The sequence below is a fragment of the Magnolia sinica genome, chromosome 17, assembly GCF_029962835.1.
Source record: "Magnolia sinica isolate HGM2019 chromosome 17, MsV1, whole genome shotgun sequence".
NCBI classification, from domain to species: Eukaryota; Viridiplantae; Streptophyta; class Magnoliopsida; order Magnoliales; family Magnoliaceae; genus Magnolia; species Magnolia sinica.
This window is the reverse complement of record NC_080589.1, coordinates 14,987,892-15,132,070: the sequence shown is the minus strand read 5'-3', so window position 1 is coordinate 15,132,070 and position 144,179 is coordinate 14,987,892. Positions and strand designations below refer to the sequence as shown.

Below are 144,179 nucleotides of genomic sequence, written 5' to 3'. Positions count from 1 at the left end.
ACTTCCAAGCTGGCTTAGTAAGCTCGAGAAGTAGGTTGATCTGGGTCAGGTCGGACTATCCCGTGCTTAGGGTGTCAAGTTTACTTATCATTAATGTTGGACAAAGTGGCGTGTGCGAGGATCGGGGTGTATCTATAATCATGGTAGGGCATGTCAGAGACGGTTCGCGTCGCTCGAGATCATGTATGCTGGCGGCATGCCTACTCAGCTTCTATCCTATGGGGTGTTAACGCGTGGCACCTTCTGGGAAGGCAGGGCAGTCGGCGAGTAGCAACGTTCCACGTGTCCGAGCGAGGGTGTCGAGGGGTCATTTAGGCTACGCATTCAGTGCGGGAATTAAACGCCATGCAATCGAACTGTTTATAAAAGGGGGAAACCCTAATCATGCAAGGTCTGCTTATCACTCTGCCCATTTCTCTGCTCACCCATACTTAGGGGTTGTTTAATTTTTCATTTCTCAGGGAAATACCTGGTAAAAAGGTCATTATTGCCTTTTAACTCTGTTTGAAATTTCAAGCATGTTTTCGTCTCTAAAATTGGTCCAAAAAACTGACTTAAATTTGTGGACCCCACTGTGATGTGTATGACATATCCACATTGTCCATCTATTTTATCAAAAGATTTTAAAGCCTGAGTAGAAAATTGAGACAGATCCAATGCTCAAGTGGCTGATACTATAGGAAACAATATCCTTAAACGTCCACCATTGAAAGTTATTTTGTTCATTGGGCCCACATTGATGTTTATTTGTCATCTAACATGTTCATGAAGTCATAAAAACATTGATAAGGGGTAAACACAAATATCAGCTTCTTCCAAACTGCTGAGGGCCACACAAATTTTTATACGGTAAGCATCTAATTTTAACTATTTTCAGTGGTGTGGTCCACTGGAGCTTTGGATCTGCTCGATTTTTGGGCTCATGCCTTAAAATTAGCTGGCATAAGGGATGGACAGTGCAGATAAGCCACATACATCATAGTGAGCCTCACATTTATTTCATACCTTTTCTCAGTTTTAGTGCTAAAAAGCTACCCGTTAACTTGCACATTGGTGCTGGTGTGGGAATTGCACAGGGAAGTAATTATTATCTATTTTTCAGTCATTTTCCAATGGAATAAAAATTCAAATAGCACCTTAGGCGATTTTCAGCGAAAATCCAGTCTGTCTTCTTCTCCGGTGAGGCTTCGTTTCAGATTTCTCCCTCTTCTCCCCCCTTTTCATTTTTCTTTTTCTTCTGAGTCTTGACTTCCGGTCGCTGTTCATAAAGGGGGATGTTGGGTTCATTAGACCAGTGGGGGAAATTTCCCTAGTGTGATGGTGGTCGAACCCACCATCACCGTTAATGATGATGAGTGACATGGACTTTCGGATGTCCCACGAGCCACAGATGGCTGCCCGATCCTCGGCTGAGAGACCAAAGGGCGCCGAAGAGGCTGTCCCGACGACGAAGGAAGTCAGTGGGTCCTCGTTAGAGGCGGAGGAGAAGGGCCAATTGAGTCGACACTGAGAGAGGAAAAATCGACCGCAAGGAAGTCGACCATTGTCGTTGTATGGTTCTGCCCTTCCCTTGCCATGACAAGAAGCAGTATGGATCCCTTGAAGGTGATCCTGTTACCTGTGAATCCTAGTAGGGGGTTTTGATAAGACGGAGCCAGGACCTTCTGACCCCCATCTTGTCAAAAGCGTTGTTGAAGAGGATATTGGCCAAGCTTCCGGTGTCCGCCAGGATCCGGAACAACTTGCAGTTGGCTATAGTCATGGTTACCACTAACGCATCATCGTTGGGGGGGGGGGGGGGGGTGGACACCTCCTCAGGTGTCCTCTTTGGTGAAGGTCAGCTCACAGGATGCTACTTTCTGTTCATTCGAGGGCCTGTTGGTGATGTGGACATAATACTCTGAGCTGTTGTGACTGGCGCTTCGAGCGTGAGCTCTTCGTGCTCGGTTCAAGTCTCCTCCTCCAGTTGGTCCACCAAAGACGTTACGGATTTCCCCGGTAGCTTCGTTGTCGATAGGTTGCTCATTCTTCTCATCTACCCGTTCTTCTCTCTTGTTGACTTATTCTCGCAAATGTCCATTTCGGATGAGGGCTTTAATCTCCTCTTTCAGATCAAAGCAGTCGTTGGTGAAGTAGCCATGGTTGCGGTGGAAGTGGCAGTACTTCCGTTTGTCCCGTTTGTCGGCACAGGTCTTCATCTTGTACGAGCACTTAAGGAGTCGTTTGTCCTAGACCTCCATGAGGACCTACTCAGGCATAACATTGAGGGGAGTGTAGGACCTAAACCTGTTGTCAGGTCGCTTGCTCGGTTGTTGCCCCCTGGTCGGATCGTCATCCCTCAATCGCTTGTTGCCGCTATTAGATGTTCGCTCCTCTTTAAACTATTTCTCCCTGTTCGATCCTCCTCTATTCCTCGTAGCCTTCCACGAGCTGAAGAGCTCTTTAGCATTTGAGTACTTCTGAGCTCAGTTGAGGAGGTTGGCCAGAGTTGTGGGGGGATTTTTACCGAACGAAAAGAGGAACCTCCCTTCCCTCAAGCTGACCATCATAGTGGCCAGGGTGATCTGGTTAGAATGGACTTCCACTTGCATGGCTTCCAGGTTGAAGCACTTGATATAATCCTTCATTAACTCATTGTCCCTTTGGATAATGGTGAGGCGGTGAGTCGTTGGCTTCAGCCTTTCCTTTCCTCCGATATCATTAGTGATGAACGCTTTGCTGAGTTGGGTGAATAAACTGATGAATCGCGGTTTGAGCTATCAAAACCACTTTCGGGCTGCTCTGGTTGAGGTTAGAGGGAAGGCTCGGCACATTACCATTGTCGATGCACCCTAAAGCTCTATCCATGCCCTGAAAGATTCCACGTGCTCAGTCGGGTCGGTGACCCCGGAGTAAGGGGCGATATGTGGCATCCAGAATCTGGGGGAATTGAGTGTGCATGATGTCAATGGTGAATGACGTTCAGTCTCCTCCAACATGGCTTCAATCGAGGTCGGAGCATGTGCGTGGTAGGCTTGTCGCCGATCTGACCCCACAATTCGTTGAGCTCGGCCTCCCATGGATCTTCGTTTTCGGTTGTTGCTTCGATAGAGTTACCCTCAGTCACAATTTCAAGAGCTTTGTCATGTCTCTTCTTCTCCAACTTGTGACGCGAGTCGGAGGGAGCTAGCACGGTGGTGCCCAAATGTGGGAAGGAGCTAGTGCTGGTGCTTCGCCGATTTGTTAATTTTATTGGGGTGTAGCAGGTGCTCGAGTCTGCACAGAGATTTCTGTTGCTGCTCGGGCAACAACTTCCTCAGCCCCCCAACAAGGAGGGATCTGTCGCTCCAACAGTCTCTTTATCAGATTGACGTTGTTGTTCAGTGCATCTACTCGTTATTCCAAAGAGATGAGCCAACTTCCTCGGTTTCAGGACCGTTGTACTGGGCTCGCAAGCGCAGAATCAGCCTCAAGTTGGGAAGATGAGTCCTAATGATCTTCGGACTGTTCTGGTGGTATAGGGTTGGGCACAGCAGTAGCGGTCCGATCTTTCTTCCTTCCCTCCACCAATGTTGAAGCACTGAAGGTGAGAGGAACGACTTTGATGTTGTTCCCGTAGACGGTGCCAAATTGTTGATGTAGAAATCTGGTTAACCCTCCTCGGCCCTTGGAATACCTGCACACAAAGAAGACAAGGGAGACCCTGGCTGTAACAAGGGACCCTCTGATGCCTAAGTAAGGTAGGGAATCCGGGTCTGGTAAGGAATAAGGTTTTTGGGTCAAAGATTGTGTGTATCTTTCACCATTACAGATGCTCCTATTTATAAGTAGGAAAAGGCGATGGAGTAGGATGTAGTATCTCTGTTTAGTAGGGATGTGTTTGTATAAGGATTTAGATCCCGTACATGTTGGGAGGATCTTCCGAGATCCTTGTCCAAGACCTTGGGCAAATCCATGTTAGGATCACCTTCTAGATCTTTGGATGTGATTTCACATAGACATCGTTGAGACCGGGTCGGAACTAGCAGAAGGAGAGTTATGCTGACCTAATTCCTCTAAGTAGTAGCCGTGTTCCTTTTTGTATCGGGTAGATCAGTGGGTTTCCCAACCTGCTCTCGAGGAGTGACGAGAGACCGATTTTGACCTCATTTCCTACTCGGTTTGGGGCTAGAGGTTAAGTATTTAGTCATATCTGTCATTGACTAAACTGACCTTATTTTATTGGTCGATCCATTTTTCTCATAACAATTATGATGCCCATAGTGAAAATTAACCCTGCAAAGGATCCCGACTTCAATGGTATCAACTTTCATGTTGCCAAACAACATTTAAATTGCGACAATTTTATCAACTTCCATATTACCGAATGACATTTAAATTGTGACAATTTTATGTTGGAAATTTGCTTACAAACATGTATATTCTAAGTGTAGGTTGATAATAACTCATGCGAATTCAAAAAAAGTGTCACATAATTGTTAGACAAACTTGTTTATGTAACTTTAGTACACCAATCTCATGGGCCTACTATGATGTCTTATTCAAACTCTCCATCTATTTTACTAGCTCATTTTAAGGCATGCACTTTGAATTGATGTATATCCAAAGCTCAAGTGGACCACACCTCATAAAATAATGGAATTGAATGCCTACCATTGAAACTTCTTGTGGGCCACATGAATTTTAAATCAAGCTAATGTTTTTTTTTTTTTTTTAATTTTCTTCGTCCATGTTTGTGTTACCTTATAAACAGGTTGAATGAAAAAGAGAGAGAGAGAGAGAGAGAGAGAGAGGAGATTTTTACCACTGTAAATCTCACATTTCACCCACCATCTTTTCTGAATGCTCCCACACCTTACTTTCCAAAACTAAACTATTGCCTTTTTCTGGACTAAAATACCCCTATAATACAAACCGATCCAAACCCCTGTTATTTCCTCTCCTCTCCTATTCTGCAAAAAACCATTTTTTGAATCTTCTCTCCCCTTCATTGAGCAATTCCCCTCTACCTAAAACTCATTTTTTGAAATCTTCTATCATCTTCATACATAAATACCCATCTACTTAAACCTCATTTTTCTGAAATCTTATTTCTTCTTCATATAAGAATACCCTTCCACCAAACCGTTACCTTCTTTGTCTTTATTTTAATTTGTCAAGAAAGGATGAAAATGGTGCCTCCATAAAAGAATGCACGTACTACATGTATATTTGAATAAATTGCCCTAAACCCTAAACCAAAAAAATATCTTGTGGGCCATAGAAGTTTTGTATGAAGCTTATATTTGTGTTTTCTGTTCATCCATGTCTACATGATCCTACGAACAGGCTGGATGACAAATAAACATCACTGTGGGGCCTAACAAGGTTTCAACGGTGGAAATCATTATCCCCACTGTTTCCTGTGGTATGATCCACTTGATATTTGAATATGATTCAATTTTTGGATCAACCCCTTCAATTATATGGAAAAATGGATGGATGACATGGATAGACCACATACATTTAAGGTGGGCCTAAATCAGTTTACTCAGTAGGAAAAGAGCGTACCGAGCAATCCGATTTCCAATTTGTCAGAGTTCTTGATCAATTTAACCTACTTCTTATCCAATTTTCCTGAGTTGTTGGTCAAATTCATGTGATGCTCGTTCAATTTCATGTAGTAGTCGGCCAATTTCATGTAAGGGGGTGTTTGTTTTTTCTATTACATATGTAAATACAGTAAATAGTACTAATGACTTTTGAATGGTGTTTGTTTGAGAGGAAAACTGGGTCCTAATGCATGAAATCAACAAGGTTTTGGTACTCGTTAAAATCTATGGGTCCCTCAATGATATGTCTGATCCACGCCGTCCATCTGTTTTACCATCTGATTATAGGGCGTGAACCCAAAAATGAGGCAGATTGGAAACTCAAGTGGACCAGACCACAGAAAAAAGGGGGGCTAGTGACGTCCACCATTAAAAATTGAAACCCTTCGTAGGGCCCACAGGGATGTGTATTTGTCATCCAACCTGTTCATAAAATTACATTGGCATGCATGAAGGATATACACAAATATCAGCTTGATCCAAACATCATGTGGGCCCCACAACTTTTACATGTGGAAATATACAAAATTCATTTCTCTAGAATGTAAAGCTTTGCAAACAAGCCCACCGTCAATGTTAACCTCGAAACCGATGTTGTAATTACAAGGGTAAATAATCGTTGTCCATTTACCGGTAACTACATGTGTAAATAGAAAAACAAACACCCCCTAATGCTTGTTGAATTTCATGTGATGCTTGTTCAATTTCATATAGTGCTCAGCCAATTTCATGTTATGCTCATTGAATTTCATGTGATTCTCGTTCAATTTCATGTAGTGCTTGTTCAATTTTATGTAATGCTTGGCCAATTTTATGTGATGCTCGTTCAATTTCATATAGTGCTCAACCAATTTCATGTGATGCTGGTTGAATTTCATGTGATGCGCATTCAATTTCATGTAGCGCTTGTTCAATTTCATGTAGTGCTCGACCAATTTCAGGTGATGCTCGTTGAATTTCATGTGATGCCCGTTCAATTTCATGTAGTGCTCGTTCAACTTCATGTAGTGCTCGGCCAATTTCATGTGATGCTCGTTCAATTTCATGTGATGCTCGTTCAATTTCATGTAGTGCTCAGCCAATTTCATGTTATGCTTGTTAAATTTCATGTGATGCTTGTTCAATTTCATGTGATGCTCGGCCAATTTCATGTGATGCCTCGCTCAATTTCAAGTTAGTCTCGCTCAATTTCATGTGATGCCTCACTCAATTTCAAATTAGTCTCGCTCAATTTCATGTTAGCCTCGCTCAATTTCATGTTAGCCTCGTTCAATTTCATTTGAAGGTCGCTCAATTTCATGTTAGCCTGTTTCAATTTCAAATTAGACTCGCTCAATTTCATATTGGGCTCATTCAAATTCATTTGAAGCTCATTCAATTTCATGTTAGGCTCATTTAATTTCATGTTAGCCTCACTCAATTTCATTTGAAGCTTGCTCAATTTCATGTTAGCCTTGTTCAATTCATTTGAAGCTCATTCAATTTCATATTAGCCTTACTCAATTTCATGTTCGGCTCACTCAATTTCATGTTAGGCTCATTCAATTTCCTTTGAAACTCACTCAATTTCATGTTAGCGTCACTCAATTTCAAGTTAGGCTCATTCAATTTTATTTGAAGCTCGCTCAATTTCAAGTTAGGCTGGTTCAATTTCATTTGAAGCTCGCTCAATTTCACGTTAGCCTCGTTCAATTTCATTTGAAGCTCGCTCAATTTCGTGTTAGCCTTGCTCAATTTCATGCTAGGCTCATTCAATTTAATGTTAGCCTCGCTCAATTTCATGTTAGGCTCGTTCAATTTCATTTGAAGCTAGCTCAATTTCATCAAGTGCTTGATTGATTTAAATTATTTTTGATTTTTTACACTATCCTTCACAAAACTAACTATTGAACTTTATTTTTGATATATTTTACAATTCATTTTTGTAGGTGACAATTCTTTTGCTGGATTTCCAAACCTATACTCCAAGTGTTCACTAAAATGGTGGTTTGATACGGTGAAGCGTGGGTTGGAGAAGAACGATAGTCGGTTAAATCCTTTTAGGGAATCCCCATTTTCTTTTTTCTTGTACATTTTATCGCTTATATTTATAGGAGCTTTATTTCACCTTCTTTTTGTAAGATATAAAATTGATCTTGTATTTGAGATACGTGAGACACCTTTGAAATTCATAGAGATGGACTTCATCCTTATTTGTATTTGTAATGAAATGTATCGATATATTGTACAGCAGTTGCACCTTGGCAGGAACAGATATGCAAAAATTCACTCCAATTTGGAGGAATTCATTAACATATGATTGTTTGAGTGTTACCTATAAATGATATTTGTCGTAGGCATAAGAGGAAGAGAGAAATTTGTGAAATGTTGTATTATGTTTAGTGTTTGATATTTTTTGTAAATTTTATACAATTATATTGAATGAAATTTTATATTGAATGAAAATTTGAAAGATTGAATGAGGATACTGACTCTGAGGACTTTCGTTAAATGCTTAATCAATTTCAAGAAGTACTTGTTCATTACACTTGAGGCTTATTGAATTTCATGTGAATCTCGCTCAATTTCATTTGAGGCTCGTTGAATTTCATGAGGGGCTTGCTCAATTTCATTTGGGGCTCGTTGAATTTCGTGTTAGGCTCGCTCAATTTCCTTTGAGCCTCGTTGAATTTCAGTTGAAGCTCGCTTGATTACACTTGAGGCTCATTAAATTTCATGTGAAGCTCACTCAATTTCATTTGAGGCTCGTTGAATTTCATGTGAAGCTTGCTCAATTTCATTTGAGGCTCGTTGAATTTCACTTGAACCTAGCTCAATTTCACTTGAGGCTTGTTGGATTTCATTTGAAGCTTGCTTAATTTCCTTTGAGGCTCGTTGAATTTCATGTTAGGCTCACTCAATTTCCTTTGAGGCTCGTTGAATTTCATGTTAGTCTCACTCAATTTCCTTTACGCCTTATTGAATTTCATGTTAGGCTCGCTCAATTTCATGTTAAGCTCGCTCAATTTCCTTTGAGGCTCGTTGAATTTCACTTGAAACTCGATCAATTTCACTTGAGGCTCTGTTAAGGGTCAAATATTGCATATTAGACCCCAGTTATTACCCGATTTTATGAGCATGATACAGTTTAATATCTTATTTTAATCGTGTTTATGTTGCAAGGTGGATTTATAAGCGTGGAATGAAAAGAGTGCTAAAGGCATGAAATTAATGCTCAAGAAGCACCAAGACAAGGGACGGACCCGAGGGGACCAAGACCGACGGATTTACACACCAAATATTCGAGAAAATCGAGAAACTGAAGTTCAAGTGGCCTAAAAGTCATCCAAAATACAAGATCACAGGGTTTCAACCATCCGTTCAGCTCAAAACCTCATATATGTCCTAAAGACTATAAATTAACCATACACATTGAATTTCAGCCTTCATATCCCTTTAGAAGTGGCCCAAATGATAGATCAGACCATAAACCATTAATTTTGGGCCCACCTGAGACTTGGATATGTTTCAAACTTGGGATTGACCACTTAAATTACTTGGGAGAAAGTATGGATGGATTAGATTTCTCATAAACATCAATATAGACCCCACTTTACGTGGCCGTTGTACACAGCAGGTGTACGCCCACTGTGCACCAGACTACTCATGCCGGTGAAACTCGGTTTGACCGAGTCTCCTTCGTAAACGGAAATTTCCGTTCTTGCTTCCAGCGTTCGCACGAAAAATTACGGGTGAGCATTGTGGGCCATCATTGTGGTCCAGATGATAAATCTGGACCGTCAATTAGATTCCCACGACCCATTTTATCAAGACCTAGGTGACAAAATTTGAAGAAATAAATAGGATGAGATCACAACCATTCAAACACGGGATGGACGGCAGAAAGAAAAGTTCTGTGGGCCACACCGAAACTAAGAAAAAATCATCCATACCAAACTGATTTTGCGAGGGGAATCCAGTGAACGGAATGGATTTTCCATATGACACCGATCATGGACCCCACCATCGTCACAGCGTAACTGTTTTACGCATACCCTGTTTCGCGTCCGGACACTGTCCGAGTTTTAAGGGCTGTTGTGGCCCACCGATCAGTCCAGGGTGCAAAATCCGGACCGTCCATCTTAAATTACATCCAAAACCGTCCAAAGAGACGCTGTTTTAACACGTTTTGAGGGATGCTAGGAACTCCAGTGGGAGCGGTTTCTTAGGCCTTCACGCGAAACCGCACGGCTGAGTAACCAGAGGTGCGAAAGATTTTCCGGATTAAGGTCGGTTCCTTGCAACCGACCTCTCCACCGACAGCTCCCATCCACCGTCTTCAGAACCTATAAAACAGAAAGAGAAAACGTGAGAAAGGGATCTTGGCTTGGACGTGCCTGCACAAGAGAGAGAGAGTAGTTAGAGTTTGGTTTCTTTTATTTTGATTTGTTTTTTTTATTTAAGGGATTTAGCCTAATCATGTTGCTAAGCTAAACCTCTTAGCTAGGGCTAAGAGGTGAAGCTTGTAGTGTGATTAGGATGTTAGTTTTGCTTTGATTCATGGTTATTGAACTTTTATGGATTCTAGTTTAATTATAAGGAATATTTTTAGTTTTAATGGTTTGTTGTGACTCAAATTACAATAGAACTACGATAGCTTGAGATATTCTCTTTTCATGTATTGAGATTGTGAAGTTGCGAACCTTGTTGTTCACCATCGTCTCATGAGCATGGTTGGTGACGGAACCCTTCCTAACCTTCACAATTCTTTTAAGATTGGCTGTGAGATTGGTAAATTATTGTTGTTTGCCATCATCTCCTAGGCATGGTTAGGTGACTTGATCACTTCCAAATCTTCACCAATCTTATCTATTGATGATTAGATTCATGAGAAGTTCAGAGATCTGACAAATCTCTTCTTACCAACTGGATAAGATAAGACTTTAATTCCAGTTGTGTCCCTTAATCAACACAAGGTAACTTCCTAATTGCTACAAGTGGATCCTTGGCACCCTAGTTTCTTTCCTCTGAATTCTCTAAGTTTAGATAAATATTTCATCATTATTCCCTCAATTTTATACGATTTAACTTTCATCTTAATCTAGTTCTAGTTCTACTTAGTTTCAGATTACGTATAGGTTTTGGTCCCTTGGGATTCGACCTCGGTCTCACTGAGTTTATTGATACACCACAACCTTATACTTGGGGAGTGAACAGGCTTGTTGAATTTCATTTGAAGCACGCTCAATTTCCTTTAATGCTCATTGAATTTCATGTGAAGCTCGCTCAATTTCCTTTGAGGCTCGTTGAATTTCATGTGAAGCTCGCTCAATTTCCTTTGAGGCTCGTTGAATTTCATCTATTGTTTCATCTTAATAACAACATGGAATTGTACGTGAGTAAGGTTTGAGTCGAGAATAATACCCTATACCTCGTCAGATCTACCCTTTAGTGTCACTCTCTCCATTTTTTCTATGGTGGGGTCCACTCGAGCTTTTAATCTGACTTATTCCTTGTCCAATGCCCTAAAATGATCTCTCCAAATGGTTGGACAGTGCGGATACAAAACATACATCATGATGGGGTCAACCCCGACTGGACCCGGTTAACCCCGTCTTGCTACCTGTCCAACCCGGTCAACTGGGTCCAGTCAGGGTCGACCCCATCTTGCTGCTTGTCCAACACGTGAAGTCCAACCCGGTCGACTTCACTTACATGCATTGCATGTGTAAAAGTACCACATGTGTGTGCAATAATCCATCTATCTTGTGGATTTAACCGTATAAATGCCCGTCCTTAACTTCAACCTAGCTTGAAACTAATTTCCAAAGATTTTATGGGACGCAACAGGTACCTAACACAATTAGGTCTAGGATTGGGATTGCGTGGTGACCCAGTATTACTAATCTCGGTAGTGTTGGAACATGACGGGATTTGACTAGACCACGTGACTCTATTAGAGATGGGCCCGGTCAAGTATGTGCTTGACCTAATAACTTCAAACATCATGGAACTATGTCGTGTTGGGGTAACCATGTACTTGGAGTCCCTATAAAAGGAAGACATGTCCAAAAGGACCTCATGCTACCTCTTTCTTTAGAAGCCGATTAGGTTGGATTCTTTCCTTCTTTAGATTCTTTCACTTCTTAGATCTAATTTATATAGTGGACTAATTAGTTGAGATACTAAAATGCTCGTTCAATTACATTTGAAGCTCATTCAATTTCATGTTAGGCTCACTCAATTTCATGTTAGGCTTGCTCAATTTCATTTGAAGCTCCCAAATGAGTCAAGTTCCAAAGACGAGGTCATCGGTGGTGTCATTGCCTGACGGTCGACCCATGGAGACGAACTTCTAGATTGTGTTAAAAGAGACTATCAAGATAAGGTTGAACTTCCCAATTTTAATGGCTTATTGCGTTTTGAAGACTTCCTCTATTGGTTAGCCGAGGTAGAGTGGTATTTTGATTACATGAACGTGTGGAAAGAAAAAAATGAAGTTAATTGCGTTCAGTGGTCTATGCATTGGTTATAACTTGAGCTTAATAGTGTAGCTCAATGACAGGAATGTTTGTATACCAAAGTAATTTAATAATACTCGTAAACGCAAGAAATGATAAAGAGAAGGTAAGTAGTCCTATGTTGGTCTATTTCATATACAGGTCTATTACTGGTAACATTTTTGGCATTTTTAGTCACTGATCTATTTTTATAAATTTTTTTATAATTCATCATCATGTGTAATTTAGCCCCATGAAATTTCATTCATCTAAAATTTCAAAAAAATTTATCTAAATTCTACAAGTACCAGCTGCCTGAAACTAATAGTTTTTTATACGGTTTATAAAATGCCTTAAAATTAACCTACTTTGAGTTTGATTTTTATTTATTTTGCTATAAAACTAGACCCATTAAGGTTCAATTTGGCTCTTAAATCACCTCAATCGGACTTGTAAAAAATATATTCGAATTTTTGAAGTCAATGTATTGAATCTGTCCACAACTAACTGTTGTTGACCAGCGGTCCAGGGTCGACCGGGTCACCCTATCCAGCGGCCCGGGGTCGACCGGGTACCCATTTTCAGCGACCCAGGGTCGACCAGGTCAAGTTGGAATTAATCGGGGCCCCCTTTTCATTCTTTTCCAACAACATGGGGTCGTTTAGAGGTGGGTCGTTGCCGACACTTTCATGGCAAAGATGGACCAAAGAAGGACCGATTGAAGTAGGAAGTGATCAGTGTAACATCCCGTCCAACCAGTACAGTGTCCTGGGGCATCCACGTAGGACTTTCCGCAGGACCGTTCATTTAAACCATTCGCGATGGGGTACCACAAGCAAATCAACCTAGGATTAGCCATTAGAATAAACCAGACGGGTCATGACAGGACCCGGTGCAGGCCGTCAAGCCAGATGGCTCGTTTGCACTTAGCAACAGCCCGTACGAGCTACACTGCGACGCAGGAAGGTCAGAAAACTCTAAAAATGAAGGGAACCATAAATCTCACTGGGCTTGTGGACCATTGCGGACCACGGACCCGGTGGACACCCAGAAGTGGGATCTGGCACTGGCTAAATGTGTCCCACCAATGTCAGGATCAGAATCTGGCACTTGCAAATGAAACCGAGATACCAGGCTATCCAACTGTCAGATCTCTTCTACATTTACGGTGGAGGTCTAATGAATTTTCCTACAAGCGTCTACAAACTCTGGGACCCAATCGGGGAACGGTGACCGTCGATCACAAATCGGACACGTACGACCAAACCCCAGATCCGATCGTCCTCAAATTTTGCATGGCCCTTCATCGGGCCATGGAGTAACTATCCCATGAATTTCATAGCCAGAGGGCCACCAAAACCACTCCAATCACCAGAATGGACCTCACAGGGCCATTTAAATATCGGAACCATTGACTCAAACCCCATAACCGTTCATCCGTTTATTCCCAAATTTTATATGGCCCCTCATTGGGTCATAAGGCACCTACCCACCAAATTTGGTGGCCAAATGAGTGTTAGGACCGCCCCTAGACCAATAGGAAGCCCTAGAGGGCCATTGTAGGCATTTAACGAAACTTAAGGCCAAAGGGCCCAAGTCTAGGAAACAAAACCCTAACTCTCTCATAACTTCCTCCTTTACTACAACCACCATGGAGTAAAGAGAGAGAGAGAGAGAGAGAGAGAGAGAGAGATAGCAAAGGAGCAAAGGAGCAAAGGAGAGAGAAGAAGGTGTGAAGGAGAACAAGGTGGACCCTAGATCGAGGTGGGGCCCGAGGGAATCAAACCCCACAACTCCCTACCTCTTCTTCAAGGAGAAACTCTCCACCACAACCACACCATTCGTTCCATGATCATCTAGGTAAGATCTTTTATTTTTTCTTGAAACCCTTGAGTAGAGAAGAGATTTACATGGGGTTCTAACATACAAACGTATGCTTTAGGGATTCCGGCCATTCAACCCCAATGATCCACGCTCCTAGGTCGTTCCCAAGCCTTCAACGAATTCGAAGGTGCGGACTATTATTCTTAGGTAGCCTAGCACCAATTTTAGTATAAGCTTAATGATTTTGATCGTTTGGATGCAATATTTGAAATTCTATAGAAACCCTAGGAAGTATATGTTTGTGAAATTGTATGGATTTGCATGTTTGACTCTCTTGATGTCGTTCTTGCCTCTCACATAATTTTGTGTATGTATGATTACATGATTATGCCTTGTTTGATTTCTCCATGTATTGTGCCTCATAGTATATATGATGTCATTTCGCTTGTAAATATGATTTCGTAATATGGGGGAAGTACTTAACTTCCTCATAGGCCCACACAACTCACATACACTTGTTCATGATAGCGAAGCTTGCTCATTGAGAATATGTGATTTGTATGATTGAGATGCATGAAAACATGATGTGATATGCTAGTTGATAACTTGGATTGTCGGTATGTCATGGATCACCAACACACTATTGGGTTGGTCAGGAACAGGATGAGAGACGGTATTTCCATCGGTAGGACTATACTATGGCAAAACCTGTGGGTTTGGGCGGGTGTGTTCGGCTGGCTGTAGTTCGACTACATGTGTCCCTTGTGCCCGATGTCACTCATCCCACGCTCGCCTGACTCGCGTGGTCTAGCCTACTGTCTGACCAACCTTGTTTGTTAACTATGTTTGCTCACACATGTATGGAACCTGGAACACCCTACAATCGTTGTAGCTCATTAATAACCCACTCGAAATTGGTTCACAGCCTTGTGAGTCAGGCATGGTGGAATAGGACACTGTGTCTGAGCTGTCGGCCTATGCTGGGGTACCGCGCCTCCCCGTAGTGACCACGAGCGATCCCTTCTCTCGGCACTCCTCATGTGCTTGAAGTCGGGGATGAGGAACCCAACGGGATCACGGACTGCGGGGTCTCGGCCTCACGCATTGGGGGGTCTTGGCCTCGCACCCACTTTAGGGCATTAATACTTGGGGTGTACCAGATTTCCCAATCTACTGGATGAATGGACCTAACTAATAACTCGGCTAACACGATCGCATTGCATCACACTAGTTAGGGTGACGACTCGGCAGTCGAGGTCGCACTGAGGGAGTGTTGTCATACGCGATCGTTAGATGGAGTCGCTCGAGGGAGTGTTGTGGCGAGGGCATGCATCATATCTCCTGCATGCATGCACATTAATAAGATTAGTTAGATGTTTATGCATGACTGCTTTTCATTGAGGTCATATTATAATTGATGCCTGTGATAACTTAAGATTAATAGCACCCACTGAGTTGATCACTCACTCCCACTCTGGGATGGTGTTTTAAAACATCAACTAGACCCGTTCATGGATGCAGGTGACTCAGGGCTGAGGAGCCTGGCGAGGCGAGCCTCGACGAGGAGGACGAGCTATCTTATTTCCAGTTGATGGACGGCTCTCCATCGGCTTGATGGGCAGGATTGGGATTGCTGGGCTGTGAGCTCAGCCGTGTTATTTTTTGGACATAGTATTCTTTTGTTGTTTTGGTTGGGCAATGCCTTGTGCGACCCATTTATATTTTTGGACCTGTATATATGATAGGTTTCTTTCATTTCAGGAGACTTGTGTGGTTATATTCATGTTCTAGGAAATTTCAAGCTGCGCAATTAAACCGGATTAAATGTACATTAACAAAAATCGGTTATAAGTGACTCTCGAGAACTCGGGAGTTGAGCGTATGCGCGACCCCCGAATTCCAGGGCGTTACAAGTTGGTATCAAAGCATGGTTTGGAATCCCTTGGGTCATGGGTCATGAACCCACTAGCGCGTCCGCTGACTTAAGAATAGACGCAACAGAAACTTAGGAATATAGGAACCATCCTAGACCCCGAGCCTACGATCTTAGATGGAGGGTAGGCCTTCTAACGAGTTAGGATCAGGAAGCGAGGGCGAGTAGCGACGCTAAGAGACGAGTTCGAAAGTCATGCGGTGTTTTAAGGCGCTGACGGAAGTGAGCCAGAAACCTGAAGAATTGACGATCGGGGACCGAATCCAAGTCCGAATGAGCTAGGTCCTGACCAAAATTGATGGTTCCGACCCATACGGGGATAGATACTTAGGGACGGATGAGAATTTACCGAAATAGAGAAATGGTGAAAAGGGGAGGATTTTGGCCCCTGACTGGGAGGATTCTCGTGAAGCCACTAGGCCCGTTGCGTAGATCGGCTTCTCCTACCCCAAAAATCATATATGGCACTTCCCGGGGGGCTTTTTCGACGCCCGAAAATGCCGAAAAATGGTTGGACCTGTAAAACCGGGTGGTCCCCGCCGACCGTCAGCGTGCCCCCCCCCTTTGCACAGCGGGGCGCGTGGCCCCCGCCAGGTGTCCAGGGGAGCGCGTGGCCCCCGCCGGACCACCCTTTGCTTGGCCCTCTTAAAATTCTGAAAATGGGAATGGGTCCCACGGTTGTGCACTTGAAAAACCTCCACCCCCTCTCTTTCATTTCACTCCAAACACCCCCAAGAGGAAGCTCTCCCCTCCAAATCTCAAAAACACACATCCCCCATCTCTCAAATCCCTCAACCCCCATCCCTTTTTCCCCCTTTCTTCAACAAGAACCTTCTTCCCTCAACCCATTTCCTCTTCCTCATCTCTAACCCGTCTTCCCCAAACCCATTCTTCAAATTTCACTCCACCATTTTCAAAAACCCATCCATAAAACAAACTCCAAACCCATCTCAAGATACATTTCCAACACCCATCCTCAAATCCCTCACCATTCACCCATCTACTCTTACAAAGCCATCTTCCAAAACCCTCACCTTTCACAACCCACTTCCACCCTCTTCAAAACCCTATTCCCAAACTCTTTTCCAAGCCCCATTCTCAAACCCTTTTCAAAACCCCATTCCAAATCCATACCCAATCCACATTTTCTCCATCCTTTCACAAAGCCATTCCCAAAACCCAAGCTATAACCCCTTTCTAAAGACCCGCTCACCTTCAACCGAGTAGGATGGCATTCTTTACCACCATTGCCTCATTCTTCACTATTCCAGTAGTCCTTTCCCTTATGGGGAAGAAAAGAGCAGCTCCTGAGAAGGCGGGGCCAAGCCAAGAGCGGCGTAGTAAGAAGAAAGCTGATCAGAAGGGGGATGCAAGCTCGAAAATCTGATCCAAGAGGCGGAACGATTCCCAAAAGGATGAGGTGCTCGTTGAAGACTTGAAAAATTTTCGCATGCACCAAGTCACCTTCGAGGCCTCCGTGGAGGAACATCTGCTAGTTAATAACTCCCTACTCAATTGACTTATAGAGAAGGATTGGGGCCCCATGTTTTATGTAGGCGGGCAGGCCGATGTGGGGCAGGCTAAGTGACACAGGGATGAACGTGATGAGGATAACTACTCCGAATCCACGGAGCTTCTCTGGACTCCTCACAGAGACTTCTCGAATCCACAAGGAAAGAAAGCGAAAAATAGAAATAAATTCTAATAAATTCAAAATTGATTAATTGATGAATAAAAACGAGTTCACAACCCTTTAAATAGGGTTACCAAGCAATGGGAAAGAAATCAGAATCAAACTACAACTCAAACTCCTAGAATCCGCGACTTACTATAAATAGTAAACTTACTATTTATAGACGGTCGTGATGTCTACTAGTGCGTGAGGTTTTCGGCCAAAAATAGTAAGTGTCCTATTTGGCTTCACCAAACCGTTCTCCTAATTATTCTAAGCTCTTTTCACGTTGGGCACAACTCCTAAAGCCTGACAGATGAAGAGTTATAATCAAACTAAAACTTACTATTTATAGTAAAAACGAAATTAAAACAGGGAAACGACCGTCGATCTAGGGGTTTTTCGTAATTTTGGGCTGCGCAACCCAGCATAGCTGGGTTGGTTGGCTTCAGTAGCTCGTTCTACCCCAAAATCATATATTTTACGTCAGGTAACTCATTTCGGATTGCAAGATACGCCCAATTTAAGGTTCGATGGTCTAGATCACTTCTGTCGTCGACCGAGCCTTTTTTGATCCATCTTGGCCATGTAACTGTCCGCGACCCGCTCTACATCAGTAAGATATTTTACACACGAATTAGAAACCCTCAATTTGAGCCCCTTGGATTCAATATCATAGTACGTGGCAAGGAGGTCCACTTGGGAGTTGAGGATTTTGCTGAAATACTAGGAGTACTACTGGGGGAGGTGCAAGTCGATGAAACGAATCTCGAATCGAGGGAAGCTTGCGATGAACAGACTCGCTTCTTATGTGGCCGTATTGCCCCCTAGATGCGAGAGGTCGGCTTGTACGCAACATCCCTGGCCCCCGAATATCAGGTACTCCACCGCATTGCGACTTACAACATATACCCGAGGTTGAAGAACCGCACCGAGTGCTCCCGCTACATGGTAGAGTTCATGTATCAGGTGGGTCATGGAGCAAATGTGTGCGCCCCTAGCACCGTGCTCTACCAAATTGTGAAGGCCGCAAGGGCGGTACGAAAGGACGTAGCTCTTCCTTTTGGCCGTTCGGCCTGCCACATAGCCGAACAGTATGGGATAGGCGGATCGGACGGGAACCCCGTACCCACGAAAATCGTGGGGGATAAGATGCTAAACTTCATGGGATTGGGACCCAAACAGAAACAGGCCCACATTGACAAGTACAGAGATGCCGACGAAGGGGAAGAAGAGGGCGACGAGAGTAACGAAGATGAGGATGAGGATGAGGAAGAAGCTGAAGGGGCGGAAGGAGCAGACGAGATCGAAGAAGCTGGCAGGGAGCCACTTACCATCCCAGACATACGTGAGCGCTTAGATTCGCTCAAAGCAGAGGTGGCAGAGATCAAAGAAACCCAAGCGAGGAACTAAGCGAAGCAAGAGAAATGGAACAAGAAGATGCATCGGGTCATAAGGGCCCTGATCTGTTGCAGCAAGGGAGAAGAAGCATCGCCACTCTCGCCCGACTCAGACGAGTAGCGGCACCGCCTTGCCGATAATTAGTAGGTTGTTATAAGTTACTTAGGTCTAAAGCCCTTGTACTAGAAATACTTAGGACCTTTGCTTAAGTAGATGGTATTTTCTTTTCGTCCGGCATGTTTAGAAATGATTGTAACCCATGTAGTGCCCTGTAATTAGCCGTACTAACGACATTTTGAAATTTGTGTGGATGTGTGAATTGCATTGCAAATTTCTTGTCACCATGAGAATACTTGTGTATGTGTTTGCCTATGTTTGTGAATAAGATACTTATGATTCCTGTGAAATTATGTATGGCCTTGGTATGCAAATGTTTAAAAACATAACCTATCCAAGAACATTCTTCTAGGAAATGGCTCCACGACCAGAGGGTCGATTCATCCGCCTACCTCATGGCGTCTTGGTCGAGAGGGACCAAATCCCCGACGATCAACAAGGCACACAATGGGCTAGCGGTTCCCAAAATACGGGTAGTACCACCCAAGAGGCGGTCCCAAATGCACCGCCACCGTAAGCCGCGTCACCCGTACCTCTCCCGCCACAGGCCATGGATCAAATGGACCAAATGTTGCTCCTTATGCAACAACAACAACAAATAATGGCCACTAGTATGCAGCAACAACAACAGATGATGGTCACTATGATGAGAGCCATGACCCAGAACATGGGTATGCTGCCACCGGTGCAACCCGGCTTGGCTGCTCCCGCAGCCAATATAAACAACTTATTTGAGCGGTTCCAGCGGTACAGGCCGCCTACGTTTGCAGGCACCCACCGTCCCAAGGAAGCGGAATACTGGCTCAATCGGGTCACCAAACTGCTTAGGCCTCTCCATTGTACCGAGGCAGAGAGCGTTGAAATCCTTTCCTACCTCTTTGAGAAGAAGGCAGACTTATGGTGGGAAAGCGTTCTCCGCTCCATCCCTGAGGGCCACGTGTGGACATGGGAGGCATTCGAGGCTCGCTTCAATGAAAAGTACTTCCCTCAGACGTACCAACATGAGAGGAAAAATAAATTCCTCCGCCTCCAACAAGGGGGCATGACAATAGCGCAATACGAAAATCGATTCATAGAATTGTCGCGCTATGCTTCTGAGATGATCGCCGACGAGGTGATTAAGATGAGGCGATTTTCGGCAGGGCTAAGGAGCGATATCCGCTCCAAGATGTGTTGTGCCAGTATCAGAACATATGCCGAGCTCGTCGAGATGTCGATACGGGTGGAGCAGGATGAGGAGCGTGTCACATGGAACCGTTCATAGCTAGGGCCACGAAACAGGAAGGAGGGACCGTCCTCTTCTTTTTCGGGAAAAAGGTCGTGCCCTAACTCTCCGCCTCGACTGGCCACCACACTGGCCCCTTCTGCACGACCTCCCAGACATGTAGGTACTGTAAGAGGGCGGGTCACTCTGAACCCTACTGTTTTACCAGAATAAGGGATCTTGGCTTCACGCCACCGCAACGCAACACCAGGCCCCCACAGCAGGCCTTGCAGATTCCGCCCCTACGGGCAATGGGGCCTAGCCAGCAGTTTCGCGATCCACACCACCTCAAGTTAAGCCGCCACAATGGCCCATGCAGTGGCCAAACTTTCCACAACAGGCTCGGGTGCATGCCCTAGCGGCCGATGGCCAAGATGCAGTTATTCCCAATCCTACGGCCTTCGAGGCGACGGCTCATGTTCAAGGTATTCCCATATTTCTACTAGTGGACACTGACACTACTATTTACCTTGTATCGCATGCAACCGTTAAGCGCTTAGGGCTACGCCTCACTCCTATCATAGGAGTGAAAATCATCGCCACCGCCGGAACTGTTTCTGATGCGACGAAGATGTGTTGTGACTGCCCCTTAAACTTGGGGGGCAAGATGATACTCATTGATCTGATCGCAACTAAGATTTTTCATTACGACGTCATCCTAGGTATGGAATGGTTGACACCGATGAAGGCAAAAATCGATTATGAAACAAGGACAGTGAAGATATACGAGGGCGACGAGTTCCCTTCACGTTCCCATTCCAGGTCAGCCACCAAGAAAGAATTATGTGTTATGCTTCATTGGAAGAGGGTTATGATGGGCCCTCAATAACGGATATACCCGTGGTCCAAGATTTTTGGGACATGTTTAAGACCATACCTGGACTTCCACCTCAACGTGAGATAGACTTCACGCTGGTTCCGGGTGTCAAGCCCATCTCCTTGCCTACTTACCGCATGCCCCCATGTGAGATGGAAGAATTGCGGACTCAAATCGATAACCTGCTAGAGTCTGGCTTCATCCGACCCAGTGTATCGCCATGGGGAGCCCCAGTCCTATTTGTAAGGAAGAAGGACTGATCTTTACAACTATGTGTGGATTACAGGATATTGAACCAAGTGACGGTTCGGAACAAGTACCCGTTGCCCAGAATTGACGATTTATTCAACCAGTTGAGGGGTGCTCAATATTTCTCAAAGATCGATCTACAATCAGGGTACCATCAGCTGCGAGTTAGGGACGAGGATATACAGAAAATGGCCTTCAGGACCTGTTTTGGCCATTATGAGTTCCTAGTTATGTTGTTTGGGCTCACCAATGCCCCAGCGGTCTTCATGGACCTCATGAACAGAATCCTTAGGCCATTCTTATATAGATTCGTCATCGTGTTTATCGAGGACATATTGATTTATTCAAAGAGCCGTGAAGAGTGTGGAGAATATTTAAGGGCGGTCTTTGAGACCCTAGAGAAAAATCGACTGTTTGCACAATTTAGGAAATGCGCCTTCTGGAATGAGAAAGTCAAATTTCTGGGACATGTAGTGTCCAAGGAAGGAATATCTATGGATCTCGCCAAGGTGGCGGCAGTACAAGATTGGAAGCAACCGAAGTCGGTTACGGAAGTGCGAAGTTTTCTCGGTCTCGCCGATTATTATCAAAGATTCATAAGAGATTTTTCAAAAATAGCCCGGTCGCTATCCCAACTGACACGAAAAGACCTCAAGTTTGCCTGAAATGGGAAGGCAGAGGCGGCCTTCCAAGAGTTGAAGGATAAACTGACGTCAGCACCTGTGCTCGTATTACCCGAACAGGGGGTTAAGTGCACCGTATATACCGACGCTTCTCGCGTGGGCTTGGGTTGTGTACTCATGCAAAGGGACCGAGCAATTGCTTATGCTTTATGACAGCTAAGGAAGTATGAGGAGAACTACCCCACTCATGACCTCGAACTCGCAGCGGTAGTTTTCGCATTGAAAATATGGAGACACTATATCTATGGTGATAAGTTTAAGCTCTTTTTCTGATCATAAGAGTCTCAAATACATCTTCACCCAGAAGAACTTGAACATGAGACAGCGTCGCTGGATGGAAACGTTAAAGGACTTTAAGTTCGATGTCTCATATCACCCTGGCAAGGCCAATTTGGTGGCGGACACCTTGAGTCGCAAGAAGACAATTGAATTTGCGGCCCCGCTAATGGTGAGAGAGTGGGATATGGTGAAATTCGTTCGAGACTTTGACATGAAGCTAACCGTGGAGGAACCGTACAAAGTCGTAGCCCACATTCAGGCCCAGCCGCTGATTAACGATAAAATCATTGGAGCCCAGGAGGGCGATGAGTTATTGAAGAAGATGAGATAAAGAGCAAGGAATGATAGGAAGTCTGAATGGAGGATCAGTACCGATGGAGGGTTGTGGTACCGAGGCCACCTCTGTGTTCCAAATCTTCAGGGACTACGAGAAGAAGTCCTAAATGTCCCTCACAACTCCAAGTTAGCGATGCATCCGGGTAGTACCAAAATGTACCAGGATCTAAAGTGAAATTATTGTTGGGATAACATGAAGAAGGAAATAGCAGAGTATGTGTCCCGATGCCTCACGTGTCAACAAGTCAAGGCCGAGCACCGCCGACCCCCAGGCCTATTGCAGCCTATGCCCATTGCCGAGTGGAAGTGAGACTTCATATCTATGGACTTCATTGCCGGTTTGCCCAAGACAAGGAAGGGGCATGACTCGATATGGGTGATTGTGGACAGACTAACCAAATCAGCCCATTTTCTGTCGATCAAGACATCTAGCTCCGCCGATGATTTGGCCAAGCTGTATATTAAGAAAATCGTGCAACTCCATGGCGTCCCGTTAGAAATTGTGTCGGACCGAGGCACACGATTCACATCGATCTTCTGGACCCGCATCCAAGAAGCCATGGGAGTGAAGTTGAAGTTTAACACCGCCTTCCACCCACAGATAGATGGGCAAACCGAGCGTGTGAACTAGATTTTGGAAGACATGTTACGGGCTTGTGTCCTGGACTTTCAGGAAAGTTGGGACGATTGTCTCCCATATGCCGAGTTCGCCTACAACAATAGCTTCTAAGCTAACATCGGTATGACGCCTTACGAGGCTTTGTATGGGCGTTCGTGTCGAGTCCCGCATTATTGGGAGGAAATCGACGAGAAGAGTTTGCTGGGACCACATTTGGTGCAGATCACGACCGAGAAGATTGGAATTATCCAGCGCCGCCTCTTGACGGCTCAAAGTAGGCAGAAGAGCTATGCCGACACAAGGCGGAGGGACTTGAAATTTGAAGCTGGGGACCACGTATTTCTCAAGATCTCTCTAATGAAGGGCGTTTTATGCTTCGGCAAGAAGGGAAAGCTCGCGCCATGGTTCATCGGGCCATTCCAAATTTTGGACCGAGTTGGTGCGGTTGATTATCGCTTGGCCCTACCTACGCCCCTCGTCAGAGGGCATAACGTCTTCCATGTATCAATGTTGAAGAAGTACGTCCCCGATCCTTCGCATATCATTAAGTGGGAGCATGTGGAACTCAAGGAAAACGCCACTTACATTCTCCAACCCACTCGAATACTTGATAGGAAGGAGCAGGTCCTACGCAACAAGGTCATCCCATTAGTCAAGGTACTATGGACCCATCATGATGAAGAGGAGGCCACTTAGGAGACGGAAGTAGAAGTCCGTAAGCATTACCCAACCCTGCTTCAGCAATACGAACAGGTACAAATTTCGAGGACGAAATTTATTTGTAAGGGGGGTAGATTGTAACATCTCGTCCAACCAGTACAGTGTCCTAGAGCGTCCACGTAGGACTTTCCGCAGGACCATTCATTTAAACTATTCGCGGTGGGGTACCACAAGCAAATCAACCTAGGATTAGCCATTAGAATAAACCAGACAGGTCATGACAGGACCCAGTGCGGGCCGTCATGGCAGATGACTCGTTTGTACTTAGCAACAGCCTGTACGGGGTACACCGCGACGCAGGAAGGTCAGAAAACTCTAAAAATGAAGGGAACCATAAATCTCACTGGGCTTGTGGACCATCGCGGACCATGGACCTGATGGACACCCAGAAGTGGGATCTGGCACTGGCTAAATACGCTCCACCAATGCCAGGATTAGAATCTGGCACTTGCAAATGAAACCGAGATACCAGGCTATCCATCGTCGGATCTCTTCTACATTTACGGTGGTGGTCTAATGAATTTTTCTACACCCGTCTACAAACTCTGGGACCCGATCGGGGAACGGTAACCGTCGATCACAAATCAGACCCGTACGATCAAATTCCAGATCCGATAGTCCCCAAATTTTGCATGGCCTTTCATCGGGCCATGAAGCAACTATCCTATGAATTTCATAGCCAGAGGGCCACCAGAACCACTCTAATCACCAGAATGGACCCCATAGGGCCATTTAAATATCGGAACCGTTGACTCAAACCCCATAACCGTTCATCCGTTTGTTCCCAAATTTTATATGGCCCCTTATTGGGCCATAGGGCACCTACCCACCAAATTTGGTGGCCAAAGGAGTGTTAGGGCCGCCCCTAGACCAATAGGGAGCCCTAGAGGGCCATTGTAGGCATTTAACGAAACTTAAGGCCAAAGGGCCAAGTCTAGGAAACAAAACCCTAGCTCTCTCATAACTTCCTCCTTTACTACAACCACCAAGGAGTAAAGAGAGAGATAGAGAGAGCAAAGGAGCAAAGGAGAGAGAAGAAGGTGTGAAGGAGAACAAGGTGGACCCTAGATCGAGGTGGGGCCCGAGGGAATCAAACCCCACAACTCCCTACCTCTTCTTCAAGGAGAAACTCTCCACCACAACCACACCATTCATTTCATGATCGTCTAGGTAAGATCCTTCATCTTTTTTCTTGAAACCCTTGAGTAGAGAAGAGATTTACATGGGGTTCTAACATACAAATGTATGCTTTAGGGATTCCGGCCATTCAACCCCAATGATCCACGCTCCTAGGTCGTTTCCAAGCCTTCAACGAATTTGAAGGTGCGGACTATTATTCTTAGGTGGCCTAGCACCAATTTTAATATAAGTTTAATGATTTTGATCGTTTGGATGCAATATTTGAAATTCTAGAGAAACCCTAGGAAGTATATGTTTGTGAAATTGTATGGATTTGCATGTTTGGCTCTCTTAATGTCGTTCTTGCCTCTCACATGATTTTGTGTAAGTATAATTACATGATTATGCCTTGTTTGATTTCTCCATGTATTGTGCCTCATAGTATATATGATGTCATTTCGCTTGTACATATGATTTCGTAATATGGGGGAAGTGCTTAACTTCCTCGTAGGCCTAAACAACTCACATGCACTTGTTCATGATAACGATAGCTTGCTCGTTGAGAATATGTGATTTGTATGAATGAGATGCATGAAAACATGATGTGATATGCTAGTTAATAACTTGGATTGTCGGTATGTCATGGATCACCAACACACTATTGGGTTGGTCAGGAACAGGATGAGAGACGGTATTCCCATCAGTAGGACTATACTATGGCAAGACCCGTGGGTTTGGGCGGGTATGTTCGGCTGGCTGTAGTTCGACTACATGGGTGCCTTGTGCCCGATGTCACTCGTCCCATGCTCGCCTGACTCGCGTGGTCTAGCTTACTGTCTGACCAACCTTGTTTGTTAATCATATTTGCTCACACATGCATGGAACCTGGAACACCCTACAACCGTTGTAGCTCATTAATAACCCACTCGAAATTGGTCCACAGCCTCATGAGCCAGGCATGGTGGAATGGGACACTGTGTCCGAGTTGTCTGCCTACACTGGGGTACCGTTCCTCCTCGTAGTGACCGCGAGCGATCCCTTCTCTCGGCACTCCTCATGTGCTTGAAGTCGGGGATGAAGAACCCGACGGGATCACGGACCGCGGGGTCTCGGCCTCATGCATTGTGGGTCTTGGCCTCGCACCCAGTTTAAGGCATTAATGTGTGGGGTGTACCAGATTTCCCAATCTGCTGGATGAATGGACCTAACTAATAACTCGGCTAACACGATCGCATTGCATCGCACTAGTTAAGGTGGCGACTCGGCAGTCGAGGTCGCACTGAGGGAGTGTTGTCATATGCGATCGTTAGATGGAGTCGCTCGAGGGAGCGTTGTGGCAAGGGCATGCATCATATCATCCTGCATGCATGCGCATTAATAAGATTAGTTAGATGTTTATGCTTGACTGCTTTTCATTGAGGTCATATTATAATTGATGCCTGTGATAACTTAAGATTAATAACACCCACTGAGTTGATCACTCACTCCCACTCTGGGACGGTATTTTAAAACACCAACCAGTCCCGTTCATAGATGCAGGTGACTCAGGGCTGACGATTTATCTTATTTCCAGTTGATGGACGGCTCTCCATCGGCTTGATGGGCATGATTGAGATTGCTGGGCTGTGGGCTTAACTGTATTATTTTTTGGACATAGTATTCTTTTATCGTTTTGGTTGGGCAACGCCTTATGCGACTCATTTATATTTTTGGACCTGTATATATGATAGGTTTCTTTCATTTCAGGAGACTTGTGTGGTTATGTTCATGTTCTAGGAAATTCCAGGCTGTACAATTGAACCGGATTAAATGCACATTAACAAAAATCGGTTATAAGTGACTCTCGGGAACTTTGGAGTTGAGCATATGCGTGACACCCGAATTCCAGGGCGTTACAATCAGGACCGTCAGAACCTTAAAACAGTCGTATGTCGCAAACCGTAATGAGTTTTTCAACATATCATATATGATTTTAAGGTAGGAGAATCTGATTTAGCCAACCAACCCAACAGATTTGCGAGATTCCATCAAATTGATAGTTGAAAGTTATAACACTCCGGTTTCCAGAACTCAAGTATACTACTCGTTTTTCAAAAACCCGAACGTTAACCTGTAAATATCCCAAATTTCATATACATTTTTTTCTTTTTATCATAGTTAATAAACTAGCGGGACGGAAGTGAATCAAGTATAAGAGGGAGTCCAAATATACATAACCAATATTTCAAGCGGTTACCCGAAAACTTATACAAACCAATGTCTTAACATTTACAAACATAACAATATAAATTAAAATACAAATAAAATCAGGAATGGAGAGTCGCAAGATCATCTGGCTCCTCTCATTTCATATGAACACCAGCATACGCATCATCTGCGTCTCTGCACACTGAATACGGTTCGATAGCGTCAATGGCTATCCAGTGAGGTATAACCCCCAAGATTTATCGTATCATCAAGATAATTAACCACAGTTATCAGAGAATATATAACAAATATTACACAATGATTATCATGAAAATCAAGTAAGGTTCATCAAATACACATTCATTAAATAAATTACAGCAGATAATCTTATTTAAATGCATGGATGTATGCATATGCTTACAGACCCGGGGATGCACATTCAGCTGGTAAAAAGTCGCCCAAGGAGAACTAGACACTCAGAAAAATATTCAAAGGTACACCCAAGAAAAACTAGCCACCCGGAAAAGACAATGCAACGAGGTCGCTCAATGAGAATTAATTACCCGAAAAAGTACACAAAGGCACGCCCACGGAGAACTAACCACCCGGAAAAGACCAAATAATATAAATTGCTCAAGGAGAACTAGTCACTCGAAAAAGTACACAAAGGTATGCCCAGGAAGAACCAACCACCTGGAAAAGACCATATGCCATGAAAATGCATGATTAGCCCAACCATTATTATTTCAATTTCAAACCATCATTTTAAGAAAGCTCAAAGGTCACTATGGGGGATTTGTCACCGAGCATAGGCCGACAACTCAAGCATAGTGTCCCATTCCACCATCCCTGGCTCATGAGGCTAGCAAATAGGGTGTTTAAAGGTAACCTACGTAACTAGTGGCCAATCGTAGTTGTATAAGTGCAACATACCACCGCAAAGTTATATAAAATAAACCATTAAAGCCTCATAGGGCAAATATTCTAACAAAGCTGCAAGGGCCAAATGTTCAATTTAATGATCCGATCAGAAGGGATTATTCCCTAAAAGCCATAGGGGCCCAAATGATTCATGAGATGGTAAATCCACACCAAACATTCCTTTTAGCCTATTAGACACAATGGCCACTAATTCGAGGACCTTCAAGCATTCTATCAAGTAAACACCTATAACAAATTAAATTACGTCTAATATCGATAGCGCAAGCATGTTTAAAGCATTTATTTTAAATCAAAATAGAAGTATTTAAATCACATCGCATGTTCAAATATTGAATTAAATTTCAAATCATCAATCATTTATAAGAAATCAAATCAATAAGAGTGATGAATCACATTGAGCAATCAATAAGATAACTAAAAGAAGATGAATAAACATGCTAACTATCAAGATGAAGGAAAGCTTGAAGGGTGATCCTCACCTTTAAATTAGATGATCGCAACATGAATGCTCCAATGCCTGAATTCAACTTGAACGGGTTAGATCTATGTTCCACACACACCATTTACGGTTTAGATCTAAACCTCCAACCTAAGTTGATTTTTGACCCACTTCATACCTACAGATATGCACCTAGGAGATTTAGATTTCACACTCTGTGAATTTAAGGATTAACCAATTGAACTTAGAATTTGCATAATGAAATTAAGTCTACTTACCTAGCCTAACTAGACTAACTCAATTAGATTAACATGCTTGATGTTTCGATTCAATTACCAAATGATTCCATCATGGAGAGAGATCAAAGGCATAGACTAAATGCTGGACTAGAATGAACAATGACTAGCTTTATAAAATTCAATGGATCCAATGAAAACTCACCGAGTCAACTCGGTAAGAACTGAAGAAAACCACCATCTTCTCCTTCTTCCTCCTCTATCTTTCTATCTCTTCTCTTTCAAAATGCCCGCCGAGCAAGTTTTCTAGACTCAGCAAGACCCGCCCTGACTTGGTGAGTTTCAGCTGAGTCAACTCGGTAGCAGCACTCCTCTCTTTCCTCTCCTCCTTTCTTCTTCTTTCATCTATTTCTCTCTTCTTCACTCTTTGTATGCCCTAGCTGAGTCCCTACTCAGCCTGTATTCACCATGGCTCGACCGGATTAACTCGAGCCAGCGAATCACTGACTCGCCCGCCATCACTCCTTGCACACACTGATCTTCTTCCTTTCCTTTCTTTTCTTCTTCTTCTCCGCTTTAAGGATCCAGAGGTCTCTAAGCGTCGCTGAGACTTAGACCAGCGTCTGAACGAGCTCAGGCCCAACTGAATTACATGGTGCTGACTTGGTAATGGACCCCGTAGCAAAATGAGGTGCTGGACGAGTTGTGCTTCATTGTCTCCCTCTTCTCTTCTCCATCCTCTCATCCACTCTCTCCATTTTCTTCCTATGCTACAACCAGCAGTAGGTCGTGAAAACTCCGCCCGAACCCGGCGAGTCAAGCTGATGAGGCAGCGAGCTTGCGGCAGCTCTACCTCCCTCTCGTTCTCTCTCTGTTTTTTTTTTTGAATGTTTGCCCTAGAAGGGGGGCTTGTATAAGCATCTTTGTCCTCCTCCTAAATAGTTCGCGACTGCCTAATTGCTGGATTATTTATGCTAAGCCAGTTTCAGACCCGACGTAATGCGAATGAAAATCTCGCAGATCTAATTCGTGCTGCACTGAATGGCTTGCGTGGCCCTTATCAGACACCAGGGGTGGATCTCTGGGACCTTGGTCCACCTAATGGACAGTTCGGATCGACGAATGGGTCCCATCATCGGGTGATGGGTCCTTTGAACAAATAGAGAAGATGATCTAGTCACCAATGGCAGGTTGCCATTAGATGGTTAAACCTGCAATTTGAGGCAGTTGGACGGTGTTGATAGGTCTCATAACCGTTGTGGGACCCACCGAACGGGAGGTGATTACAGTCTTATCTAAACGAGCTCGATTTTTGTCTTGCGGCGGTGGCTCTTTGATTGCTAAAGAAGCCCTAAAAACGGGACGAATAAAGGGTTAAGATGGTTTGTAATGGAGGGTTGAGATGGAAGAAAGCTTTCCAAGTGTTTTGCCAGCTCGACTGAGAGCGGAGTTTCCGCTTTTCGAACGCCCAACCGCAGACAACTCGATTTGCGGTTGAGATTGTGTGTCCGTGCGTGCATGGATACCATTGAAAACACCAAGGTCTGGTCAAAATTACCTGCTGAACAAGATATACAGCTTGGATTTCTCATGTCGTCGACAAAGGTGGTCCACCAATCACGGCAGTGGATGCCGTTCATTCAAATCCCGGCTCGGGTGGGAAATATAGGAGGGGAGCTCGGTTTCATTGAGTCAGCACCCGGTTTGGCCGGGTTTCCAGTTCGGTGTGCTGCAAGTGCACACATTACACCTATGTGGGGTCCATTTCGATGTATGATCTAATCCACTTCGACCACTCAATGATACAGGTTTTGTTGGGATCCCTGACCAGAAATTGGGCATATCCAAAGATCAGTGGGCCATATTAGATAAATTTTGAATTTATCTTTATGATATCCATTGGTCTAACGGTCAGATTAATTCCGAATCTGAATCCTAATTGTCCAAATGTTCTGGGGACCGTTCACATGAAAATCGGTTGCAATTTTATTGATTGGGTGGCCTAATGGTGATGATCAGGTGGTAGGTCGATGGATAGGAAGTGTTGTGGAGTTGATAAACAGTGGATATGATAATTTACGTCTCGAGATGGAGTAAGGACGGTTCATTCCACCCAATAAGGCGTCACACTTAGTTTTGTCTAGGTTGGGATTCAAGAGATGGGGTCTTGTGAACAGATCATCTACCTTTTGGTATGGATGTTTATGTGATGGTATATCTTGAAAATCGATGGATGGATGGCGATTGTACTTGACGGTTGGATTTATCCTAACATGAAGTTGAATGTGTAAGTAGGTTAGATCTATGTTTAGACCAAGTTGAGTCTTCATAGTAACACTCGAGTACTGAAAAGTATGGGGTGTTACAAAAGTCCATTTTATTTTCGTTTTTACTATAAATATTAAGTTTTCGTTCGATTAGGTTGCCCCAACATTCTTCTCAACTCAAACTTGAAAACTTTAAACCCATGTAGTTAATCACTATAGAATATGTTAATGTTAGCTTTTTGGATACAATGTGAAGCACATTACAGAGGGAGGACCAATAAATGATTATGAATGTTTTAATGGGGGCAACCCCTCTCACTGAGTGTGTTGTGCAGTGATGTGGAGTCGACTTTGAATATACCGTTACTTTGAGTATACTATGGAAAGGCTCGAACCAGGGATCCTATAATTCCTAAATCCGTACATCGCCCCCTCTTTCGATATAAAGAAACTAAAGGCAACGATTCACACGATGCATGGGTAGAAAGACGGGGATCATGGGTTTAAAGTTTTCAAGTTTGAGTTGAAAGAGGGAATCCAATGTATACTAAAGCAATTGAATAATACTCATAAATGCAAGAGATGCCAAAGAGAAGGTAGGGAGTCCATGTTGCATTTAGATTTGATGTCATGGAAAATTGATCGAGCCTCGCATGAAGTTCAGTGAGCATCACATGATATTCAACAAACATCACATGAAATTGAGCGAGCCTAACATGAAATTCAATGAGCATCACATGAATTTGAGCGAGCCTAACATGAAATTTAACTCAGTTTACTTGGTACGATAAGAACGCATTGAGCAATCCGATTTCCAATTTGCCAGAGTTCTCGGTCCATTTGACCTACTTCTCGGTCCATTTGACCTATTTCAAGTTTGCCTTGTTCAATTTCATTTGAAGCTCACTCAATTTCATGTTAGCCTCGCTCAATTTCATGTTAGGCTCATTTAATTTCATTTGAAGCTCGCTCAATTTCATGTTAGCTTTACTCATTTTCATTTAAAGCTCCTTTAATTTCATGTTAGCCTCGCTCAATTTCATTTAAAGCTCGTTCAATTTCATGTTGGGCTTGTTTAATTTCATGGTAGCCTCTCCTAATTTCAAGTTAGGCTCGTTCAATTTCATTTGAAGCTCACTCAATTTCATGTTAACCTCACTTAATTTCATTTGAAGCTCGCTCAATTTCATGTTAGGCTCGCTTAATTTTCACGTTAGCCTTGCTCATTTTCATGTTACATGTTACGCTCATTTAATTTCATTTGAAGCTCGGTCAATTTCATGTTATAATCGTTCAATTTCATGTTAGGCTCATTCGATTTCATTTGAAGATCACTCAATTTCATGTTAGCCTCGCCTAATTTTAAGTTAGGCTCGTTCAATTTCATTTGAAGCTCACTCATTTTCATGTTAGGCTTGCTCATTTTCATGTTAGGCTCATTCGATTTCATTTGAAGCTCAATCAATTTCATGTTAAGATCGTTTAATTTCATGTTAGGATTGTTTAATTTCATGTCAGCCTCGCTCAATTATCAGTAGTTGCATGCACTTTTCACTACAGAAGAATAAGCTACGAATTATATCCATAGTAATAGAGCTAACGCTACGAATTGAAGCATTGGCTATGCTTCCAATGGCTACGATGGCACTGCAGTTATAATTCGTAGCTTAATGTCTAAAGCAAGGTTACTTTCGCCCACAAGTAGTGTGTCCGTATAGAATAGTTTAGCCATGGAAAGTAAATTTTGGGAGCCTTCATGAAAGCTGGTGAGTGAAAGGTCACAGCAGTCAAAAGATAAATAAAAAATAAAAAATAGAAAATAAAAAGGCCTAAGGTTTCAACAATGGACGTCAGAATCTCCCTTATTTCCAATGGTATGCTCTACTTGAGCATAGGATATGGTTCGATTTTGGGATCATGCCCTCAAATTATCCAGAAAAAACGGATGGACAGCTTGGATAAGACACGTACAGTCACGGTGGGCCGCAGCGCAGAGAGTTTACAGCACGCATTTCGCTTCCGTCCATAATAAACGTATACATGCAGCAAACTGTCGACTTCTTAAAGATGGCACGTGTGACACGAACCGCATCTTCATTTCTGCCCCCTCACGGATCGACTCCTTATTTTCGTCTACGAAAAGCTTAGGCCAGAAGATACCATTAATACGCGTTGTCGGAGGAATTCCCGCAACCCTTCTTTCTCCCTCTCCCTAGGGTTAGGGTTTCGCATAGGTAATCTCAATCCCCAATCCTTTCCAATAATCTCTTACAATTCAATCACAGTCGATTTTCATCATCTCCCTTCTTTCGATCTTCGATTGCGTTCCGTTTCTTCCTCAACGATTGTATATATATATTTTTTTCTTTTTTAAGAATATTTGCATTTGAAGTTGAAATTCCTGCTCAGAACTGCCGAATCGATTTTCGAACCCTTTAAATCGGTAAATTTCCGATTCTAGGGTTTCAGATGGGTGCTTCGCTTGAATCGCAATCGGATTCGATTTCTCCATATTGATAGTGTTTTGTAGCGTTTCTTAATTCAATTGAAATTTTGGGTACTGATTTTTTTTAATTATTTAAATTTTCCAATTCGTTTTTGTAGGGTTTGATTGGTTTGGGGGAGAAAGATGGCGATGAATGAAGGGGAAACGATCGACTTAGAGCAGGGATGGGAATTCATGCAAAAGGGTATTACAAAGCTGAAGAACATTCTAGAAGGACTCCCTGAGCCGCAGTTCAGCTCGGAGGACTACATGATGCTCTATACGTATCCTTTTGGTTCTATTTCAATGCGGAATTCTGGTTCTAATGACATTTCTGTCTATTTTAATGAAAATCTGATTTATTTTTTTTTGGCGAGTTCTCTTTTTAATTCGAGGTGGCAGTGAGAAAAATGATGATGAATGGACTTAGGTTTAAAGTATCGCCCAATATGTACTCGTATTGTCCATGAACGAAATGGCCGTATTGGCTATGGGGCCACAGTGGTGAACAATACGCTACCCAATGCACTGATTTAGAAACTTGGAATGGACACAAGATTGAATTCTGGGTTCTAGTTTAATGCAAAATTTTGGATTGCAATGCCATTTCCGTTGATTTTGGTGATAATTTGAGTTGAGTTTTTTTTTTTTTCCTGGGGGCTTTGTTTTTCCTGGGTTTTTTTTTTTCCCTTCAAGATGACCATGAGAAAAGGGTGTGAGGAAATGGTGGTGAGTGAATGCAAGATGATTGACCTTGGGGTTCTAGTGTAATGCAATTTTCAGGTTATACTGTCATTTCTATTGATTTTTGTTAAAAATTTAAGTTGATTTTTCTTCTGGGGATTTTGTTTCCTTTATTTTTAAGAACAGAACTATATATAACATGTGTACTCAGAAACCCCCACACGACTACTCGCAGCAGTTGTATGATAAGTACCGGGAGTCTTTTGAGGAGTACATTACATTGACGGTGAGGGAGATTTGTAGCTTTTCACATCTCTGTTTTATGCTGGTGTTTGCTAGCTTAATGATTTTGTAGTATCACTGCTGGTTTATTTGTTTCTTTTTTTTGGCAGAAGTGAGGATTTCTTTGCTATACAGAATGCCAATATATATATATATATATATATATATATAGAGAGAGAGAGAGAGAGAGAGAGAGAGAGAGAGAGAGAGAGAGAGACCCAAAAGAGTTGTTTGAATTGGGCCGACACTGACTGGTCCAAGCCTGACCCATTGATGTTCTTAGGAATGTACCTGCATCACCGATGTTGTAATGCTTGGGTTGTCATCATGGTTATCATAAAAGTTTTAACAGTGATGTGATTATAATGATCGTAGCCCCAAACTCAAAAAGTTTTATGAAACACTATGATGGGATATACAATGGTTATTTTCTCTTAAACACAAGGGAAGCATCAGACGAGGTCGTGCAGGGATGGCAAACAACTAAATCACTGCTTGGACATTCAAGCAGGCTCACTTCGGTTAATGAAACAGGCGTTAGCTATCTACTTGATTCAATTCTTCTAGCCTACAGTGAGACAGATCCATTCCAGGATATTTGGAGCCTATAGATCCCGTGCCTATTCGTTCCCTAACCAGTTCCATATCCAGGGACCATGTGCCACCAATAGCAAACCGCCGATGGCCGGATCCAGTGCCAGTCCCAGCAGTAGACTCCATTGACCAAGTCTAGGTGCCATCCTGCCCGCCATGTGAATATCTTGCAATTGTCGAATGCCTAAGCTTCCTTCGGCTTTTAGTCGACATACCACGACATACCATTTCCCATGCCACAACACCTGAGTGTCTTGTAGAGCTGGAATTCCAGAGGAAAGATCCACCCTAAATAAAAACTGTTATAAAATGGAAGATTTTGCTTCAAGTGATTGCTTTTTCCCATGTTTTTGTGATTTACTTTTTAGTTTCTACTAAGCAATATTGCTGTCACTGTGCTACATAATGGTAACAGCTGTTGGCTTCTATAGTTGTGTAATGTCAAATTTAGAATCATGTAATTGCTAGCTTACTTGGGGTAATTGTTACTGACTTTTTTTTTATTTTTTGGGGGTAATGAATAACAAAATTTCATAATTAGGTCATTAAAAACAGCGATAAGATTCTATGAAAATCAAAGCAAAACAAACTAAGAGGGCACAAGGTGTGCCTTGCAACGAGATCAACGGGCAGAGACACGAAGGGCTCCATGCATAGCTATGAACTTGGCGAAAGCATTGGCATCCTAAAGGGTATAATGGAAATGGTTGTCAAGGTCCTTTGAAATATCCCTAATTTCTTGGAGTATATGATAGAAATATTAAGGTTCTTGAATGAATTGGAATATTGGTATTGTATCGGCTGATAAGTTCGTATCGTATCAGCATCGGCACAGTACAATACTCGATATGGGTCTGTATTGACCTGTTTTGAAAAAAAACAATACCACATTTGTCTGATATGGTCCATACCGGCAACGATATGTTGTACACGTATTGGTTGGATCAATATGACTGCCATTTCACAACATTTCCCTTTTGCTTCTCCTTTCAAATTTCTTTTACGTGGGATTGTTCTATGCCCATTCCCGACAGATCTACACCTGTTTTGAAGTTCAAAACAAGATTTTTGGGCTTCAATTGAAAGATCAAATGCCGGTTGCCCTATTTAGGGAAAATAAAAAATTGGTAAAAAAACCTAATTTCGTTTGTTTATTCTTGCTGTAACCATGTTGAATCAGCGCCTTAACCCCAAATTGATCAAATCATGCTTGAATTGTGTCTATTTGGGGATTTTTGCATTTTTCCCGATTTATGTTGGTATTATTTGAAAAGTTCATTTTTTTAACTTTTTAAAACTAATTGTTGTGATGATGCATGAAGAGTGTTTTAATACTATATATTTACAGATTTTGTAGATGCATTGCTTAAAAAAAATTTACCACAAACTTTTTTTTTTTTGTATTTTGGGCCAATTTTTTGGCATTTTATGAAATTTTTATTTTTTTCAAAATTAGTTTAGGGAAATGAATCAAATGATAGATCTAGGTAAATCTTTATTTTTTGAACATAGGTCTACCTTTGTTGTTGAATTTTAAATTATATTTTTATTTTTAGGCCCCTTTTCCTTTTTTAGGCAAATTTTGAATTTTTTTTTTTTCCAAAATTTCTTTGGGGGGATGATAGATTTATGTTGTTTAAACATAGATCCAAGTTCTCTGAACGCAGATTTTCATTTTATATGCTTCAATTTCATTTTTTTTCCCCAAGAAGTTACTTTCTCCCTGTCTAGATGGATTCTTTCAGCTTAAAGATTGTCCTATCATGCTATTGCATGGCCGAAAACATCATGGCTACTAATTTAACCTTCCAATTGTTTGTGATTTCCTTATACTTGAACACCTTTTCTACCTCGCTTAGCCAATTGATAAATTCATTAACACGTAAATGACTTTGGAATTCTGGGGTTTCCACATTACTTTTGGACTGTCCATCACATTCCAACAATTGAAGGATTCAACTATTGGTGTTTCCATAAGGCAGGTTTACTAGTTGTTGGTTAGGACCTTGGCGGGGACCTTCCCCTATGTGTCATTGTGTTACAACTTTGTTCTCCAAATTCCCTCCATGCTGGAGCTCTCCCACTTGATTGGTGAGATTGACGACTGTATTTGTGAATTGATCCACTTGATTTGTAAGTGTGCAGTTTAGTTGGATTACTTGCACAAATTCTTTTTGTGTCACCTCCTTTAAAGTCATTAAGAAATGATGGTAATTTGAAGCTTAAGATTAAAAAAATGATGGAGAGTCAAAACCCCCAACGATCACCTACTCTAATACCAAAATGATACAATTCGGTTATCAAATCGATAAGGTTTCAATATTTGAATTGCAAGAATGCATGAAGAGAACACCCATAAGAAATTTGTAGTAGAGAGGAATAAACAACTTTATTGATATTCAAACTTCTTTAAGAAAACTTATAGAACTCAAAAGATGTGGAATGTGGTACCTCTTGCACCAACCCCCGTTTGTAGAATCTAAATTGGTATCAAATCAGCCTACAGTTAATTTAAGATAACAACAATATGCAAAGATTCAACATAAAACTAGTAAAAACAAATCTACCAAATAACCCAAAATCTTCAATTGTATCTTCCAAATCAGCCCACTTTTCTTCCAAAACTAGTAAATGTACGTTTAACACCCAAAACTTGCAACAAACAGCCCAAATTTCGCATGTTGCACCTTCGGCTTGCATCGCTAATGAATGGTCCTGACCTGTTTTTTACAGAATCCGAGGTTCCTCTCAAGCTAAGCACCAGAAAAGATAGCACCCAATGTTTGCACAATCTATAATGAAAAATCACCACCACCATCATAGACTTGTTTGAACTACTTGGGGTTGGTTTTGGGATTGTAATTTGTGGCTCGTCCCTGATTACCTCTCTCATATGAAAGTACTAAATGCCAATCCTTTTGCACATACAGCCCGGCAAATGGAATTAGAGGGAAACATACCAATTAAGATCCATGTATTTATTTTCTTATCTACCAATAGACATCAATGTAAACAACTTAAAAAACAATTCAACAAAGCCATAAAACTCATAAATTTGCAATCTTTAAGATTTTGCCACAAGTTGATATTCTAGACGACGAATTCCCCAAGGAACTCTTCACAATTGTTCATCATTGAGCCTTCACAGGAGGAGAGGGTGTATAGAGAAGGATAGGGTAAGACTATTGACCTACTATAAGAAAGGGTATGGACTGGTACCCATAATTGGAAGTGAATTGTATCTCCTAGTCTCTCTCGGAATTGCAGATTGTTGCACATAATATGCCGGACTTTGTCAGAGATGTCCCTTGAAATCTCATTAGCAGTGATTCCCATTACTTATCGTGTTCAACACCTCCAAACCCTCACTTCTATCATATGCTAGCACAATCCCCTAGTATTAACCCTTAGCACAACTATTCCATATCATGCATGCCCCAAAGGGCGAGCAATCAAAGTACGGTCATGGAGGGGCAGTTGCCGGGCAAACTACCAAGCAAGAAGCACCCACACACATGAAAAGTCATGCTTAAGTACTTGTTTGCACAAAATAATTGGAGTCCACTGACACATGATTACCAACGTGAGTACATGCCTACATGTACAGGTCCCCCACTATCATGTTTTTAAATATTATCTGAAATTAAGTCAACTTCCAAGTCACCCGGGTGTTGGAGAATAATGAAAAGGGTCATTGGGCGAGTCACACCCTGCAACTAGACTGAGTCAGGGCAAGGTGCAACGGTTTTGGTCTCTGGGTTAATTGCACTCTGAAGCCGTAATTTAGAACCATGAACACTATTGCACTTGAACCTAACTATTGAGCATTCTCTATAAAGGGAAATTTGCAAACAATTAATGTCTCTGACAAGCTCGTAGGGACCATCTGAATGTGTTGTTTTAGTTGAGCATTGTTTTTTAATTTATTACGTTCTCCTTTTCTTATCAACTTTAGTGATTTTTCTTTCCTATGAAGGTGTTGCCGTCTTTAAGAGAGAAACATGACGAATTTATGCTAAGAGAGCTTGTGAAAAGGTGGGCAAATCATAAAGTGATGGTCAGGTGGCTTTCACGCTTCTTTGATTATCTTGATCGATATTTCATTGCTCGGAGGTCGCTGCCTGCCCTCAGTGAAGTTGGTCTCACCTGCTTCCGTGATCTGGTACCTAATTTCATATACATTTTGCACTTTATATTCTGTACTTTTTTCTCCAATTGATTACTATGTATATTATCTTTGGACAGTGTTTATTTGAGGCTAAAATTTATATACGGTAACCATGCTTATCCTAATATTCGTTTTTAATGTGGACTTTTCCTCTGAGATTGTTTTGGATTTTTCTTTCCTAATTTCAGGTGTACCAGGAAATTAATAGTAAAGTTAGAGATGCTGTAATCTCTTTGGTATGTTTGTACGTTGCGCTGAACAATTAAACAACTTGCTTTATCATTCAAGGTTAATTAACCAAATACTTATATGCTAGATTGATCAAGAGCGTGAAGGAGAGCAGATCGATCGGGCCTTACTAAAGAATGTCCTGGATATTTTTGTTGAAATTGGGATGGGCAATATGCAATGTTATGAAACTGACTTTGAAGCAGCCATGCTCAAAGACACTGCTGCATATTATTCCTGCAAGGCTTCCATCTGGATTCTAGAGGATTCCTGTCCAGACTACATGTTGAAGGTCAGTCCTGCTAAATGCATTCAAAATTTTTCGGACACGTATCTGCATTACTTGTCATGTGATGTTTAATGCCTTATTCGAAGACTCAGGCTGATGAGTGCTTGAAACGTGAGAAGGATAGGGTTTCTCATTATTTGCATTCCAGCAGCGAGCAGAAGTTATTGGAGGTTTGTTTCCGTTTGTGTCCTTTTGCTCTAGTAGTATATGGTTGTGCTACCAAGCCTTGTGAAGTTAAGCTTGAGAAATGAATATGTTATTGTGTATTGCGGAAGTAAAGAGAATTAAACATAATACAAATAGTTTTGGTTATTTTCTAATGAACTTTGAAATTATTAAATAAACTTTATGATTTAAGGAATCTAAAATTTATTTGTCACATTCTCTTGGCAGATAGTGCCACATGAGCTGTTGTTTGTTTACGCAAGCCAGCTGCTAAAAAAGGAACACTCTGGATGCCATGCCTTGCTTAGAGACGACAAGGTATGAACTGGGATGCAAATGTAATTTGTCGTTGGTTATGTTGTTGCTGCTGTGTGAAGATTATGCGTTGTCTTTCAGTTTAGTGAGCAAAAAATATTCTTATTGTCTTCACTGTGTTAGGTGGTGGTTGGTCTCTTAAGGATGATCCCTCAAGGATGTAGAATAACTAGAGGCTTAGATCCTGTTTCTCAAATATTTAAGCAGGTGGGGTGCATTTCCTTCCAAAGTTGCATTTTGGTTTTATAAATAGAACATAGCAACTGCCCTCTTATGTTTATCCTGCCTCTCTATGGTTACTGAGTACTTTGTGATGCAGCATGTTACTGCTGAAGGAACTACCCTGGTTAAACAAGCAGAAGATGCAGCAAGTAACAAGAAAGTGAGTTCTTCTCATTTTCTTAGTCTGAAATGTTTTGCATCCTGTCTCCTTTCATGGCTAATTATGCTTTCAGTGTTTGTTGAGGATGAATTGCTTATGGCCACAGGCTGCTAAAAGACTGATTAGATTTATGGGATGTTTCATGACGTTGGGATCTGAGAGCAAATCCATCTCTAGGGCTATTATTATTGACAACCATTTTTACTGGACATGAGATAATGAGCTGAGCAGAGCTTATTTTCATTGTTTACATTGTTACCATTGATGATTCCATTAGTTACTCCTATAATGAGATGGTACATTGATGTCAATTACGACTCACGAGATTGAGATTGGATCATGTTAACTGTTGAGGATGCTTTACTGTCAAAAATGCCAAGGATGCTTTCGGTTTATTCTGAATTCAACATGCTAGATGGTAGGGGGAAGGGAAGGGATGTAATGATTGTTTGTCATGCATTAGCTAGATAGATGACTTTCTATTGCTTCAGATTATCTTGTCTACTCCCAAATGTTACCTTTCCTTCTGTGATTGGTAGCCTTACTAACAATGATCTTTTAACAGGCAGAGAAAAAAGATGTTGTTGGTTTGCAAGAACAGGTAAATCTCATAATAGGTGCCTCATTTCAAGTCTGATAGAATATTCTGGGACTCAACGAAGCTGAACTAGTTCTCTGGTCTTCAGGTTTTTGTTCGAAAAGTTATCGAGCTGCACGATAAGTACTTGGCATATGTGAATGACTGCTTTATGAACCACTGTCTTTTCCATAAGGTTTGTACTGGTGATAGTCATGATGGTTGTAAGGAACTCTGGACCACTTTATCTACTGCCTTCTCTAAAAAGTTGTTGATCAGGCACTCAAGGAGGCTTTTGAGGTCTTTTGCAACAAGGGTGTTGCAGGCAGCTCCAGTGCTGAGTTACTGGCTACATTTTGTGATAATATCCTTAAGAAGGGTGGGAGTGAAAAACTAAGTGATGAGGCGATTGAGGAGACTCTCGAGAAAGTAATCAACAGTTTCTTTTTCCTTCTATTTTTTACTGTTAGTGTTATGTTGCTTCATGCACTTTATATTCCATTGAGTTCTTAAATAATCTGCAGGTTGTAAAATTGCTCGCGTATATCAGTGATAAAGACCTTTTTGCTGAGTTCTATAGGTAAAGTTCTTTGCGCTGAGCATGCCATGAGATGGATTCAATCTTTATTGTGAATACACTGCCTGTTTGTTGGCGCTAATGCTGTCATGGTTCTATTAATTTGCAGGAAAAAGCTGGCTCGCAGGCTTCTATTCGACAAAAGTGCCAATGATGACCATGAGAGGAGTATTCTAACAAAGTTGAAGCAACAATGTGGTGGACAATTCACTTCAAAGATGGAGAGAATGGTCCGTTGCTATAAAGCACCTTTGAGGAATAACTCTGTTTTTTATATCAATTTTTGATTAATTTGGCTTTCATTTGGAATTCTTGTTTCTTATTTCAGGTCACGGATTTGACATTGGCTAGAGAAAACCAGGCCAGCTTTGAGGAGTATCTCAATGGTAACTCCCATGCAAATCCCGGGATAGATTTGACAGTCACTGTTCTAACAACGGGATTTTGGCCAAGTTATAAATCGTTTGATCTAAACCTTCCTGCAGAGATGGTAAGCATATACTAGGATACTCCTGGATGTCAGAAATTAAAATGAATTTCTACATGAATCTCAATGGCATATTGTTGTTTCAGGTTAAATGTGTTGAAGTTTTCAGGGAGTTCTATCAAACAAAAACAAAACATAGAAAGCTTACATGGATATATTCGCTGGGTACTTGTAACATCAACGGAAAGTTTGAACCAAAAACTATTGAGCTCATTGTGTCAACATATCAGGTAATACTTTTAGCTCCAGTTACCATCAAATGGATTAGTTTCTTGACTTTCTGGGCAGTCTGTTTGGTGATGCTATAAGATCCTAGCTAAGGTTCTCTCACTGAGAATGCATGAACTCTCTCTCTCTCTCTCTCTCTCTCTCTCTCTCTCTCTCTCTCTTCTTTTTTCTTGAGAAGATGAAAAATTCATTAAGATGAAAACAACTTCACAAAAAGAAAGGTGAATGGGTGACCCTCTCATTGCCCTTCCCGGCATGAGCAAACAAAACTGAAAATACAAGCCCTAAGCCCACAGATCCTCCGAAAAAAAGTGGAAGATCAGGTGAATATGAGTCTCCCAATCTCTCATAAGCTTTTGGAAAGAGATCCCCGCAAACTCTGGTTGCCCCAATGCCCACTTGGCTGCAAGGGGAATGGTGGAGCGAGATATGGAATCACTCTGCCTTCCAAAATTCTAGCAATCCTTTCTTTGCTATTCCCACAAAAGATTGTAAAAGGGACCAGCTTCTGTAAAACTTTACCACGAATAGAAAGTGGGCCTGCCCAACCGATAACAATGTCGACCTAGAAACATGTGTAATCCGCTTGATTCCAAAATGTTGCCAAACATGAGATGAAACTACCCGAGCTACCGAATAGTGGATGAAAAGATGGTCCCTGACTCTTTATTATTCTTGTTCATGACACACCTGTTCGCATTGCTATATTCCGTTTCTTAAGATTGTCGACTATGAGGATTTTGTTTGCTGCTGTTGTCAACACGAATGCTTGCACTTGGGGAGGGATATGGGCCTTCCAAATAAAGGCACATGGGTATTTAGCAACACCCGAACTGCAAAGCTTGTGCATTACTGATTTACAGGAAAACGTGCCACTTGGAGACCACTTCCACCTCTTGTGATCCTGTTCCGAATGGTCCAAAATGACTGTGCTTAAAGATTCCAAAAGGGCAACAAAATCCAATCGTCATGTAAATTACGCCTCGGCCTGACATTCCACACCCCAGAATGCGTGAAGTCATGCCCTTTGTTATCTCTCCTGTCCAAGGGGCATTCATAAAGATAGATTCTAGATGGAATCTTGGTTGCAAATGAGCTTCTCAATTCAAGGAGGAAAATGGGTGGGGCGGGAATCTTGTGCAAATAGACATGGTGAAGGCATTCGACCATGCTGATTGGGAATTCCCAACTCGCTCACTCTGTAAAATGGGTTTTGGAGAGAGATGGATTGGAAATTCCTGAAAAATAGCTATCTCAAAAATGGGTCTTGTGTAGAAAGGATGAAGAAAAATAGCTATCTCAAAAATGGGTCTTGTGTAGTAAGGATGAAGAAAAATAGCTATCTCAAAAATGGGTCTTGTGTAGAAAGGATGAAGAATCTGTGAATCATTTATTTTTCCCGTCCTATGGCAAGGGAACTATGGGCCCTTTTTCTTGCATGTTTCGGGGTAGCATGGTCTTCTAACACCTCAATAGGAAACATTGTGGTGGAATGGTTGGGAGTCCCTTTTAAGCATTACAGAATGATTCTTTGGAAGATGTGCTTGTTGGGAGTACTATGGGGTGTGTGGAAGGAGAGAAATGCTTGAATCTTTGAAAACGTTGAGGCACCAATTGCATCATTAAGAAGAAGTGACGCAGGGATGAACGTGATGAGGTCGAGCACCGTCTTCCTCAAGAGGATAACTATTCTGAATCCACGGAATTTCTCTGGACTCCTCACAGAGGCTTCTTGAATCCACGAGAAGGAAAGAAAGCAAAATAGAAAATAAATTCTATAAAATTCGAAATTGATTAATGAATGAAATAAACGAGTTCACAACCCTTTAAATAGGGATACCAAGCAATGAGAGAGAAATCAGAAGCAAACTACAACTAAAACTCTTAGAATTCGCAACTTACTATAAATAGTAAACCTACTATTTATAGACGATCGTGATGTCTACTAGTGCGCAAGGTTTTCAGCCAAAAATAGTAAGTGTCCTATTTGGCTTCACCAAACAGTTCTCCTAATTATTCTAAGCTCTTTTCACGTTGGGCGCAACTCTTAAAACCCGACGGATGAAGAGTTATAATCAAACTAAAACTTACTATTTATAGTAAAAACGGAATTAAAATAGAGAAACAACCGTCGATCCGGGGTGTATTTCGCAAATCCGGCTTGCGCAACCCGGTGTAGTTGGGTTGGCTGGCTAAAGTAGCTCGTTCTACCCCAAAATCATATATTTTACGCCCGATAACTCATTCCTGATTGTGAGATACGCCCTATCTAAGGTCCGACGGTCCGGATCACTTTGTCGTTGACCGGTCCTTTTTTGATCCATCTTGGCCATGAAACTGTCCGCGACCCGCTCTACATCAGTCCCTTCCACTTAAAAAGAACTCATCCTGCTATGGTTCATGATACTCGGTCAGGTCTGCGACGTTGAAAGTCTGTGAGATCGCTGTCATCTGGAAGATCAACAACATAAACGTTGTTATTGATCTTTCGGATGATTGGGACAGGTCCAATCTTCTTGTTCTTCAACTTGTTGTACGTCCCGGTCGGAAACCTTTCTTTGCGCAGATGGACCATAATGCAGTCGCCCAGACGCCCACATCGAACACTTTTTGTTGTCGATGCTTGTCCGCTTGTTCCCTGTACTTCTCGTTCGAGGCATGTAGCTTGGTCTGCACTTCCGCATGGATGCCCATAATTCTGTCTGCCATATGTTCTGCCGCAATGCTCGTGTTTGGGAGCTTGGGCATAGGGACCAAGTTAAGTGTGTGGCGAGGCACTCTTTCAAAGATAATCTGGAATAGTGATTTCGCTGTCGAGTGGTTAACCATGTTGTTGAATGCAAACTCTGCTTGAGACAAGGCCAAATCCCACTATTTCGGTTTTTCTCCTGAAATATAGCGAAGGAAGTTTCCCAACGTACGATTCACAACCTTGGTCTGCCCATCAGTCTGTGGGTGGTGGGCGCTACTGAATTGAAGTCGTGTATCGAATCGAGCTCCCAAAGTTCGCAAAAAGTGACTAATGAACTTCGTGTCACGATCAGAAATAATGGTCTTGAGGACCCCGTGTAGTCGTATGACTTCCCTGAAGAATAGATTCGCTACGTGTGTTGCATTGAGGGTCTTCTTGTATGGGATATAGTGCGTCATCTTGGAGAAACGATCTACCACTACGAACACTGAATCCATGCCGCGTTGTGTTCATGGGAGACCAAGCACGAAGTCCATAAATAATTCCTCCCAAGGACCGTTAGGCACAGGTAACGAGGTGTAGAGGTCTGTATTTTGAGATTGTCCCTTTGAGGTCTGACAAACATGACAACGTTGTACGACTTTTCCCACATCACGTACCAATTGCGGCCAGTAATATCGCTCTTCCACAAGAGCTCGCGTCTTGTCTCGCCCAATGTGTCCACCGATGTCACCTCCATGTAGCTCCTGAATAATCTGCCCTTAGCAAACTTTGGGGGATGCACAATCAATTCCCTTTGAAGAGGAAACCGTCCTGTATATGAAGGTCACTGGGGTGACCTTCTTCGCACTTCATCCAAGAATCTTTGAAGTCTCCATCCTCGGCATACAACTCATTAAGATAGTCGAAGCCGACCACTTCGTTGCTCATTGTAACAAGTAGTGATGCACAACAGCTAAGTGCATCAGCCACCTTGCTTTGCTGCCCTGACTTGTACTTCAGAACGAGCATGAATTCCTGTAAAAACGCAACCCATCTAACATGCACACGATTCATGTTAGTCTGACTATTTATAAACTTTAATACTTGATGGTCGGTGTACTGAACAAACTTTCTTTGAATCAGATAATGCCGCCAGTGTCGCAGTGCTTGAACAACTACGTACAACTCAAGCTCATAAGTTGACCACTTCTTTCGGGCTTCGTTGAGTTTCTTGCTATAGAAGGCTACTAACCTACCTTCCTGTGATAATACTCATCCAATTCCGACGTATGAAGCGTCACACTCAACCTCAAACAGCTTGTAGAAATTAGGAAGTACCAAAACTGGTGTTGTGGACAAACGATGCTTGATCTCATGAAAGCTCTTGTCAGCTTCATCGGTCCACTGAAACGGTCCTTTTTTCATGCAATTTGTAATAGGCGCGACTATTGTGCTAAAATTTCGCACGAATCAACGATAGAAGGTCGCTAACCCGTGAAAACTCATCACCTCATGAATGTTTGTCGGGATCGGTCATTTTCTAATGGCTCGCATCTTTTCATCATCCACACGGATGCCTGTAGACGTTACAACAAATCCTAGAAACAACAGGCTATCCGTTAAAAAACTACACTTCTTCAAGTTGAGGTACAACTTGTTAGCTTATAGGACCTGCAACACCTGCTTGAGATGTTTCCTGTGCTCCGTCTCATCCTGGTTATATATTAGTATGTTATCAAAATATACTATCATAAATTGGCCAGTGAACGGTTTTAGAACTTGATTCATCAAACGCATAAAAGTACTTGGTGCGTTCGATAGGCCGAAGGGCATGACTAGCCACTCATACAACCAGGGTGTCCCAAAACGGTTACGTATCGGCTGATACGTAACGATAACGGTGGTACCTGTTACGCGATACGGGGCCGTATCGGCCGAGTCTTGTTTTTGTACACGTAACGGCCGTTACTGACCCGTAACGGCTGTTACGGGCCTTGGAAAAATAAAAAATAAAAAATAAAAACCTTACCTTTTTCCTTTCTTTTCCTCTTCTTCTTCTCTTTCTTCTTCTTCTTCTTCCTCTTCTCGGCCTGCTACGGCCCTGCTGCGGCTGCGGCTGCGGCCTCCTCCTCCTCCTCCTCTCTCTCTCTCTCTCTCTCTCTCTCTCTCTCTCTCTCTGTTCTTTCCCTCTTTCCCTCTTTTTTTCTTCTCTTCTTTCCCTCTGTTTTGTTTTCGGTTTCCCTCTCCTTTTTTTTTTTGCAGGCGTAAGCTGCTGTAGGTACGTGTCACGCTGAGACGAGCGCTGACACTCCTCGAGCTCCGAGTTGCACGAACGGTTCAAAGGAGATCAAAGTTTTATGGGCTCCACAGTGATGTATTTATTATATCTACACCGTTCATCTATTTTTAAATATTATTTTAGAGCATTACCTAAAAAATGAATCGTATCCAAAGATCGTCTGGACCACACCAAAAATAGTAGCGGAGATGATGATTTTCACCGTTAAACAATTCGTAGGCCCACCGTAACATTTATTTTCCATCCAATCTGTTCATAAGGTCAAAAAGACCTGAATGAAGAGGAAAAACAAATTTCATATTGATCTAAAAGTTCTATGATCCCAAAATAAGTTTTCAATGGTAGACATTCAATCCCCCACTGCTTTTTGCAGTGTGGTCCACTTGATAATTAGATCAGTATTATTTTTCACGTCAAGCCTTAAGACGATCTCGTCAAATGAATGGACGATTTAGATATAACACATTCATCATGGGTGGGGCCCAAAAAACTTTGACATGTGTGCTACACTTCACAATCCGAGTCCCGCCTTATTTGAGCCCTTAAAAAATTGTACGAAAGACATATATTAACTTAAAATTTACCAATTAAATTATAAACTGCAATTGCTAACTCACAATGCCAAAATCAAATTATTTGAATAGTTTTAATTGTTATTTTGTGTACTCTTATTTTTTAAAATAGGGCCTTTTGATTTTTTTTCATGATTCACTATCCAATAAATGTCCACTAATACATAAGTGGGATAATGACAATAAATTGCATGAATTTGAGGCTAATTTGGGGCATAGATTGGTCCTCCAAGTCAGCTCGAAATTGGCGACGCCATCTACCTGAATTTAATTTCATTTTTTTAAAGAACTACTGGGAGAAAGATATTAAATTGTTAAGTATATAAATTAGATATTTAGAAAATTAAATATATACATTTTGTAGTCAAATTCAGGTTACCTGGTTCAAAAACTAATCAGACAGTCCGATACAGCTTCTCACCAAAGAGTGGACCGTTACACCACCATAAACATGTTCCAATTTATAAATGAATGCATATTTGGAATGCTTAGAATATTCCAGATTTAATATATATATTTTTATATTTTTTTGGCAAAAATTTTTTTACGCCGTTACGCCCCCGTATCGCCATTACGACCTCGTATCCGTATCGGTTTTGGAAGTCACCGTTACGCCAACCAATACCGATACGGGACACCTTGCATACAACCCTTCCTTGGTTTTGAATGCCATTTTTCACTCATCACCGGGTCGGATACGAATCTGATGGTACCCGCTCCTTAGGTCTAGTTTAGAGAACACCTTCACCCATTCTAGCATATCAAGTATGTCGTCCAACCGTGGTATTGAGAATCGATATTTGATGGTAATTTTGTTGATTGCCCGTCTGTCGACACATAAGCTAGCTTCCATTTTTTTGGCATTAATAATGCTGGTACGACACATGGGCTCATGTTCTCTCAATAGACCCTTATGGATCAATTCATCCACTTGCCCTTGAAGTATCTCACTCTTTCGGACTCATCCGATAATGAGGGCGGTTGGACAGGCTAGCCCCAGGGACAGGGTATATATGATGTTGGATGTCCCTCATGGGGGGCAATTCATCAGGTAAATCTTTAAGCCAGACTTCTTTGAATTCATTTAGCAATAGTTTTAAACTTGGAGGAATGTTTGAGGGTTTCGATTCCTTGCCCTTCGCCACTACGGCGTATACCTTGCCGATTTTCTTGGATTCTTCCATGAAATCCCGAATGGTCAAGAGGGAACTCCCCTCCACTTTAGAGGCTTCAGGGTGGTCCTCTGGTGTCATAGGGGCAAAAATTATTTTTTGACCATCCTTGACGAATATGTAGACATTATCTTGTCCTCGATGGGCCGCATCACGGTTCAACTGCCGGGGTTGACCGAGTAACATATGGCATGCTTCCATGTTGACTACGTCGCAAAGTATTTGATCCTTGTAATTTTTGCCAATTAAAAATGAAATAGTACATTGTTCAGTTACCTTGGTCTCGTTCACCTTTTTTATCCAGCCAATTGAGTACGGGGAAGGATGTTTTGTCGTTGGTAGCTACAACTTGTCCACCATCACTCTTGAGACGATGTTCTTGCTACTACCACTGTATATTATCACATCACAGACCTTTCCATTGACAGTGCACCGCATACGGAATATATTGTGCCATTGTGGATCTAATTCCTTCCGTGGGGTATATAGTAATCGCCTCATAACTAGAGATTCGCCATGATCTTTGCCCATCAATTCATCGCCATCTGTTATTTCCTCAGTAGCTTGTTCATGTTCATCAAAGCCAGGGTTTTCTTCTGCGGCCCTACATTCAGTGCCCCCTTTATTTATGGTCAAGTGTGTTGTGGGACGTTGAGGACAGGTGTTTGATAGGTGGTCCGGTTGGCCGCAGCGGTAACAAGTGTTCGACCTTGGCCAAATGTAAGGATTTGGAATTCTACTCGGGCCCGCTGTTGTGGGTGATACATGTTGATGCCTAAATGAGTCGTTCCCCGTATCACGGTTTGCGGTTGCAGGAGGTTGACGACGTTCTCCTACTGGTTCTTTTCTTCGTGCTAGCACTAGATCCTACGTGAGACCCGTTATGGGGGGTCGAGTTAAAGGATAAGGCCGATTCGAAACTCTTGCAAGCTGCGTTTTTGCCCTACCTGCCAACTGAACCGCCTCATCCACGGTCCCGACTGGGTGCATCTGAACTCGATCCTGAATTGTCGATCGTAACCCTCCTATAAATCGTGCCACCTTCTGTGACTCAGATTCTGATAGATCGTTTCATGTTGTCAACTCCTAGAATTCTTCAGTGTAATCTGTGATGGTTCGATTTCCTTGTTGGCAATTCTGGTATTGCTGGAATAATATCTATTCATAATCACTGGGGAGAAATCGTAATCGAAGAAGACGTCTCATTCGTAGCCATGATGAAATGGGCGCCTTGTTCTGGCGGGCTCGTGAGAGTTGTAATTGCTCCCACCATGCAGAAGTATAAGATTTTAATTTAAACGCTACGAATTTTACCTTTTTATGGGTGAGGGTTCAATTCCCCTTCTTGGCTTTACCCGATACACGTGGTTGTGGGTGATTGTGTATCCGCGGGGATTAGTCTCACTTCAAAAATGTGGTGGGGACATCCTGTGTCTTCAATTTTTTTAATTTTAATTTTAATTTTAATTTTTTTACCTTTTTATGATCTGGCACGTCTATATAATCAAAATATCTCTCTATTTCGGCTAGCCAATCAAAGAAATCTTTTATGCGTAATAAACCATTAAAACTAGGAAGTTCAGCCTTACCTCGATAGACTCTTTCAGCACAATCTAGATGATTGCCTCCATGGATTGGTCATCGGGCAAAACTTTCATTAAGGTCCTCGTCCCTAGAACTTGAATCATCTGGTATAGTTTTACGGTTTGCCACTGGTAGTGCTCTATAGAAATCGTGGTTGTGCCATATAGCAACCACGAGCGGTGGAGCAACCATAGGCGGCGGAGCACCGCCTAGAGCTCGGGGCGGAAGTAGCGCATCCGCAAGACGGTCGAGGTTTGCCTGCAGCCTTTGCATGGTCAACTGACTCTCCAAGTGAAAAGCTTCCATTCTTTCCGCAAGATCATGAATCCCTGGATTACCGTCCACAGGATTTTGGTTCATACCTTCGTTGTTTGTCATCGGCTCGAAGGGAGTCCTCGCTCTGATACCAATTGACGCAGGGATGAACATGATGAGATCGAGCACTGTCTTCCTCAAGAGGATAACTATTCTGAATCCACGGAATTTCTCTGGACTCCTCACAGAGGCTTCTCGAATCCACAAGAAGGAAAGCAAGCAAAATAGAAAATAAATTCAAATTCGAAATTGATTAATGAATGAAAGAAACGAGTTCACAACCCTTTAAATAGGGATACCAAGCAATGAGAGAGAAATCAGAAGTAAACTACAACTAAAAACTCATAGAATTCGCTAATTACTATAAATAGTGAACTTACTATTTATAGACGGTCGTGATGTCTACTAGTGCGCAAGGTTTTCGGCCAAAAATAGTGTCCTATTTGGCTTCACCAAACCGTTCTCCTAATTATTCTAAGCTCTGTTCACGTTAGGTGCAACTCCTAAAGCCCGACAGATGAAGAGTTATAATCAACTAAAACTTACTATTTATAGTAAAAACGGAATTAAAATAGAGAAACGACCGTCGATCCGGGGGAATTTTGCAAATCCGGCTTGCGCAACCCGGCGTAGCTGGGTTGGTTGGCTAAAGTGGCTCGTTCTACCCCAAAAATCATATATTTTACGCCCGATAACTCATTCCGGATTGTGAGATGCGCCCGACGTAAGGTCTGACGGTCCGGATCACTTTGTCGTCGACCGGGCCTTTTCTGATCCATCTCGGCCATGAAACTGTCCGCGACCCGCTCTACATCAAGAAGGATACTGGTACTGGTTATTGATTGGGTGGTTGCAAGATAGGAGTTTAAAGGTCTCTCTAAGGCGGACCTCTTGTGCCATTGGGAGAGCTTGCAAGTGTTTTTTTTTTTGTTTTGTTTTAGTGCTCCTGTCATTCATTTGCAGTTCAGGATAAGTGTAATCTTCTTTTTGTTTCTTATGCCAGTTCTTCATTGACGAGAGGGTCACTTGGCCTATTGTTTATTTGTTTTGCACTTGTTAAATATATTCAATGCTAATGAATCATCGAATTTTCAAGAAAAAAAAGGAAGTATATGCCTGAGTTTCGTGTTCTTGTTTACAGGCCTCTGCTCTCCTGCTATTCAACACTTCAGATAGATTAAGTTATTCAGAGATCATGACTCAGCTAAACTTGACTGATGATGACACAGTTAGATTGCTTCATTCTCTTTCATGCGCCAAATATAAAATCCTTAACAAAGAACCGAATACCAAAACAATCTCTCCAACTGACTATTTTGAGTTCAATTCCAAGTTCACCGACAAAATGAGGAGAATCAAGGTATGGTCTTATTTCCATATCTCTTGGACGTTGGAACTAGTGTGCTCAAATCTGTGTTTATTGTTCCGACTTCCTTTTTTCTTTAGTTGATTCTGAAGGCAAATTGATCTATCAAACTGCAGATTCCTCTCCCTCCAGTTGATGAGAAGAAGAAGGTTATCGAAGATGTTGACAAGGACAGACGGTATGCCATTGATGCATCGATTGTACGAATCATGAAGAGTCGTAAGGTTCTGGGCCATCAACAGTTGGTAATGGAATGCGTTGAGCAGCTTGGCCGCATGTTCAAGGTACCTGGCAACTTTCTTTTTCTTCTCTCTTAAATTTCAGCACTTTTCTTCACATCTAATATTCATCTAATATTCAATGTGAATGGTCTTCTGATGGAAAATTTTGGTCTTTTGATTTTTGATTTTTATTTTTTGCATTCTAAAACACAGATTTCTATTTGTGAAAGTGCTATGAATTAACTGTAGTGAAGGTGATCTAAGATTAAACAAGACCCTGTGGCCCTTCTTGAGAAGGTGGGCTGCAAATGCTGGTTGACATAGGCCCTAAATTTATTAATGGAGGTTCTCGTGTGAACCAAGAACAATAATTTATGTTGGGATCAGCTTTTGATATATTTTTTCGGGGTTTTGCTTACATATGTGCCTGACTGGCAAGTGTGTGGGACATCAAAAGCCTAGCATCCGGTGTGTCTACCATGTAGATGTCCTGGCTAAAGATCAAGGTGTTTGATTTATCAGGCAGTGACGTGTTTTGTTGAACGTGGAGGGGGGGCAATTTTTCCTGGGCCATCCATTTTATGTTTTTTTGCATGCCCACCTGTGATCTACATACAGGGGCCACTTATGCATGACTCAGATGTCCCATGCCCGAACCAGGCTGTCACACGTGTAGGGTATCTGTGTGCTTCACAGGGCTCGTCTGTCTGTTGTTCCTCCTGATTTCTGTTTTGAATAAAACTGTCATTCATCACAACCCCCCCCCACAAAAAAAAAAAAGCAAAAAAGAAAAAAGAGAGAAACCAATGTTTGAGATTGCAAAGGCTGGTCATGTTCTTCTAGTCATCCATGCCTGAAGCTTGATTTTTTATTTTTTTAATGCACAGCCCGACTTTAAGGCGATCAAGAAGAGGATTGAAGATCTGATCACGAGGGATTATCTGGAGAGGGACAAGGATAACCCCAACATGTTCAGGTACTTGGCCTGAAACATCAACCTTGTCAATCGTCATTGATGGAAGGCTACTGTATTCTGTATAGGACAATGCTACTCTAAAAAGCATTGAGGAGCTGCTGGCCATAGTGCAAAGGCAGCATCGCTAGCCTATGAAAGAGTCATGGAAGGAACATGCTGCTGCTGCTATGAAGTGCTCTTGCTCCCTTACAAAGCCGAAGAGAAAAGCCTCGAAAACCCAGATCGAAAATTCTTCCTTGTGTATATTTATCTCCTACCCAGGTTTGGCCGAAAATCTTGCACTCTGCCCCCTTTTTGAGAAAGGAACTTCTTATCCAATGTACCATGTTCAGTGCAGCTGGCTGCTTTTATCTTGCTGTGCACACTCTCTGTGGACATCTCTACTACTTGGTTTCTGTTTCTCCTTTTACCTATCTCTACCTGATTGTTGTTTCCATCTTGTCATTATTTTCTCTCTATATTGAAGTGTGCAGCACCTATCCCGGGTTCGATCCTTGGTTTTCTTTGTAAACCTTTGTAGTAAAAAAAGAAAGAAAAAAGGCCTTCGACCTTGAATGCTTGCTCTGATTGCTTTTCCCTTGATTATGGCCTCAAAATTCCTGGGTATTTCTGATTTTACCAGATAATGCCTCGGCTAATTGAAACACGGAGCGTGCTTTCTGATTGACAAAATGACCAAAATACCCTTTTCATGTTTTTCTTTCAAAAGAGGTAAAGTTGGGAATTGTGGGGCCCGCGTGGTATGTATATGTCATGCTATCAGATGAACCCAAAATCCAGACCATCAATCATAAGGTTGGCTACACCATCAAAGACTTTACACCACCCAAAATATTCAAATTCACTTGTAACCCATCTGATGATTACTTTGGTTGTAATTTTTTTATCTGATCATCATAGTGGGGTGAACCCATATGATGGGTGGGTTGGATGTCATACAGCATGCGCGTGGGCCCCACAATTCTCAAAATTAACCAAAGAAAAAAAAAATTGACTTCATCAACATTGCCCATGGATGCGAATGGATTAGTGAGATGATAATTCCAGCAATTCTGAAGGTGAAGAAGAAGAGATAACTAATGACATCAGAGCTGTCATCAATGACCGGGTGTCCCCGCCCCATTTTGGGGCGAGACTATTCCCTGCGGGTGCATGCAATCACCCGCAAAGGAAAAAATAATTGAGGGGTAGTTTCATTTACTTGAGGCATTATTTGGTAAAATCACAATTTCTTAATAATTTATTTCCTCTTGTATGTTAAGTTTGTGAATTCGATGGCATGTGAGAGAGGCTACTTGGGGTCTGGCTTCCTGAATAATTTCTCTCCTCGTGTGTGAACTGTGTATTCGATGGCATGTGAGAGGCTACTTGGGGTCTGGCTGCTCAAACACTGGGTCTCCCTTTTTCCTTCGTCATCAGGTGGTCAACCCATTACCAAAAAGGGTATAACAATCTAGATATGTGTGGCCCACCTGCTGATCGGGGTGACCTGAATTTTAGGCTAGTTTATGAGACCTTGCATGGGTTAGACTCCGGCACAGCATGAGTTGTATATATGAGCCCGAATGGCAAATACTGTCTATAAAGCATACATGAAAACTTGGGTGTATGAACCATCTGAGCCTGCTATCTCTGCCCATCCATGTCCGTCGACACCGTCCAACCATTGCTCTATTCTTTTTGGATGTGCTGTGGCCCAAAATTGTAAAAGATGAGTCATCTATCCTAATGCATGCATATTACCAGTCCAAGATATGGTATGGTATTTTCAGGGCCCACTATGTAAATGGATCTGGCCCAGAAAATGAGGCGGACCACTAGTCACTGATTAGGTTGAACTGTGCCCGGACCAACGCCTAAGGTGTGGAGCCAAACAACCCAGACAACTCTACCCAAACTTTGAAACAAAAATAAAGAAAGGGATTTTTACAGCAAAGTTCCTCAAGGAATTAGATTTTATTAAATAGTCAACTGATAAATGAAAAGTTGTGGGGCCCACGTGAAATGTCTCCCATCCAATTGCTCCAACAGATGCACGCCAGCAAAAGATGCAGACAAGCATAATTACAAGACGAACAGAAAATATTGTGGATCCAATCTTAAGGTAGGGCAATCCATAAAAGATAATGTACACCGTTCAAAATGTCCCAATTCAAGTGTAGCTCATTGGATGATCTGATTGAAAATACGTGTTATCAGGGATAAAAGGGAATTAGCGCAGTTTGGTCTGAAAAATCATCAAAATTCATAAAATTTTTTAAAAAAATTTGTAAAAAAAATTCTTTTTAGTACATTGTAAAGTGATTTTTATTAGTCCACTCTAGCTTATTGGAAAAAATCTTTGAAATTTTACCAAAATTGTGATTGGAATCTTCTTAACGTTGAATTTTAAAAGGTATGTGTTTTTAAAAATTTTCAGTTTTATATGTTGTAAATAGTGTCAAATGGTAAGAAATTCATTATTTTTTTTATGTTTTGCATGAAAATTTATGTATTTGGAGTTTCGATTGTGAGATTTGGGAGAGATAGGTTGAGTTGTGGAAACTTGAAAAAAAATAAAAAAAATAATCTTCAATTCATCCCCAATCAGTTTCAATTTTAATATTCAAATATGAAATCAAACATGTATATAACCCAATTTACATATATATTTTTAGTTTTCTACTTTTTCTTTTTCTTTTGAACGTAATACTTATTTTTTTCACGTCTTCTTATATTTATAAATTTTATAAATTGATTTTGAATATAGTTGCATGAGTTCAATAAAAAAATGTATAGATTAAGTTCTTATACAAAGAAAACATATTGTGTACATTTGTATTTTATGATTTTTTATTTTTAAGTATATATTGATGTATATATTTTTAATAATCCCTAAAATTTTATTGAAAATTTTGATTAATTTTTCAAAATTTCTTCATGTTTCTCAATAATAACTATAAATTACATTATAAAACTAATATATCCTATGCGGTAACTGATATGTGTGTGTGTGTGTGTGTGTGTGTGTATTATAATAAAATTTTTTATCAAAATATACTTATATCTTTACCCACGGGTGCAAGTAAAATCTGGGCCCTTGTAATGCATTTTTAGCTGTCCAAATTTCTCTTATAAATATTTTAACTACTAAATAGAAAATATATATTTTTTTTAATTTTTTTTTACACAACATGATTACAAGGTACTATATTTTGAACCGGATCCCTTGCATATTTGATCCATTATATGAATAAATCATACTCGTACAACTCTAAACTATAATCTCTCTTATTGGAAAGGTAGTCTCTCTCCCCATTCATTTATTACTCTCTCCCACAATAACAGTGTCGTGATCCATTATTACGTTGATGGTCCAAAATTATGCTGACACACGATTTAGGTAGGGCTACACTTAGGGCAAGAATTATGCCGAGTTTTTATTTTTATTGGTAAATCTCTGTAACACACCGTATAATCAAAGTGTATTTTACATACAAGTCAATGTGGAGCCACCCTAACCACCCCCTATTATTCGCATGGCTGGCGTGCGGCCTCTGCATTCCCATGCAAACTGAGACCTGAATCCACTAGTCTCCGTGTCACGCTAATAATGATGTGGTCTCTAGCAAATGGTGTGCCTCTCCTTGATTTATGTGTGAAATCTACTCCGACCATAAGGTATGCCATGGAATGTTAACCATAACGTGTGTGTGTGTGTCTCTTTATAAAATCAGCAACTTTTATGGTTCAAGTAAGTTGTAGAGGTGAAAATAAGTATGTAGGGAGATGGTCACCATCCAAACTTTTTTATTAGATATGGCACACAAATCATGCATGGGCCTAATATTTGGTCCGAATGTATGACTTGTCAAAATAAATCTAATAGTAGGAGTGGATTTCACATAAACATTTAAAAAATTAATGGTGAACATCCTATCAAAGTTGTTTTATTTTTTGTGACCTACCTAAATTGCATGACAACCTAAATTTTGGGATCTAGACATGGCTATATCTGACTTAATTGATTGTCAGGGTGGATTGTCTGTAAACATCACCATTGGCCTCATAAAAATCAAGGGTTGGCGTCCACCTCTTCTATTGTCTCTTGGTTTGGCCTACTTAATCACAAATCTACTTGTATTTTTAGCTCTATGGTTAAATTTCTACTATTCACTTAATGGTTGGAATAGATTTAACGTGCATATCAGGATGGGATGCCGAGCCCACATCTCCTCGTGCTGGAGAGAGATTTTTAAACTATGCTTTCTTTTTAAAGAAGGAGAGAAAGGAGGAGAGATTTAAATGGTGAGAGAGTAATAAATGAAGGCAGAGAAAGTGAGAGCATAGCTTTGTTTGTACAATACGCTACATGTGTCAATCAATAGTTGATTAGAGTACCACTCTTTTAGAAGAAATTTGGAGGGGTTAGAAATGACATTATATTAATTTAAATTTAACTTCCATATGTGATTTAAATAACTGCTATATTTTAAACTCCTGAGAATCTACCACCCGAGCAAGAGCAAGGATCCGTTGTGTGTGAGCATTTCTCCTATATAAAAGAGTGCAATGCATTTCACGGTAATGATATAGAAAACATTGCACGGGAGTCATCATTTCCACATTTTATATTATAAATCAATAGGGCAAGTTAAGATGCCTAAAAGTCAAGCACATACAGCTATTATGCCGACCACATAGGTTTTGGGAGGGTTGTCCATTGTCTTCTATGTTTTGACCCACCTAATGATTGTTTTGTCCTGATTTATGAGAGATCTCATCATCATTGCGGGACTCACGTAATGCACGGTTGGATGCCATATAGACAATACTATACACCCCACGATAGAAAACAATGGACAACCATCCAAAAGCCTCCAAATTCGCTTAGTGGCCCACTTTATGGTTTGATCGGCCTGATTTTTTAGGCATCTAAATTTTATGGTGGTGCGACCCTAATGAACAGGTTAGATGTCATACACATGCCCTGGTGGACCCCATGTGTGACTGTTGCAGTCGAAGCATTTTCTATATAAGGATTTGATGACCAATATGCATGATTTTGTTATTTTTAGGATATTAGTAAAACCCGGATCCTGTACATAAGTAGAATTAGCTTATCTACGACTCTGTAGTGGGGTCCACCATTGTGGGGCCAACTTACTGGAAGTTATTCACTAGGTAGACCGTAATTTATGGTCCAACAGTGCACTTGAGACAACCTCGCGGAGAGCAGATTAGATGTATCTTGGCCACCTGAACTGAAAAAACACCCAAATCCATAGCTCTAAGTGGTAGACTGAGTGAAAGATACCTCGTTTCAACACTGAGGTCTTGGTATCGATTCCCTAGTGGGGGTGGCTAACAGCGAAGTGTGAACTGATAGTGGGTGTACTGACAATCTAACAAAAAAAATAAAATAAAAAACCCTCCCAAATCTTTTATTTATTTATTTATTTTATTCTCCTGTGTGTTTCCATCAGTCCCAACATAACAACCTCGTTTGTTATGTTGGGACTGGTGGAAACACACAGAAGAATCAAACAAGGTAATTACAATTACAAAAGCAAATCCAACAGAAGTTACACGATACAAAGCGATAATGCACTATAAATAAAGAAGTTACAAGAAATAAAACCTTGCTGAATCAAAGCCCCAAGAGAAATTTAAAAAAAATAATAAAAAAAAATCCTTAGCTTTTTCTCTCTCCAAGACCCTCTGAAACCCTTAACCCCGTCTAGCATTCTCATGAGATCTTTCAACCTGTCAACCGGTCGATAGCCCCTGTTTTAGCATAGATTTAAGACATCCAATTTTCAACATGCTATGCTAGGCTCGAACCTTGGGTCTTAAGTGTTGGATCAGGCCAAGGCCTGGCCTGGCTTAGTCATTTGGCCATGGCGTGAGGCAAATCCACATTGCATGGATAGCCTGAGCTAGAATTTTATACATTCATTTATTCCGTTGTTGTGAAGCTTCTTTTGGGGCATCTAGGGGTAGGGGTGGCAATGGGTTGGGTTGGCCCGCTAGTCTGAGGTGGGCTCAGCCCAAACTAAAAGAGTAGTAAGTTTAGTTGGGTGTGAAATGTGGCCTGTTTAAGTAAACGAGTCAGGCTCTGGTTGAACCCAATCCAACCCAGCCCACCCATATAGCTCTTGTCAATGGGCCGCATTGTCGGGACCTATCCAAACCCAAAACCCAAAACAATAAGTGAAGATACATATGGTTTATATCTTTCTAAGTACCCATTAGTTGGGCAGGACTAGGCATAAGCTTTAGCCCCATATTCCATTCTTAAACCCAATTCTCGTCATGCGGGGTCGGGTCTGGTTCCAAGTGGGTAAGGCAATGGGCTAGTCAGTTGGTACGGCAATGGCAATGGGCAGGCCCAGCAAAATCAAAACTCGAACAAATCTTGCCTGAAGGCGTGGCCTGATCAGTTGCAAAGAAGGTCTGGTTCGCCGGTGCTAGGCCTATTGGTCGAGCTTGGGCTCGATGAAGTTTTAAGTGGGTTTGGTTGGGCCAATGGGTTGTGTGTCTGGCACACCTAGTAAATATGTTGGGCTTGGGTTGACCCTAACTCGAAACAAAGCCAACCTAGTGCCACCCCTAGTTGCATTCTTGCAATTCTCTAGTGCAATCTATGATCTAAAAAATGTCCAATCAATGTCAAAAATGGCTTGTTTTCTTTATGGAGAACATGATCGATCCTATGTAGGGGTTGCAAATGGGCCGGATGGGCCGTGATGGGCTAGACCCAGGCCTGACCTGGCCTAAGTGGCCCGAGCTGAAAAAAATTGGTGGCCCAGGCCCAGCCTAAAAACTGATAAAATCCCTATTTCCCACTTGATTGTTCCAAATCTATCCGTTGATCAAGTGGGCCACAGATGCACAAAGAAATAGATATTTAGAGGAATGTTGCCTAACCCAGGATTGGAGGCACATGTAGGATATAACACCTGCACATATAGGTCCATTGATTGGGCATTTAGGATTTATAGTGGTTGCCAAGTTCGTATAAGGCTAATTGATTGGACGGTCTGGATTAATAGGAGTGTAGACGGGTAGAGGTGATTTATGCATTGGCTACCAATGTTTTAAAACACGATAAGGGATACAGTTGGTCAGGTTTGGACCAGATGGCCCACTGAAATGGGTCAGGTCACTCTAAACCCTGCTCAATTAAGTGCATCACTCTTTGGACCCTTTTTTGAGGAAATCCAAACCAGTGTCTGTTGGGCCCTGCCATGGATGGACCACCTCCCAAAAAATCTCCTCGATGAGATAATCCTATACAGTTTCAATTTGTAGGCTTCAAATAAATGGTTAAGGAGAAAATCATCAATGGTCCACATTAAAAGAAAATTTAAGATTGGTGGATTAGATCTTATGATTAAGGAGATATTTTGAGGCTGGGCAGGACCAGAGGTTGAGCACCGTCTTTGTTAGGGGGATAACTGTTCTGAATCCACGAAACTTCTCTAGACTCCTCTCATAAAAACTTCAACTCTAGGAGGAAAAGAAAATAAGAATAATTCTAAAATATTCAAAATAATTTTGTTGATGATGAAAAACAAGTTTACAACTCTTTAAATAAGCTTACGAACCCTAGGGAGAAGTTTGGGAATCATACTATAACTAAAACTCTTAGAAATCGCCACTTAATATAAATAGTAAACCTACTATTATAGACGGTGATTTCTACTAGACCTCATGGTTTTCAGCCAAAAATAGTAAGTGTCCTATTTGACTCAACTATGCTATTCTCTTAATTATTCTAAGCACTTTTTATGTTGGGCACAACCCCTAAAGCCCAATGCATGAAGAGTTATAGTCAAACTAAAACTTACAATAAATAGTAAAAACGAAATTAAAATAGGAATTCAATCATTGATCTAATGGTATTTTGCAAATTTAGCATTCATAACCTGGCATAGTGGGGTTGGGTGGCTAAAGTAGCTTGTCCTACCCCAAAATCATATATGGTACGTCTGATAGCTCATTCCAATTTGCGAGATACATTCGTTTTAAGTTCTGATAGTCTAGATCACTTCTGTTGTCGACCAGGCCTTTTCTGATCCATCTTGGCCATGAAAGTGTTCGCAACCCGCTCTACATCATAATTAAGGCATGATCCATCACTCACAGGTCGTATTAGATCAACCGTCTGGATCACTGAACCGTGGGCTCAACTAATTTAAAGTAAAAACCCATATCTTTCAGGTAGAGTTCCCAACACCAAATAAACGATCCTAACCATTCAATCAATAACGTGTAGAATTGATGGTCAAGTTCAATAAAAAGTAAGCCCAATCATCTATTATGATTCTATATGTGGACCCCACCTTGGAAAATAAATTGTTTATACCATCCCATTTCTTCAATGCAAGTAGTTGCATCATTAGCTACAAATGCAACTAATGGTATAAGATCATGCACTGTCTAACATACAATTGCTTAGGCACTATACAATGTTGTATTTTGTTTTAAAATAAACATTAAAAATTTGGTTTTTCAAAATTTTCAGTTTCCTCAACATTTGAAATTTTTGGTGCTTTTGGGTTGTGGGTTTTATCCTACATCAGATTTCCCAAAGAAAATCTTATTGTATATAAGATAAACTTTTTGCCTTGGGGCTTGAGCCCCATTCAAGGGGCATTTGAATTTGGTCCTATGGGGGGGGCTATGCTAATAACTCTGATCTATGCCATTGACCACACGCGCGCGCCGAGCTGAGCCGTGTCGTGCAGAGTCTAAGTCCGAGTCTGTGTGTGTGTGCGCGTGCACGACGCGACGCAACGGGCGTGAGCATGGGCGCGGGTGCAAGTGTCGATGCAATACGATGTGAGTGTACTCGCACGGGTGTATGTGTATGGGTACTCGCGGGACTTTAGTTGCAAGAGTGTACTCGCACTTGCGCCTTTTCGTTTTAAACCAGAGAGATGTGTCCATTCAAGTTGGTCGTATCTGTTGGGTTTAAACCTAACGGACTTAACCTTTTCTAAAGGGTGCTTATGCACCACTTAAGAGTCTATATAAGGACTTCCGTTCTTGTTTCTAAAAATACGAAAAACCTCTCTCCTCTTATAAAACTTGTTATAAAACTCTCTCTGCTTCTAAGAATTTTACTGAGTTCATCGCTAAGTCAACTCAACATTTTCGGGTTAAACTGAAAGTGGTTCGAGCCCGCGTACAGTGAGTGTACCACTGGGACCAGGTCATAGTCGTTGTATGCTGGAAGTTGATTGCTCTGAAAACCTGTTGCACTTGAGACGCTATCCAAGGGGAGCAAATTCGATTTCAAGCCGAGTGACTTACGTCACGCCTCGACTCAAATATTTAAGTTTTTTATCTCTAATTTTATTTTCTTTTTTGGTTTTCGAATTTTTAATAGTCTATTTAATTTAACCAAATATTCTAACAATTTTGAAATCGAATTGTTGAATTACATATATTATGGCTATAGTAACAGTAAATGCTTCTGCTGAGTAAGTCAAAATTGAACCGTTCGCTGGACAATGCTTTAAACGGTGGAAACAGAAACTGATGTTCGCATTGACTACCCTTAAAGTTTCATACATACTATCTGAATCATTTACTATAAATCCAGCAAATCAAACTGAAGTAGCAGATGAAAATAATTGTAAAAATTATATTCTAAACTCTTTGTCCAACAAACTATATGACGTGTATGCTTCTTACGAATCTGCTAAAGGCACACTACAAGAAAAAAAAACCTTTACTGGCGGCCAAAACCGCCCCTAAAAGTCCCAAAAACCGTCGGTATAAAACTTACCGGTGGTCGGACACGTGCCGCTTAAGGTAGGCGTCGTTGTATCTTTTACCAGCGTTTTTTATGGCCGCCGCTAAAAGTTGACCTTTACCAGCGCTTATTATCCTTTACCGGCACTTCTGTGGCTGCCGGTAAAACTACAAAACGCCGGTTAAAAGCTGTTAAAACGCCGCTAATAGTTATGAGAAACGCAGATAAAATTTGTAACAAACGCCGCTAAAAGTTGTAAGAAGTGCCGATAAGAGATTAAACAAAGAGATTAAACAAACGCCGGTGAATCATTTACAATGTAAAAGATAAGAAAAGAAACAATTAAAAATTCTACTAGGCTGAATCTTCTAGATCAGAAGACCTTTATCGGCTTAAATTAGCATTCAAACACACAACCTGTAAATCATTCACAACCAGCCCCATTTATAGGCAACTTGAGAATGAAAGGTTATATAATGGACAAAAAATTTACAAATTGAGACACAAGGAAAAGCAGGAGGAAAAAAAAAAGCAACGGATTTCAGCGATGCTCGAGGCGAGACTTCTCAAATGCACCCCAAGAACCAAAACCCATGCCATATAGAGGACCTTTGTAAGCAGCACCCTGCCATGCGTAGAGGTCAGCTACTAAAACACTATGTACACTCATAATCAAAGTTACACTATCTAAAATTAAATTTTCAGTCATAAATATTTTCTGCAAAAACAGCCATACAGAATGAAGTCCATATCCATCCCCATATGAAGCAGCAAAGCCCCCCTCTGAGCTACCACGTTTCACCCCAAATGCTCCACCTTCAATCTGGTCACCAATGCAGAGACAAAAGTTTACAAAACAAAATAAAATAACCAAAAAAAAAATTTTGAAATAAAATAAAAGGAACCAATAAATATCTGTAACTAGCAGATGGAGGAGAATAGCTATGGAATTTTTTTAATAAATGTGTGGACAGATTTTTCTTCCCTTTTTCTTTAAGGATAAAACTGCATCATAAGCATCATAGCATGCAACTCAAGAACCTACCTTCATCCCACTGTCACCATATGCAGTTTCAGCCCGATCGCCAAAACTAATGAAAAGAGAATCAGCAGTAGCTTCATATGTTTCTCCTCCTATGCATCAGAAATTCAAATTGGACAATGCTTCCTTTTTGATGCATTTTATATCAATTTCATTTTATCTCCAAAAGCAAATTGATTCAAGGAGGAAAAAAAAAAAAATTTATATTTTTACTGAATTTCATTAATAGTGCAGACCTACTCAAGAGACCGCATTCACCAACCTGCAGAGAGCATTAGAGCATGCATCAAGCGGTCCACACTAATAAATAGACAGGCTCGAAAATCACGCCAGTTCACTCGTCAGGCGGAACACGCATTTAAAAAAGAAAAATGAACATTTGAAAAGAATTACCAGGAGTCCACATTCAGCAAATCTGGCATCAGTACAATACCAGAAAACAAAAGAATTGAGTGGAAGAAAACAAAATATCATCAAGCAGTCGTGCCGAGGAAAAAGAAAAAGAAGAAGAAGACTTACAGGAGTCAAAAATATTCAAATCCTTGAGTGGATTTATTCCATCTGTACCCGCAAACACTATAAAATTACAGGTTGGGGTAGCTTTTGATACCATGATTTGAGGTGTTGTCACCTATTGCTAGTAAGGTTTCTTCAGTTTGATCTGAAACAAAATCCCAATGAATCAGATCAACCATTCACCCAAAAAGGAAAATGCAACCCACATTGATATCAGATAAGGAAAAAATTACATGATTCCATCACAAGGTCAGCAAGACAATAAAAAGGCAATGTACATCACTTAAAATATTGGAAGTCATGTATATGCATGGTACAGGTTGCAAGACCTAACAATGAAAACTACAAAGACAAAGGAAATTAGAAAAGAACATTCACATAGTTTAAATAAAAAATAAATTAGTAGTAATCTAAACTAACAAATAATTAGCTAATGAAACATTAAAATCATGCATAATCATCTCAAGAACTAGCAGACTGTCTGAACATTACCTGTTCTCTTAAAAAATCAGAACCCAAAGGACAACAAAGCTTGCGCTCTTTTGTCACATGGGTCATCGTAGCTTATAAAGGAAAATGAACTAAAACCTAGAGTGAGAGTAAGTCCTTACAAGGAATTTCTTCAACAACAAGAGAATGGAGGCAAGCTTGAAGCCTAAGAATCTTTGCCTTGACAAAAGAAATTGCATAACAAAAAGAACCAAGAATGATGAAAAGAAGTTTGTGGAGAATTTTACCAATTCAATTAAACTGTTGCACAAGCGACATTTTTTATGACATTGCTCAGACTCTCTGTCCATGAAGTCAGCTTCCAACAGGTGGGTACTACACACCAAACGCCGCTGATTATACATGTACACTGGCGGTTTGTTGTGGCCGCCTGTGATAGTGCGCCGCTGATACATAGGTTTCTTGTAGTGTAAACATGAAATCCATTCATAATGATATCTATAAAAAGGCAATTGAAAACTCATCTTGTAGCAATTGCACCAGCCTGTCCCCAGTCCACATAAAAGTGCTGATCTCATGTAGCGCTGGTTTGCTTGTTGTCAAACTTTTGCCCACCAACCATGATAATTGTCAGAAAGCCAACATCAAATAGATGGGACAAGGTTATAGTGATGATCATCATGATTCATGCATGAGAACCATGCAAGTTGATAATTTGATTGTCCACATATTTAAAAAGTATAATAAAGTAGAGAACTGCTCCAATGCTCTCCTAGTAGCATCAGGTAATTAATTACAGTTGGATGTAAACTATCCATTTAAGTACATAACACATTAAAGATTTACCGTGAAAAAATCAGACCGATCTGATGATCAAATCCATGCTAAGTTTGCCTTCTTACTTATAGACATCCTTTTTCTAACCCATTAATTGGATGGTTAGAATTGCCCCACAAAAGAATTATAAGCAATCCATGATGGGAACCATCAAATAGATGGACCAAATTATGTATTAGACCAATTTTTATGCAACCAGTTTTAACAGGACCATTGATAAGATGGTTAAGATGATCAGATCAATTTGATATTGGCTTGTTAGCCCAAGAATGTGTGCTTGACCTAATGGACAGTCTAGATCAATTAATTAAAGGCAACAACGAGCAATATAACTTATAAGTGCTATGAAAGCAGAGGAGCATCTCTCATTAAAATATATGTGATGAGGAAAGATTCTACTGGCCCCTTCAAAAATGGTGAGTGAGAAAAAATCTGTTGATTGACAACCATATATAACAGATTTGGGAAAATACTAAATTCCTGAAATCCATAGGTTTGTCAAATTCAAAATTTATTAATTTTCAAATCAGCAAAAAGAGAAACTCATAAAAGCTATAAAATCTCTCTCCTTGCAATATCCAAAGGCCTTGTGAATTTGCTAAATCCTATTCTCATTTCCTAGAAGCCAAAGAGGCCCTTAAGTCAAATCAAGAAGTGGATTTTTGAAAAGTTTGAAATTGTTTTGGGTTTATAGGGTGGTAAATACAGTCTTAGGTAGCTATTTTGGATAAGTTTTCTTTTGCAATTCTATTGAAGTAGTGAGTTATTTGATATGCTCTTGAATTCAGGAGAATGTGTATAAAACATCATACTTGCTGTGCTGAAATGTTTAAATTTTCTCATTAGATTATGGTGAACATAACTTTTGAAAATGATGAGTAGAGTAAATCAGTTAAAGTGTTAAATTCAAATCACAGACACACAACAAACAGATCTCGACTCTGGCAAGATAAAAAAAGATGCCAAAGGTAACTGAGTGAAAAAGCAAAGTCTTCCCACTAATGATCAAGATTGAAGAATGGGAGCATGCTGCAAAGGACTAGAAACACAAACACACATCTGGGACCCCTCAGTGCCCAGGCCAATTAACAGTGGTTAGAATCAAGTAAACAGAAAAGCTTACACAACATTTTTGTACTTCTAAAAAACCAAAAAGCAAAAAAAAAAGAAAGAAAGAAAGAAGGTTTGAAAGAAAAGTAGCACTCTAGGAATAATAATAGGGTCAATCACAAGAAGACTTACAAGGCTTATCAACTTCTGAGAGTGCCAAAAATTTACCCTGATGATATATGAGAGCTGTATTACCTGGCATAGGGTTATAACAATCGGTTCATTTCCAGCATGTGTCATTCTAAAGTTTGAAAGAAGATTATGGATGGAAGAATGCTTTGAAATTTTAATAGGTATGTAACAGGTATACTAGGATGTTGCTGCATTGAAAGAGAAAACAAGTGATAAACTATCATAATGGGCACAATTAACAGGCTTACCTGTCCCTCTTCCATATGAGACATCCAGAACTTTCAGTTTTGCTCGAAGAATTTGCATGTTAACCATAAAAAGTCCAAACAATCCCTTAAGGTCACCAATATACAGGAAAAAAATAAAATTACTGTGATTATGGGAGTTCAAAGCATACTTCACTCAGTCACAGTTAGTCAAGATGTATTAGCCCCAACTCTTTAGGCCGGATTTATGTGGCTCCAACTGACTTGATTTCCAGATATTGCACAAGAAAGTCAAGTGTTGGATTTATGTGACTCCAACTGACTTGATTTCCAGATATTCATATGCTAAAGTGAAAATCACCTTGTTACTTTCTATTATCTGGGTTATCCTAAAAATTATTAACAATGCAGGTGCAACCAAGGAGGCACATGTCAAGTACCTAACACAAAGGGGCTGCCTCAAGCCCATTGGATATCAGGCTATCAGCTTAATGTACAGGAAATGAAAAATGCATTGCTTTTCATGGTTCGCACTTGGTAACATATGCTTGCATATGCATTTCATGGTTCGCACTTGGTAAACTCAAACTAAACCATCCATGCTATGAATTCAAATGTATATAGGTGGTATCCCAAAAATCAGACTTGTATAATGGATTTATACTTTGATTCCTGAAACCTTTTGTTGAATGAGGTCCAAACCGTCGAATCTCCTGAGCGTAGGTGGGTTCATTGGCCCGTTGTTCTTCTGTCTTGGGAGGGATCTAAAAATCTGATATTCCCATTAGTGGTCATGCTCAGCAGAGTCCATGTCATTAGTGTTCAGGCTTTAAGTCCGGTTGGGTCAGGTCTGTCTTGACTGCAGCCCTAGTGCCCAGCTCAATCTATAACGCTGTCAGTGTCATGGGCATGCACCTCTCCCATGGCCAATTCCAATGCCAGGTAAATGAGAGAGCGTGTGGTATGGTCAGTAGATATATCATAGGACTTCTGCCAACCATTTAAAGCACAACCCAAATTGCCACATGAAAGCTTAAGATAATGATGATAGTTTAATGGAAAGCCGACATTGAAGGTTAATACAAATACAAAAGTGGCACCCGCTGGAATGTTTTCTTCACAGCACAATAAAAGATGCATGCAGTTATTTAGGAAGAAAAGAAATTTTGAAAAAAAAAATGAAAAGAATTTGTGAAGACAGTACAAAACTTACAAAACAGCAAGAGCTTGCATGAGTCCTATCACTTCTGGAATCTTCCCAGTAAGCCTATTTCCCTGAAGAGACCTAATAATAGCAAGTTTTTTATCAGAAGGGTCAGCACAACATTATCAAGAAAAACAACCTAATTAAATGCAACAAGAATGGATGACAACTGGATGCAAAAAAATAAAAGAAAAAAAGTTGCAGATTATCAGCTGCAATAGAGATTCAGTGGAGTATACTACAGCAAGCAGTTTAACTAGAAGAGTTCGAAAATATCAGTAGCTGAATGATTCTGGTTGGTTGATTAGTAGATGAAACGAATAGTTATTTGCAGATGAAAGAAGAGATACAACAGAGCTTTTGAGAGATGGAAACATACAATGTAGCTACTTGCAGGAAACCAATTTTGTAAGGAATCTCTCCAGTGATTTGATTGTAAGAAATATGCCTGGAAGTCATAACAGTCAATAGACCATAAACAATTGAAGAAAGAACAAGAACAACACCCACACCAAAAGGAATGCCAGCCATCTTACAGGATTTCGTAGCTTGTACAATTCCCAATGTTATCCAGTATGGTTCCTGAGATGTTATTGCCCCTCACTCACTGCAACAACACCGGTAGAGATGGTTCAAACAAGGGTATGAACAAAATCTCAAATATAAATTCCCAGACAACCATTGATGCAGGTTCCATTAGTATCCACTTACAAGTACCATAGGCCAGTCAATTGGCACATATCAGGAGACAATGTTCCCGTCAGCAAATTCCCCCACAACCCACTACAGAAAACAGCATCATTCATCATTTCGCAGGGAAAAAAATTAACATAGCAAGGTTGAGAAAATGGAATTGTGACCACAGAAAAGCTGACTGGTGTTACAGTTGCATAACGGTAAAGGCCATGTGAAAGCAAAAAAATGGGTAAATTGAGAAAACAGAAAACATCAGGCGCACAAAATAACGGCTGTTTTTCATTGGAATAGTGTTACATTGGATGACATAATGCCACTAGATGAAGAAACAAAACATCCAGTGTATGCAATGGATGCAATTACATTACATGGAAGCAGTTATTGAGGAAACAATAGCCTGATTTGGCTAACAACTATTGTTTATCTAATGTCCATCTTACATAACAAGAATCAAAGTGGCCATCACATTACATAACACAACCCATAGTGTGGTCACAATAATGGGCGACTCCAAAACATACCAAATTACTAGATGAACTAGAACTAATTTGAGATAGACTTATAAATTGTGATTTACATGGAGTACACAGACTGCAGGAAGTACTCGCAGATACTGCAATACTTCATTCCAGTAAATCAGCCTCGGAATGTCACCAGTGAGCTGATTCTGAGCAAGATCCCTAAAAAAAATTTAAACAACAAGGGACCCATTAAAATCACTTTGTACACACAAATCCACACCACTGGAAACAAACAATTGTAGTTCAGGTATGTTCTATCAGACAAACCCCCAATGCAAATGTATAACTGAGAAAACCAAAATGAGAAGGAAAAAAAAAAAAAACAATTCAATGTTTTCAAGTAGATAGTAGAAAGCATAAACCACAAAATAGAACAAGCACCTCAAATACAAGTGACAGCAACCTTACAGAGTTTTGAGATTTGGCATCTGTGAAAGGGTTGAAGGGATAGGCCCTGTTAACTGATTGTTCTTCAATGTCCTGCATAGTAACATCACCACAAATGACCAATCTATCCCTTACAAAGGGGCAAGCAAGATTCATGAAAATGACCAATCTACCAAATAAAAGCAGACATGATACTAACAATTCCTCAAGCTGTTTGAGCCTAGATGTTGAGAACGGAATATCTCCATATAGCAAGTTACCGGATAAATCCCTACAAAAAACAAACCAACACAGATTTCAGTTAAATCCTCCATTACATTCTCAGTCCCATAACTTCAGAATGCAAGTAAATGAGAGAGATTACAGAGATTTCAGCAAGACGCAGTTGCCGATCTCATCAGGGATCTCAATCCTCCATGCATAATGATGTTTGCTGTGTAATCAGATAGGAAGGGAGAAGCATTGTGCAATCAAACAAAAGTGATTCAGATGTTCTGTTCAATCACCAATAGGGTTAGAAGAGATGGAAAAAAAAAAGTGATTCCAATGTTCTGTCCAATCACCAATTGGGTAGAAGAGACCAAGATTGCAGGACACGTGCAAGTTCGGGGTTGTTCGTCATGTGGGGTGCACTATGCAAGTCTCATTCTTGAAATAGTTAATCGAAGGAGGGTGCCCCAGGTCAAGCCAGCATATTTGCTTTAGGTGTGAGGGCCTATTTGTTTACCAATCATGGTTGAAGCACTTCTTCAAACATGTAGGGGGCCATGGACAGCGGCGGACATGCCTGCCGCTGCCATGGATGCTGCCCAATTTCTGGCCATCAAAAGAGAAAAAATAGAGAGAAAGAGAGAGTACCTTCAAGTGCCTTCTCGGATTTCTTCTATTCTCTTCACTGTTGATGACCACGTCCGTAGGTTACCGGGCCTACTCGATCTGTAGCTGTAGATCTGATCTTTTTTCTTTCTTTTTTTTACTCCAATTTAGGCTGTTTTCTCTCTCCCTCTTTTTTTTTTTAAAAAAAAGTAACGATTGTATTAAAGGGAAAAAGGAAACAAACAAAAAAGGCCTGCTGAGATGGCAGAACCGAGCAACCTAAAAACCCAAAAAAGCAAGATTATAATCTTTAAGGCCCAAAACATTCACCACCCATTCAATAATCAACTTTTTAGAATAAGATCCCACTGATTTAGCTGAAGACTGAGAATTGTTAAAGCATCTTTCGTTCCTTTCTTTCCAAACCGCCCACCAGGTAGCAAGAATCGCCATTCTCCAGATGCAAGTTTTAACTTTACCCAACTTAGTGCCTTGCCACGCTGCTAGCAAAGCCGGAACAGAATTAGGGAGACAACCGCTGACGTTAAAGCAAGAGGAGATCCCACCAAATTTGGGTGATAAAGGGACAGCGTACCAATAGGTGGTCGATAGTCTCCTCGCTTTGCATACAACAGAGACAGATGTTTACCAATTGCATCCCTCTCTTCCTGAGATTATCGATCGTTAGGATCCGGTTCATAGCTGCCAGCCATCCAAAACAGATGATTTTTGGGGGAGCATCATATTTCCAAATGAAAGGGCATACCATTGCTCACGAGGAATAATTGGAAGCGAGAACAGAGTAGAACGATTTAACCGAAAAGATGCCAGACTTATCTCGATTCCAGATAATAGAATCGGAGGTAGACTGGTCCAAGTTCACATTAGATAGGCAATGAAGCAGCTGCACATAGTCATCCATCTCCCTATCATGCAAATTCCTGAAACAAGCAACTTCCCAAACCCCTCCAGTAGCTGTATGGGAGAAGAAGCTAGCAATCATACTGTCTTTTTCCACAGTAATCCGGTAAATATCAGGAAATCTTTCACGCAAGGTGCAATCTCCCATCCATTTATCTTCCCAGAATCTAACTCTCGTTCCATTTCCCACCGCGAAATCTATATTGTTAATCACTGACGATTTAAGACGGAGAATCCCTTTCCAGATATGGGAAGCCCTATACAAAGAGTTATCCTTGGTCCACCAACCACCAGGGGACGACCCATATTTGCCTTTAATGATGTAAGAATTCTATAAGGTGGGCCTTATTGATCAATGGTTTGGATTGTCCTAAGGGTTGGATAATGTGATCGGACATACCAGTGGGCCCCACTATGTTGTGATACATTCAGAAATTCGTGTAAGGGGTGGAGTGCTACAACCGTGATATACACAGTATTCTAGAGGAACTAGGATTGTCAAATTCGTGTGGAGCCATAGGAAGAAGAGTTTTGATGGGTTTCAAACTCATCTGCCCTCAGTATTATAAAACAGGGCTGGGTCCCTGATCCAACACCACCGACAAAAGTTTCAGCCCCATCACGGTCTCAATTAGGTACACCATGTATTCAATATTCTTGATCTCCATATCCAATGCACAGCAGGGTCTTACGGCTATTCCACATTCAGATCTTACAGTTGGTATCAAAGCCACTGTGCATTAGGTATGGAGTCTCAAATCCAGTAATTGTAATTTCGAATCTCCAATCAGGTCATTGGGATTTTGAATCTCAAATCAATCAGGGATTTTCGGATTCCCAAATAAGTGATTAGGAATCTTTAATTCCCAAATAGAAATCAATTAGGGATTTTAATCCCAAATTCAGAATCATAGATTAGGGATTGCGATTCCCATATCAGCCATTAGGGTTTTCCATCCCCAAAAATTGACTATTGGGGATTTCGGATTGGAATCCCAAATCCAGTTACGATTGGGGAGTTTTGGATCCCAAAACCCAAATTCCAAATAGCCCATTAGGGATTTCAAATCCCCAGATCCGAAAGAAATTGGGGATTTCAATCCCATTAGGGTCTGGACAATCATACCAATCAGGAACACTTAGGATGGATCTGTGCGACCTTGGACTCAGATTTGGCCATTGGGGGTGTTTCTGCATCCGATTCCGGCATCCAGCCACAACAGCGATGTCTATCGCCATTGAGAGTCTGTATTGAGATTGGGATTAAAGGATTACCAGAATCCCGCGATCAGAATCATCGAACCTGTGTATCAAGCATAGAGATATTATCGAAATCCATCATACCTATCAGTTACAACCATGGTAGCTTGATCCCGGTAGTGCTGCCACCCACTAGAGCCGACATTGAGACAATAGACAACCCTATTAGTGTCGTCGACAGCCATGGCCGAAAGCAGTGGCCTCCTAATTCGCGTATGTCGTTGGAATCCGACATGATAGCGAAAGTATATCTCTCCATACGGAATCCTAAAGGGGAAAACCACATCAGATTGCTCGGCTATTGGGAAAAACTCTCTTCGCCAGAGAGAATGGCATTAGAGGAAGCTTAGGCACTGTCATTGGTGGCAGTCTTCCTTTTCGTCAGCCTCTCTCGCACGGCAGCCAAATCTTGCAGTTGTGGTTTCAGCCAACGATTTAGGCGAGGTCGGCAGTGGTGACGGCGTAGAGGGAGAACCAATAAAGATAGTGCGGCTTCGATTTGGGGTTACAGGGATGCAGCTGCTCCGTTGATTAGGGTTAGGGATTTTTTTTTCCCTTTTCCCTCCTTCCTCCCAAAACCTAGCCCTAGAGCTGTAGATCTGATCTAAGAACCTTGAGAATGAGAAGAAAGGAAGAGAAATAAGAGAGAGAATGAGATTTGGAGATGGGAGATGGAAAGTTCCAAATCAAAGATGGGGGAAGCAGGAGACGAGAGGGAGAGATGATAAAGGGACTGCTAATTAACCAAATAAGCAGCAGCAAAATTCTTTTGGAGAGAAGAGGTGTACCCGAGGAGGAATAGAAAGAGGGGAGAAGGTTTTTGGAGAGAAGAGGCGTGCGGGAGAAGAAGCGCCATTTGGAATTCGGGCGGGCGATTTGGGGGTAAAATATATTTTAGGTTTTTTTGTTTTATTATTTGGAATGTGCGGCGGTGGCTTCATCCTACACGGGCGGCCACAAAAAAACGCCCCTGATTTCCATCTATAGTGGCATTTGTTGTGGCCGCCTATGATATAAACACCCCTAATAAGGGTATTTCTTGTAGTGACATATGAACTGCTTTAGAAAAGAAGTACATATTGGAAGATGCAGGTGCTAAGAAACATGCAATTGCTAATTTCTTTCATCATGAAATGACAAACGATAAACCTGTTACTAATCAAATTCATGATTTTCAAAATCTAGTTCACGAACTATCGACGGAATGAATTAAGTTGGATGAAGTGTTTTTGTCAGGAGCGTTAATAGAAAAATTACTGCCCTCTTGGAAAGAATATAAGAATAAAATAAAACATAAGAAGAACAGTGTTTCTTTGAAAACCACTATAGTACATATACAAATATAGGAGGCCAATAGAATCAGGGACCAAAAAGAAAATGGAAATGAGATAGATTCAAAAGCAAATCTTGTGGAATCAAGTCCAGAAAACAATAAGAAAAATGGCAAATGTCATAACTGTGGCAAACCTGGACATTATGCAAATGAATGCAGGCTCAAAAAGAAGAATGCGAACAATCAATTCAAGAAAAAGAAAAATTGCTACAACTGTGGAAAGCCTGGGCATCACATTAAAACCTACAGGCTTAAGAAAAACAAAGATAAGCCACAGGCTAAGCTTACAGAAATAGTCAATGAGTCCGACATGGTAATAGCTGCGGTGTCAGAATTCTTCCTTATAAACAACTCGGAGGGGGTACTAGACACTGGTGTAACTAGGCACGTGTGCAAGGATCGTAGCATGTTTACCTCCTACCAAGTATCAGGAGATGATGAACAGGTGTTCATGGGTAATGCTAGAACATCTCCAGTTGTAGAAAAATGGAAAGTACTTCTGAAACTCACTTCTAAAAAGACTCTGCTATGGAATGATGTCCTACATGTGCCTGACATTAGAAGAAACTTGGTTTTTAGTTCACTCCTCAATAAGGCTGGTGTCAAGTTGGTATTTGATTCAAATAAGCTTGTAATGACTAAGAATGAAACTTTTGTTGATAAGGGATACTGTAATGATGGTTTATTCATTGTAAATGTATCCAATGATAATAATAAGAAGACATCCAATTCTGTTTATATCGTTAAACCTTTTCATCTATGGCATAGTAGATTAAGTCATGTGAATGTAGTATCTTTGAAGAAAATGAAAAGATTAGGTTTATTACCTAATATATCTAATGAGGAATTCGATAAATGTGAAACATGTAGAATCAAAATTCATTAGAAAACCTTTTAAACAAATGGAACAATCCTCTATTCTATTAGAGTTGATACACAAGGACTTAAGTGATTTTAGAAATCACATGTCTAGAGGTGGAAAAAGATATTACATAACTTTTGTAGATGATTACTCCAGATTCACTAAAGTATATTTGTTAAGGAACAAAGATGAAGCTTTAAATGCTTTTTCTAAGTACAAAATTGAAGTTAAAAATTAGTTAAATATAAAAATTAAAAGACTAAGAACAGATAGAGGAAATTAATATAAATCTTCTCAATTTAGAGAATTATATGAAAATAGTGGAATAGTTCACGAAACTACAGCTCCTTATACACAAGAACAAAATAAAATAGCAGAACATAAGAATAGAACTCTTAAGGAGATGATGAATGCTATATTAAATAGTTCATGCTTACCCTCAAATATGTGGGGAGAAGCAATTCTATCTGCTTGTTATATCGTAAATAGGATTCATTCTAAATCTTCTGAACAAACACCTTATGAACTTTGGCAGAATCATGTTCCTAGTTATAAATATATTAAAGTGTGGGGGTGTCTTGCTAAAGTAGGATTGCCTGAAACTAAGAAAAAAAAGTTAAGCTCTAAAACGACCGACTGTGTATTTATAGGGTATGCACAAAACAGTGTACCTTACAGGTTTCTAGTTTTAAAAATTAAGGATAATATTCTAGATCTTAATACAATTATAGAAGCCAGGGATGCAGAGTTCCTTGAGAACGTATTCCCTATGAAATCTAAATCTATAGGAATTAGGGCTGAAAGTCGGGCGGGTTGGGTTAGGTTGGGTTTGTGCTCAATCCTAACCCAACCCAAGGTTCCTATACCTCAACCCTAACCCAACCCAACCCAATCTCGGGTTGGGAATTCTCAACCCAAGCCCAACCCAAGCAGGCTCGATCAGGTTGATCGGGTTGGTCGAGTGTATACGTGCTAATATTTTCGTTATTACATTAGTTTATTATATTTCAATATAGAACTTATTTTTTGTATCTATAATTTTATTAATTACATATGTGATTATTCATCATAAAGAACTTCATTTTTTTCTTTTAAAAAACAAGCTAAAATATAGGACAACTACTCATTTAAAAGTCATGTAGCATAGCACGCAATCTATTTGGGAGAGAGAAATCTGGCATATCTTGTTAGCTTGAGTCCTTGGAAATGACGTGGACAAATGAGACCCGACATCACTAGTGTGTCTTCGACACAAACGATCCACACTCAATAATAATTTATAACTTATATATTGATCGGGTTCGGGTCGGGTCGGGCAACCCAAGACCTCAACCCGAGCCCAACCCAAGTTTTATCGAGTTGGTGTTTGTATAGCCCAAGCTTGAGATCGGACCCGATATATCTTGCCCGAGCCCAACCCAATGTCGGGTCGGTCACGAGTCGGTCGGGTTGAACCCGCCCAACTTTCAGCCCTAATAGGAATAAAGGAAGTTAATGAATCAGATATCGCGTTTACAAGTAAAAGTGCTTATGAGAAAATAGTAGAAGAGATACAATCAAGAAAAAGTACTAGGGTTAGAAGAGAAACTAACCTAGGAGATGGTTTTTTCACATTCTTAGTAGAAAACGATCCTACAATTTATACAGAAGCGATTAACTCTCCAGATGCAACCTTTTGGAATGAAGCAATAAATGATGAGTTGGAATCTATTATATCTAATAACACTTGGGAACTTGTAGACCTACCACCTGGAAACAAACTAATAAGCTGTAAATGGATGTTTAGAAAGAAACTAAAACCAGATGGGACTATTGATAAGTTTAAGGCTAGGTTGGTAGTGAAAGGCTTTAAACAAAAGGAATGAATAAATTATTTTGATACATATTCCCCTGTAACTAGGATTACAATTATTAGGGTCTTAATAGCGATAGCCTCCATATATAAACTGGTGGTATACCAGATGGACGTTAAGACGGCTTTCCTAAATGGAGACTTAGAAGAAGAAATATATATGGAACAACCTGAGAATTATAAGATATCAGGTAAAGAAAAGAACGTATGTAGACTAATTAAATCACTATATGGTTTAAAACAGGCTCCTAAACAATGGCATGAAAAATTTAATGGTATTTTAAAATCAAATAGCTATCATATAAATAATGTAGATAGATGTGTATATAGTAAAATTTATGGAAATGATTATGTTATTATATGCCTTTATGTTGATAACATGCTTATTTTTTGAACTAATATTAAATTAGTTATTGAGACTAAGAAATTCTTGTCATCTAAATTTGACATGAAAAACTTAGGAGAGGCTAATTTAATTTTGGGTATTGAAGTAACTAGGAAAGATGGTATTATTATATTATCACAATCTCATAACGTTGAGAAGTTATTGAGAAACTTTAACCATTTTAATTGTTTACCTGTCAGTACACCTTATGATTATAGTGTGACTCTCATGAAGAATACAGGAAGTAATATGTCTTAATTAAAGTATTCCAGAATAATTGGTAGCCTCATGTATCTAATAAACTGCACTAGACCATACATAACTTTTGCAATAGGAAGTCTAAGTAGATATACACATAACCCTGAAAAAGAGCATTGGAATGCCTTGTCTAGGATTTTAAGATACCTAAAAGGCAACATGGCCTATGATTTACATTATAATGGTTTTCTTGTTGTATTCGAAGGATACAAAGATGTTAACAGGATCAGTGATTCAGATGAGACAAAATCCACTAGTGGATATGTTTTCACTTTGGGTGGAGGAGCAGTTTCTTGGAAGTCTATCAAGCAGACATGTATCACTCGATCAACTATGGAATCCGAGCTTATTGCCTTAGAAAAGGCTGGATCAGAAGCCGAGTGGCTTATAAATCTCTTAGCTGATATACCATTGTGGTCAAAGCCTGTATCGGTCGTGTTTATTCATTGTGATTGTTAAGCGGCTATAGCAAAAGCAAAGAGTAAAATATATAATGGAAAAAGCAGGCATATTAGACTCAGACACAACTTACTGAAACACATGTTGTGTGATGGAGTCATTTCTATTGACTTTGTAAGGTCATAAAAAAAAATCTGGTTGATCCTCAGACCAAAGGACTATATAAAAGATTAGTCAATGATACATCGAAAGGAATGAGGTTGAGCCTAATATATGAGCTGTCAGTGTCGGCAACCCAACCTATACAAGTGGAGATCCCATGAGATAAGTTTAATGGGATAAACAACAAGACACGAGGTAGACGATTGCACTGAGTTATATGAGCCCCTTCTATAGTGTACAATGTGAGCAACAACGCAGAAGGATGAGTTTTTTAGAACTCTTAATGGATCTATAGCCATATATTTGGTGGTGTATACAATTGCTGCATACACTTGATGGAATTCACCTATATGGGTGTGGATTTGGAGATCGCTTCCTATGAGAATCTAGGCGAAATTCTCTAGAGCACTCATGAAATTCAGGTAATGGTGTATGGCCGAAACGCACCAAATCGCAGAATCACTTGCAGAGGAAGAGTTGTGTGAGTGACATGTACTTGCGATTTACATTAAAAGGATTCAGGTTCAAGACTATGGTGTCACCTGATTCCTGTAAACTTGTCTTGCTTACTTTAATGTCGATTCAAGTTTATAGTGACACCGGCACCATTGCACAACTATTACGCTTTAACCTAAAAGATTTTTATTTTGAAACATGTGGAGGATTGTTGTATTTTGTTTCAAAGTAAACATTAAAAATTTGGTTTTCAAATTTTTCGGTTTCCCTCCACATTTGAAATTTTTGGTGCTTTTGGGTTGTGGGTTTTGTCCCACATCGGATTTCCCAAAGAAAATTTTCTTGTATATAAGATAGCATTTTGCCTTGGGGCTTGAGCCCCATTCAGGGGACATGTGAATTTGGTTTGGTCATGAGGGAGGGGTATGCCAATAGCTCTAATCTATGTCATTGACCACACACTCGCACGGCTAAGCCGAGTCCGTGTCCGTGTGCGCTTGCATGACGCGACGGGACGGGCTGGACATGGGTGCGGGTGCAGGTGCAAGTGCGGTGCGAGTGCACTCGTGGGACTTTAGTTGCGAGAGTGTACTCGCACTTACGCCTTTTCATTTTAAACCAGAGAGATGTGTCCGTTCCGGTTGGTCGCATCTGTTGGGTTTACACCCAATGGACTTGACCCTTTCTAAAGGGTGCTTATGCACCACTTCAGAGTCTATATAAGGACTTCCGTTCCTGTTTCTAAAAGTACGAGAAACTTTTCTCCTCTCGTCTTATAAAACTCTCTCTGCTTCTAAGAATTTTACTGAGTTCATAGCTGAGTCAACTTAGCACTTTCGGGTTAAACTGCAGGTGGTTTGAGCCCACGTACAGTGAGTGCACCACTAGGACCGGGTCATAGTCGTTGTATCCTGGAGGTCGATAGCTCTGGAAACCTGTTGCACTTGGGACGCTGTCCAAGGAGAGCAAATTCGATTTCGAGCCGAGTGACTCACGTCACACCTCGACTCAAATGTATAAGTTTTCTATCTCTAATTTTATTTTCTTTTTTGGTTCTCAAATTTTTAATAGTCTATTTAATTCAACCAAATATTCCAACATACAAACTATACAAAACTGTTTGATGAGGATCTCACCAATAGTCTCCACAACTGCAAGACCCATCTCTAAAGTGGTGAAATCTATTCACATCTCTCACCACAAAATCCCTCCCCACAATCTCAGAAATTAGTTTAAAGGCCTCATGACAATCCCCACACATCCTTAGATTCTTCATTACTCTAATAGTCACTCCTTTTGGAATGCTTATCAATGCAAACCCCAGAGCTAATCTCTCACTGTGGTGGCCCACCATTTCCTCCTTGGCCTCATCATCTTCAATATCAACAAGCACCAATCCACCACCCACATACCCTTTTTCTTTCATTCTCACTTCCAAATCCTTCAAAACAACTGCAACCTCACTTGCACGCGGGCATGTCGACAAGTCCCCTGCGTAGAACAAGAACGTATTGTTTTTCACCTCAACCCAACTGCACCCAGGTTCCTTGCGCACCCCACGCAGTTTCATTTCAGACCGGATATCTCGAACATCCTCCCACCTTCCAACTGATGCATACACATTTGAAATTGTAACATATGTTGTTGCCACTTGTTTGTTCAATTCTATTAGCCTCTTACCAGCCTCAACAGCAAGGTCTAATCTGTTGTGGTTCCTACTCGCTGATAGTAATGCGGCCCACATGAGCGCTGCGTCGTTTGCTTCCATTGGGATATTGTTCTTCGACAATTCATAGGCTTCGTCTAGGCGGCCCGCACGGCCAAGCATGTCAATTACACATGTAAAGTGTTTTGCATCAGGTGTTATTCCATGCTTCTTTCCCATGGAATTCAAGTGCTCGAGGCCAATGTCGATGAGACCTGAGTGGCTACAAGCATATAAGATGCCGATGAACGTGATTCCGTTCGGTCTAACTCCTTTGGCAAGCATTTCCTCAAAGAGATCAAGAGAGAATTTCCCCATCCCATGCTTTGCTGCCCCAACGATCATAGATGTATATGGGATCACAGATGGGTCCTTTATCTGCTGAAACACCTTGTCACCATAACCAATACAGCCGCATTTCGCATACATGTCAACGAGTGCACTCGCGACGACATTGTTCACATGGTGACCGAAGCGGATCACAGCCACATGTGTTGCCTTCCCCACAGCTAATGTACCCAAGCTCGCGCACGCATTGAGAACACTTGCATACGTGAAGTGGTTCGGAGCTGTTGCTGCAGGGCCTTCTCGGAGAAATTCCCCAAACAGCTCAAGTGCGTCATGGCCATGTGCATTCTGGGCATAGGCTGAAATCATGGAAGTCCACGAAACAACATTCTTATCCACCATTTCATCGAAAACCCGTCGAGCATTATCTACATCATTCGACTTCCCATACATATCAATAAGAGCAGTTGAGACTACAAGGTTCGATCGGAAACCGGCAATCTCAGCATGGGCGTGGATTTTTCGACCTGTCTTTAAATCAGAGAGTACCGAGCAAGAGTTCACAGCTGTTGCAAGAGTGAAGGCGTTCGGCCGAATCTTGTTTCGGGGCATGTTGTTAAAGAGGCAGAGGGCCTCGTCGGGTTGGCCCACGTCGATGTATCCAGCCATCAGAGCAGTCCATGAGACGACATTTCGTTGGGGCATTTCATCGAACAGTTGGCGTGCATGCTCTATTTGGTGAAGTTTGAGGTAAGAATTCAGGAGATGGTTGTTTGTGAAGGTGTCGTTGGAGAGTCCGGATTTGAGGATGGTGGAATGGGTTGAGATTGTAGTTTTGAGATCACCGGAATTCCGGAGTTTGTGAATGAAGGGGTTTTGGGTGGGGAGATTTGAATGCTGGTTTTGGCGGGAAAGGAAGGTGGAGAGGGTTGCTCTCGGTGGGGTCCACGTCATACTATGCAGGCATTGCCGCCTCAGCATATCAGGTAAAGCTTTATGCTGATCACGAGCGTTGATTTCATGGACCACTACGAGGATGGCTATAGACCAGCTCTTGAGTTTTGCCTTTTGAATCTGGCCCATCCATTTTTCACGCTGCAGATCGATCATTACCCCATTTCAATCTGCACTCCTTTTTTTCCCACTCCAAAAGGTTTCAACGTTCGGCGTCCCCATCCCTACCGTTTCCTGTTGCGTGGCCCACTTGAGTTTTGGATCTAAGGGCCTGTTTGGATGCCTGTAAGTTGGGTAAGCGGGAAGTGACTTACAGGGAAGTCACTTACAGGTGGTGTTTGGGGGAGAAAAATCACCTGTAAGTAACTTTCAACATGTAAGTCACTTACAGGCAAATCTACCAAAAAACTGCAGGGGGATGGGGGTGGGAAGTCACTTCCCTGTAAGTCACTTACAGGCTCAACGGTCAGATTTTTAAAAAGAGGGGAAGAGGGAGAAACGCACCAACCCACCAACCACCATTATAGCCATGAAGCTCCAGCCAATGAAGAAGAAGCACCAGCCATTGAAGGAACTCCGGCAAGCCTTGCAGCAGTTCAGCCAATCCACATCCTACAACACTATTACCGCAGCAAAGCTTCATTATCACCGCACCAACAACCGCCATTTACCAAACCAACAACCACCATTGATAAGCTTCTATAAAAAGGGGATTGCAGGTTTCGTCTCTCCATCCCAAGCTCTCTCTCCCTCTGCAATCTCTCTCCCCCTCCCTCTGTGCAATCTCTCTCCGTCTCTGCAATCTCTCGCCGTAGTTACCGCCTTCCGTCTCTGCAATCTCTCGCCGCCGTTACCGCCTTCCGTCTCTTCTCCTCCTATGACGGTAGGGTTTCATCTACCCTTTTTTTCTCCTTTGAAAACGGAAGGGATCGCGTGCTGAGTAATGCGTAAACTCTGTGGGATCCACCATTATATATGTATTTGATCCACACTGTCCATTCATTTTAATACTTAATTTTAAGTCCTGATCCTAAAAATTAGTTATATCCAAAAATCAAGTGGACCACAACATACGAAATAGTGTGAATTGAGTGTATACCGTTGAAATTTTTTGGGTGGCCACAAAAGTAATGGATCAAGATGATTTTTTTTATTTTTTTTCCCTTCATCCAGGTGTTTGTGATCTTATGAACATGTTGGATGACAAATAAAGATCTCTACGGCCACTAAAAAGGTTTCAACGGTCCAAATCAGTATTTCCACCGTTTCCTGTGGTATGGTCCACTTGAGCTTTGGATATTCTTAAATTTATGGCTCAACATCTACATCTAGATGAAAAAATGGATGGACGGATTGAATAAACCGTATACATTTATAGTGGGCCCAACTGAATTTACTTAATATAAAAAAAGTATAGCAACAACTCGGTACGCATTCTGACTACTACTGGGTGTTACCCCTGCCGTGGGCCCACCTTGATGATGTGTTATATATCCACTCCACCCAACCGTTTCTCTATCAGGGATTTTAGGCCCACCTTGCTTGTATTGTCAGGTTTTTCACGGAGGAAGAAATGGCATGTTAAAATATGCTGCAGTTTCTCCATTGGGGATTTTAGGCCCACCTTTCTCGACATTTCTAGATGGTTTGGATTTTCTAGTTTGCATGGACTGTGGGGCCTTTCCATTCATAGTAGAAGCCCATTGAGATTTGATTGGTTGGACGTATGCTTATGGTGTAAGTTTTCATTGGCCAGCAACCACAGTTCCCTTATACGGACCAGTGGCCTGGATCAGAAAACCATGAATTCATCATGTATCTGGTACATAAATCCTATTTATTCTTATGGCCCTTGCAACCAAGGGCATTGTTCAAATGGACCCACTCTGGATGGACCATATTCCAATTCTTCACTTGATCATTAATAACTGTTCAACTGCAAATATCCACAGTACATTTGATTCTTGATTTTTATAATTGGAGCCATGGTTCAGCAATCTAGGCCGCAGTAGGGCTGACCATGGATAGCATTTCTTCAGTTTAATGCGGGCCATTGATGTACACTTTGGAATAAGTCTTATTCAAAGGAGTGAATGGCTGGAGAGGATGATTCCCAAGTGAAAAGTTTTAAATGTAATTTCTATAATTAAAAAAGACATTGATAATGTAATTTAATTATTAGATTTTCTATTAATGTTTTTAAGTTTATTCTCAATGCTTAAATTGAGTTATTATTCCATACTATAGATATTTTGAATTCGTGGGCCCATTTTTATAGCCTACTTGATGATTGGTTTAGCTTAATAATTATCTCAAATATGCATCTTAATGGGCTTAACAAAATAACATATTTGATCCCATATATTTTTTTTATATGATTATAACATTTTAGAACGATTCCCCAATCTAAGCTCTATTCGATGTGAATATACAGCTTTCTACCTGTAAGTAACTTATAGGTTATCCAAACAGAAAAACTAACTTACCTGTAAATGACTTACAACTTACATCCAAATGAGTTACCTGTAAGTAACTTTCATCTGTAAGTGACTTACAGGTAAGTCACTTACAACTTAAAAGAACTTACAGGCATCCAAACAGGCCCACTAATTTGTAGGATCATGTTCTAAAATGATCTGTAGCAACCGATGGACGGACTAGATTGCACATACAAGTCGCAATGGCTGCACGACTAGAAGTATGGTACGAAGAGAAAAACACTGTAGATTGCGATTGATTATACACAGGCACTTGGAAATTGGTTAGAAACAAATGAAACTAAACAGTCCAAATTAACTTTACAAGTTAGATATATCATCAACAAAACATCACGCACATTTGATAATCTGACCATTAGATTGGTGGACATTTATTGGACGGTTAACAATAAAAAATATCCAATGGTCTTTTTTCAATCCTGATACAAAACTTTTGTGGCCCCACAAAGTTTTTAACAGTGGGCTTTCAATCCAGCTTTTTGTGTGCCATGGCCCACATCAGTTTTTTTTTTTTTTTTCCTGCTTGATTTTTAGACTCATGTCCCAGTATTATAAAGTAAATAAAACGTAATGGTGGACAGGCACGGATTAAGTATTACCCGAGTAACAGCCCAGTGGATGCTACCATTATTATATAGCCCACTTAGATGATATGTTGTATATCCACTCCGTCCATTCGTTAGCCTATTTTAAGATGTTATGCCAAAAATTAAGCACATCCAAAGCTCAGGTGACCACGCCATAAGAAACAATGATGATTGAATGCTAACTATTAAAACAAATCTCAGGTGACCACACCATGAGAAACAATGATTATTGAATGCTAACTATTAAAAACTTTCCAAGGCCTACAGTAGGTAGATTCATAATGTTTATTTTTCATTCAAATTGTTGATAAAGTTATCCAAAATTGGATGAAAGGCAAAATACAAATATTAGTTTGATCTCAAACTTTTGTGACATGGTAAAAAGCTTTTAATTATCCTTCACTACTTTTTCTATTGATGTGGTCCACTCGATATTTTAATCTACATAAGTTCTGGAATGATGTTTTAAAATGAGTTGAGGAGCTTGGATATAAAATATATTCATCAAGGTGGGCCCCGTATGGTAGGGGTAACACCCACTAAGCTATTACCTGAGTGATATGGGCAGTTATTTGGATAAGGTGATTAGTTGAAAAGGTCCACCCCATCATGGATTATGATAGTTTTGTTGGAAAATGCAAAAACACTCATTAACGAATCAAGCAAAATAATCGTAATCGCACAACCAAATCCAAACAAGAACAATCCAAATTTTACACGAAAAAATCCTCACAGAAAAAAATCACAGAACAAAGCGATGAGTAATGCACTATGAAAGTAGAAATTACAAGAGATAGAGTCTTACCGATTTGAACAAGCCTTGAATCACATTTATAAGTCCTCGCTATGCCCTTGAAACCTTCATAATGAATTAGAAAGCCCTATAACATCTCTCTCTCTCTCTCTCTCTCTCTCTCTCTCTCTCTCTCTCTTAAATTCGGATTACACTTGATACATATAATGTTATACTCGGAATAGGAAACCAATTCCGCACTTACACAATTCTGCGTGCATCTTCAATGGGACTTTGATGGCATCGACCACCCATCAAGGATCTGTCGATGGCATCGAATATCTTTGATGCCATCGAGTAATAACACTAAAATGTTCTAGCAACCAACATGGATTTTATAGATTTTCTTAATGACATCGAGCACCTATTGATGGCATCAAGTGGTCTGTCGAAGACATTGACATACCTTGTTATTGACGTATTTAAGACATCAACAACATTATCCATTATGTCTTCAATCTTCATTCATCATAGCTCTTTATCATCATCTCTAATTCTGTCTTGCATTATAGCTCCACCATCGCTTCTCATGCATACTCCGTCTTCCATTTATGCCTTCACCAAGCTTAGAGATCAAGTTGAACAGAACTTGAACTTCTCTATGGGAACCACCTTCGTAAGCATGTCAGCCGGATTCACACCTGCGTGAATGTTTTCTAGAGTCACACCTCCTTCATCAAGCACATGCTGGATAAAATGACAACGCACATTAATATATTTAGTAGGTGATTGATAAAACAGAATTCTTAGCCAAATTAATCATGTTTTTGCTATCACAATTGATTGGCACGAGCTCCGACTGAAGCCTTAACTGATTTATCATTCACCTCAACCAACACACATTCCTTGAGCGCTTCTATTACTACCATATACTTAGCTTTGGTTGTGAAAAGAGTCACCACAGACTGAAGCTTTGACATCGAACTAATCGCTTCACCCGCTAGTACAAACTAACAATCAGAAGTCAACCTTCTATTATCAACACTGCATGCACAATTTGAATCCACATAGCTTACTAACTTGTCTCATGATTTTTCAAATGATAAGACGTAGTCCTGTGTACCTTGAATATATCAAAGTAGTCGTTTCATTGCATCTTAATGTTGCTTACCGAGGTTATACATGTATCTGCTAACAACACCCACCTCATGTGGAATGTCTGGTCTTATATAGACCATGACATACATTAGGTTGCCAACTGCGGTCGAATGAAGTACACAAGACATATCTTACTTTTCTTCATTTGTTTTAATAAAATGTTTAAAAGATAGCTTAAAATGAGTCGTATGGAGAACGTTGATAAACTTTGCATTGTTCATCCCATACTTCATCAGTACATTTTCAAGGTATTCTGCCTGAGATAATTATAACCTATTCATCTTATTGTCTGTGTATGCCAATACCGATAACCATTTTTGTAGCCCCTATATGTAATGACCCGAAAAATTTTGTGCCAAGACCCGAGTACTACCTCTATTTTTCCCTTAGAAGCTAGTCGTGGGGTAATTATCGCTAAACTCGATTGCTTGTGAAATTTGCATCAATCACTTTAAATTTGATCTGCATGACTCAAAACCTGTAGAATAGTTAGCGCTATGTTACTCTAAAATCTGGGATTCATCGCTAAATCCAGTTGCTCTTGGAAATTTTTAGAAGCTTTGAATCGGACCTAGACCGCGCGTCGAAAGTCCGATAGCGATGATCTTAGGCTGTTATGGTCACCATGTTGGACTTGGCCATCACCTCAAAAATTAAGTCCAGATGATGTTCTGGGTCGATTTGATTGAGTCCGGAGTGAAGAGTGTGAGAACGGTGAGAAATTAAATGTGATTTTATGAAATCTGAGTCGTGTCGCTTGCGCGACGATTTTAAGCAATCTGACCATTGGATTCTGACCCAATTTCACCATCGGATCAGGGAAGATGGCCCAGGCATGTCATTATGCTTGTGGACCTAATCGAGTTCCGGTGACCGTTGAATTGAGTGTGGTCCGCCACGGTTGATCTGTAAAGCCGATCAGTACGAAAACTCAGCCTGACCTAGATCCATGGTCAGTGAGCTTAAGTCCGACCGCACGTGGAAAAAGGACCACCGGAAGTGCTCCGTTGGATCGAGAGAGGCCTGATTTGGTTATAACCTAAGTATATCTTGGCCCTGGGGCTATTTTCTTCAATATTAGGCCTCTATATAGACCTTAAAACCCTCACTCTCTTTTCCATACGAATTTCCTAACCCTAGCTAAGAAAGAGAGAGGAAAAGAGAGAGAAAGTGAGAGAGAAGTTGGTGAATCATCTTCAGATTCTTTCCTGTTACTCTACATCCTTTAACCATCACTTTTGAATCGTTATTCCGGCGATTCTAAGTTCCTTCTTGGGTAAGTTAACCTAACCCTAATCTGTTTTAGAGCTTCGAAGAGTCTATGTGTTGTAGTAGCTTATTTCTATTCTTGCTTTAGGCTATCTTGTCGTCGTTGACGAAGACATATCGTCTGAATCAGTTCGGTGTTCTTTTCTGGTTTAAGGTGTGGACTATACTCGTATAGGTTATGGTTTTCAAGGCTTTCAATGTTAGCTAATGGTTTATTCTTGTTATGAATGAAATTGCACATGTCAAATGCTATGTTTATCTTGCGTTCCTGATATGCATGTGTTATATTGAGATTTGTGTATTTTATGTGTATGTAGGAAGTACCGTATACGTATAAAATATGAACTTGTACTTGCCATGATTAACTGTCGTGTACTTATGCTAATTGTATGTGTGACAACTCCTTGGCAAAAGGAATTGTTCAAATGCGTGTATTTCAACATGCGTCATGTATGTTGAACTTTGTAGTTTAAGTGTTTGTAGAAATATCTGAATGGTTTATAATGCTATATATTGTCCTATTTGCGGGTGTTGAGAAGTGATTCTCAACTCTCTTCTTGGTGTGTATGATTTCCTACATGCAAGTCACATTCTTTGTTGTTTAATTTCAAGTATTACTTATGTTTAAATCCATGCTAAGTTGATATTCTGCAAATGTTCACATACTACATGATTTGAATTATTGTTCCATTACTATTCTAAATTGTTGATATGAATATCCGTTGTAGTGGAATATGTTTGGGACTATGATTAGTCTAGGAAATCGGTAATCGGCCTTGAGTTCGTGGCTGAGTTTGCTTTCGTCACGAAGGACGTGATTTGATGAACTCGAGTCATATTAGAATTGTCGGCAGTGGTTTGGCCACACGGAGTGTTTGCGCACTCTATGTCGTTCAACTCAACGTGCGCTCGTGCTAGTCGAGTTCGTCAAGTAACCCGATTGTCCGATGTATGTTCACCATGTATGGACGCTATTGTTTGAATCTAGGGTACCAAACTTACCGATGAAATTCCATTAACCGTTGTACCTTGATCCGCTAAGACTCATGAGCCGGACATGGTGGTATGGGACACCGTGGTCGAGCTGTCGGCCTACGCTGGGGTGACGAGCCTCCCCGTAGTGACCAGTGAGCAACCAAACTCGTGAGCCAATTATGGTGGTATGGGACACTATATTCGTGCCGTCGGCCTACATTGATTGGTGACGAGCCCTTTGTAGTGACCTCGAGCATACTTGGATACCGCATTGAGGTGACGGGCCTTATTGTAGTAACGAAGGTATGATAGGCGTGCATTGATTGGTGACGAGCCCTTTGCAACAACGTAAAACCATATGATCGTCTGAGATTACCTAGGACTGACGACCCTAGAATGGATCACTGTGTGGAAATTGATATGAGGAAGGTACCTTAGCTTCCCAATCTTGCTGTATGAAAAGGACTAATAACAACTTGGTAATCATGTTCATGCACCGCATTGCATGTGCCTGGAAGAGGTGGAGCACTTGAGGTGATGTCATGTGTAACGTAAGATGAAGACGCTGAGGGTGTACTAGCGAGGGCACGCATCATTCTACATACATCCTTGCACTAACAAGAGTACTTAGGACATGTTTGATTGTTCTGCTTTATCATTACTGCTTGATTGAATTGATAACATGTTTACCTTTGCTATATTGTTCCACTGAGTTGATCACTCATTCCCACGTTCTGGGGCGGTGCTTAAACACCCACCAGACTCTATCTTAGATGCAGATGTTGATGCGACCTCTGAGGCAGAGCAGGAGTTCGAGGATGATGAGGCTGCATTTTCTTTTATGCAGTTTTCAGGCGGGTTCTAGTGAGCCTTGTTCTGATGCGTGAGATTCTGGGATTTCTTTTTGGGAATAGATGATGTCATTTGATACTTGTAATTTTGATAGCAACACTTGTAATACGACCTGGTATGTATATGTATTTCAGGGATTTGCACATGTACACATATATTTCTTTAAGTCTTCCGCTTGCGTTCTTCACTTATCCCTGAATTATGTTTGCAGTTTGGCTTAATCTATTCCTTGTTTTATGTACTCATACAGACAACATACATTCATCATTAAATATGTTGCATAAGTGATGTTTTGAAACTCGGGAGCTGAGTTATGCTCGACCCTCGAATTTCAGGGCGTTACACTACATCTTCCATATTGAATATCCCTGATAGTTGAGTTTTCAGTATGCCAATCTCAAATATGTTATGACTGATGATGAGCATGTCATCAACATACAATACTAATATATGAATTTTTCATCACTTAGTGTCTTGTAATAGACACAGTGATCATAATCACTCTTAGTAAACTTCTGAATCACCATGAAATAATCAAATTTCTTATACCACTGCCCATGCGACTATTTCAACCCGTATAACGACTTCTTTAACCTACACACCTTGTTTTATGCCTATCGTATTTCGAAACCTTCTTGTTACTTTATGTAAATATGCTTTTCCAATTCCTCATGTATGAAGGCAGTTTTCATATCCATTTGTTCTAGCTCGAGATTGTATTAGGTAACTAACGCCAATATAAATATGATAGATGCTTGCTTTACTGCCGGCGTGAATATCTCAGTAAACTTCACACATTTTCTCTGAGCATATTCATTCGCTACCAACCTTGTTTTGTACTTATATTGTTTCTTTTTGAAAATCCACTTGCACCTAATCGCTTTACTGCGGATGGGAAGCTCCACTAGCTCCCACGTCTCATATTGTATAATGAGTCCATCTCATCATGCATAATTGCTTGCTACTTTTCAGCAACTAGCTCATCAAGAGCCTTCTGAAAAGTAGACGGATTCCTTTCATCCGTGTTGAGGGAAAATGCAACATTTGAGTCATCCATGTATCTCGCCGATAACCTGAGATCCCTTGGCAAATTTCTTCTCACAGGTGACTGCTCCACTTGCTCTTGTACCTCTGTCTGTGTCTCAGTATCAACCTGTGTCTCATCCTTGTCTATCTGAACATTTACAACTAACTATTCTGCTTACTTGTGTTCATTCTTTCGGAACAAGGATCCTTCGTCGATTTCGACTTCAGTATTAAGGATGATTTTTCGTGTGATCCAGTCATATAGTCTGTACCATTTCACACAGCTATAACTGATAAAGATGTACTTTTTAGCCATTTGGTCCAGCTTATCTCTCTCAATTGACAATACGTGAAAGTAAGCATCGCAACCAAATACACGCGGTCCTGAGTAGTCTACCTGTTGACTACTCTACACTTCCTATGGTATTTTATATTTAATGACTATAGAAGGAGACCGATTCACTAAGTAACAAGCCGTGTTAACGTCCTCTGTCTATAATTCCTTATCAAACCTAACATTACTGATCTTGCATCGGACCCTCTATAAGAGAGTCTGATTTATCCGCTCAGCCACACCATTTTGCTATGGTGTGTAGTTCACTATATTGTGCCTAATAAAGTTCATCTTTACAGTACCAATTAAAATCCGCATAAGTGAATTCTTCATAGTTATCCGTCCTTAACACTTTCACTTTTCGTTATGACTATTTTTCTAACATCGCCTTCAACTGTTTGAATTTGGAAAAAATATTAGATTTATTTTTCATAAAATAAACCCACACTCTCTTAGAGTAGTCGTTAATGAATGTGACAAACCATAACGACACTTCATTAGAAACCACGGGCGTCGACCCCCACAAATCAGAATGCATATAATATAAAACCTCCTTACATACATGTTTCTCATACTTAAAAGACAACCTTAACTGTTTACCATATATACAATGCTCGCATATACTAAAATCAATGCTTTTAAAAACTAGATTTAAACAACGGTAAGAAAGTACCTTCATGACCTGCTCGCTCACGTGGCCTAAGCGTGCATGTCATATACATGCAGACGTGGAATCCGCTTCAGACGCCGCAGCTCTACTCGATGAAGTGCTCCCGATCAACTTGCAGAGATTTATGTTCCTCTGTGCCTTCACGACTATGAGTGCTCCATTTGAGACATCAATGACACAATCGAACCCGATAAATTTGCACCCATGCGCCTCAGGTGCTCCTAGAAATATCAGACTCTTTCTCGAATCAGGAACGTGTCTTACTTTGGTCAAGATACGCTCCATGTTATCAAACATCTTGATGCGCACCGATCTAACACCTATCACTTTACACGTATTATCATTACCTGTAAACACTTGGCCACCATCACACTCACTGTAACTGGTGAACCAATTTCGATGATGGGTCATGCAGTATAAAGCCCCCGTATTTAAAATCCATTATTCGTCGAAGTACCTGGATATTGATGTGGTCAGCAAGTCATTACTGTTTGCTTTCTTACCGGATTCTACAGTATTTGACTTCCCTATAAGAACCATTTAAATTCTCCTTTCTTTACTTAGGATTCTGACAATCCCTTTTCATATGCCCTGACATGCCATAATCCCAGCACTTCAACTTGCCTTTGCCCTTGTCCTTAGATTTGGACCTCGATCGTGAAAATCCACTGTCCTGCTCATAATTTTCCCCTCTCATAACCAGTGCATCTAGAGAAGCACTCACATTACCATTTTTCTTTCTCATTGCCTTCGACTAAATGGCTGAAATAACGGTCTCAATGCTAATAGTTGTTCTATAGGTGCATAAGGAGTCCTTGAACGGCTTATATGATGCTGTGAGAGAATTCAACTGTATACATGCTTGATCTTCATCTTTCATTATTTCCTCAACATCCAACAATTTACAAATCAATCTGTTGAAGTTACTAATGTGGGCTTCAACGTCAACCCCTTCCGCTATCTTCATATGAACAACTAAAGCTTCAAATACAAGCGATTCTCAAGAGACTTCTTTGCATATATATACTCTAATTTTGCTCATTACTTATTGCAATTTTCTCTTTTACAACGTTATAAATGACCTTATCTGTTAAGCACAATTGGATAGAGGTTATAACTTTCCTATTCATCTTGTTCCATTCATCTTCTATCATAGATTCCAGTTACTTTTTAAGGAAAGCATCGTCCAATACTTGCTGAACTAGGATATTGCTCATCTTAACTTCCCATAGTACAAACTTGTTTTTGCCGAAATATTTTTCTATATCGAACTTTGGATTAGATGCTATTGATATGTTGTTATTAAATTCGATTTGCTTACTAACGTTTGCTCTGGTACTACTTGTTGGAAATTACAGAAACACCTAGAGACGAATCAAGCAAAGTATTTGCAATCGCACAACCAAGTCCAAACAAGAACAATTCAAAATCAACGCGAAAAAACCTTTGTGGGAAAAAACCACGGCACAAAGCGACGAGTACTACACCATGAAAGCATAAATTACAAAAGATAGAGTCTTATTGATTTGAACAAGCCTCAAATGGGTCCTAACTCTTGCTCTGGTGGTAGACTTTAAGGAGTTTCAACACATGGTCAAGGGTTCGAGTACCCATAGGTGGTGAAATCCCACTACGATGTGAGTGTGCGGGGTATGTGTGCGTGTGTAAAATAATAATTAAAAAAAAACAAGTCTCGAATCGCCTTTACAAGTCCTAGCTATGCCATTGAAACCTTTAGAACAAATCAGAAAACCCTATAACATTTCTCTCTCTCTCTCTCTCTCAAATCTTGATTACACTTAATATATATAATGTTACACTGGTAATAGGAAACTAATTTTGCACTTACGCAATTCTACGTGCATCTTTAATAGGACTTTGATGGCATCGATCACACATCGAGAATCTATCGATGGCATCAAACACCTTCGATGACATTGAGTAACAATACTAAAATATTCCAGCAACCAACATAGATTTCCCATATTTTCTTAACATCAACACTATTTGATGGCATCGAGTGATCTGTCAATAGCATCCACATATCTTACTGCTGATAGATTAAAGACATCAACAACATCACAAACTTTGTTAGTAAGTGGAGAGATTTGAGACATCAACAAAGACACAAACCTTGTTATTAGGTGGACAGATTTAAGATATCAACAACATCACAAACCTTGTTATTAGGTGGATTACACACACTGATTGAACGCCCACCTTCAAAAATTTCCAACTGCCTATTATAATATTTAGTGGTCATCCAAGCCGTTGATAATGTCACGGAGACATGGATGAAATGAAAACACAAATATCAACTAGATCCAAAACTTTTGTGGCCACATGGACCTATTAACGGTGGAAATTCAGTCCCTATTGTATAGTTCACCTTAGATTCGGATCTACCTCGTTTTTATCTTTTGTCCTAAAATGATCTGGAAAAGAGTCCGGATCCTCTGTTATCTGGTCAACAGAGAATTCCTGATACTCAAATTCTCATTGGTCCACGTCACCACTCACTAAAAAAATAAAAAAAATAAAAAAAAGCTTCGGACGCCAAACCATTAGGGTAAAGGAATTCTCTGTTGACCTGATAACAGAGGATCCCGACTCTCTGGAAAAACGGATGGACGGCCTGGATATAGAACACATAAGTCGAGGTGGGTCCCACGGGTAGGGCCTCACCCGCGGAGCTGTCATCCCCCTCCCCTAATACGCGCGCAATCGTCCCAGAACGCTAACGTGCGCCACCATAGCCTGCTTTAAAGATAGCATTTCGATGGCCGTTTGTTGGGTGATTCTGGCCCATGAGAAGACAGACGCTGCTTAGCCATGTCTTGTGCACTCTGCAACACCTGCTTCTCCACACCTTCTCTTTCTGCTCTATCCTCCAAAACCCAGGTAGCCTTGTAAAATCTAAAACCTCATTCTCTTTTGATGCTTTCTTTCCATTTCTACCCTTTCCAGATTACCATTACCCTTTCCAGATTACCATTTTTGCATAGATTATACTACTCTGCCCTAGGCCAAATAAGTCACTTGTATTTATTTATTTATTTTATTATTGAAGTCATATTTTTAGTATCTTGAAATATCTTAGAAAAAAGTTTTTTTTTTTTTTAAAAAAAAAAACCATAGCAGAGCTTTGGTGTGGGCTTTGTGTGAGTATAACCGAAAATGGATTCTGTTTGTTTATTTTGCCTCTGCAATCTGTATGCCTACATTCTAAGATCATCCAATGATTCGAGCCGCTTATACTTTGGGTACTATCACAAATAAACTGTGGTTCAGTGATGATCCTGACCGTCCATTTATCCAGTTGAATATGGTCCACTGAAATTCTTCTTCTTAATGATCCAAATTTATCTATGCAAAGTAATTCTCTGAATCATCCATTAAGTGTAACTTCTGTTCTTTTCTTTAAAATTTTTATTTATTTATTTATTTAATTTAATTTTAATTTTTTTATAAATAGTTTTTATGATGGCCCTAATAGGATAGATTACTGGTCCTTATGTTGGAATACATGATTTGGGAAAGAAGAGGCTTATTTCATTTGAGCAGCACACCATCGGTATTTATACAAGAAATGGAGGAAAGCTAAAAGTAGAAAACAATGAAGAAGATGAATCTACAGAGATTACAGAGGCTGGAATGGATACGATGCTATCACGAAGAATCTGCGGATGAGTTGGCAGATGAGCTGGTTGGATTCGGACGACTCCTCGTTCCTTCAACACTCCCCCTGAAGCTGGGTCTAAAGATATTCGAAAGACCAAGCTTGGAAGTGATTGTGTCATGTTGATCACGTGAAAAAGGTTTAGTAAAAAATATCTGCCAGTTGGTCCCCAGTGCGAACATGTGGAGTTATAATCTCATGGGATTTAATTTTCTCTCGAATAAAATGGCAATCCACCTCAATATGCTTTGTGCGCTCATGAAAGACCGGATTGTTAGAAATGTGAATGGCAGCCTAATTATCACACATCATTAGCATAGGTCTAGATGGAGAGAAGCCAAGCTCGGACATAAATTTCTTAAGCCAAAGTAACTCACAAGTCGTATGGGCCATAGCCCTATATTCGGCTTCAGCACTGGATCAAGAAACAACCGGCTGCTTCTTACTTTTCCAAGTAACCAAGTTTCCCCCCACAAACGAGCAGTAACCGGTTGTAGATTTCCGGTCATCTTTGGAACCGACCCCAGTCTGCATCAGAAAAAACAGAAATAGACAAGTGTTCATGTCTGGAATAAAGAAGGCCCTTACTAGGGGAACCTTTGAGATAACGGAGAACACGATAGGCGGCATCCAAATGGGTAGCAAGTGGGGAGTGCATAAACTAACTGAGCACACTCACAGCATGAGAAATATCGGGTCTTGTAATAGTTAAGTAAATAAGATGGCCAATGAGCCGCTGATACGGACCAGGATCTGAGAGAGACTCACTAAGGAGAGAGGTGAGCTGATGATTGATCTCAAGAGGAGTAGCAACAAGCTTACAGCCCAGCATACCCGTCTCATGGAGTAAGTCTAATGTATATTCCTTTGACATAAGGAAATACCAGAGTGAGAGCGAGCAATCTCAATGCCAAGAAAGTAATGCAAGGAGCCCAAATCTTTAACCTCAAAGGTAACGGCAAGATGGGACTTAATGCTGGATATAGAAGTAGAATCATCACCCGTAATAATGATGTCATCAACGTAGACGAAGACCACGGTGAGCCCATTGGTGGTGCGCTTCCAAAAAACAGAATGATCGGAGCTACACTGATGAAAATGGGCAGCCTGCATAGCATGAGCGAATTTGTTGAACCAAGACTGTGGCGACTGCTTAAGGCCATAGATGGACTTGCGAAGGCGACAAACTTTATGGTCCTCCCCCTTACGACGAAACCCAGGAGGTAAGGACATATATATTTCTTTATGAAGGTCACCATGTAAAAAGGCATTCTTGACATCAAGTTGATGTAGGGCCAATCCAAATTTGCAGCCATAGACAAGAGAACCCGAATAGAATTCATTTTTGCAACTGGAGCGAAAGTTTCTGTTTAGTCGATGCCATAAGTCTGTGTGAAGCCTTTTGCAATAAGGCGTGCTTTGTATTGATCAATGGTACCATCAGATTTATGCTTGACAGTGTAAACCCACTTACAGCCCACAACATGTTTACTGATCGGTAGGTCAACAAGCTCCCAAGTTTGACTTTTTTCTAAGGCATTCATCTCCTCAAGCATAGCATGCTTCCAGTGAGGGTGAGCCAATGCCACATCCACTCGTGTAGGAATAGAAACAGAATTAACATTGGCAATAAAAGTTTTGTAGGATGGAGATAATGATTGATAAGAAACGAAATGCTGAATAGGATGAAACGTGCAAGGACGGATGCCTTTTCCCAGAGAAGCAGAGAGAGCCAAGTTAGGAGCAGATCTTGGAGCTTCGGATGATGGTGGAGGCAGTGATGTGGTGGCTCGCCCTTTTCTTTGCTGCAAGAAAGATGAGGCTTGAGTGCAGACATAATCCTGTAAATGGAGAGGTCGGGTGTTGGGGCGAGTGGTGCGGCGTGGTGGCGGTGGTGGAGTTGTGGAAAGTGATGACGGAGAAGGTGAGGTAGGGGATGAGGAGTTTAGAAAAGGGATAGGAGTAACATGTGGTGATAAGGGAGGAGATGAAGTCGTCGAAGAAAAAAACTGAGAGACTCAAAAAATGTCGCATCTAGAGTGACATAGCGATGACCTGTATGCGGATCCACAAATTTATAACCTTTTTGGGTAGGTGAATACCCAACAAACATGCAAGAGATGGATCTATCTGATAACTTTGTTCGAGATGGAGAGAAGTCATGCACATAAGCAGTGCAGCCGAAAACTAGTAGAGGAATATCGGTGACATGGTGAACTTTCTTAAACAAAGATATCGGAGTCTGAAAGTTCAAAGCAGAATGAGGCAGGTGATTGGCCAAGTAGCATGCGGTGAGAATTGCATCTCCCCAATAACGTTTGGGAACATGCATCTCAGTGAGGAGGCAATGAGTGATATTCAATAATTGTTGGTTTTTTCTCTCTGCCATCCCATTTTGCTGAGGAGTGGAAGCACAAGTGGTGTTTGACTCGATGCCGTGCTGACGAAGGTAGGAAAGAAAAATAGTGGAAAGGTATTCGCCACCATTATCACAGTGAAGGACCTTGACTTTTGCATCAAACTGATTAATCAACCAAATATGAAAAGATTTAAAAGTTTCAAATACATCACTTTTATTTTTAAGAAGATAGATCCATGTCATCTTGGTAGTACAATCTATAAAAGACACCAAATATCGGAATCCCATGGAGGAGGGAATAGGAGCAGGTCCCCAAACATCAGATTGAATGACAGAAAACATAGGACTAGAGTCTTTATGCAAGACTAAAGGAAATGAAACACGTTTCTGCTTGGATAAAGCACAAGTATTACACTGAAAGGTCTTAACATCTTGGTGGGAAGCTAAAGCAGGATATAAATTGCGTAAAATGGAAAAAGAGGGATGACCATATCCACAGTGCCATCGAAAAAAATCCTCCTGAGTGATTGAGAGAAGATGGGCTGCTGTTCGAGGTTGAACACCAGCATCGAATTGGTAAACACCAGCACGTTCACGCCCACCACCAATCATCTTCTGCGTCCTATGATCCTGAAACATACAATGGGATGGAAGAAAAATGGCAGCACAGTTGAATTGTTTGGTGAGTGCACTAACGAAAAGTAAGTTGGAGTCAAGACCCGGGACAAGAAGGGTCTTGTTGAGAGAGACAATAGAGGTTAGAGGAACAGTTCCTGACCCCATAATGGTAGTAAGGTTTCCGTTTGCTAACTTTACTGATCCTAAAGTAGAATTGGGATGAAAAGATGAAAAAAGGTGTTACATACCAGTCATATGATCTGTGGCCCCTGTGTCTATGCCCCAGGGTTGGGAAAAGGAGGCAGGAGTGGATGTACCAGATATTGGGGAACTGGAAGTAGCCATGGATTTTAAGACTGAGAGGCCAGCCTTCTGGGCGATCAAGTTATCATATTCTTCTTGGGAAAGCTGGACCATAGGAGTGGAGGAAGCAGACGGCATCTCCTCGGATTCAATAACAGACAAATTGGCCCATCGGCCACCTGATGAACAACCACGTCCATGAGCAAAGCCTCCCCGCATGGGAGGTCTACCATATTTGATCCAGCAGTTGTCAATCATATGGTTGGTATGTTTGCAATGAGTGCAAAAAAGAGAACCATGACCAAGGCCTCGAGTTCCATGACCTCGACCCTTATTATCAGAAAAAGGAGCATCAGCCTGTAAGGCAGAGTGTGTGATCGAGACATACGGAATCATAACCTGCTTTCGTTTTTCTTCTCTTGCAAGCTGAGCATAAACCTGATTCAAGGTCATTGTCTCAACGTTGTGGATGATTTGTTGTTAGAGTATCTTGTACTCATTATTAAGGCCATATAAAAATTTGAAGATCTGCCGTCGCTCCTGACGTTTCTTGATAAGAATCACATCTCGAGGAAAATAGGTATCTTCCTCATCATGATAGGCGAGCTCCTCCCATAAACTTTGGAGTTTAGCATAGTACTCTGTGAGACTTTTGTCGTTCTGTTGGAGAGAGGCGATCTCCTTCTCTAATTGAAAGATACGTGACATGTTGTGCGCATCACTATAGAGTTCGTGGACCGTGTCCCATATTTCTTTCGCCGTTTTTAAGAAAAGAAGGTCACTTCGGACATCGTCGGCCATGGAGTTCCATAACCATGACATGACAATCATGTCATATTCCCATTATGCTTTCTTGGAATCTCCATCGGCTGGACAAGAAAGGGTCCTAGTGATGTGGCTAAGTTTCCGTTTGCCGCCAATAAAGATGTGGACAGCCTGTTGCCACTGAAGAAAATTGGGCCCTGTGAGAGGAGATGATGTGATCTTCAGTCCTGGATTTTCAAACTGTTTGAAATCCTCTTCAGGAGAGGATGAAATATCGTCAAAGACCCTGGACGATGCCATCAAGGCTGAAGGGAATCATTTTTTTTTTTTTGATAACAAACACAAAAAACAAAACAGTGCTTTGAAATATCTCGGAAGGGAATACCAACAGAAAAACTTGAAAAATCACCGCTACTACATGCTTATGTGAAAAGGTATGAAGCAACCCGTTTGATCATAAGCATCAATTCCTTCCCTATCCAAGAACAGTTATGCACTGTCCAAGAACAGTTTATGCACTGTCCAAGAACAAAAGATAGTACTCGGTTCCATCAAGAGCAGTCTGCTTTAGTGGCGTGCTCCACATCCAAAGCCCTTTAGTGCACTGTCGGTGTGTGGATGCAACCTGAAATCCGCTACTCCTCCCTGATTTAAGAGGAAGCTCTTGCCTTGGCGGGCCCGACCACAGACAGAGATGACGCCAAAGGGACCTTTGATGAGCTGGAGCTCTGCGACGGCTTTCGGGTGTTGTTGGTGAAGGTGATGGCGGTTGTGGGGAGCAATGATCCGCGCTTAGTAGTGGCAAAGGTGGCTGCTGGCAATGGTGACTGATGGCTTAGAGATCCGCGCTTAGAGTATTGATGAAGAACATCTAGATGTGATTTAGGGATCTGGTAGACAGATATTCGGGCGTATGCTCTGGGCATATGAAATTAGATCTGACTGTTGAAAATCAAATCAGTGGCCTAGGTCGAAAATTGCTCTGATACCATTTTGGAATACATGATTTGGGAAAGAAGAGGCTTATTTCATTTGAGTAGCACACCATCCGTATTTATACAAGAAATGGAGGAAAGCTAAAAGTAGAAAACAATGAAGAAGATGAATCTACAGAGATTGCAGAGGCTGGAATGGATACGATGCTATCACGAAGAATCTGTGGATGAGTTGGCAGATGAGCTGGTTGGATTCGGACGACTACTTGTTCCTTCAACACCTTACTCATGGCTTAGTGGTAGACTCACAAGAGTTTCAACACTAAGGTCATGGGTTCGAGTACCCATTGTGGTGTGTGTGGGTGTGAGGGCGGGTGCATAAAAAAAGGATAGATTACAGAGCATGAGTGGTTGCTATCATCAGACCATCTTAGCATGCTGGCCCCAGTGGGGCAACTCATGTTGTGATCCTAAGTCGCGGCGGAGGCAAAACTTACTTGGCTCCTGTAACCAGGGTTTGGAGTCTCAGTTTCGACGGCTTATGAGAATGGGAACCGGATGACTGATTTTTGGCTGACCCAATAAGGGTTGGCCCTGGATGTGCGGTTTAGATGTGTGGGTTGGGCATGGACCTGATTTTAGTCTTGATTGATAAATGAAGTGGGCCCTGGCCTAAGTTTCAAAAAAAAAAAAAAAAAAACACTAGGCCGGGTTATGACTTTAATGGGTGGGCTTGGTGTTGAAAATTCATTGCCTAGGTACTAGACCCACTTGGAATGGGCCTGGTTTATAGGAATGATTAACAATTGGGCTATTCAAAGTCCTCCTTGGCCCATTGCTACCCCTAGTGCCTGACTCGGTCTGTGCTGAATCTGAGTCGTACCTTAACTTTCCTTTTCATTACATGAGTGTGGCTCATTCACTGAGGACCATGGATGAAAATTCTGGTTTTGGTGCCTAGCTTGGTATTCGTGAATTCGGGTTCATCTCTGATACCAACTTGATTCAGTTTGAGTTTTACCTGTCTAAAATTTTAATTTACGATATGATTGAGTCATATTGTGTTTATCACCGACATGTATGAGTCTAACTTTGCATATTGCTGGTACAGATGGGTCGTATTGTGCAACTTGGGTAAATTGGATAAGTCCCGAGAGACATCAAATTCGGGCTTCTTTTATGAATTGGGTGCTGAAATTGTCCTATTTAGGGTTGACACCAAGTCAACTTGAGTAAATTGAATTGGCATAGGATGATGTTCTAAACATCCAAGATGAGGCCAAGTCATAGGGTTGCTCGGCAAGTTAGTGTGCCTCCTTGGGAGCCCCCAAAGCATCTTGTTTGGGGCCGATATTGAGTTAACTTGGTATAAGACTTTTTCCCCCTTTAATTTAAAACCCGGCTATATCAGGAATGTTGGGGGGAAAATAGAGAAGTGCTTGAAGCCATGTTACATTGGCTGAGCAATAGAATTTTTTCTATAGCTGTTGTCATTTATGAAGATAGATATTTTCATAAGAAAAAATAGCAAATATATATATATATATATATATATATATATATATATATATATAAAACTCGAGTAGCTCTGGACAATTTTACCCACAAAAGTAGTTTTTCATTGAGGTAAAACTTTCTTTATTTAAACGACATGGGAGAGTTTAACATAAAGAAAGGGCATTTAGGGAATTTACAAGCACAAGACCAATGGACCGTCTTTTCAACTATGATGTTCTCTGCTTTTTACAAGGAGCAAAACTTTGATGCTCTGGCAAAGTAAGATAGTTGATATATGGGCTCTAAGAAAATATACATGTGGGAAAGCCATGAATTGGAATTAAATCGTGCATTTTTTTGCGCTTTGATTCAAATCAAGGTGTTCTGTATCCGTTACAATACGCCCATAAAGGATGATATGTATAGATAACGGCCATGACCGTTACACGATACAGGGGTGAAATGGGGCAATTGATTTTTTGGGACCGTATCGGCGTTACATTGGCCGTAAAAGCCGTTACGGGGTATGACGACTGTTACCCCTGCAATGGTCGAAAAACAATCACTTTTTTTTTTTTTAAATTTTTTAATTTTAATTTTTAAATTTCTATTTAAATCCATTTTTTTCATTTTTTTTCTCCACTTTTCTCATTCAAAAAATTCTCCTAGATCATTTTATAATATATTTCGACCACTCTTACTATAGTTTTTAAGATTAAAACCTAAATTGAAGTGATTTGAATGAATAGAAGCTCCGAGGGCTTTAAAAAAATAAAAAAATAAAATTGAAGAAGTAGTATTTATGTCTTTTAAAAAAAAAAAAAAAATGATTTCTAGTTCTAATGCTTGATTGTGATGTGTAAACATTAGAGACATAATCATGTTCACAAATTCACTAGACAGCTCGATATAACACTCTCACCAAAGAGTGGACCGTTACACTACCATAAACATATCCAAAACAAAAAGTGAATACATATTTGGAATATTTACATTATTATGGATTTTCTAGAAAATTTTCAGAATTTTTCGGGCAATTTTTTTTTCCAACCGTTACAGGGGTCATAATGGTCGTTATGCTCCCCGTATCAGCCGTTATGGCTGATAGTTGTATTGGTAATGGTGGTGACCGTTATGGCCACTGTTACCGATACGAAATACCTTGATTCAGATGGATCTTAGTTAAAATTATGTATTGATTTGATTTTCTAAATGTCTGATTGGTGGATATTTAATGGATGGAAACATAAAAGCAAGTAGTGGTCGCAATTCCTTGAATTGTTGCCTACTAACTGGAGGTTAGAAGCATTAAATAAATCTGAAAATTGTAACATAACCTATATAATGTGAGTCTCACAACTTGACTGGTTTGATTGAGCTAATGTATGCCACATGTGCAATGTAAAAGTGCCGGAGCATCATTGATCACTCTTTTGGAGTATCGAATAGTTCCCTGCCTTTTTTCCCCTTTAGCACTCTCCCATGCCTCATGGACGACTACCTCTCTCCACATGTAGTGCATGTGCCATGCCCCCAATGGTGTTAGTTGACCATCTGTCCTCATGCACGAACCATCTGCAACTTCAAACAATGAGCCCCTAGAAATACCCATCAATCCCTTCATACATAGCTTTCGACGCTTTATATGAGGAGTCCAATCTGATCCACCCCCCATCCCTCACTCTGTCTTTACACTTCATATGCCGCTCCAGTGAAATGGCTGTTATGCTGGGTGTTTCAAACATTTTAAAGTGAAAAAGGGAAATTCAGTTACATCAGTTTCAACAACATAAACATTTCCATTTTATAATTGTTGTTACTTTAAAAACGATGTTTTCTTTTTGTTTATTATATAGAAAAGTGGCTGTAACACATTAGAGGTGTTACCATTGAAACTTCAGTTATTGATTGTTACAGTGCTTTAAAAATACCATGGGTCATTCTTGCAAAGTGCTTAATGAATGCAATTTTTTGAGTTTAGCTTGCTACCTTTTTGATGAATTCATGGTATGGACACGCTTATTGCTTCACAAAGCATGGGATAATTTTGCTAATTATGTGTCTTGTGTTCAAGTCTTTCTCACCCCAAACTTTCGACCTGTCTTATGAATTCAAGTCACAAGAGCTTTGAATTTACTAGCAAACTTTGTTGAATTTGAGGATTTGGAGCTCTTGACCAGAAACTGGATTTTGGTGAATTTAAGGGCAGGTTACTGATTTTTGGGGGACCCCAAAAAATATATATATTTTGTCATCTTGACTCAGAGGATGGGTAATTTTGCTAATTTGGAGATTATGCCTGTGACTTTCTAGCTCCTGTTGACGCAACTTATTCCACAGCCTTCAGTATGGAGGTTTGGATTTTATTGAGGTGCTGCATCAACTATTATCTCGACATTGGCCAAGTGTCTGCAATATCAGTCAGTGTGTATTGCATTGACCTATTGGTATCCCTATTTTGTGAATGTGATACCAATATGCTTTTTGTATGTATTGCCTGCAGTATACATCATCATTGTCATCATCATCATAGCCATTCCTGAGCCATTTGAGGTTGGGTTTATGAATCCTGTTTTACACATCATTCTTATCCAAGGGCCTATCCTTGGTAAGTGAACAACCCTTCATACAAAACATATCCCTTATCGCCACCTTGATCCAAGTCTCCTAGGTTTCTCTTATCCTTTTTTAGGCCCATTAACCCTAATCCCTAATCAAGTTCCCATCCTTGTTGGTGTCTTCTCTAATCAGTTTTCTCCTATTGGGGCTATTCTTAGGCTGCTTCAACTAACCTCATTCTTGATTTTGTCATTGTCTTCCTGGAAATCCATACCGACATCCTTGTAACGCACATATCGAATAAAATCCACACATACACGACTAACATGTAGCGTGTGTTGATCAGTATGTAAAACTAGCATGTATTTGTTTTGGGGTTGGCGGGCCGGTAAGTGTTCCGGCAATATTTTGAACCTTGACATTTATGGATGCGGATTGCTTGCAAGTGGGGCTGCAGGAATCTTTCTGCAGCCCTGATGTGGCCCAATGAAAGAGTGCCATGTGTGCCTTGCAGTGAAAAGCAAAGTTTCCCTTGGGTGAAATGACACTTTTGCCCTATTCACCGCAAGGTCTACGTTTGATAGATGGATGTAGCACTTTTTCATTGGGCCATGTCAGGGCTGCAAAGGATTCCTGCAGCCCCTGATTGTAGGCAATCTGCATCCGATAGTGACACATCATATAAAAAGGATAATTTTGTGTTACTACAGTTTAAAAGAAATTCAAGGAAACGAACATTGGCACTCTGGAGTTTATAGAGCTCTAGGTCCACAAGAAAGTACAACTCAAATGACTGACATGTTCAACATGGCATTATTTCTCCTTATAGATGGGAATCTTGGATCACTTCCTACACTATAACTGACTTGAGGCTAAATCCACGAGAATAACATGATAATAGCCAACACGAAGGCATACCAATATAGTAGCGTATATAGGTGGTAAAGTCTCTCTGTGTACACTTTTCCAATGCATATGTATCCTGTGGCTGTGGGTATTTGCTGTAGGTCTTATCCATTCTACGCATATTTGCACGTCTGTCCTTCTCCTCTTGTATTTTTTCGGTATTTGTACTCATTTGTAATAGATGATTGAATCAACCACAATAAACAAAATGTTCCTGTAGTTTTTACAATGAAAACTAGGAAAATGCTATATTTTTGTGCTCAATGAGTATGAAAACAATTGATTGACAACAAATGAATTTAATTGCACGAAACCTTGGGAAGATGAGCCAGACTCCTATTTTACAAAACCTTAGGAAGATGAGCCAGACTCCTATTTTAGTTTTGCGGCATTTAAAAAATGGTGGTGAATCTTTAAATGTATTTTAGTTTTGCGGCATTTAAAAAATGGTGGTGAATCTTTAAATGTATACATGGCATGGTTGTAGTGTTTGAAATATCGATATCGCATCCTTGGGTTACGGATACGTATCGGTTATCGCCCGGGATATATCGTTTGTATCGTGTAATTTATCGCACTTTTTGGGAAACATTGGGAAAATGGTTGAATTTTTCAATGGAACTTCAAGGATTGTTAAAAAATACCTTAATATACACTTTTACATCATAACATCTCAAAAAAGAAGTGCATGTAATAGGTTTCCTTTGTATAGGTCCTATGCGATGCGTTATCTAACTGAACTAATGCAACTATATTCAAATTGAATGCATAACATTTAGAGTGTATGTGATCATTTCATCAAATACACTACTAAATACTTCGAAATTAGTCTCAATTGATAACTGGTTGAAGGGAAATTTTGAATAATAATATTTTAATAAATTTAATTAAAAATTTATTTATTTTTTCAAAAATTGACAAAGACGTAATAAATTAGTAGACCATCCCTTATACGTGCTTGATTTCATGTTTGGAGTGCAACATTGCAAGCAGTTTGAGAGAAATTCAAAATTTCCCCAATCTTACCCAAATCATACCACCTACACTCAAATTAAATAAGAGTGTATGTGATGATCATTTCATCAAATACTCCTAAGTATTTCAAAATTAGTCTCAATTGATAGCTTGTTGAAGGAAAATTTCGAAAAAAACATGGAGAACATGAAGAACCAATGGATATCGAAATCAAAGCTCCAACTCCATGATTTTTCATGCAAAACACGAAGAATCAATGGATTTATAACCATTTGACACTGACTTAACATAATTAAAAAAAAAAAGGATCGGAAATTGAAAATGCTCATTGGATCGAACATGCGGGATATATCAGCACTACCTGTGTGTTTCGTATCGCACAGGTGGGATACAAGATATATCGTGAGATATATCGGGTGATATCGTCGATATTTAAAACATTGCATGGTTGTATGACAATCAATGCCATCTAAATCATTGACACACTTGTGGATTAAGCATAACTATCCATTGATAGCCATTAATTGGGTAGTGAAGGAAGAACACATTCTTAAAATTAGTGTAGCTGAAATTGAGGATGTTGATACGGATGAGTGACAAGATGAGGAGGGATAGAATTAGAAATGAAAACATTTGGATGAACTTGGGAGTAGCCCAATAGGTAATAAGATTAGGGAAAGCGAGCTTAGATGGTTTGGCATGAGCATAGATATGAATATCGGTATTGTATCGGTTGATACGACCGTATCATATCCATATCAACATGGGATAATCGTGATACGGGGTCGTATCAGCCCGATACGAGAAAATTGACCTGTATCGGTTGATATGGGGTTCATTGACACCAATACGGGGCCGATATGACCGATACGCCCATAAAAGCCCAATTTTGAATTTTTTCTTCAAAATTTCACTGATGTCTCCTCTTTTTTTCTTTTTTTCATTTAAATCATGGAAGAAGGTTAAAAACTCATTTTAGGCTAGATCCATACCTATTTTAGGATCAAAGCAAATGATTTGAATGAGATTCGACAAATCGAAGTGCAGTGGACCATTTTGGGAAAAATCAGAAAGAAAGGTGTTTTCATTTTCTTTTTGATATTTTTATCTTCCTTTTTGTTGTATTTCAATGTAATGGGCCTTAGTTCACCAAATCATGCTTGATTTGTGTTCAATTAGGGATCATTTAGTTGATCTTCGACAAGTCAAACCGATAGACAACATTCTCATAAAAGAATGGTCCGATATGTTGTCAGAAGATGTCTTAAATCTTCTATTTCCCCGCGTTGCTCAACCAGTCGTGGGACTGGCTCGACTAGTCGAAGCCCGCTCGACTCGAAGTCCAGCAACTATGTATTTGGGATCTCCGGGACGCTCGACTAGTCGAGGGACATGCTCGACCAGTCGAAGGGGTCCTTCGACCAGTCGAAGGTTACGCAGATTGCGTAAATTTGAGGCGGTTTCCGGACTTTTCCAAAGTCGGTGCGTAAGTGGAGTTTCCTAAACTATAAATAGGAGTCCCTAGGGCCTTTCTAAAGTATTCTAAGGCTTCCTAAAGGTTTTCTAAGGGTTTCTAAAAGGGTTTTAGGGTTATCAAAGGGTGTAGCAATGGTGAAATTCGAGGTTGTTCGAATCGGGTAAGTCCTCTCTCTTTGTAATTTATAGTTTCATAGTGGATTTCTGTCGCTTTGTGCCGTGGTTTTTTCCCAAAAGGGTTTTCCACCTTAAATCTGTGTTCTCTTACGATTGCTTGGTGCTCTTGGATTGCTATCCTAAATCCATATCCGTGTGATTCCGCAGCCCAAATCCCAACAAGTGGTATCAGAGTTATCGTTGGGGCATAGATCTGAATCTGCAGGATTAGTAATAATGGGAAACGGCAAGTTTAATATTTAGAAGTACTCGGGCAAAAATAATTTTGAGTTATGGAAGGTTAAGATGATTAGCCTATTAACCAAGTAAGATGAGATTAAGGCTCTTGAGGAGCAGAAATCTACTATGAAAGATGAAGAATGGGAAAACCTTGATAGTAATGCTTTAGTCTCTATTCGTTTATGTCTCACGGATGAGGTTCTCTATAATGTTTTGAGGGAGAAAACTGCGGCTAGTTTGTGGGCGAAGTTAGAGAACACCTATATTAAGAAGTCCTCTGAAAATCACCTACACTTGAAACTACAATGTTATACCTTCAAGATGGCAGAGGGTAGATATCTGGAGGCCCACATCAGCAACTTTAATAAATTGATGTGTAAATTGCTGGATATGGAGGAAGTGGTCAAAGATGAGAAACAGGCATGTATATTGTTGAATTCTCTTCCCGCATCGTATGAGTCATTCAGGGACACAATGTACACCGCAAATAAAACCCTGAGTGTCGACACCGTTATCTTAGCCCTTAAAGGGAAGGCTATGAGAAAGCTAAACGGCGACATGGGGGCATCTTCCGATGCACTGATTACGAGGGGCAGAGATTCTGAGCGAGGTACATGATCTTCAAGACCTAGATCCAAATCCAAGGGCAAGGGCAAAGGAAAATTAAAGTGTTGGAATTGTGGGATGTCTGGACACATGAAGAAGGATTGTAGAAATCCTAAAGCGAAGAAAGAAAATTCAGCGGCTTCTTCCAAGGAGGCCAATGTTATCATATCTGATGAAGAAACTAGTGGTAGTGATGTTCTGTCTGTTTCCATGATTGGTCACTTACACGACAATTATAAAGACGAGTGGATACTTGACATAGGAACATCTTATCACATGACTCCTCATCGGAGTTGGTTTGCCAGTTACAAGGAATGTGATGGTAGACAGGTTTTTATGGGCAATGACAATGTTTGTAATGTTGTGGCTATTGGTATGGTGAGCTTCAAGATGTTTGATGGGATGGAGCGTACCTTGACTTATGTCAGACACGTTCATGATATGAAGAAAAGTTTGATTTCTTTCGGTGCACTCGAGGCTATAGGGTGCTAAGTTCACTACTATTGATGGTGTCCTTAAAGTTTCAAAAGGGGCACTCGTAGTTATGAGAGCGCAAAGGTACGGAAACCTTTACAGGTTGATCGGTAGCACTTCAGTAGGTGGAGCGGCAACATCTATTGCAGATTCCACGTCTCTACGTATGTGACATACTCGTCTAGGCCACATGAGCGAGCGGGGCATGAAGGTACTTTCTGATTGAGTTTGATTCCAGCTTTTAAAAATTCTGATTTAGATATATGCGAGCATTGTATATATGGTAAATAATCTAGATTGCCTTTTAAATCTGGAAAACATGTATGCAAGGGAGTGCTTAATTATGTGCAATCTGACGTATGGGGGCCATCGCCAGAAGTTTCCATTGGGGGGTCGTCATGGTTTGTTTCATTTATTGACGATTACTCTAGGAAAGTTTGAGTTTACTTCATAAAATGTAAATCCGAAAATTTTACCATATTCAAACAATGGAAGGCAATGGTGGAAAAACAGTTAGGGGGAAAAATAAAAGTTTTAAGGACTGACAATGTTGGAGAATTCACTTCCACTGAGTTTAATAAGTATTGCAAGGATGAAGGGATCATTAGGTATAACACAGTGTGCCACACTCCCGAACAAAACGGTGTGGCTGAGCGAATGAATCGGACTCTCTTGGAGAGGGCCCGACACATGTTAAGTAATGCTGCGTTGGGCAAGGACTTATGGACTGAGGCTGTTAACACTTGTTATTTGGTGAACCAATCTTCTTCAACGGCAATTGAATGTAAAATCTAAGAGGAAGTATGAAGTGGTCAGAAAATCGACTACTTAGATCTACGCATATTTGGTTGTGAGGCTTACTCTCATATGTCGTCAGTTGAGAGAGATAAGCTAAACCATAGAGCCAAAAAGTACATTTTTGTTGGCTATGACATTGGTGTGAAAAGTTATAGGTTATTCGACAAGGTCACACGCAAGGTCATCACTAGCCATGACGTCAGATTCGATGAAAGTTCCATATTTCCCAAGAATGATTAGGAGGAGCAAAAGGAACCTGAAAGGTTAATCGTAGACGTCCAGATTGAAACAAATGATACTTAGGTAGAGACAGATGCGCAAACAGAGGTACAAGATCAGGTGAAGCAGCCACCTGTGAGAAGAAACCCACCGCGTGATCTAAGTTACCGACAAGATACAAGGATGACTCTAATATTGCATATGCCCTCGTTACAGATGAGGGAGAACTGTTTACTATTTACGAGGCTCTCAGTGAGACTGATGTAGGAAAACGGAAGGTGGTTATGGACGATGAGATAGACTCGTTGCACAAAAATCACACATGGGAACTGGTGGAGCTTCCTGTGGATCGAAAAGTGATCGGATGCAAGTGGTTATTTAAAAGGAAACAGATACAAAACAAGGTTGGTAGTGAAGGGCTATGCTCAGAGAGAAGGAATCGACTTCACAGAGATATTCGCGCTGGTGGTTAAGTAGGTGTCTATCAGATTCGTGTTGGCGTTGGTTGCCCAATACAATCTCGAGCTAGAATAGATGGATGTTAAAACTGTATTCCTGCACGGGGAATTGGAAGAGCAGATCTACATGAAGCAACCAGAGGGCTACGAAGTTAAAGGGGCAGAGAAAAAGGTTTGTAGGTTAATGAGGTCGTTGTACGGCTTGAAACAGTCGCCTAGGCAGTGGTATAAAAAATTTGATTCTTTCGTGATGAGTCTTTCATGATGAGTCAGAAATTTACTCGGAGTTAATAGGATTACTGTATCTATTACAATACACTGAGTGATGTCATATTCATTATCCTAGTATTGTATGTTGATCGCCAGTCATTATATGTCTGAAATCAACGCATTGAAGACTTAGTTATCAGGGACATTCGAGATGAAAGATCTGGGGCTGCAAAGAGAGTTCTCGACATAGATATTGATAGAGACAGGAAGAAGAGCAGGCTTTGGTTATTACAGGTAGAATACCTTGAAAAAGTGTTAATCAAGTATGGGATGGATCAGGCAAAGCCGGTGAGCGTTCCTCACGTGACTTATTTCAAGCTTTCCTCAGAACAATATTATAAATCAAATGAGGAAAAACAAGTTAATGTCTCATGTGCCTTATTCGAATGCGGTTGGCAGTTTAATGTATGCCATGGTCTATACGAGACCAGATATTTCACAGGCAATCGGTGTTGTGAGCAGATATATGTCAAACCCCGGCAAGCAACATTGAGAAGTGGTGAAATGACTACTTTGATACATTTGAGATACGAAAGACTACGTCTTAACTTTTGAGAAGATAGAGACAAAATTGGTAGGGTATGTGGATTTCGACTACGCAGGCAGTGTAGATTTCAGAAAGTCTACTTCAAGATACTCGTTTGTACTAGCCGGTGGAGCAATTAGTTGGATGTTGAAGCTTCAGTCTGTGATGGCTATTTCCACGACCGAAATAGAATATACGGCAGTGACAGAAGCATTTAAAGGTGTTTGGTTCAGAGGCATGATAAATCAGTTGAGACTTCAGCAGGAGGCCGTGCCGGTTAACTGTGATAGCGAAAGTGCTATCAATTTGGCTAAAAACTTTGTTTATCACTCACGTACTAAACACATTGATGTTCGTCACCACTTTATCCGACAGGTGCTTGATGAAGGAGACGTAACACTGGAGAAGATTCACACCAGCATGAATCTAGCAGACATGCTCACCAAGGTTGTTCCTACAGAGAAGTTCAAGTTTTATGCAACTTCTTTGAGCTTGACGATGGCGTAAAAGAAGGACGGAGTGTGCATGAGAAGCGTTGATTGAAGCTATGATGCAATGTAGAGATAAGAGAAGAGGTCAAAAAGCTACACGATTGAAGATTGAAGACATGGTAGAGATTGTTGTCAGAAGATGTTTTAAATCTTCTATTTCCCCGTGCTGCTCGACCAGTCAAGGGATTGGCTCGACTAGTCGATTCGACTGGTCAAAGCGTCCCTTCGACTGGTCGAAGCCCGTTCGACTTGAAGTCCAACAACTATGTATTTGGGATTTCCGGGTCGCTCGACCAGTCGAGGGATATGCTCGACCAGTCGAAGGGGTCCTTCGACTAGTCAAAGCCCCGGGTCGACTAGTCGAAGGTTACGCAGACTGCGCGCGGACTGCGTAAATTTGAGGCAGTTACCAGACTTTTCCAAAGTCGGTGCGTAAGTGGAGTTTCCTAAACTATATATAAGCGTCCCTAGGGCCTTTTTAAAGTATTCTAAGGCTTCCTAAAGGTTTTCTAAAGGTTTCTAAAATGGTTATAGGGTTATCAAAGGGTGTAGCAAGGGTGAGATTTGAGGCTGTTCAAATTGGGTAAGTCCTCTCTCTTTGTAATTTCTATTTTCACAGTGGATTTCTGTCGCTTTGTGCCATGGTTTTTTCTCGAAAGGGTTTTCTACGTTAAATCTTTGTGTTCTCTTGTGATTGCTTGGTGCTCTTGGATTGCTATCCTAGATCCATATCTGTGTGATTCCGCAGCACAAATCCCAACATGATACACCATCATATGCATTTGTAAAATACAAAAAGAAGAAGAAGATTGATTCTTGAATACCTTATGACTCTCTCTCTCTCTCTCTCTCTCTCTCTCTCTCTCTCTCTCTCTCTCTCTTTTCCTTATATATAATTTTAATTCTTTGGCCTAAAAAAATTTCTGACAAATACAGCCCCGATATCGATACATGAAGCCGTATTGTATCATTTTTCCGCCGAGCCGATATGCCGATTGATATTGACATTAAGAACCCTGGGCATGAGCCGATACGCCCATGTTTATTGATTACTTTGATTGCTGTTGGATTGTGCTACTTGCAAGACAGTTTATTTGTGACTTTCAAAGCTGTTTTGCCTCTCAAATCTCTGTGGTTTCAAGCAAGGGATCTTTTCTTTGATGTTTTTCTGTAAACATGTATGCTGCCGGTGCAGATTCATAACTGCAGTCACTCACCTTAAAATAAACATGGGCAGTATATTCTGAGGAATTGTCTGATATGCGATCTGGGTTTTCACTTCTGACAAGTGGGCCCCTTGGTTTGGTAATCCATCCCAGAGTATTGTACTGTTGTATCTGATCATGGATGGATTATGCCCCAAAACCATCTTTGATAGGACAATCTCAACCTTTAAACTGAAAAAAAGTCCCAAGATTGGGTGCTGGATCTTCCTGTCTAAAAGATTTTGGTGTGGTCCATCTACATGGGATGCAATAGGCCAATGGTCTGGATTACTACCCAACCATCAGCCCAACTTGAACTGAAAACCAGCATATACTGCTCGAAGAAGACTCAGGTCTTTAATCATATGGTACATGTTTTTCTGTATCTTGATGTCTGGGGTTTGGTAGAACAGCTTTCACATGTATGTTTGCCATGATTGGTCCTATACAGCATTTACGCATGCCATTTCTGTATCTATTTATGCATGGTTTTTTTTTTTTTTGTTCCTGTTAACATGTACAGTCTAATGGGACCCACCAATTGGTAATGCATCCGAGAAGTTCATCTTTCGACAGAGTTTCAAGTCAAGCAGCATTGAGGACAGGTCTCTCTCTCTCTCTCTCTCTCTCTCTCTCTCCCCTTTTGGTTAAAGGGGTGCTGGTTGCACCAAATATCATGAAGCAATTCATGATATCTGGCACAACCAAACACACCCTAAACCAACTTCAGTAATGCTAGTATGCAATAATGCTCACAGTCTTAGGCTATAACAATTTGCAGCGATGAAATGTCTGAGGTCCAGCTTGATTAATGTCAGATTTATTATGAACACAAAAGATGAAAATCATCGGCCAAGCTCAAGTAGGCGTCGTTGTGGGCCCATTTCTTGCATCCATATGACGATATCTGGTTATTGGGTGGGGCCCGATTTTGAAGACGGGTGGGGGTATGTGGAGGCTTCTGTGAATCAAGTCGTGATGTTGCAGTTGTAAATCTATATGAGCATTGCATTCAGTTTCTTTTCAAACTTTGCTGTTTTGGCATTCATTAACCATGATGCTACAAGAGGAGTTAGGTGTTTGGGAGCAGCCTAAACCTTGAAAACGGGGTTGTGGGAGAGCAATACATGCGTCGTGATGCTAGGTGACGCAGTTTAGTCATGTCCTCTAAATTGCTAGAGGCTAGTAGCTGAAAGCATAACTAGCTTATAGTTTTGACCCAAGTAGCATGGGGCATGCTGAATCCCGTGTGAATCAGCAAGGGCCACCTTACATGGCTAAATAATGTTGGGTGCGACATGGATTGTGTATACTGTGGGGTCCACTATGATGTATGTGTCTTATCCACACCGTCCGTCTATTTTATCAGCTCATTTTACGGCATGAGACCAAAATTGAAGCATATCCAGAGCTCAAGTGGACCACAACCATAGGAAACAGTGGAGATAATGACAGCTATTGTTGAAATTATCTAGGGCCCACAGTGATGTTTATTTGTCATCCAATCTGTTCATTAGGTCATACATTCATGGATGAAGGGAAAACACAAATATCAGCATGATCCAAAGCTTCCGTGGCCCCCAAAATGTTTTCAACGAGTAGGCCTTCAATTCCCACTGTTTCCTGTGGTGTGGTCCACTTGATCTTTAGACATGCATCAATTTTGGGCTCATGCCCTAAAATGATCTGGAAAAACGGATGGACAGCATGGATAACATGCATCACGGTGGGCCCCACAGAGTTTACTCAGTATGCTAAAGCGTTACCCACAAGGCCGAAGGACATTTTCAGCTTGGACCCTCATAGCACACTGATGTACCAGTGCTACAGTTACCAAAGAACCGTCCTTGAAAGCCGCAGTCTGCACTGACCTTTGAAAGCTTGATGAAAAAACTAGCTAGGTTCACTGACTCGAGCTGAGAATTGTGATCTCCTTCTCTTCAATCTCCACCGTATGCATGGATCATACTAGGATGAGTAGGACCATTAATGTGGTGGGTCACCATGTGCATGGGCTGTAGCCTACTTATTGCTCATTTTTGAGCTCAACTTGTTCTAAATCTGTCAGTGGTCCACTAGCTCAACGTTCATGATTGCCCCAGAAATTGCAATGGGCAAATTAAAGATGGAAGGGTGGGGGGAAACACAATGCTAGCTGAAAGGCCGTTCTTCTTTTGTTTCTTTCATTTCATGATGAGAAATATGTGGATTTGCTTCGTTTCTGATTTGGATGTGAATATGGATTTCATGAAAAATGTTGTGATTATCAGGGGTGTACATTGAGTCAAACCGGCTCGACTCAGCTCGGCCACTAGCTGACCCCAGCTTGAACTCGGCTCGGCTCGGTCCTTGAGCCTGACTAGCTAGCTCAGCTCAGTTCGATCTGCAGCTTGGGCCAGTTCGAGCCAAAATCAAGCCTATGCGGCATTTTCACAAACACATGCAGTGCACTTTCAATGTCTTACTGTATGTAAAACGGCTGCTGCTGTTTTACAAGTATTTCAATAAACACCTTATGGGCAATGTCAAAATCAAGGAAAAATAGTATTTGTTTCATATATTTACCTTTCTTGCCACTAGCTGACACTTCGTCGAGTCATTTCATCAAACACTTAGTGAGCAACTTCAATATCAAAGTAACTGAGTCATCGAAATCCGAGTCGAGTCGAGCTCAGGCAAGCTCGAACTCGGTTCGAAATTTTTTCGAGCTAAAAAAAATCAGCTCAACTCGGCTTGAACGAGTCAAGTTTTTTCGAGTCAAGCTAGCTAACCAAGCTAACTCGGTTCGTGTACACCCCTAGTGATTATTCATTTTTGGGTCCTGCCCAGATCAAGCGATTAAGATAATCTATTGGGTCTGATTTTTGGCCATGGCCCATCTACTATTGGAACGGCCCAGCAAGTGACCCGATATGCTCACGTCTGCCACCTGTTCCATGGAAACATACCTCTAAAATGCATAGTTTCGACTCAAAACTCGGCTGAGTCAACTCGGCGAGTGATAAAGACTGAGTCACTGGGTAATCTGACCTTCAATGATCACAGCCATTCAACTAAGGGCCTGCAAAGTGGATGGTAGGACCATTTTAACCAACACCGTCCATTTTGCATATAGTTGATAATGGTATGGCTGTCTTTATTCAATCATGGTTAGATTTCTTCTATTTAACATTTCTTCGTTGGTCATAGGTGGGTCCACCTGGTCCCCTCCAACGAAGAGGCATGGATGATAGAATTAGAAGCTATGGCCTATGATGCCCGTACATATGTGGGAACCAAGTGGGCCCACCAATGATCAAAATGGACCATCCGGTAGGAGCCTTATATTGGCTATTGCACATAGGCCATATATCGACCTGATCCTGTCATCACAACCATTAAAATAAGGGCCTACAAAATGGATGGTGAACTGTTTTCTGTGTACATTTTTCATGACTTCAATTGTATGGCATCCACTTACGCTGGAAAAGTGGGACACGGTTTCGTCGGTGACCCCAACACCAGCCACCTAGCTGGTGTCAAAGCTCTGTGGACCCCACCATGATGTATGGGTTTTACCCACGCTGTCCGTCCATTTTACCAGCTCATTTTAGGGCACGAGCCCAAAAATGATGCAGATCCAAAACTAAAGTGGACCACACCACAGGAAACAGTGGGGAATGAATCCCTGCAGTTGAAAACTTCTTAGGACCCACCGCAATGTTTATTTGCAATCAACCTGTTCATAAATTCACATAATCCTGGATGATGGGAAAACATAAGTATCAGCTTGAACCAAAACTCTGTGGCCTCCAAGAAGTTTTCAACGGTAAGCACTCAATCCCTACTGTTTCCTGTAGTGTGGTCCACGTGATCTTTGGATCTGCCTCATTTTTGGGCTCGTACCCTAAAATGAGCTGGCAAAATGGATGTACGGCGTGGATAAAACACATACATCGTTGTGGACCCACAGAGCTTTGATACCAGCTTGCTGGCTGGCGCTTGGGGTCATCAGCCAAACCACGTCCGGACAAGTGGTATGGATTACGGGATGCTCATTGTTTTGGCAGGCGACCCCTTGGCCAGGATTGATAACTGGTTCGAGTCGGATGTGACTCGTTTGAGTTGACTCAGTTTGTGTCGTATCATATCTGGACCGGCACCTGAACTGGATTGGTAAAGAGGGTGGCTGGGTCTAACTCAGACGAGTCACTTCAACTGGCTAACCCTCAACTCATGACTGAATGAGTCTGAGTCATCAGTCATCACCGGCTAAAAAAGGAAGCGGATTGCGTAGGCTTAGCGTACCGAGTAAAATCTTTGAGGTTCACCGTGATTTATATACTTTTTCGGTTGCTTCCATCCATTTTAGAAGATAATTTTATGGCTTAAGCCTAAAAATGAGACATATCCTATCTTCAAATGGATCACACCACAAGAAAGATTTGAATTGCACATCTACCGTTAATAAAATTCTTGAGGGCCATGGAAGTTTTAGTTCAAGCTTATAATTTTGTTTTCCCTTTAGCCATGTCCGTATGATCTCATGAACAGGTTGGATGACAAATAAATATCACTGAGGGGTCCAGAAAGGTTTCAACGGTGGAAATCATTATCCCTACTGTTTCCAGTGGTATGATCCACTTGATCTTTGGATATGCTTCAATTTTGGGCTCAACCTCTTAATTTAGATGAAAAATCGGATGGACGGCGTGGATAGACCACATACATTCAAGGTGGGCGCAATTGAGTTTACTCAGTACGATACTGAGTAACTCAGTAAGCAATCCGATTTCGCGAAAAAAAGGCATGCCTTCTGGATGTAATCGGAAGCGGATTGGCTGGTGTACCAGCCATCAGCTATATTGCTGGTGTAGATACGTGTCGTGCGAAGACGAGCGCCGACGCTCCTCCAGCTCCGAGTTGTACGAACGGTTCAAATCAAAGTTACATGGCCCCCACAATGATGTATTTATTATATCCACACCATCATCTATTTTTCAATATCATTTTAGGTAATTCAATAAAAATAAATCATATCTAAAGCTCTAATGGACCACACCTAAAATAGCAGCGAGGATAATGATTTTCACCGTTAAAAAATTCATAGGGCCCACTATAACGTTTATTTTCCATCCAATCTGTTAATAAGGTCAAAAATACATGGATGAAGAGGAAAATCCAATTTCATATTGATTTGAAACTTATGTAGAAGGGCTTCAATGGTAGACGTTCAATCCTCCACTACTTTTTGCAGTGTGGTCCACTTGATCTTTAGATCTGTCTAATTTTTCGGCTCAAGCCTTAAGACGAGCTCGCCAAATAAATTAACGGTTTGGATATAACACATACCTCATGATAGGACTTATAGAATTTACTGACGTCAATAAACCAGCTATGTAGCTGACGTGTGATACACCAGCCAATCCGCTTCCGATGTAATCAGTAATCAATGCCAAGTAAGGAGAGTTTTGAGAAAATTATTATTGGAGACGTGTTTTCACACAATAAAGCTCCGTGGGCCCACATGATGTATGTGTTTGATCCGCTCTGTCTATCCACTCCGTCCATCCATCTTGTGAGCCCATATTAGCCTATGATTCGAGAAAAGAGGCAGGTCCAAATCTCAAATGTACCATACCATAGGAAACAGTGGTGATTGAACCCTACCATTAAAAACCTCCTGAGAAGCTGATATTTGTGTCTTCCCTTCGCCCAGGTTTGTATGACCTAATCAAATGGCTGGATGGCAAATAAACATTACAGTGGAGCATAGGAAGTTTTTAATAGTCCCCGTCCAATCACCACCATTTAATGTAGCCTCCTGTACGCCCTCCTTCCGTTTTTCCAGTTCATTTTAAGACATGAGCCCAAAATTGAAGCACATTATCTCAACTGTACCACACGGTCCACACCACTGGAAAAATGGAAGTTCATGGCCTACGGCTGAAAATGTTTTAGGGGCCACAGAAGTTTTGTATCAAGCTGATATTTGTGTTTTCACTTCATCCAAGTCTGTGTGACCTTATGAACAGTTTGGATGACAAATAAACATCACTGTGGGCCCTAGGAAGGTTTCAACGGTGGACATCATTATCCCCACCACTTCCTTTATTATGGTCTACTTGACCTTTGGATATGCTTCAATTTTCGACTCATGCCTTAAAATGAGCTGGTAAAACTAATGGACCGTGTTGATAATACACATAAATCACGGTGGGCCCAAAAAGTTTAGATAGGACGCAATCCCGTCTGTCCATGTTGTAGACGATTCCAATCATGTGCTCGGCCTGCTGCAATACAAATGGCCATTGGATCTGTGGTCATGTTCAGTTATCTAAAATTTTGATCCCACGACATCGAAGATCTTAAACTCTAGATTAATGCCCCAACAAAACAATGGTTAATGAGACAGTTCATATTCAAAAGAAAAGAGTTAACGATCCAAGGGTTGAAATACACCAATCTGGGAGTTTCTTTTTTTGGGTGCAGATATCCACATGAGGTCCATCGTATGAACGGTTTGGATCAAAGAGATTGACCAAGAGTCTCTGCGTATCCCATAACTAATACGAATGCGCTCCTACGCTTGCCATTGGAGTTCTAATTGAATTCGAAAACGGGGAGTGGATTGGCCGTGACCCCGGGCACAGGGATATCTCTGTGCCTGGTGTTGTATAGGGTCATATATATATATATGTCCATAACAAATCCACTCCGTCCATCTGTTTTGAAAGACTACAATAGGATAGGATTCTTAAAATCAGACTGATATATAACTCAGGTAGGCCACATCAACAAAACAGTGGCAACAGCAACGTCCACCGTTGAAACCTTCCTGAAGCTAACCATGATGTTTATATTCCATCCAAACCGTTCTCAGAATTATTACCACTCAGATAAACCGTAGGAACAGATATAATCATTAAATCCCCACTGTTTCGTGTGGTATGGCCCACATGACTCTTGGGTCTGTCTGAGGTTTAGAATACTAGACTATTACAGTCTTTCACAATAGGTGAACGGAGTAGATTTGTCAAGGACATTTCTATGGGTTCCACACAGCCCCGGGCACATAGATATCTCTGTGCCCGGGGTCACAAGCAATCCGCTCAACCATCCAACGAACGCGGATTAAGTGCGATCCCTGGTCCAGCCAGATGGGTGCGGCCCTGACCGTGGGGCCCACTTAGATGTATGTGTTTTATATCCACGCCATCCATCCGTTTTGCTAGATCATTTTAGTTTTGATACCAAAAATGAAGCGGATACAAATCTCAGGTGGACCACACACAAAGGAAACAATGGTCAATGAATGCCCACCATTAAAAGCTTCCTAGAGTCTACCGTCATGTTTATTTTCCATCTAACCTGTTGATAAGGTCACACAGACCTGGATGAGGGGAAAACAAATATAGAAGATTGATCCAAAAACTTTTGTTGTAGCCCCAAGATGTTTTTAACGGTGGAAATTCAATCCCTGCTGTGTGGTACACCTGAGATTTTTATCTACTTCATTTTTTGGAACCAGAACTTATAATGAACTAAAAAACTGATGGACGGCGTGGATATATAACACAGCCATTTAGGTGGGCCCCACGGTCAGGGCCGCACCACCTGGCTGGATCTGGACGCGGATTGCCTGCTAAGTGCATTTCGCAGGAACTTCCTGTGACGGGAAGCTGGGTGGGCCACTGTGATGTTTATGAGAAATCCATACCGTCCATCCGTTTTTCCAGGTCATGTTAGGAGATGGGCCTAAAAATGATGTAGATCCAAAACTCAAGTGGTCTGCACAACAGGAAAATGGCTACCGTTGAAATCTCGCTGGGTCCACTGTGAAGTTTATATCCCATCCATACCGTTCATAAGGTCATTCCTACTGGGATAAACTGAATATACAAAAATATTAGCCTGATCCAAAATTTCCGTGGCCCCACAAATGTTTCAACGGTGGACGTTCAAACATCACTGTTTCCTATCGTGCGCGTCAATTGAGTTTTGGATGTGGATAATTTTTCGGCCCATGTTATAACATGATCTGGAAAAACGGATGGACGTGGTGGATTACTCAAAAGCATCACGATGGGGCCCACCTAGCTTTCCGTTGCAGGAATTTCCTGCGAAGGCTTTGGCAGGAGTCCGATCCCGAGTCGCGTTATCTTCCCATGCAACAATATAAATAGAATCTCATTCACAAGACGTAGAACGTTCTCTCTCACTCTCTCTTTCCATCTTTCAGGAACAAGGCAAAGAGGCAAGTTTTCTCTTTCTCTCTCTAACGTTTCCTGCTTTCTCCCCCTCTCAAGAAGAAGAAGAAGAAGAAGAAGGCAAAGAGGCAAGTTCTCTCTCTTTCTCTCTCTAACGTTTCCTGTTCTTTTAAGTATGGTTGGCCCCACTTGAGGCAAGCCATCTTCCTCTGGCTTAGGACTAATGAATGGACGAGACTCATGATCCATGACCATAGGACGTCCACATACGTGCATGCCACTCTCATGGTTTTAGCACTCACTCTGACTCAGTCCTCCCGTTTCGAGTCTCGCTTCTTCAACTCAGGCCAAGTCACCTTATTTCCAATTCTAACAAATAGAGTGTATGATTCGGTAATCTAGACCATTAGTCTGTTGATTTGCATCTTGGATGACATGACCCAAAAAAATTTTCTACCTTGGAATAATTCAATGACGTCTATTATTTCAGTTGAATCCATACTGTTGTTCTTAACCGTCTATAGGACAGCAGCCTGGAAATTATTTGGAGCATTGTCCATTTGCAGCGATCCATAACATATCAACGGTCTTGATCGCCCATCCATAGGCCCACTTGCTAGAACTAAAAACCCCTGCGTGCAAGTCATCTAGCAGATGACTGTTTTATATAACTTATCGCCAGACAAGTCGAACAGGTTGATTCGGCATAGCCTCGTCAAACCATAGCCTGAAGTAAGATTTGCGAAGCTAACCTGGCTAGTAGCTATAGCATGGCTTTTCTAATTATTATTATTATTATTTTTTTTATGAAATTTTGAATCCAGTTGGACGATTTGCCGAAACAGACTACTAACAGAATGATGAAGAAGTCCATTGATATAAAAATAGAATGGAGTTCCATAGACGAGGGAATAAGCAAGGTATATAAGATTCTCGACGGTGAATACAGAAACCCATTCACTCCAGAAGAGTATAGTATTCTCTATACGTATCCTTTTTCTTTGTTTTGTTTTGTTTTGTTTTTAATTTCTGATCGCCAATATCATATATGTTCATATACACAATCAATGGTGTTTTGTTGCAGATCCTTAACTTTCAAAACAGAATAGTTTACAATCGTTGCACCCAGAAACCTCCGCCCGACTATTTACTGCCCGACTATTTATCTCAAGTCTATGACAAATACAAGAAAGCATCCGACGAATACATTAAGTCGACGGTAAGAAAGACTAATTTCTTCTGTTTTTCTTATAAGTTCCAGTCCGTGTTTGGATGTGCTATCGAATTGAATTGCAAACATTAATTTCGGTTGAATGGGAAGTGGCCAAGTTGTATTTGCAATCAGGAAGTAATTCCTTTCATGTCCAGCTTGAAAATAATGTCAATCCAACTTGGAGCTTAATCCTTCGGTATGAACAATGAGGAAGTTTATTGCAATTCAATTGATGCTGCATCCAAACACTATCTTAGATTCATAAGCTGCAACTTAGCAGCAAGTACCTTTAGCCTTGCGGAGACTGGTCTATTATTGTTGTGGCTGCGTTTGTTTGGACGTTCAAATGAAATGAATTGCAACAACTCAATCCAGACAGGAAGGTTATTGTAATTCAATTCAATAATGCATCCAAAGGCAGCAAGATATTCACAAGTGGCAAGCAAGCTGCAAGCATCTTTAGCCCTGTGAAAAGAGGTCTTTTATCATAGTAGAAGCATTTGGATGTTCAAGTGAAATGAGTTGTGATAACTCAATTCAGTATAGAGGAATTGCAAGTGGGGCTTTAGTCATGACGAGGAACTAAAACATTATCTTCCCTGCTTTTGTTATCTCCTTTTTGTTTGAATTGATTTATCGCAATTCTAACCAATTAAGCATCCAAACGCACCCAGCATGTTCCTGTGATTAAATCCTTATGTAAGCACCTTTTTCCATCTCCCTTGTTTGGTTGTCACTATCAGGTATTACCGTCGTTGAAAGAGAAACATGGCATGTTCATGTTGAGAGATCTTGTGAGAAGGTGGGGTGATCACAAAGTTCTAATCAGATGGCTTTCACGTATCTTTAGTTATCTCGAACGATTTTACATTCCAAGGGAGAATAAGCCCAAACTTTATGAAGCGGGTGTCACATGCTTCCGTGATTTGGTAACTCTACCCCTTCTTTTCCTCAAAACCTTGCTATTTTCTCTTATCATTCTGTTTAGTTCTTTTTCTTTTTCTTTTTCCTCACTGGAAACGCCATTGAATGGAATTTGAATTAGCTAGTTCAAAAGGAATTATAGGTCCTCTAACATGTTTGACATTGTACATGATCATGTTTTGGAGATCCAAACCATTCATCCTATTGACCCACTTTGGATGGGGGATGCCTGAAAAATCTTCCGGATTGGTATTCTAACCCTTTGATCAATGGCCTATAATAGAAAATTCAGGAGAGAATATGACATTAACCCATATTCAAACAAAGAACACAGTCCAAGAATAAAAGGCTTAAGATCTTCCAATCTGTAAGACTCTTGGGACCACAAAATTAATGGACTGGATCACCGAAACTCAGTCTCATATGTTCATAAATCTGTCGGCAATATAACTGTACGCTCCCTGATGAGCAGGGCTCCATGATTCCTTCCCAAAAGTCAATAGAGGATGACCACAACTTATTCGTTGTATTATTCATAATCAGGAAGTATGCCTTGAGATCGTTCTTTCCAAATCCAATTTAAGAACTGTATTATTGAGACTTGGAATGTAGAAATAAGAATGTCAAGCAACTCAATTCCTATTTGAACTGAGTAATGCCGATCCCATTTGATCGTCCATCCAAACACTACCTTAATTATTCAGTCACTTGGGTTTTGTATGCTAGATCCAAGTATTTGATACCAATACCAATATAACTCTCATATTCTGGTCTTCTTTTTTTTTATTATATAAGATAATTCAATTTCCATATTTTTGAGTTTCAGGTCCACAATGAGCTAAAGGGTAGAGTTAAAGATGAACTGCTTGTTTTGGTATGTACCATTTCATTCTTGTGGGCACATACCTTCTTTTATACAAATACAAAATAGTTAAATGGAAAATGTTTTTTTTTTTTTAAGATTGATCGAGAGCGTGAAGGAGAGCATATCGATCGGTCATTAATAAAGAAGGTTGTGGATGTCTTTGTAGAAGCTGGGGAGGGTGGAAATATGGAATTATATGAAAATGACTTAGAGGCACATATCCTTGATAGTTCAGCTAATTACTATGCCCAACAGGCTTCAGAGCATATTAATGCAGATTCCTGCCCGCAATACATGTTGATGGTTTGTACCTACTTTAAGCCAAACCATTTAAAGAAATGGACTTATGGGTTGTATTTAGCTTTTTGTTTTATATCTTTCAGGTTGAGAAGTACTTGAAAAGAGAGAGAGATATGGCCTCCTGTTGCTTACCTTCAAGTAGTGAGCCAAAGCTGTTGGAGGTATTCTAGATTAGATTGTGTTTGGGTGCACAGTTGAATTCAAATAAAATGCTTAGTTTAGCTGTTTAGGGTGTGTTTGGTTGCACCAAACATGCCCTTAATGAATTGGAAATGAACAAATTGGATTTACCTTGGTATTTTGTATTGATGGAGTAGGCTCATCTTTCTCAAGTTGGACCCTAAAGGAGTGAACTAAGATCTGGTCATTTCATCCCTATTGCACTAAAAGTTGCAATCCATTTCAGTCATGCAATCACATGCAGGCTATCATTGGATGATTTTCTGTACTAGTTGAACGGAATAATTGTATCTGTTCATACAGTTTCTAATCTTATTTGTTATGGGCTTTGATCTCTCTTTACAGAGAATGCAAGATGAGATGCTATTCAAATATATTAACCAACTGCTTGAAAATGAACATACAGGATTGCGTGCATTGCTCCGAGATGATGAGGTGAGTATGGATATGCAATTCTTACAATCCGTTTACAGATTATTTTTAGCCAAGGTAATTGATGCTTAAGGGTTGCAATCGGATTGGATATAATGTAGATGGTTTTATGCCTTTGCTAGGTGGATCATCTTTCAAGGGTGTATAGGCTCTTTTCTAAGATAGATGAAGGCCTCAAGCTGGTGTCTGAGATGTATAAGAAGGTGGGAATGAGTCTTGCTAAAGATGCTTACTTGTGGGTTATTCGTGGGTATTTGAAATAATCTTTACCTTTGGGAGCCACCTTTTGTAATAAAACAGTGGAAAGTTTGTACTTTGTATTACCTGAAATTCAAAGAATGGATGCTGCCATCAGTCCTAGTGGATGTAGATACCATTTTATGTTATCTTTATTTTAGTTTTACTAAATTTTCATTTTTTTTCATTTTTTGAAATCTAATGCAGCATGTAACTGAAGAAGGTCTAGCCTTGGTCAAATTTGCAGATGATGCAATGAGCGACAAGGTTTGTCTTCTAATATCCTTTATGCAGTTTCAGATCATCCAAAAATGTGATTGTTGGCAAAGCATAATGGTTCCATAACTGGGTTAATTTTCCATATGATATGGGCTTTTAGGCTGTTTTTGGCTCATGGTCATTTTGGGGCTGGAGGATATTAATTTTTTATTTTAGAACCTCTACTCTCATTAGTGATGTTCCTGAAATTGTGAATTACTTTTCTCTGGGCCAACCAGAATGTTACCGTTCTCACTATATCATGATTGTGAATGATGATTTATTAAAAAAAATAAAAATAAAATGGAAAACAGATAATATATGCTCTGCTACTCTTATATAGAACCAATGTCCTTCTCATGGTGTAAAGAAAAGGAAGCTGATCTATTTATTATAATATAATTCATATTATGACAAGTGAGGTTGTAAGTGTTTTCAGTGGGGCTAAACTTTCTTGTTCAAAATCATGAATTGAATGTACATGACTCATGAGGGAAAAGACGATTACATCAGATTGATCATCAAGGCCTACCTGGCCAGATTAGTTTGGGTCAGACACTCCTCTTCATTTATCAGATTTTGCTTTCAAATGCTCATAAATGGGGTCTGAAAGATATTTGATATTTGAGAAGACATTTATGATGAAACCTTAGCCTTAACCCGCAGCCCAAAATGCTAGTAATGGGTGAGTTATTTGTACCTATATAATGGGAACTTAATGTCTCTAGTTCCTTTGTGAGAAATTCTGTTGCTTCATTTACCAGCAAGTTCGCTATCCATCTTTTGTAGAAAATTAGTAGTGATAATTCTCTGCTCTCTTTTCATGATTGAATTGAATTGCTATAATTATTTCAGTGAGGGAAATGCCAACATATAATTACATTCCTTAGTAGAACTCTTGATAAGAATTCTAAGATGATTGCTATTCGGTCATGTGAACTAATTGTTTTGGTTCAATGTAATAGGCATCGAAACACAACCTTTGATAGGTTTCCTAGAAAATGTGACTAATCTCAACATATTTTCCACAGGCAGAGAAAAAAGACAAAGTCGGATCGCAAGATCAGTTTTTTGTAAGAAACCTTATTGCACTTCACGACAGGTACATGGGCTATGTGAAAAACAATTTTATGAGCCATTCACTCTTCCACAAGGTCAGCATTTGGGCTTACAGTATTTCATTCTCTCTCTCTTTGTGTTTTCTTTTGTCTTTTTACTTACATGTTATTGGATCATTCTAAAGGCACTCAAAGAAGCTTTTGAAGTCTTTTGCAATAAGGATGTTAGGAGCATGACTGCTCCAGAATTACTATCGACTTTTGTTGACAATATCCTTAAGAAGGGTGGTGGAAGTGAGAAGCTAAGTGACGATGCTATTGATGAGATGCTTGACAAGGTTTATTATTCACATTTTCATAATATATTTCCATTGAGAAATGACCACATACAACATTGTAAACTGCAATAGGGATTCTCTCCCTCTAAATTCAAAGAAGATTTCTCATTAGAACTAAATTCAAAAAGATTATTTGACAATCTTCTTTGAATTTAAAGGGTAAAATTACTGTCGTACCACAGTGTTATATGTGATCATTTCTCATTAGCTTTTGATAAATACCTTGGTGATGCTTTCACTTGCTTTTGAGATTTCAAGAAACCATTATATGTTTGCAGCTTGTGGGATTGCTTGTCTATATCCACAACAAAGATCTCTTCGCTGAGTTCTGCAGGTAAATTTCTTCATCCTTTGTACTAGTATGGACCCCATACCGAGGACCTATATGCTGGTTTTACAGTTTTGGTAAGGGTGTGTTTGGGTGCACAATAGAACTAATTCGAGTAAGGAAAGTGAATAAAGCAGAATAACCATAGTGGGTGTGGCACCGTTTTGATTCATTAGTCATGACCTAACCTGTAGTTGCAATTCCAAATGTTTCAGGCTGGACTGGAAATGACCATGATGGCAATTTTGGAGTCTAATCCATTGTTTAGGTGGATTGGGGCTCATTCCATGTTGGTCATTTCATCTAAAGTGACTTGAGATATTGCAATTCATTTTAATTAAGCTAGCAAACAAAACATAATGATGGGAGTGGGAGTTACCGAATTTGCTTGTCTATGAATAATTCCTATTGAACTAGATAATCATGGTGGCTTCATTGCAGGAAAAAGCTTGCTCGTAGGCTGCTGTCGGATAGGAGCTCGAGTGTTGACCACGAAGGAAGCTTTTTAACTAAGCTAAAGCAACAGTGGGGTGGCCAATTTATGTCGAAGATGGAAGGAATGGTCTGTCTTGGATTAATTACTTGCCCAAACTAATTGTGGCTCTTTTTTTCTTTTTCCCATCAAAAGGGATTTCTTGGGGTTGTTCTTTCATGTTTATCTGGCAAATGCAGCTCACGGATTTGACATTAGCGAGGGAGAATCAACAGAATTTTGAGAGTTACCTTCAGGAGAACCCACAGGAAAATGCAGGGATCAACTTGACCGTCACCGTGCTAACTACTGGATTCTGGCCCAGTTACAAGCCATCTGATCTCAACCTTCCATCAGAGATGGCAAGAAACTATCCCGTATCACAATAGTCTTCTTAAATTTTAGGAATGCTAATTGCATGCAACTCAGCCCAAGAGTCAGTCCCACCACAAGGTCCTAAAAGCTTGATTGGATCGAGGCTGAAAAAATGGGTAGTTTCTTCTCTCAAATCAAGTGGCTTGAACTACCCAACCTGCTCAATCTTTGGGATGTGGCCCGTATATCGCATGCATACCATTCCTAAACTTTCTAAGTTTACCCCTAATATGAATCCCTAGTATCTCATATATATCTCTTTTTTTTTCCACAGATACGTGGTGTTGAGGTTTTCAAGAAGTACTTTGAAACCAAAACACAGAACAGAAAGTTGATGTGGATCTCCTCGATGGGTACTTGTGTCTTAACTGGCAGGTTCAATAGGAATCCAATTGATCTAGTTGTAACTACATATCAGGTGTGTAAGTCCAAATATATGTTTTCTCTACTTGGGCAGAACGTTGTTGGAATGCTAACTTGGATGTTTACTGGTTTATGCTATATACAGGCCGCGACTCTGTTACTCTTCAATGCTTCAGAAAAATTAAGTTACCAAGAGATTATGTTACAGCTAAATCTGACAGACGATGATGTGACTAGATTGCTGCATTCACTGTCATGCTCGAAATACAAAATTCTAAACAAAGAGCCGAATAATAAAACTCTCTCCAAAAATGACACCTTCGAATTCAATTCCACGTTTACTGACAAGATGAGGAGGATCAAGGTTAGAACTGCTTCCGTTCTCTTCGGATTTGGTTTTCATGTGGTTTTACCTTTAGGGAATGTGTTTCGATGCTTCATTGAATTGAGGTTCCTTGAGGAAATGACTGAAGTTGGGTGGCACCATTTTAGTTCATAATGACCCACTTTGGTCATTTGCTCTTTATTGAATTGAATTATTTCAACGCAGTTCTATCGGATATCCAAACGGGCCCCATCATGGAAGTCGCAATTCCATGACATTTATATTGGTTGATCTTTCTCTGTTATAGGTAGTGTTTGGGTGCTCAATTTAACTATTCATCCAACTAATTAGAGAGTATTGAATAAAAGTGGAGGGTCAAAATATTTCATTTGATAATCGTGAACAAAACCCAAATTGCAATTCGTATGTTCTACATCTGACTTGAAATGGTAGCAATTGCAATTTGGGGAGTAGTCTCTCATTATGAATTGAAGTCAATCTAACCCACTTTTGCCATTACTATTTATGGAATTGAATTTTAGCAAGTTCTTCAGTTGAGCATTCAAATATGGCCTTATTCTAGTTGATAGGTGGTAGTAATTAATTCACAACACTAAACCATGTTATCTAAGAATAAAAATGGGGGTCTCCTAATCTCACATGTTTTTATAAGGCCACCCCTCTACATGTCCCTACATGGGTGATGTGGCACACTAGTATGGAATCCAAGTCATCCATCAGTTGGATCTCACCATTTAAATGGCATTGCCCCAAAATCAGGTTAGTCCACAATCTTAGAAACTGATGGATGGCTTAGGAAAACCTGCGTAAGTTTATTTATTTGATAAACCGTGACCACCCAATCAGTTGAATCAGGCGACGTTAGCTTAAATATCCACATGTCGGGTTAGCAAACCTCCAGATATGATCTTAACTTGATAAGTTGTTTAAGCTTAGAGAGATGATTTCCATTCAAAATGTGCAGGTTCCTCCCCCTCCTATGGATGAGAAGAAGAAGGTGATGGAAGATGTCGACAAAGATCGGCGATATACGATTGATGCAGCGGTTGTTCGTATCATGAAGACCAGAAAAGCCTTGAACTTTCAGCAGCTCGTGATAGAATGTGTGCAACAACTCAGCCAAATGTTCAAGGTACCACAATCTTTTCCCCTTTCTTCCCTTAAAAAACACAAGTGATTGGACCATGGTTTTCGTCCAATCTGTGCTGGCATGCAAATGGACTTTTAGCTCAAAGCCAAGAGTGAAATGAGCAATGCTCTATGTTCAACTGGCAAATAATTACAAGTTTTGGGCTATGATTCATTCAAGATATCAATTGTCCAGTTCACAATACCCCACCATGTGTATAGTGGGGACACTACTTGGGTAGAAACTTTATGAACCATGTTTTTGCCGCATTTTTCTTTAAACAACAGACAATATGGAAATATTGATGGTTTGGGATTGGTTTGATTTTGCAGCCCGATCCTAAGTTGATTAAGAAGCGGATGGAAGATCTTATACAGAGGAATTTCTTGGAGAGGGATCAAGAGAATCGCAACATGATCAAATACATTGCTTGATAAGCTGCCAAGCATGGCCTATGCTATTTGGGCACTCCAAAATGGGTGTTACATACAAAAAGAGTGATAGTATACTGCAAAGTACATGGAGGATCTATGAGTTATTCAATTACCAGTAATTGCAATGCCTGGTTACTGTAATTGCTAGCAGTTGTAATTTCTTTCTTAGGCATAGGTTTTATTTATTTATTAATTTAAAAGGTTCTTTGGCATAGGTATTGTGATTCCTAGAAACTATAATGCCTGTGTTTGGTTAGGTTCAGCATTTTATTGAGAAAGTTCAACGGTCAAAGAATAGAAAGAAATCATTTTTAGTTTACTAATTTAAGAATCATTCAAGTTAAATGAACAAGTGTGGCCCATTCTATAATCTAATCAACTATAACTCTCAAATATAAATTGTGTACCATGCAATCGAATTGATGAGGGGATGTTTTTGCTGCCCAAGTAAGAAAAATGTGCACATGGACGATCCACAATGGCTAGGGAATTGAATAGCCTATATTGATCATACTTTGGTCTGATCATTGATATAGACTGTCCATCATGGTTCTCACCCTTAATCGTCCATCCTATAAAAAAATCACTTTCATTGGAATGCTTCTCGATGAGAGCAGATATTGAAGTTACTCAATTCCTGTCCTACTCCTGGTGATGGGTGTACAGTGGCTAAGGAGGGTGTGTGGTTTGGCATAGAAGAGAATGAGTAGGATGGACATAATGAGGGGACCTATGGGAAGGGGAGAGAGTGATGTAGGACGGTCTAAAGTAGAATGCATGTGTGAGCACAGAAATTATCTAGTGAAATAAACTAAGCAAATCAATTGAAATATTCACATTCCACATCATAGTAAAGATAATAACAAAGGAAACATGCAATGGTTGCAGACCCCATCATCACAATCCTGCGGTACCGTATTCAAATCATGCGTGGATTAGATCCGGCAAGTGATGGGACCTCCCGATCTTACATGGTTTCAATCCAACAATCAATGCAGCTTCTCTAGTCCAGGAAATCAAATGATTTCTAGAATAGGGATGGTTGGAAAATCTGAGAGAGGGTTAGGATCAATTCTCAGATTTTCTGGGTCAATAGCAATAAAAAAAATACTAGGCATAGAAAGAGAAAAAGAAGGTTGGAGGGCTATAAATAGAATTTAAAAGAAGAGAAAAAAACACACAAAACAAAGCTTTCTTAAAAAAAATAAATTCATGCGTAACATATTAGTGTTCTAACTCATCGTATACGTGTGTCCTCCTAATGTGGGGCCTTCAATTAATCCAGGGACACGTGTAAGGTCTTCAGAGAGGCTCGATGAAAATGAGAGGGGGGGTTTATTTATAGTTGAAGGGATGTCGTAACCACTAGTGGGTGAGTACTACATGATTTTCCCTCAGAATATCTCATGGTGAACAATTCTTGGATATGTATACTCTTGTATACATGTTTTTTATTCTTGTGAGCATACCATCTATAATTTGATTAATTTTGGAAAAACTACAACTTCAAGGGAGGGGACTTTGCCTACCGCCAGTCAAAATCACAATACAAAATGAGGTCTCTAACAAAAGAAACAGAGGAACTCCTGATGCAATATATCTACGAACAAAAGAATTCAAACGCCAAACTTGAAAGCCAGTCACCCACATGGACCTATGCTGCTGATGGTGATCATCCAGGCGACAAATGAAATTGGCTGAGACAGAGCCCAGGAACAGAGCAATAGACAATGTCTGAGAGCTCTCTTCTTATATCCACGGACACACCAAACCTTCCAAGAGAAGTTGAACTAGTGGTCTGTCAGGCTGTCAATACAGTTTGCATTTTAATGGTGCTATTAACATCTTCTGATGCAATTCTGGCTAATCTAACCCCTGCACTTGTTGCAGAGGCAGGCCGGGCTTCCAATCTGTTAGTTGAGGTGATGAGGTCACGCCTTCTCAAGTCTCACATGCAATTTTTTAGCTTTCCTGCATAAGCTGATGAGGTCGTGACTTCTCAAGGCTCACATGTTGCACCTGCAATTAGACATCCTTCACACTCAAGGCAGAACAGGTTTGTGATGATCCAACTAGATATATGTTGCCGTCAATTGCCATCAATCTTCTAACAATTGGGTGCCCTAATTATGGGTGTTGGCTTTTTGCTTAGTTGCTGGCTTTTTTGTTTTGTTTACTTTTCTACTGTTATTCTTTTTTAGGCTGTCTTCTATTTTTGTTTTCTTTTGTTTTTCTGTTTTCAGTCCTTGTTGTTGTATACTTACCAATTGTACTAGCATATCAAGAGAAAATTGAACTTAAAGGAGATCAAATGTATACTTACTAACAGCTTGTGTTTTCATCAATTATATTTGTGAAAAAATTGGTTTCCGAGTTTGTTTACGGTGCGTTTGGATGCATCAAATTTCATGATATTTTGCACCAAATTAGATTTATCAATCATGAAAGTCATGATTTTGGTGCAACCAAATGCACCCTTATGATAAATACATGACTATTTGTCTCCATGATTTTGTATTGAGCATTTTTCTTGTTTCTTGTTTTCTTTTTTGTTGAACATGCTATACCCATTAGCATTTAGCGCCATTATGCTAATTGTAGTAGATGATTTAGCTGCAAACCATGATGTTATGCAGATAGTAGAGGTACCAATTAAGAAGATTTATCTTTCAAAAAAATAAAATAAATCAATTGAGATGACTCTGATTTTCATAACTAGCTGATGATTTCCTTTGCATATTTATTTGTTTAATTTTCATTTACGATTTTCTTTTCCATTAATAGGTATTGGATGACTGAGCATACAATCCACATGCACTCTTTAGAATGGGATGCCGATAGTTCTCAATTTTCCTCTTAATTGGGTATAAGTGCAAAATAGATTGCCTCTTTCTGAATACATGAAAATTGCCCTGCAACAAAAATCAGGCCGGTCCACTCATTAGGTTGACTAACAGAGAGAAAATAATGGTGGGTTTATATCCAATTGCCGAGAGTCCATGTTCAAATGTACATGTATGGCTAGCATGATGAGTTGACCTTCCTGTTTCTTTCTTATGAACATCTCCATGTTGGTGTTCACCACATACATTGCACAGATTTTTCATACACTTGGGAAGTTTACAAGAAGTAGAGAATTCTTATTGCTTTAAAAGATAGACTGTTATAACAAAATGGCCAGCATTCAAAGGGTTAAGATCAGCAAGAAATAGGAGGCTCCTTCACTGGGATTACAAAATTAGTTACATGGCGTTGATGGAAATGACAATGGAATAATACGACCATTTCTTGTTTGGTATTTGGTCAAAAGAAAGCTGATGATGATTGATTAAGTGCCAATGTTTTGTCTTGCAGTTCATTTATGTGCTTTCCAACGCAAATGGTTTGATAAAGCTTTATGAATTTGTAGCTATCTTTGGAGCTGTAAATGTTATCCAGAAACTTCATTGCACAAATATTATGTTGACAATGTAAACACATGTCTGTTTCTGTCTCTCTATTTCAGAGCATCTCCAAATGTCAACGGTTGCACTATTTCGGAGGGAAGAAGCATAAGCAATGGTCGTTCATGCTGCCAATCTATTGGTGGGCAGAAAACTTGTCGAGGTCATTGTCTTCCAACGGCTTTTCATCAAGGAAAACATCTGGGCTGGTTTGGGTTTTGAAACCCTGCTTTATTATGCTTGCTCATCTGGCACATTTTTCTCAAATGCTGTCATTTTTAGCATGCTTTATTATGGATTATGTGGATTTGACTTCCTGTACAACAACCCAAGTTGAGTACCTAAATCTGAGTTTGTGGAAATGTTGGACCGTGACATGACTAAATAAATTATGAGGGGACAACTATAGTTAAATTGGTTATGAATTTACATGCATAAGTGGTTTACTTGGATCATTCGTTTGGAATGTTGTTAACATTTAGTGTTTGCAGTCTCGTGATCATGACTCTGGTGGACATAGCACATGGAAAACAATGGCATGTTCCCTTCAGGGATTCAAGGCTCACATTTCTCCTTCAGGTAAGAACATTTAATATGAAACCAATATAGATCAGTATTTTATGCTCCCAGTATACAATTTGCTTATAATTGATTGTTCCTCGATATAAGTCTTTGATTGCAGGACTCTTGGTGGAAATTCATAAAAAACAAATTTTGCGAATGTCAGCCCATTTATTTGGTGTGTAGCTATTTTCCTAGAGTTCTCTACTTTAGTTTTTTCTTTGTTTCATATTCAGAATTGTATTTGTTTTGTATTGTGAATCACATCATATGGCTTTCCTGCAGCTTTGCCAATGAAACACTAAGCACTTTGAATTCTGATAATTTATGGTGAATTTTTTTGGAAGTTGGTTCTCCATGGATGAGAAACATTCCATTGCTTATGCCAAAGTGGAAATTGTTGAAACAGCAGACATGAAACCATCCAACTTAAATGGTTCATTCCACACCGGACCACACCCATGGGATAAGATTTTATGTTTCACTGCTTTACCTCTCTCTTTCTGTTTTGGATGGCAGAGAGCTACATTGCACAAGGTATTAGAATGGTAATGCATATCTTCCTTTTCTCTCTCGGTAAGACCACTATGGAACTTTAGAGAGTGAACTGTTTGTTGATTAGGGGGACTTTTGCAATTCGTGAGCTGTTCAATTTTCTTGATATATTCATTACGTGCTTAATGGAGTTAGTTCAGTTCTGATCTTCTTCTTCTTCTTCTTTACTTCTTGTGTGCATGGCATGTATTATGATTCCGAGAAAGTTGTTACTATTCCATGCATATTTTAGCATGAAGACAACACTTTATGTATGTATAACTATTTTGTCAACTTAATAGTATGTAATTCTTTCATAGTTGATACATACACATTTTTTCTTTTCTTTTAATGCGATTTGTGTGATGGGTAGTTGCAGGTGTTCGGTTTATGTGATTGAATAAGTGAAGGTTGTTCTGTTGTGTTTTATTTTTATTTATTTATTTTGGTGGGGGTTTGCATTTGATGGGTGGTTGGGGCTTCAGTTTGTGTTTACTGGATCTACTTTCTTAACTCTAGTTTTTTGTTTTTTGTTTTTTATTATGGTCCTAGTATGTTATTTTACGTTCTAGTTTCAGGGTTTTCACTTCTTTTCCTTAAAAATAAATAAATTAGGTCAAGGATTCTATTGTTTCAAACTCTTCCTGGTTCCTGTATTTTTTTGTTCATTAATTTTCTATTTTATGCTTTTATGACCTCTAAATTTCACATTCATAATGTGTTATCGTGTTTGAAGATGGAAGGTATTCAATATTCTGTTTCTTATGCATCAATGGGGGTTGATAATAGATTGCGGATGGATAATTTCTGCAATAATTTTAGAGTTTAAGTAGTTCGAATTACAGAAGATGAGATTGAGTTTGATATGATTGGGATTAATGCTTCACTGGCCAACGCATTTAGGAGGATCCTCATCACTAAGGTACATCTTTAAAACTGGTCTGTTTTTCTTATATATTTTCTTTATAATTTTCCAGATATAGTGTGCTGTCAATTGAGTTTCATCCAAATTGATTAGTTTGTCTGGTATTCATTTTTTTTTTTTTTTATTACTTGGGCTGATGTTTGGAATCTTTGGATATTAAAGTTTACTTATTTATATTCTTCCTTTTTTGCAGTGATCTTTGTTGGTTTTTTTTTCATCATGAAATTGAAAGTCCTTTTCCTCGTGAAAACTGGTCTGTTTAGCAGCTCTTTTCTCCTTTCGATCACAATTTTCAATCATTTAGTTTCTTTTTCCAACTTAAAATAATTGTGATTATGCAGGGAAACTGCCTTTGCGGGACTGAATCTGATGTGGAGGTTGTGGGGCCTGCCTGATTTTGCAGGATCTCATTCCCAAATGGGTACTATATAAGAAGCTATCATTTTGAAGACTATGGAGCTGTTCATTTTTTATTTTTATTTTTAAAGGCTATGGAGTCATCAATCAGTCATACCTAGAAATTTGAATCCCCATTCAGGAGGGATTCTCTATCATATGTTTTCAGTGAATTGATGTTTGCTTGCAGTACTTTGTCATGGTTATTTCAATACAGTGTGAGGACATTTCAACAGCCAATACTCCTGTTGTTTGGGGCAGAGTGGAAAACATAACCGGCCTTTATGCAGGCTGTCATTTCTCACTTTTGATGCTACAAATCACAACTGAGATAAGAGCAAGAAGGTCCTATTCTTATCTCACTTGTGAGTTGGACACAACACACCTGTCGTGGTTTCTTAGCAAATCACATTCTTCTAGAATTGTCTTCCATTCTAGGTTCAACTGTTCTCAGTTGGTTCTCTTTTTCATATCCGAAATTGGCTTTCATTTTCGTCAGTCTCTCACAGGGTCTCCATCATCCTCTTACGTGCTTAATGTTGCGATGTTGCATCATCTAGTTAGCATTAAATGCTGTACTATTCCCTTTTGTTTATAACCATCTTGTGAGATGGTTGGCTCAGTTGTTTTTTGCTGCATTGAATGGTTAGCATAGACAATCACTTTTATTTATTAATTCTAGTCATGGTATCCTCCGCATGCAGTGTCCTACAATTGCATAGACAATCACATTCTGGGTTCAATTGTTCTCAGTTGGTTCTCTTTTTTCATATCCGAAATTGGCTTTCATTTTCGTCAGTCTCTCACAGGGTCTCCATCGTCCTCTTACGTGCTTAATGTTGCGATGTTGCATCATCTAGTTAGCATTAAATGCCTTACTTTTCTTGATGCAGGACATGAAAATTAAATATGATATGCGAGATTTCAGGCTTAAGATCACGTTAGTTCAGAAACAATTACACAAATTCCATATCCCACATGAAAGTCCAAACATTTAATTAAGGGGAATCTATACGGGTTCAGGCCTACACATGACAGGGCTGGATCAATAAAAATTATGAACCAAACGATACTCAAAGATAAGAAATAATCATCCACAGATACACAATAATCAGTCCCTAATCCAAGGGATTAAGAAATTTTAATTCGGGGAACCCTAGGGTAAGAAAAGGGGGATAAAATTGGAGATTTGACTAATTTAGGGTTAAGTTTAGGGATTTTGAGTGAAAGCGGAGTGAAAGAGAGTAGAGAGACGAACCAGAGAAGTGCAGCACACGTGGATAACAACAATGGCCCAGACGCACGTGCGTGTGATTCCGGCTGTACATGTGTGGAGCCCACTATTTAGAAAAAGGCCAGCTTGGCCCTAGTCGGATAGGGATGGACTCCAAAACTCCCAAATCTCAGCTCAATCCGATCTACGGTTTGTACGTGGTGCTCCGCCAAAGTTTTAGCCCTCTTGTAGGGCCAGATTCTGAAATTCTGTTGTGAGGAGGAGAATTGCTGCAATAGATGATTGATTCGAAGTGTAGATGATGGGGTGAGATGCGAAGAAGGGATTGTAGAAGATGGGTAGTAGAGATGACGATAGATGGGGGTGAATCGAGATAGATGTGGCTTCGCATCACGGTAGTTAACCCTTCGATGAAGAGAGGGCTTCGCACCCAATTAGGGTTTACAACTCAGAGAGTAGGAAAACGCAGAATTTTTATTAATCTTCAATGAATTAAAAGAACTACAAGGGGTGCCTATTTATAGGGAAAACCCTATACCCCAAAACTCGCACCATGTGCGCAACCTATTACTTGGCGATGAAGTAAACTAAAATAAAAACCAATCAAAGAAATCTAAAGCGTTCATGATGTTCTAAATAACATAATTAAATAAGCAAAACCTAAAATATGAAATCAATCCGACTAGTGGGCCACGATCATAAGATTCCATGATGGACTTTTCTTGGCTATCGGGCCAAATCTCTTGAACAAAAACTCCGTCTTCTAACTAGGAAGCCCTCCCTGGATGTTGTCATCAATCTAGATCGACGGTGGGGCCCTCCTTCTGGCGTACGTGCGTAGGGGGCCGGCGTGAGTGCGCGTGATGTCCCCATCATTTCCTTTTTGTTTATAACCATCTTGTGAGATGGTTGGCTCAGTTGTTTTTAGCTGCATTGAATGGTTAGCATAGACAGTCACTTTTATTTATTTATTCTAGTCATGGTATCCTTTGCATGCAGCTTCCTACAATTGCTATCGAAAAGGTCTTTGTTGCAAACAACACATCAGTGGTCCAAGATGAAGTCCTAGCCCATAGGTTGGGCCTTATTCCCATCAAAGCTGACCCAAGCCCGTTTGAATATGTTTCAGGTTGACAATTCGTTAACCTTTTTTTTTTTTTTGGCTTTCACTAATTTGAATTGGGGTTATTGGTACATTAATTTTGGTAGAAATAAACTCATATTGTTTGCATCAGTTCTATTATTTCAACTTGGTATTTGTTTGAAGGATTTTTGAAACTTTGCTCTGACACCTATGTTTGCAATTTCTCCAAAATTATGGCGTTAATATTTGCGCAGGGAACAGTGATGTGGACTGGGTTCCTCTGAAGTTTCTCATATTTATTTTAAGCTTGGGCCAAGAGCTTCAAATTGGACAGGAAAATCCACTTATTACACTGCCGATGTCAGAATGGAGACGAGCTAGCATGACCACTATACTGGATCAACTGAGTTCACCAACAAATTATACTGTCTTTGAAAAGTTTACTGCGCTTTTTCTTTTTATATTGGTATGTAAAGTAGGCAATTGTTGTCCTCATGTTTTCCCCACTACAGCCATTAGTTTTCTTACAATTTGGAAATGATACTAGAGGTGTCGTAATTGTGTTTACTGGTATGCAGGAGGAGCTTGTGTCTTTTACGAAATCAGCTTGCTCCATATTTTGGTCCAGCCCTAACATAAATGATGTGATTCTACCAAGTTCCATAAAAGGAAAGCTAGGAGGCCCAAGTCAATGTCGGTTTGCTTCTTCAACAGCTACTGCTGTGTTGCAAGCTGTATGTTTCTTCTCCTTTTGTTAATCTCTATCTGAATTAATTGCATGTTATGATCTGAGCATGACAAATTCATTGTATTTGTCTTCATGAGATACTATAAAGAAATTGGACCATCTCTTAATTATGTTATATTATCTGACAAGTCGAGGCCTTGATACTAGTATATCCATCTCTATCGAGGGTATTTTGTAGGGGGTGACCTTTGCTAATGTGTTGAATTCATTATAGAGCATCATGATCATAATCTGAAGACATGGCCATCGGTGTAACTGTTCTTGTTTGGTTTAAGATTATTGTTGCACCATATATTAATCTTTATTCCAGTTTTTCTTCTTTATTTCAACTCAATTTAAGCAGATGGAATTACATGACATTTTTTACTCTAAATTCTTGTAATAAATCAACATCTTTTGTAGGAAAATGATTTCCATAATGGATCATAAAATCCTTTAACTTGGCTGGTGATATCACTGCAGACAAATCAAAGCTTCTCTAGAAAATTAATCTTGGTGTCAAATTGATGCAGGACATGAAATTTAAATATGATATGCAAGATTTCAGGCTTACATCATACTAATTCAGAAACAATAACATAAAAATTTCACATCCCACACAAAAGTCCAAACATTCAAGTAAGGAAACTCTGTGCGGGTCCAGGCCTACACAGGTTAGGACTGGATTAGTAAAATTATGGACCAAACGATCCTCAAAGGGAAATAGAAATCATCCACACATGCACAATAACCAGTCCATAATCAAGGGGATTCACCAATTTCAATTCAAGGAACCCTAGGGTGAGAGAAGAGGTAGAAATTGGAGATTTATGACAATCTAGGGTTATGGTTAGGGAAATCAGATGAGAGAGGAGTGAAAGAGGGAGAAAAGAACCTAGAACCAACTCGCATGCGTGGACAGCAGGGGGGCTGACGCCCGTGCACTGATGGCTGTCCACACGTGCATGGGGCCCATGAACCCAAAAAGGGCTCTCTTGGGTTTGGTCGACCAGACCTGGGCTTCAAAACTCCAAAATCTCATGTCGATTCAATGAACGGCCTGGGCGTGGTGCTCCACCGGAGTTCCAGCCCTCCTGCAAGGCCAGATTCTAGAAACTGGCTGTAGGGAGAAGATCTGCTGCAAAAACTGATGGATTTGAAGCAAGGATGGTTGTAGAAGGTTAGAAATATGGATGGATGAAGGTAGGGGCGGATTGGGATAGGCGTGACTTTGCACCACAGTAGTTAACCATTCGAAAAGGGAGAGCTTCGCACCCACTTCAATTTTTTCACAACTCAAAACGCAGTGAGTAGAAAAAAAACACGCAGGAATTTTTTTATTTCTTCAATGAATCAAAAGAACTACAAGGGGTGCCTATTTATAGGAAAACCCTATACCTTAAAGCTCGCGCCATGTGCGCAACCTATTACTTGGTGATGGAGTAAACTAAATAAAAACCAATCAAAGAAATATAAAGTGTTCATGATGTTCTATATAATATAAATAAGCAAAACCTAAAGTATGAACTTAATCTGACTAGTGGGCCACGATCATGAGATCCCATGATGTCCTTTACTTGATTATCGAGCCCATTCTTTTGAACCAAAACTCTGTCTTCTAACCAGGAGGCCCTCCCTGAACGTCGTCATTGAGCCAGATCAATGGTAGGGTCCTCCTTCTCCATGCGTACATGTGTAGGGGGCGGCGTGCATGCGCGTGTGCGTGTGATGTCCTCATCAACTCTCCTCGACTGTGAAGATTTCACCATTGGCGAAATAAAACTCTTGAACCGCTCTAGAATGTCAGGATCAAGTCTCTGAAGCTCCTCTTCAGTGAGCTACGTGCTGTCTGAAGCTGGGCGTGGCTTCCATTTAACCAAGTACTTCTGAAACCCGCCGTCCGACGTTGAAACTATCTTATGGTCCAGAATATCCTCTATTTCCTCTTTGTACGTGTGAAGGTTAGGTATGGAGGTAGAGGCTGGGAAGAAAGGTCGGGAAGAGGCCATGGATCAAGGGATAAATCTAGAGAATTAGGATGGGTGGGTGAAGGGCCGAACAAAGTATCGGTGGTCTCCTGAAAAGTAACTAGATTCTCCATATTGAATGTAGAACTAATTCCCATGGAAGGTGGAAGATTTACCTCATACGCATTGGGACCGTTTCATTTTATAATTTTGAAGGATCCAGCGCTACGCGCGTGTAACTTGCAAACGGCCCCCGGAGGATACCGCTCGGGCCTGATGTGGACCATCACAGAGTCTCTAATATTGAATTCTTTGAAACGTCTATGTTGGTCTGCAGAAAATTTGTAATGTTCATTACTAGTAGTAATCTTTTGCCTAATTTCTTGATGCAATAAATGCATGTGATGCGCAAAAGACTGCATACTCTGATGGCCTATGAGACAATGACATAGGGACAAGATCACTAGGCTTTCTAGGCCTGTAACCAGTAATGACCTCAAAAGGACTCAGACTTGTGGACCTATTAACAGAACTATTGAATGCAAACTCGACTATGGGTAGTATGGTGTCCCATGTCCTGGTATGCTTCTCCACTAAACATCAGAGTAAACTCCTTAGGCTCCTATTAACCACGTCAGTCTGAGGGTGGTAGATAGAAGAAAATTGGAGCCTAGTATTCATCATGTGCCATAGTGTCTTCCAAAAGGAACTCATGAATCGCACATTACGGTCAGACACTATGGTTTTTGGTAACCCATGCAGTTTGACGACCTCACTAAAGAACAACTTGACAACATTAGATGCGTCGGAAGTCTTAGAACAAGGAATGAAGTGGGCCATCTTAGAGAAACGGTCCACGACAACAAATATGGAATTGTGTTTACGAATAGTCTTGGGAAGTCCAAGCACGAAGTCCATACTAATGTCTTGCTAAGGGATGAATGGAACTGGCGATGGAGTATATAATCCTACATTTTGTTTTTCTTGCTTTGTCAGCTGACAAGTATGACACTGCCCTATAATTTTGGCCATGTCTCGCTTGAGGCTTGGCCAATGAAACCTATCCTTCATTAGGGCAATGGTCTTGTCTTGACCAAAATGACCCGCGAACCCTCTCGAATGTAACTCCTAGTCAAGAAAATCGCGGAGAGGTGCGTGGTATGCACAAATGGTCACTCCTAAACAAATATCTGTCTAAAATCAAGTACTCACTGCTAGCTCCTGACGGATTCTCTAACAACGACGTATACATAACCCCAAAATATGGACACTCAAAATACTCTTCTTTGATACGCTCGAGGCCCGTGACTTCAGCACTCATGGAATTAAGTAATGTGACTCGACGACTCAATGCGTCGGCAGACTTATTCTCTACACCGGCCTTGTACTTAAGCACAAAAGTATACTTTTGAAGGAATTGAACCCACTTGGCATGCCTAGGGTTTAATTTCTTCTGAGAGTTCAGATATCTTAAGGCTTGATGATCTGATAATAAGACGAATTCTTGCGGTAATAGATAATGAAGCTAATGGCGCAGTGATTGCACTACCGTATAGAATTCTTTGTCATAGGTGGAATATCTTTGTTTCGCCTCATTCAGTTTCTCACTAAAAAAGGCGACGGGGTGCCCTTCCTGACAAAGTACTCTTCCTATGCCGACTCCTGATGCATCACATGCGACTTCAAAAGCTTTTGAAAAATCTGAAAGCCACGTGACTGGAGTTTCGTATATCTTGACCTTTATCTCATTGAAGGCCTTCGAGGCTCCCTTTGTCCATTGAAACTCTCCATTTTTTATGCAGTTCGTGATGGGAGCCATAGTGGAACTGAAATATCGAATGAACCGCCTATAAAAGGTGGCTTAGCCGTGAAAGCCGCACACCTCATGAATATTGCAGGGTTCAGGCCAATTGATGATGACCTTGATTTTCTTGGGATCCGCCGATATGCCCTCAGTTGA

At 40.5% G+C, this 144,179-nt stretch overlaps 6 protein-coding genes and 1 long non-coding RNA gene across 15 annotated transcripts; 5 read left to right on the top strand and 2 right to left on the bottom strand.

Annotated features, from left to right (window-relative positions):
- The first annotated feature begins 19,597 nt into the window (after window positions 1–19,597).
- On the top strand, window positions 19,598–20,260 carry LOC131230430 (uncharacterized). The gene has a single exon (XM_058226356.1). The coding sequence runs from the start codon at window positions 19,598–19,600 to the stop codon at window positions 20,258–20,260; it is 663 nt and encodes a 220-aa protein (XP_058082339.1).
- A 12,980-nt stretch (window positions 20,261–33,240) lies between these two features.
- LOC131231872 (cullin-1-like) lies at window positions 33,241–54,240 on the top strand. Its single transcript, XM_058228210.1, has 19 exons — window positions 33,241–33,387; window positions 33,758–33,922; window positions 34,509–34,608; window positions 39,175–39,360; window positions 39,555–39,602; window positions 39,683–39,886; window positions 39,976–40,053; window positions 40,277–40,366; window positions 40,487–40,570; window positions 40,683–40,745; window positions 41,432–41,518; window positions 41,602–41,751; window positions 41,847–41,902; window positions 42,009–42,129; window positions 42,228–42,389; window positions 42,473–42,616; window positions 52,372–52,590; window positions 52,713–52,880; window positions 53,705–54,240. Exons 2-19 carry the CDS (start codon window positions 33,783–33,785, stop codon window positions 53,804–53,806), a joined length of 2,202 nt encoding a protein of 733 aa, XP_058084193.1. The 5' UTR covers window positions 33,241–33,387; window positions 33,758–33,782; the 3' UTR covers window positions 53,807–54,240.
- A 9,633-nt stretch (window positions 54,241–63,873) lies between these two features.
- LOC131231327 (uncharacterized) lies at window positions 63,874–74,663 on the bottom strand. 8 transcript variants are annotated; one of them, XR_009164295.1, is made up of 9 exons: window positions 71,004–71,154; window positions 70,839–70,910; window positions 70,656–70,732; window positions 69,572–70,411; window positions 69,045–69,116; window positions 65,834–66,044; window positions 64,584–65,241; window positions 64,275–64,361; window positions 63,874–64,163 (listed from the first exon to the last, which is right to left on the bottom strand). XR_009164295.1 is itself a non-coding variant. In XM_058227489.1 (7 exons), the coding sequence occupies exons 4-7, from the start codon at window positions 69,564–69,566 to the stop codon at window positions 65,678–65,680; spliced, it is 603 nt and encodes a 200-aa protein (XP_058083472.1). In that variant the 5' UTR covers window positions 69,567–70,411; window positions 70,634–70,732; window positions 70,813–70,910; window positions 71,004–71,154; the 3' UTR covers window positions 65,493–65,677. The 8 variants fall into 8 exon arrangements, 6 of the variants coding, with proteins under 6 accessions (XP_058083472.1, XP_058083471.1, XP_058083470.1 ...); XM_058227489.1 differs by lacking the exons at window positions 63,874–64,163; window positions 64,275–64,361; window positions 64,584–65,241 and adding an exon at window positions 66,087–66,150 and having other exon boundaries at window positions 65,493–65,992; window positions 69,415–70,411; window positions 70,634–70,732; window positions 70,813–70,910; XM_058227488.1 differs by lacking the exons at window positions 63,874–64,163; window positions 64,275–64,361; window positions 64,584–65,241 and adding an exon at window positions 66,087–66,150 and having other exon boundaries at window positions 65,493–65,992; window positions 69,415–70,411; window positions 70,813–70,910.
- Window positions 74,664–80,351: 5,688 nt separating this feature from the next.
- On the bottom strand, window positions 80,352–83,657 carry LOC131231469 (pentatricopeptide repeat-containing protein At4g15720). Its single transcript, XM_058227670.1, has one exon. The coding sequence runs from the start codon at window positions 82,444–82,446 to the stop codon at window positions 80,476–80,478; it is 1,971 nt and encodes a 656-aa protein (XP_058083653.1). The 5' UTR covers window positions 82,447–83,657; the 3' UTR covers window positions 80,352–80,475.
- Window positions 83,658–95,108: 11,451 nt separating this feature from the next.
- On the top strand, window positions 95,109–114,996 carry LOC131231277 (uncharacterized). The gene is made up of 3 exons (XM_058227423.1): window positions 95,109–95,293; window positions 114,431–114,512; window positions 114,689–114,996. Exons 1-3 carry the CDS (start codon window positions 95,225–95,227, stop codon window positions 114,898–114,900), a joined length of 363 nt encoding a protein of 120 aa, XP_058083406.1. The 5' UTR covers window positions 95,109–95,224; the 3' UTR covers window positions 114,901–114,996.
- A 7,928-nt stretch (window positions 114,997–122,924) lies between these two features.
- On the top strand, window positions 122,925–131,542 carry LOC131231640 (cullin-1-like). Its single transcript, XM_058227896.1, has 18 exons — window positions 122,925–123,084; window positions 123,201–123,315; window positions 124,053–124,238; window positions 125,060–125,107; window positions 125,195–125,401; window positions 125,482–125,559; window positions 125,924–126,013; window positions 126,133–126,213; window positions 126,455–126,514; window positions 127,537–127,659; window positions 127,749–127,901; window positions 128,180–128,235; window positions 128,671–128,791; window positions 128,902–129,063; window positions 129,351–129,494; window positions 129,585–129,803; window positions 130,750–130,917; window positions 131,247–131,542. Exons 1-18 carry the CDS (start codon window positions 122,954–122,956, stop codon window positions 131,346–131,348), a joined length of 2,244 nt encoding a protein of 747 aa, XP_058083879.1. The 5' UTR covers window positions 122,925–122,953; the 3' UTR covers window positions 131,349–131,542.
- Window positions 131,543–135,255: 3,713 nt separating this feature from the next.
- Window positions 135,256–139,628, top strand: LOC131231719 (uncharacterized). Of its 2 annotated transcripts, XR_009164525.1 has the most exons (3): window positions 135,256–135,370; window positions 135,474–136,808; window positions 139,441–139,628. It is a non-coding gene; the product is annotated as an uncharacterized LOC131231719 (long non-coding RNA). The 2 variants fall into 2 exon arrangements; XR_009164526.1 differs by lacking the exon at window positions 139,441–139,628 and having other exon boundaries at window positions 135,474–137,447.
- The last annotated feature ends 4,551 nt before the right edge of the window (window positions 139,629–144,179 follow it).

Excerpts from the sequence above, each read along its gene's own strand:
- LOC131231277 (XM_058227423.1), top strand. The coding sequence starts at position 95,225 with ATGTCTTGTGCACTCTGCAACACCTGCTTCTCCACACCTTCTCTTTCT. Across the intron at positions 95,294-114,430 it reads CTCTATCCTCCAAAACCCAG|TCTAATGGGACCCACCAATT; the intron begins GTAGCCTTGTAA and ends TAACATGTACAG. Across the intron at positions 114,513-114,688 it reads TCAAGCAGCATTGAGGACAG|CGATGAAATGTCTGAGGTCC; the intron begins GTCTCTCTCTCT and ends AACAATTTGCAG.
- LOC131231872 (XM_058228210.1), top strand. The coding sequence starts at position 33,783 with ATGGCGATGAATGAAGGGGAAACGATCGACTTAGAGCAGGGATGGGAA. Across the intron at positions 40,746-41,431 it reads ATGCAGCAAGTAACAAGAAA|GTTTTTGTTCGAAAAGTTAT; the intron begins GTGAGTTCTTCT and ends TCTGGTCTTCAG. Across the intron at positions 41,752-41,846 it reads TTGAGGAGACTCTCGAGAAA|GTTGTAAAATTGCTCGCGTA; the intron begins GTAATCAACAGT and ends AATAATCTGCAG.
- LOC131231327 (XM_058227490.1), bottom strand. The coding sequence starts at position 69,566 with ATGGCTGGCATTCCTTTTGGTGTGGGTGTTGTTCTTGTTCTTTCTTCA. Across the intron at positions 69,117-69,414 it reads TTCCTGCAAGTAGCTACATT|GTCTCTTCAGGGAAATAGGC; the intron begins GTATGTTTCCAT and ends TGCTATTATTAG. Across the intron at positions 66,151-69,044 it reads ATGCAAGCTCTTGCTGTTTT|TTTGACAACAAGCAAACCAG; the intron begins GTAAGTTTTGTA and ends GGTGGGCAAAAG.
- LOC131231640 (XM_058227896.1), top strand. The coding sequence starts at position 122,954 with ATGATGAAGAAGTCCATTGATATAAAAATAGAATGGAGTTCCATAGAC. Across the intron at positions 123,085-123,200 it reads GAGTATAGTATTCTCTATAC|AATAGTTTACAATCGTTGCA; the intron begins GTATCCTTTTTC and ends CTTTCAAAACAG. Across the intron at positions 129,064-129,350 it reads TCAACCTTCCATCAGAGATG|ATACGTGGTGTTGAGGTTTT; the intron begins GCAAGAAACTAT and ends TTTTTTCCACAG.
- LOC131230430 (XM_058226356.1), top strand. The coding sequence starts at position 19,598 with ATGGCCACTAGTATGCAGCAACAACAACAGATGATGGTCACTATGATG.
- LOC131231469 (XM_058227670.1), bottom strand. The coding sequence starts at position 82,446 with ATGATCGATCTGCAGCGTGAAAAATGGATGGGCCAGATTCAAAAGGCA.